This window comes from Equus asinus, chromosome 8, assembly GCF_041296235.1.
Source record: "Equus asinus isolate D_3611 breed Donkey chromosome 8, EquAss-T2T_v2, whole genome shotgun sequence".
NCBI lineage: Eukaryota > Metazoa > Chordata > Mammalia > Perissodactyla > Equidae > Equus > Equus asinus.
This window is the reverse complement of record NC_091797.1, coordinates 34333949-34474093: the sequence shown is the minus strand read 5'-3', so window position 1 is coordinate 34474093 and position 140145 is coordinate 34333949. Positions and strand designations below refer to the sequence as shown.

At 47.8% G+C, this 140145-nt stretch overlaps 7 protein-coding genes, 1 long non-coding RNA gene and 1 pseudogene across 28 annotated transcripts; 4 read left to right on the top strand and 5 right to left on the bottom strand.

The window, feature by feature from the left end:
* The first annotated feature begins 4879 nt into the window (after positions 1-4879).
* On the top strand, positions 4880-13048 carry MUC22 (mucin 22). The gene is made up of 3 exons (XM_070516761.1): positions 4880-4910; positions 11465-12513; positions 12548-13048. Exons 1-3 carry the CDS (start codon positions 4880-4882, stop codon positions 13046-13048), a joined length of 1581 nt encoding a protein of 526 aa, XP_070372862.1.
* Positions 13049-53088: 40040 nt separating this feature from the next.
* Positions 53089-54698, bottom strand: C8H6orf15 (chromosome 8 C6orf15 homolog). The gene is made up of 2 exons (XM_014837906.3): positions 54557-54698; positions 53089-54319 (listed from the first exon to the last, which is right to left on the bottom strand). The coding sequence occupies exons 1-2, from the start codon at positions 54639-54641 to the stop codon at positions 53277-53279; spliced, it is 1128 nt and encodes a 375-aa protein (XP_014693392.3). The 5' UTR covers positions 54642-54698; the 3' UTR covers positions 53089-53276.
* A 2452-nt stretch (positions 54699-57150) lies between these two features.
* Positions 57151-78647, top strand: LOC106829085 (uncharacterized). The gene is made up of 4 exons (XR_006530896.2): positions 57151-57285; positions 69742-69988; positions 77248-77355; positions 78267-78647. It is a non-coding gene; the product is annotated as an uncharacterized lncRNA (long non-coding RNA).
* On the bottom strand, positions 57650-62174 carry CDSN (corneodesmosin). The gene is made up of 2 exons (XM_014837894.3): positions 62017-62174; positions 57650-60022 (listed from the first exon to the last, which is right to left on the bottom strand). The coding sequence occupies exons 1-2, from the start codon at positions 62099-62101 to the stop codon at positions 58404-58406; spliced, it is 1704 nt and encodes a 567-aa protein (XP_014693380.3). The 5' UTR covers positions 62102-62174; the 3' UTR covers positions 57650-58403.
* PSORS1C2 (psoriasis susceptibility 1 candidate 2) lies at positions 75151-76738 on the bottom strand. The gene is made up of 2 exons (XM_014837994.3): positions 76587-76738; positions 75151-75940 (listed from the first exon to the last, which is right to left on the bottom strand). The coding sequence occupies exons 1-2, from the start codon at positions 76639-76641 to the stop codon at positions 75585-75587; spliced, it is 411 nt and encodes a 136-aa protein (XP_014693480.2). The 5' UTR covers positions 76642-76738; the 3' UTR covers positions 75151-75584.
* Positions 78648-78788: 141 nt separating the features above from the next.
* Positions 78789-91073, bottom strand: CCHCR1 (coiled-coil alpha-helical rod protein 1). 8 transcript variants are annotated; one of them, XM_014837971.3, is made up of 18 exons: positions 90897-91073; positions 89774-89840; positions 89482-89695; positions 87716-88013; positions 85491-85654; positions 85257-85392; positions 84930-85040; positions 84570-84719; positions 83881-83991; positions 83663-83769; positions 81424-81536; positions 81198-81243; positions 80906-81042; positions 80589-80777; positions 80392-80493; positions 79436-79587; positions 79155-79326; positions 78789-78927 (listed from the first exon to the last, which is right to left on the bottom strand). In XM_014837971.3, exons 2-18 carry the CDS (start codon positions 89787-89789, stop codon positions 78815-78817), a joined length of 2331 nt encoding a protein of 776 aa, XP_014693457.1. In that variant the 5' UTR covers positions 89790-89840; positions 90897-91073; the 3' UTR covers positions 78789-78814. The 8 variants fall into 8 exon arrangements, with proteins under 8 accessions (XP_014693457.1, XP_070371436.1, XP_014693431.1 ...); XM_070515335.1 differs by having other exon boundaries at positions 79155-79284; positions 90897-91040; XM_014837945.3 differs by having other exon boundaries at positions 89774-89906; positions 90897-91031.
* Positions 91070-95147, top strand: TCF19 (transcription factor 19). 7 transcript variants are annotated; one of them, XM_070515342.1, is made up of 5 exons: positions 91070-91474; positions 91882-92447; positions 93965-94099; positions 94369-94399; positions 94721-95147. In XM_070515342.1, the coding sequence occupies exons 2-5, from the start codon at positions 92210-92212 to the stop codon at positions 94728-94730; spliced, it is 414 nt and encodes a 137-aa protein (XP_070371443.1). In that variant the 5' UTR covers positions 91070-91474; positions 91882-92209; the 3' UTR covers positions 94731-95147. The 7 variants fall into 7 exon arrangements, with proteins under 7 accessions (XP_070371443.1, XP_070371441.1, XP_070371438.1 ...); XM_070515338.1 differs by having other exon boundaries at positions 91126-91474; positions 92354-92447; positions 93541-94099; XM_070515339.1 differs by having other exon boundaries at positions 91294-91474; positions 93541-94099.
* A 1149-nt stretch (positions 95148-96296) lies between these two features.
* On the bottom strand, positions 96297-112333 carry POU5F1 (POU class 5 homeobox 1). 8 transcript variants are annotated; one of them, XM_070515329.1, is made up of 8 exons: positions 112146-112283; positions 107542-107691; positions 104773-104805; positions 104489-104672; positions 97933-98053; positions 97482-97612; positions 97010-97168; positions 96297-96825 (listed from the first exon to the last, which is right to left on the bottom strand). In XM_070515329.1, the coding sequence occupies exons 6-8, from the start codon at positions 97548-97550 to the stop codon at positions 96559-96561; spliced, it is 495 nt and encodes a 164-aa protein (XP_070371430.1). In that variant the 5' UTR covers positions 97551-97612; positions 97933-98053; positions 104489-104672; positions 104773-104805; positions 107542-107691; positions 112146-112283; the 3' UTR covers positions 96297-96558. The 8 variants fall into 8 exon arrangements, with proteins under 8 accessions (XP_070371430.1, XP_070371431.1, XP_014693586.1 ...); XM_070515330.1 differs by lacking the exon at positions 104773-104805 and having other exon boundaries at positions 112146-112333; XM_014838100.3 differs by lacking the exon at positions 107542-107691 and having other exon boundaries at positions 112146-112271.
* A 20617-nt stretch (positions 112334-132950) lies between these two features.
* Positions 132951-136556, top strand: LOC123288255 (MHC class I polypeptide-related sequence B-like; annotated as a pseudogene).
* Positions 136557-140145: the final 3589 nt, after the last annotated feature.

Here is a 140145-nt window from a genome sequence, read left to right as displayed (position 1 = left end):
AGCCACGGGGCCAGCCCCTAAGCTAATATAATTTTTAATGGCCGCTATGTTGCAAAAAATCCTGAAAATTTAATAATTTTGGGCCCTCGTAGACAGACATGCACTCACACCAGCACACCACTGGTCTCATCTCCCCAACAACCCCACTCTCCCCACTCCCACCTCCCATGCCCCAGAGACCCCCGAGTCTAGCCTTGAGTCTCTCTTCCCTCCCCATTTTAGATGTATTTTGCATGCCCGCTCCATGCTCAGCAGCGCCCAGAGGTCCAGTCCCCAGTTCCCATTCACACTGAATCTCACTTTATGTGTCCTTCCCGTTAAGTTCTGTTCATTGGAGTTTCCTTCTCACACCCCTGCTCCCGTCCAGCTATCGCATGCATTCAGGATTTCTAATCCAGGAAATGAGCTCTTGAGCTAGAACAGATTTTCAGCCTGATCCCTGCCTCAGAGGGTGGGTCCCCTCCACTTTGACAACTTGATCCCCTTGAACTGTCCTACTTCATGTCCCTTCCAAGGTTCTGCCTACTGGAATCATGTCATCCTCCTCTCTCAAGTACCTCCCGGCCTCTGTGCCCCTCCTCTCTGAGTCCAGGTATTCTGTCATCTTCTCACAGCTGGAAGAACAACAGGCCACATGTCCAGCCCCTGCCCAACCCAGATGATGCTATAAAGGCCTTCTTTGAAAGAGAAAGAAAGAGGTGACATTCTGTGGAAGAGAGCCTAAAGGACCAGGCATCCAACCTGCCAACTCTGCAGCCCGAGGTCCCCTATACTGGTGTTTTCTTCTGGTTGAAGACCCATTCTTTGGAGATCTAAACCCTCAGCATTCTGGGCCTCAGATCTCCACCTTGAGACTCTTCTTTCTTAAGACCCTTGTTTGTTTTTTTTTTTTTCTTTCCCTTCTAGGCCTTAATCATATCTGGGACTCAGGAGCCCTCTCTTCCAGGCTTTGCAGGCAGATTATTTCAAGATGAAGACATTTTCCCCTTCACGCTGGCTATTGTTTCACCTTCTACTTTTAGGAAATGGTGAGTGATTTTGTTCAAAAGAGGATAATCTTGGAGTTTGAGTTGGGTTTGGGGAGAATGTTGACAACTCCTGGGATGCACACGCTGTACTGTTAGCTCTCACTCTCATCAAAGGGGTAGGGATCATTATTTTGCACTGTTTTCTCCAGACCAACCCAGGATTTGTTCTCCATTCTTTTCCTAGTAGCAACTTTTCTGTCCAGAAGTCTGCCTATTTCCTCTGTAATAAATCAGTCCTAAATAGAGATGCATTAGAGTTAGAAGGGATCTTAAAGTGAATGTCTGACCCCACAGTAAGTAGGGATCCCCTTCCAACATCTCTGACAGCGGTCAGCTAGCCTCTAATTAAACATGTGGAGGTGTGCTGTTTCACATTCTCACAGCTTTAATTTTCTCTAGAATCGGCTCCACCATGGCTTTGACTCATTTGTTTTATGCCCCTGAACAACACAAAATAAATCTATTCCCTCTCCACAGGCCAGATTTTCATCTCAACTTCTCACTTAGTTTATCTTAGGATTAGTTAACCCTAATCAGAGGCATTAACAAGAGGTTTTAAAATTCTTCCCCCAAATCTAAGTTTGCAATTTTTATCTTGGTCCAGACAACACTAAGAAAAGAACACAGGCAGAGGGTGTGGGGAAGAACACTCACGTCCCAGTAGAAAAACAAGCCATATATCAGGTGAGGGTAGTTAGGCATCTGGGGGGCCAAGTGCTTGGTTATTATTGCAATGGAAAATCAGAACAGGGTAGAAAATAGGCCTGAAATAGAAGGAAAGAGCACCAGTCTCACCTTGACTCTAACTCACTAACCAAGGAGGTTGAGCCCCTTCCTTGAGTCCTGGGAGATCTTATTTCTTCGAGGTACGTGTGGCTAGTTCTTTGCTAAACAATGTGCCAAGGCCATGTGGGGTCCCATAATTGGTGTCTCTGAAACTTTTGTGTACATAAGAATTACCTGATAGTAGTAAAAATGCACATTACTGTCCCCTCTGAAACTGATTCGCCTTGATTATCTCTCCCCTACAAGAAGGATACAATTTTGTTTGGAGAGCTGCTCAATGTGTGCACATGAGCCCTTCAACTTCCTCTTTTCCATTCTTTCTCTGGAGAGTATCATGAATAGTGAGAGAAGGAATAACAACACCATCCTCTTGGGACCCCAGGTCATATGACTTCCCCATACCTCGGATGTGGAATAGCATATGAGTTAAGGGCTGGCTCTAGTGTCAGATTGCCTTGATTTAAATCCCTCTTCCATACCTGCTAGTTCTCTAACCTGGGACCAGTTGCTTAACTTCTTGAAACCTCGATTTCCCCATCTATAAAATGGGAGTAATAACAATTCCTATCTCATGGACCTATTGTGAGGATTTGAAGTACTAATTCATACATGGCACTTATCACAATGCCTGGAACATAGCGAACACTCAGTAAATGATAGTTGTTATTATTGTTGTTAGTAGTGGTAATTGCAGAACCAAACAAAATTTCCTATGGAACTAACCAGCCATCCTTTCTTAATAAGCTGTAACTTCCAATGCTAACACTATAATCATCTCCCTTGGACCAACCACAGCATCCAGTGGGACCGCCTCTACCACACCCCCTGGATCAACCACACCGTCCAGTGCGACCACCGCCACCACCCCTGCTGGATCGACCACCCCGTCCAGTGGGACCACCGCCACCACCCCTCCTGCATCGACCACCCCGTCCAGTGGGACCACCGCCACCACCCCTGCTGGATCGACCACCCCGTCCAGTGGGACCACCGCCACCACCCCTGCTGGATCGACCACCCCGTCCAGTGGGACCACCGCCACCACCCCTGCTGGATCGACCACCCCGTCCAGTGGGACCACCGCCACCACCCCTGCTGGATCGACCACCCCGTCCAGTGGGACCACCGCCACCACCCCTGCTGGATCGACCACCCCATCCAGTGGGACCACCGCCACCACCCCTCCTGGATCGACCACACCGCCCAGCGAGACCACCGTTATCACACCTCCTGGATCAACCACACCGTCCAGTGGAACTAACAAAACAGCTACAACCTCCAATGTCACCAGCACAAGTAGTGCTCCTCCAGGGAATGAGAAAAAACCTAACGGATGCCTGAGGCCGTGGGAAGTCGCCCTAATCACTCTGGCCTCGGTTGCAATGGCTGTGATTCTCTTCACTGGGCTCCTCTTCCATTTCGTGAGTGCCAGATGTGGAAGAATTCCTTTTCCTGAGGGAAAGAGTGCAGGAAAGTTGAGGAAGGAGCTAGGGTAGAGAGAGCAGTGTCACTGTGGGAATCAAAGGGAATGAGAAATCAGGAAAGAGTTACATGACAAGACAGAGAAACAACGGGTTAGAGCCAGCAAGCTGAGGCTCAGAAAAGCCAAGATACAGTCAGAGGAAAGCAATGAGGGAAGAAGGGGACCAAAAGAAGCAATGCGGAGGGAGAGTGCCGGCAGGAAAGTGGGGTGCTTGGGATTGGAGAGCACTGGAAGAAGGGAGCATAACTCAGAAACTATTCATCCTTTTGTTTTCTAGAGAAACTCTCTGTGCCTAAGAAACCTCTTCAATGTGGGTCTCTACCACCCTCACGGCCCGAACCCTCGTCCGTGCCCTCCCGGCTATTATGGAGCCCAAGATGGGTCAAGGGCGAAAGTAACTGACTCCAGAGGAGGCCAGTCTCCTCCTGCAGGCATGGAGCTGCCTGGGAGACACAGTGGCCCTGCGTGTCCTTGAAGGCAGAGGCATCTCGGTCCTCAGAGGGGTGGAGCTGACCTGGAGGCCACAGGGCCTGAGTTTCCCTCCACTGACCCCCAGGGCTGCTCCTCCCAGCTCTGCTTCAGCCTCTTACACTCCTCCCTCCCGCCTGGTTTTTCCAGCCCAGAAAAGGAAGGCTGTAGCAGCGACTAAATTATTAAATAAATGCATTTAATATATGTGGGAGCCAGACTCTGTGGGTGTGTGTTTACCTATTGCTGTGAATAGAGGTTCCCTATGTCCTAACGATCCCTTTTCCCTGTGTTCTCCCAGCTCTCAAATCCTTAGAGGAAAATGCAGAGACTTTATATCGGCCCCATTTTCTTCCCCCTTCTGTCAGCATTCCCTTGAGACCTCTGGGCTGATGGAAGGATGGAATCAGGAAAGGTGGGGGTAGGCAGGTGCTGGGCTTTACAGATTTGTGTTGCACGACGAGAAAACAATCTCTGTGTGAGCTTAGAGCATGAAGAGGGGGTGGTGATCACGTATGTTGTGAGGCAGAGGAGGAATTCCTAATGGGGCTACCCCCAGGTGTGGCCACATTCCCTGGCCACTCATGACTGCTCTGGGTTTGGATTCTTCACTGGAAGGACAGGGGTGAGTTGCCACTTTTCTCTCCTGTGGGCTCCCAGCCCCAACAGCTGTCCTGGAAGAATGTGCCCCCTATTTCTGCAACGGCAGGCCCAGCTCCCAGTAGGCTCTCAGTAGCCCCTGCAAAACCAGGTCTCAGAACAAGGACACAAAACTGGGGTGTCAGTGCAGCGCTCTTACCGAAGCCCCAGCCTGGTCAAGATTTCTGGTGCAACTTGCTCCACTGACACCACGCGCTCCCCTGACTCCTGCTTGCCGAGAATGAATCACTTGCCTTAACCCTGCTGAGTCCCTTCAGCTTCTGTGGTTCTCATAGTCTGATCTTTGCCAGAACTTTCCTAACAGGGTCAAAGCTGTTTCTCCATGTACATTTTACAACACTGTTAACAAAACAGTTTTAGAAGTTGTGTGTATGGAAGCCAAAGGCAAAAGAGTAGGTTCCATTTGTGATTCCATTTGTATGAAATTCAAGAATAGGCAAACTAATCTACAGTGATGGAGATCAGATCACTGATTTCCCAGGAAGGTAAGAATTCTTAGGAAGGGAGAACTTTCTGCATGATAGAAATGTTTTATGTCTTGGCTGGGCTGTTGTTTACACAGGTAAATACATCAGTCAAAACTCATCTAACTGAGTACTTAAGATATGTGCATTTCACTGTGTGTAAATTTTACCTCAAAAAATAAAAGCTGTGTAACAGTTTGGTGGTTTTTTTACTATATAGTAATCTCCATCCTTGAAGGCAGTAACTAGTCTATCAGTTATCTCCTCTTCAGCTTTAATAGTTTACACCCTTTTATCTTAAAATTTCTCTCGTTTCTTTGTTCATCCATTCACTGTATTTACTGAGCGCCTGCTTGGCACTAGGTCCCGAGAAGTTGGAGAAACAAGGATGAAAGTGTAGGTCACAGATTGGTAAAGGAAATAGACTTGTAGATTGGTTTAGATCAATGCATCAAATCCTTTAAATGAAAGTAGTCCAGGAGGAAACATAACTTGGCCAAGGAGAGCAGGAGCTGACACATAGAAGAAGACTTTGACTTGGATTACAAAGAGTGAGCAGGCATTTACGAGGAGGAGAAGGTAACATGCCAGGCAAGCGAGCACCTTGTGCAAGACGAGGCGCGGTGTGGCCAGTGAATGATCCAAAGAGCTGTGGGACTGGAGAGGACAGCACAGGGAGATGAGGCCAGAGGGTTAACTGTATGGCTTTGAATGCCACACCAGGGAGGAGAGATTTCACCCTGTACAACAGGAAGCCAACAAATCATTTTAAGGTGTTTCGGGGAAAAAAAGTTTTTTTCCCAAGCAACAACATTCTGGTCACCTGAGCGAGTAGAAAATAGTGGCTGGGATCCAGTAAGGATTGGAGTCCAGAGGTTGTTATAATGTCCCAGCAAATAAACAAACAGACAGACAGACAGACACATCCAAGACCACAAAAATGTGGAAATGAGAATCAAGAAGAAAAGTGAATTTCAAGAGATTTCCGCCTAGCACTTAAAAAAAAATTCTCTATCTCCAGACTCCACAGTGACTTTTACTAAAAGTCTTTTTTTTAGGGAGGTCCTCATCTAACAGCTTTAGGTAATTTTTTTCTTTTTCTTTTTTTTATTTATTCTTTTCTTTCCAGAATTTTTATTCACAATTTAATGTAAATTTTGCATTCATTTAGTATTTTATGTTTTTGTTGTTGGTATGAATAAATCGTTTTTATTTTAATTTCTGACTACTTTTAAGGAGGGATACAATAGATTTATATATTTAGCTTATCACTGACTACTTTGCTGAACTCTTAATAACTTCAATAATTTTATAGATGGTTTAAAAATTATTTTGTGTACAATGTTATTGTTGAAATTAACACTTTCTTTTTCCTCTCTAATATTATTTAAGTGTCTAAATTATTTAAGTGTCTAAATTGAAAATTATTTGTGTCATTGCATTTGCAAGAATCTGAAATGTGGTATTAATTAGTAAACAGTGATAATGGGCATTTAAATTTTGTTTCTGTTTTTAAAGACAACATCTCTAATGTTTTCCTCAATTACGGAGAATGCTAGTTCTTGGTTTTAAGTAGATACTCCTTTGTACTGAATATCTTTCCACATAGTAAGGATTTTTCTTTTAATGGAGGTATAATTGACGTATAACACTGTCTTAGTTTCAGGTGAACGATGTAATTATTCTATATTTGTATATATGGCAAGAGCTCTAGACAATTTTCTTAAAGCTAATTCATCAAATGACTAATTGTTTGAATTTTCTTATTTCCTTTAAATAATAATCTCCTGCTGCATCTAGAGACTGGAGGACAGGAAGGAGGGAGACTGGAGAATATCTTCTTGATTATGAAAGGTTTTATCGTAAGAATATACTCAAGAAAAATATATTTATTTATAAAAATGTTCATATGAAAGACTCTATCCAAGAATATATACAAGAAAAATAGTTTATTCTTGAATGATGAATAATTACAAATATTACTTCTGTGAATAATATATAGATTATAGTGAAACCAATAAGGCTATAGACTATGTAATTCCATTCATATGATGTTCTGGAAATGGTAAAACTATAAGGACAGAAACCAGATCTGTTTTGCTGGGATCTGGGAGTTGGTGGAAGGGTTGACTTTAGACGGACAGCATGGTGGGTTTTGGGGGCAATGAAATATTTCAGCATGATGAATACACGATTCATCAAAATCCGTAGACTGTACACTGCCGAGAGTGAATTTTACTGTATGGAAATTAGCAAATCAACCAGGAAGTGGGGGGAGAAGTGGAATGCAGACTCTGACAAATGAATCACATAACCACCCTGAAGGGGTTGGGGAAGAAGATGCTGACCTAAGTAACTTTGAAAAAGAGTGGTTTTTTTTTTTTTTTGAGGAAGATTAGCCCTGAGCTAACGTCTACTGCCAATCCTCCTCTTTTTGCTGAGGAAGACTGGCCCTGAGCTAACATCTGTGCCCATCTTCCTCTACTTTATATATGGGACGCCTACACAGCATGGCTTGATAAGCAGTGTGTAGGTCCACACCTGGAATCTCAACTGGCAAACCCCAGGCCGCCGAAAGGGAACGTTCGAACTTAACTGCTGTGCCTCCAGGCCAGCCCCTGAAAATCAGTGTTTTGACTATAAGGCCAAAGACAAAAAGAACTGTGCACAAACACTGTACTCTACTTGGTAAATTTGTTTCTCACATGGGTATGGATTAGCAATTCTGAAACCACTATGTCTTTACTAAGGTTGAACAAATAAATAGAAATATTGTAGATATTGAGAGCCAGGCAGAGAAAGAAGTAACAAATAAGGAAAGGGGAGAGTCTAGAATGAACTCTTTGTTGCTAGATTGGAGCTGGAGGTTATCAAAATGGACTCATGCTTGTGTTTTATATATATACAGACAGATAATTACAAAGTAAATACAGATATGTGTTTATCTGTGAGTTAGTATACATATATATATATATATATATATATATATATTTTTTTTTTCCTATCTCTAACTTCTGCAAGGGACAAGAAGCAGTGACACCCCATTAGCAATGAGCACACCTAGTGCCCAGATCTTGGTTTCCAAATACTATTCTCTAAGAAAAAGAACGAGAGCTGCATGGAGAAATGATTGATTCCAGTGCCTTGGCAGAGAAAATACAAAATGAGCATGGAGCATCTTGTGATGCTAGAATGTAGGAAAATACCATAAAAAGCGAATGGAGGAAATTAAAAAGGTACTGGAGCCAATCTGAAAAGTGCCCAATGGACAAAGTTGGAGCAACAAAATAAATAGTGATAGTGCTGGATCATACTCACAGAACACAATAAATATCTATGAGTCCATACTGATATAAACAACTGAACAAACAGACTGGGGAGAAGGTACAAATTTTTCTTACAGAAGAATTCCAGTTAACAAAAAGGGAAGGAATGTGGGACACCATTACAACCACACAGTAATAATTGCTGCAGGCAAGATATACCAATGAATGCCAAAATTAGTGAGTGAAAGTTTAAGCAAAAATAGGATATTTGCATAGTCTCAAAATATCTCTGCACAAATATTTAGTATTTGCAAAGGGAAAAGCAGAAACTTTACCATGGAGAATCCTGTCAGACACCACCTCAACTGAGTGATCAAGGTTGACATTACCCATAATGGCCTCTCTGATACGACGCACTGTGAAGGGCACATCCTCTCTGTGGTAGCCTACTCAATAATTTATAACCCCAATTTAATCATAAGAAATCAAATTAATGATAAGAAGTCAAACAAACCAAAGTTGCAGGACATTCTATAAAATGTCTGACCAGTACTCTTCAAAAGAATCAACATCATGAAAGACAAAGACAGAGGAACTGTCACAGGTTGGAGACTAACGAGACCTGATGAGTAAGCGCCATGTGGAATCCTGGATTGGATCTGGAACACAAAAAGGACATTAACGGGAAAACACAAAATCTGAATGAATTCTGTAGTTTAGTTAAGAGTATTATACCAATGTTAATTTCTTAGTTTCTATAAACATAATTATACTATGTAAGATGTTGACATAGGGAATATATGGAAACTCTCTGTACTATGTTTGCAACTCTTCCATATGTCTAAAATTATCTCAAAATAAAAAATTTTAAAACAAAACAGAACAAAAAGACCTGTACATGTAAAAAGGTGAATTTTACAACGTTTAAATTGTGCCTCTTGACTTAAAAAGTATCTTTTCTTTATGATAGTCCTTTAAAATATATTCATTGGTTATGTTAAGTACATACAAATACTTTTTTAATCCATCCAAATAATATTATTCTTGAAAATATTTAATACATTCAAATAAAATTAGTAGTTGAAGTAATCAATTATATTTCGTAAAGTGGCCATTCATTCAATTGTCTTTCAGAGAATCAGCTGCCATCTGAGAGGGGGACACGGTCCCAGCCCTCCTGTAACTCCCGAGTTCCTCTTCCTCTTAAGAGGCCACTGGGAAAGAGAGAGGCCCCACAGATCGCAGGAAACTTCCTGCCTCTGAATGAAAACAAGAACCAGCTATGATTTTCTGGACAATGTTGAATGAGACAGGGATGGGAGTCAGAGAAGGAAGGAATATGGGCGTTCTCATTCCAGGCCTGACCTGACCTTTGGAGGGGAACTAATTTCATCTAGTAATTGAGGAAGGCTTGGTGGGCTGAGGGCCCTCAAGTAGCAGGAGCAAGGAGGGAAATCTGCGGGCTGGAGATAAACCACTGAAAAGGAGTTGGATGGATGCTTAAGAGAAGAGGGCAGTTTTAAGGTAGAGAGATTGGGTGTTTATGCCCCCTCATCAATTCTCCTCCTTCCTGTTAAGGACCCAGGTGCTCTAAGACCTCTGACATCTAGCTCTCCTCTAACCATGCGCTACTCCCCCAGGCAGCCCTGGCACATACCCTCCTTGGTCTTCTCCCACCCATGGAAAAGGAAGTCCAAGGCCCTCTCGGAGCACTGGGACATTGTGTAGAGACCAGTTTTCATCTAGGACTCTGCATCAGAAAATGATGCCACTCACACTGACAAGCTTGATTCCCTGTTACTGCTCATCTCTGGGCCCTGGGCCAGAGCCAAGATCCCCTTCTTACACCTGTGACATCTCTCGTCCGCTCTGCCACTCCTCTGTGTCAGATCCTCTTCCCTAGATTGACAGAGTAATGGAATAAGGTGCTCCTCCTTGCAAGAAGGAAGACCCAGGAGTCCTAGCTTCCCTGGGCAGCAGCACATATAAATCTCACAGCCTCTGTGGGCTCAAGGAGAAGGAAAGACAGAAAAACTAGAGAGAAGGAGGGAGGAAAAGCTTCTCTGGCTTCCAGCCCGTGTGGATTCTTTGAGATGAAAAGAAGGAAACGCTCTGCCACATCCCTTCTCCTGCTGCTGCTGCTGCTTCTGCTAAGGTGTTTGGACCTGGGTGAGTGAACTGATTTTCGAGAGAAAGATGCAAAAGTTCCCCAGGGCCTGGAGAGCTGGGGGTTGGGCTCCCTGGAGAAGGAATCTCTTGGGACTCAGGCAGGGCCAGTCTTGAGCCAAGGTATGGAATAAATGGGTGAAACTTGGGAGATTCCAGACCCTGGTATCTGCCACCAACTCCCCATCACAAGGAAGCAGGGTTTTGAGGGTCCTGTTCATTCTCTTTCTCACATCCTCTTTTAAGGAAATGCTCTACTTTTGATTAATTACACTTTATTTAAGTTTCTGCATTTCAATTCTTTTTGAAAAATGGAAGATTTGAGCCCTATGAGAGGAATTTGGGGAATCAGCAGCAGATAGGGAGGAACTGTTTTGAGCAGAGAGACCCAAAACTCCAAAATATAAGCCATGTAGGCTGCATTTATTCATAAGAGTAAATGCTGTCAGTCCTGATGCCCTGCAGGTGGGGGTGGCGGGAGGTGAAGAGGATTCATTTCTTCCTTCTGTTTAGACTCAACTCAGTGTTGCTGTCAACTCCAACCAGAGCGGACCCACAGTCCCTCACGACTCCTCCTACCCCAAACCACCTCGAATCTTACCTGCCTTTAATTTTGCCACTGCAGCCCCAGATCTGACCCAGAGCTGTCTCCCTCTAAATCATACAGCAAGCCGTGACCTGAATTTAATCTCTAACATGAATCACAGCTCCTGCCTCGTTTGTTTACTGGAGCCCCAGGCATGGCTGGGTGAGAGAAAACACACACAAACACGGAGTCAGAATACCCAAATTGCTGAAATACCAACCCAGCCCAGGAGTGAGGCTGAGAAAGAGTCAGTTTTAAAGTTCCATGGAGAGCCCAGAGCAGGAAAGGGCAGAGTCAAAGGCTGGGTGATCATACCTTCCAAGGACCTAGCTTAACTCTGGATAGTCCACATTGTAGTGCAAGAGGATTCCATGTGGGATGTTTTTTTATCAGAATTAAATCCAAACACCAGATGGTCCTTAACTTGAATAAATCCAACCACATTATATGCGGAGATATGTCATTTGAATGGGAAGGACAGTTACGGTAAATATTAAGCAGAGCAGATGATCACAGTCCATCAGGGATCTACATTAAAAGAGATTATTTTTGAATAGGAACAAGCCAAAATGTTTCCACTAAGGACCCAGTGACCAGCCCTGAAAACTCAGAGACAAGAGAAAACTATCCCACAGATGATGTAGAGACTACTGAAGATCATGTCATTGAGGCCCTAGGTACCAGCGAGGACTACACCACTGAACCCCTGGAGACCCTTGAGGACTACACCACTGCAGACCTGGGGCCCACTGAGGACAATATCACTGATGATCTGGGGACCATTGAGGATCACGTCATTGAGGCCCCAGGCACCACTGAGGACTACACCACTGAACGCCTGGAGACCTCTGAGGACTACACCACTGCAGACTCAGGGGCCTCCGAGGACTATACTACTGTAGCCCTGGGGCCTGAGGACTATACCACAGCAGACCTGGGAACCACCAAAGACTCTTTTGCTGCAGACCTGGGGACCATTGAGGACTACATCACTGATGACCCGAGGACCACTGAGGACTACACCACTGTAGACCTGGGTACCACTGAAGACTCTTTCACTGCAGACCCAGGGACCACCGAGGATTACACCACTGCAGACCTGGGGCCCACTGAGGACCATGTCATTCACGGCCCAGGCACCATTGAAGACTATACCACTGAACACTTGGAGACCCCTGAGGAATATGACACTTCAGACCTGGGGACCACTGAGCACTACACCACTGTAGACCTGGGGACCACTGAGGACTATACCACTGCAGACCTGGGGACCACAAAGGACTATCCCACTGATGACCCAGGGATCACCAAGGACTACATTACTGTAGAACCAGGGACCACCGAGGACTCTTTCACTGCAGACCTGGGGACCACTGAGGACTATACCACTTCAGATCTGGGGACAACCACAGACTCTTTCATTGTGGACCTGGTGACCACCAAGGACTACACCACTGATGACCCAGGGATCACCAAGGACTATATCAGTGTAGAACCAGGGACCACCAAGGACTCTTTCACTGCAGACGTGGGAACCACCGAGGACCACACCATTGCAGACAGGGGGACTACCAAAGACTCTTTCACTACAGACCCAGGGACCACTGTGGACTCTCACTGCAGACCTGGGGACCACTGAGGACTACACCACTGCTGACCTGAGGATCACTATGGACTCTTTCACTGCAGACCTGAGGACCACCAAAGGCTATACCACTGATGACCCAGAGATCACCAAGGGCTATATCACTGTAGACCCAGGGACCACCGAGGACTCTTTCACTGCAGACCTGGGGACCACCAAGGACCACACCACTGCTGACCTGAGGACCACTGTGTACTCTTGCACTGCAGACCTGGGGACCACCAAGGACTACACCACTGCAGACCCAGGAACCACAGAGGATTATACCACTAAGCATCTCAACACTCACTCTGAGGGAACAGATTCAGTAACTGCAGTGAAGCCCACTGGGCTCCTGACGCCCATTGGAATCATCCTCATTTCTCTGGCTGCCACCACAGCCATTGTCGCACGCTTTGTTGGACTTGGCTTGATTGTGGTGAGTATTTGGCCCAGGAATGTGAAAGAGATTATGGGAATGAGGGCATCTGAGGAGGAAGAGGGCATGGGGAGTTGAGGTATGAGAAGTTGTCAGAGGTGAGGAAACCTAGAGAGTTTTGCAAAGACACACAAAGAGACAGAGATGGAGCAAGTAGCATAAAAAACGTGGAGAGTTGAGGGAAAGAGGAAGGTGTAAGAGACAGAGGGAGAAGGAAAGAGGGAAGGTGAAGAGAGTACAGAGAGAGAGAACGCAGACAAAAAGAGGACCATAAGAATCTATAATAGAGTAAGACATGCTGAGAGCTAGAGCAAGGCATAAACCATTAGGTAAAGATAAATGTGAAAAATGGGAATTTTCATAAGAAGGCAAAGAATTGGGAGGTAAGAGGAGAGGAGGAAATGAAACATTTTGAATGGTCCACTCATGTCAGCAATGCTACTATTTTGTATTAATTACTCTGAAATTCTGCCAAAGATTTTTTAAAACAAGGATTAGGTAGGCCTTTATGAGCACAGCTACTCTATACTGGAGAAACAATTGGTAACAGCTTTCAAAAGGGAGTTCTAGATATTTTTCTGTCTCTGAGAGGCCCTGTTGTTTCTACACGGGGAGATACAAGGACTCCGTACCAGCTCTGTGGCTTCCTCTTGCTGACTCTTGGTCTAAAACTGAAGCCTTCAACTTCTGGCCTTTGTTAGATGGGGAAGGGCTGGTCCTTTTTGGCCATCCTGACCTAAAAATTACGAGCACATTGGAATCTTAGCAAGTGGCAGCTTACGTGATTGGCCAGCCCATGCAGGTGATTAAAGCCTCGTTAATTCTTGTTGGTCATTGATGCCATTGTGCACTGACCTCTGCCCCAAAAGGCAAACCTACAGCTTGGGATTGGTTCGTAAGTGTGATTGAAGCCGAAAGTAATGCATTATTCAGTTGAGGTGTTCACGTTTAATTCCATCAAAATCACACCGTGAAACTAGAGCATTCTGAAGAATGATTGACAAGAGAAAATGAGAATGAAAGCCTCCATGTGGACTTGACACACTCATGAGTCATGTTCAATATTTGCCAGTACAGGGAGGACCTTCTTGACTTCACTGTTATCATGAACAAGTAGATTTCTGACCACGTGAATCGCAATGAAAAGTCAGACACTCTTTCTCCAGGAGGGTGGATGCTTTCCTCCCTCCAAACCAGGCCTCTAAGTGCCGCTGGTACAGAGCACTAGCAATGGCACCTTCTTAACCTCTCGTAGAGACTAAAAACGAGAGATGGTTCAAAAGGCTCAGGGTACAGGAAATAAGAGGAAAGTTTGTTCCCAAACTTGCTAAATTTTTAACTTTTTGACATTTAACCAAAAAAGTTTTAAAAATAAGGATTATCTATACTTCAATCCATCCCTCTAACTCCGTATATCAAAATAGCTTTTTTGCCCCTACACGACTTCAACATTTTTGGAAATTGTGTCTCTAGTGGCATCAGGATCTGAAGAAAATGGGGACATAGGAAGGAGTCACAGAGATGGGGAGATGAGCTGGATAGATCTTGATAAATCACAAACCACCAGGGTTAAGAGAGGAACTGAGTCTTAAAATAAACCACTGTCTTCCTCCCTAGAAAAATTGCTTCCTGAGTCCATTCAATCCATCCACCAGGGTTATTTATCATCCCCACGCCATGGATTGGAGTGCGCCATAAAGAGGATCCTGGCAGTGACTGCAGTTGGTTCTAGAGCAAACCAGCCACCCATCAGCCTCTGCAGGACCATGAAGCGTGATGAGCATCCCCAGGCTTCCGCTTCCTTCCCCCAGTCTGGAGCCCTAGGACCACCAGATGAGAAAGGTAGCTGGCCCTGGGAGTAAGCATGTCAGGGACGCTCAGAAGGATGCCTGCTCTGAGTATCTCCTAACTCCGTCTGGCTGTGCTTACTTCTTCAGGAAAATTGCCTCTACCTATCTACCAGATGTGGCCATGAAAACTATTTGGAGGAGATACACACATCTGAGATATAAGAGATATTCATTAAGTCTGATCAAAGAAATAAAGCAAATGTTTGTCTCTTTCTTTCTAGGTCGCATAGCTAAATTCATTCACTTAAGAAAATAGTTAAGTGCCTAGCATGGGCCAAACACGCTATGCCTTTCTGTGTGCCCATCTCAGTCTGTCTAGCTGAAGGATACACCCTCTGATCTCTCAAGAGCGCCACACCCAAGTCCTCCCAACACCCAGGGCAAAGGACCATGTCTACAGGATGTACCCAACTGGTCACTCAATAAGTACCTATTGAGCACCCACCGTGGGGACAGACCACCAGAGCAAACAACTGAGTCTCATCTCAATCATGCTGTGAAATGAGAGACACAAGTCCTGATCTGGCCTCTGACTAGGAGAATATCTCTGCCTCAGTGAGTCAAAGAGGGAGAAATATCTTTCATGAAAAGTCCTATAAATGATGCTTAAGATGGTCAAGACCACAGACAAAGGCAGGATATGGAACATAACAGCTCCATGAGCTGTTCAGGACAAAGAGCTCAGAGTAAAGATATTCGAAGACAGTTGATTATTGGTCACCCTCCCAGCCACTATTACCAGCATCACCACCATCATTTAATAATGGAATTATAGTATTGTGGTATAGAATCAGAAACACAGAATAATAAATTCAAATATTAGAATCCTGTTTATCTGTTTCCAAAATTTACATTACACCTGTTATCATTCAAGTGTCGTGACTACAAGTTGAATAAAACTCAAATTGCTTACTAAATAATCTCAAGAAAGATGAGGACACTGATCACTTTTAGTGATATATTTGGCCTATCAGTGCACTGGGGCACCTAGAAGCTAAAAACACTCAGAGATGCATCACTATTATTATTGTTATATTACCTAGAAATGTGTGAACCAGCAAATGAAGTATAGACTCCTTATGCTTATAGTCCTACTGTTCCAATAAAGTTAGACACACAGCAGTCATTTAATGTGATGCGTGATATTCTTTTGCTGAAAAATTCTTTGCTCCCAACATTAATGTGGTCCTGATTCCTACAGCATAGGCAAACAAATCCCCCTTGCTGTGTGATGTCTCCATTCTTTCATGGAATTCCCTGTACAAACTGTCTAGAGACCTTCAGCCTCTGAGTGAACTGTGAGATTATCTGGCCTTCACTTAAGGTAAAGGCACCATTTAAATTTTAAGACAGTCCCTGTTCTACTCTTGTCAGCCTGGGACAATTCTAACGATTAGTCATTCCTATTAGTTTTATGTTGGTTTTATACTGGTCATCAATAGGATCCAGAAAAATGCTTATATTACTGGGATTTTAAAGATTATCATCTAAAGAATATGCATGTGGCAAAAACAGCTAGTTTCTATCCAAAATTCATTCTCCCCTTCTTCCATACTTGGGGTACCCAAGTTTTGTGTGGGGTGGCAATGTGCCCAGCTGAAAACACCCAATTTCTGAGCCAGGTGTGGTGATGAGGTACGGTTCTGGCCAATGAGATGGAGACAGAAGTCTGTGGAGATGGTGTCCCTTCCAAAATGAAAAGACAGAGGCTCATCAGGAGAAAGCCCTTCACCCCTTCACTCTTCGCTCTGCTTCCCACATGGAATGTAGGTACGAGACCTGGAGGTGCAGCAAGCTGAGCTGAGACCACGAGGAGACAAACAGGGAGGTGAAGGCCATCATGCTGAGAGTGGAGCAGACGAAAGGAATCACCTGGGTCCCTGATGGCATTGCTGTGCCCTGGCTGCTGCTCCCAGACCTTTTGTACGTATATGAGACTAGTATGCCGCAGCTTGGTTAGGTGACCTTCTATAATACCAGCCGAATAAGAGCCTAACTGATATGACATGCTTTTAAAATATCGTATGGACATGATGGACGATCAAGAATACATCTGTAGACACGATTTGAAGAAACATTGTACTGGGTCCTTTTTAATGCTAAGAGTTTAAGAACATGTGACCTACACTTAGTGGGAAGTGGAAGAAGAATAATAAAATGCCCTCCCTTGGAGGCAGTAGATGGCAAAGGAAGAGTTTATGACTTAAGATACTGTGTGCAGCAAGAATACCAGTTTATGGCAGGAGAGGAGAGTGACAGAAAAGTCTCTTAGTTAACATACAGTCAAGAAAAGTCAGGTCTGTCTCTATAACACTTTCCCCCTGCAGTTCAGTCTGGGGTTGGGAGGTGGGCATTCACTAAAGGGCATTGGCAAGCAGGAGGAATTCCAGAGTCTGCCTTGGCCTCCCGGGGCACAGCACCTTTGCAGTCTCAGCACATGCTTGGTTTGTGCAATAGCATAATAGCTAGAGCTAAAAGTTCCAGCTGAGGAAGTTTGTATAGTTGAGTTTCTGCACCTCAAGGATAACTTCAAGCAATTGCAAAGACCATGAAATCTCTGTAAATAGCATAACCCATGTGATTCAGCCTAGAAACTTTAGCATGCAAGAAATATCCCCAAAACTTTTTTTTTTTAAAGATTTTATTTTTTTCCTTTTTCTCCCCAAAGCCCCCAGGGTACATAGTTGTATATTCTTCGTTGTGGGTCCTTCTAGTTGTGACATGTGGGACGCTGCCTCAGCGTGGCTTGATGAGCAGTGCCATGTCCACACCCAGGATTTGAACCAACGAAACACTGGGCCGCCTCCAGTGGAGCGCGCGAACTTAACCACTCAGCCACGGGGCCAGCCCCTATCAAACCTTTTTATTTTCTTTCAGTTAAAATAACTTCTGCTTCTGCCAGACTAGAGTGAAATTCAATCTCAGCCCTTTTTGCTGCTCTTCAAAGATCCCGGATACAGGATTTTACACAGGATAGAGGCATAAGGGATACTCTTAAAGCCATACAGTAACTGGCCCGTACTAATTACCCCCAAGATACCTGTGTCCTTTTGGGTCAGCAGTTCTGCCAAAAGCACAGAGTCTTTGCTGAATCAGTCTCCGTCAGCCCACCATGTGGCCTCCTTCTCCAGAATGGGGTCACCTCTGTAAGGTCCTGCTGGGAAGGGGGGCACGGTTCCTGCTTTTGAGGACCAAAAGACGGATACGTGGCAATGTAGTCTCTGGACGGTGCTGAAGGTGGAAAAGGACAAGGTGAAGCAGCTGCAGAAACATCCAGAAAAAAAAACGAAGGCTTAAAGAATAAGGGAAATACCTCTTAATTACTCTGGGACCTTGAACTACAAGATTTGGTTGGCTCCCAAGCCATATTATACTCACACTTGTTATGACATTTGTAATTTGTTACATGTATGTCATCTTTTTAGTGAATATGTACAGCTCGTTCCATCGTGTGAGTTCGGTCCCACTCAGGTAATCCTCCTTTTTTCTTCATAAAGTCCAGGGTTTAAAATCTAGGTGATCCCAATTGCCACATACTGTTAGTATGCTGCCCAGATTGAGGACACCGGGCAAGCACACACCTTACAGAATTGTGCCTGAACAGGATTTATGCCTGTTTGGGTGTGTCACCCGTCACAAAAATGTCTTTGAATGCACATTCTGGTCCAGTCCCCCATCTTTACAAACGAGAATGTTTGGTGAAGTTATCCAGAAACAGTGATTCAACATTCTCGCTACAGAAGGTACTATTTGATCCCTTAGTAAACACGTGGTTATTTTTCAAATCCAGTCATGACCTTTCCTGTGATTTATCTAAAATCTCTCTCTTTCGTCTCTATATATCACCATATTTATTTCCTTTATGGAGCTGATCACAATCTGAACTTATCTTTATTTACGTGTTAATTGATTTACTCACAGTCTGTCTCCTTCCACTAGAATGTCAGTTCTTTGAGAATAGGGGTCTTGAGGGCAATACATGAAACGGAGTAGACATTCAATAATCATTGTGCTTCACTGATCTTAAGATGCACTTTTTCCCATTACATTATAGTTTAAATGGAGATGTGTCTTACTCCTGACGGCATGTGATGGTTTGGTTGGCAGCAATTTTTCTTTTTTAGTGGGACATGAGCAATGGTGCATCTGGAACTCAATGTCATCTTAGATTTGATGAAATACGTATTTGGAAAGACATAAATGAATGCATACTTTCTTTTGGTGCTGTTTCTTCTGTTTTAGTCTTGTTTGAAAACACAAAGAAATCAAAATTCCTTTAATGAGTGTCCAGTATGTGCTGGGAATTCTTTTGAGAACAAGGACGCAGACTAACAGAAATGAATGACATAGTCCCTGCCCTCAAGGACAAGAAAACCCACAATCACAGTGTAATGTGCTAAGTGCTGTAACAGAGGTGTGTGTTGGGGTGGAGCCCACAGGAGGTCTCTCACTCGGCCACGGCAAACCCAGGAAAGCTTCCTGAGGGAGGGGGTAATTGACTTAAGATTTATGACATATTTATGGGCACTTTGTGCTGCTTTAATATTTGTGGTCTCTTTTGATCCTGACAGCAGCTCTGTAAGGTAGGAAAATCATCCTATCTTAGAAATGCAGACCGAGGTTCAGAGAAGTTAAATAAATCGCCCCAAATCACTCGAATGGTAAATGGCAGAGGGCGGTGGGAGGAGGCAGTTAAAGTCAGGTTGTCTGGGTCCAGGATCATTTGCTTTCCACTTCATTAGAGCTGAATTTCAAGTGATGAACAACTGCTCAGCACTCTGCTCATAAAACCCTTCAGAGGTGTGAAAACCTTCATCCATCAGTCTTCTCCTCTTTAGGCTGGTAGTGACAGGCCTTTGGATCTTTCCTTTAATCCGTTTTGGGTTTTGAGCCAAGCAAGAGAAACCAGATACAGTCCCCATTCCTGGGGAACCCCCAATCTGAAAACAAGTTTCAGACACACAGACACAAATAAAATCATCTTTGTGTGTACAGTACAAGGAAGGAAATGTGTCATCGGTTTTGACATTTAAGAGATTTATTTACTTTGACAGGTGTGTTCTGCTTTTTAAAGTATTTGCAGCATCTCAGGTTTCACTCTTGAAAGAATTTGGCGACTGGACGCAAGCAGAGTTGCTCCATTTTTAGCTTAGAACCCCACCCAGAGTTTTTGAGGAAGCAGTCCTGAATCAAGACGGCTCTCAGATATTTTTGATTTTCTCCACCCAGGAGAGTTTTTCAGCTTCTTTGCACTACACATGGAAGAGGTGGCATGTGATGATTCATTTAACCATCCATCAAGTCTTTACTGAGGACACATATGGCGGTTACTATGCATGGCTCTGAAGACACAGTGGAGAGCCATATAAACAGCTTCTGCCTTCAAGGTGCCTGGTGAAAGCTAATGGACGTTGCTGTCATGTAGATGCAAAAGTTGTGAAATACCTCAGTGTTCCACACCCTCTTTGGGAAACCTTAAAAAAATTCATGGAGCTTTCAGCAGTGACATTTACCATCAGCAACTTGAGGCAGCAAGCAAAGTGAACTACAGATGCACCACTGAGCAGAGGCATTTTCTCTCACACTCAGACCACAACGGAACCGTTCTTTCTCATTTTGATTAGTATTCACTGCTTGTGTTGAGCTGTTTGCAGTTGAGACCCAATTTGTGAATGGAGCTGAGGCCTAGTGCAGTGTTGGATACTGGATCAAAGAGGCCACAAGTGTTTTATAAAGCAGAATTCACTAGTGAAGTCAAATAAATACCATAAGTGTCACAGTTGGTGAAAATTGGCCATTAGAAAAATTTGGATATGGTAAATTGTTAAATTGACGTGGATGAAGATTTAATTAGAATATATATTCAGCATGTGAAAAGAGATAATGGGAAGGGAATGCAGTGACAGTCAAAACATCAAGGCTACTATGGAAACAGTATCCATGGCAACAAATGGCCTGGACAAAAGATAGAGGCTCCTACAATGCCTGTATTTTCCCGATGAAATGTCTTGATGAGCCCTCTAGTGGCAACAGCTGGTAACCACCCTCTGATCGAGGAGCATCAGTCTTGGAAATTGATGGCCTGCTTCTGAGTGCCTCAGCGGAAGTTGGCTTTCATTACATCTCATAGTGTCACATCCTAGCTCCCTCCTTGTCTTGTACTTGCTGGGCACTGAAACACAGTATACGTCCACAAACAGCTACCATTTTTCATTGAATCTAAGACTCCATTTGCCAGAAAACATACCATAATTTCATGTACCACTAAGAAAGAAAAATAGTCAATTAAATTATGACATACCATTGATTGCAAGACACATCCCCATTTTAGAGATATTAAATGTGAAAATTATTATATGCCTTGTAATCTATAAAATATGCTTAGTGACTTTTGGTGAGTCGCTTAACATTTCTGGAGCTTTGTTTCCTCGCTCCTAGGTAGTTCCACCATTCATTCAGTCTTCTATTCATTCATTCCACACACATTTATTAAGTGCCGACTCAGAGACAGGCATTGACTTCAGCACTGAGGATACAGTCGTGAGCAGGTGTCCTGTCTTTGGGGGGCTTTTGTGACTTCTGATGGTCTTTGCCACACTAACATTCTGTGAGTCAGTAATTTTATGACAATGGATGACTTACAGAGTGAAAGCAGACACCAGAAAAGAAGTCAGAAAACCTGGATTCTAATCTAGTTCTTCCCCCAATAGAGTGCATGATCTTTCTCAGCCATTGTTTATCCACTTATTAAGTGGGGATATTATTGTCTGTCCTGCCTAGATCGCTGTTAAATCAAGAAGTAGCTATGTTTTTCTCATAGTGCAATCCTTCAACTATGTACAATGACAGTCAAAATGGCAAAGCAACTATGGAAACGTGTGCATGGCAACAGTGGTCCTATCTTTCCTTCTTGCCCCTGGATCAAAAAAGTTCCAGGGTTTGTCTTGTCACCTTCAGGTATGAAGCAGTATCACTTTATGTATACAAATGTCTAATCCAGAATAACGTCAAATCTTTTTTCCAGTGGCCAGTATAGAGCTTCTTGCTCCCCAGTGGACAGCCTGCAGTGGGCTTGTGTAACCCTTGCCTGGCAAACACAGCTGTAAGAGACAGGCTGGTTATCTGCCTGGGGGTGAGGGTGTAGGACAGGAGGCTGGGCTGGGGACCTGGTTCCCTGAGATTTTCAGACCAAGGCTCTGTAAGCGTTTCCAGTGGACTAGGTGTGAGCCATGCTAGAAGGAGATCCGCTGTGGGGCTGAGTTAGTCCTGTCTGATATGGCCACCTACAGGTGTGAGCCCACCGACAGGTGTGAGCCCGCCTACAGGTGTGAGCCTGCCTACAGGTGTGAGCCCGCCTACAGGTGTGAGGCCGCCTCAGCAGAGAGAAGCTCATGTTATTGCTGCGTTCCCAGGGGCTGTGGGAGAAAGAAAGGATGGAAGAAGGGCCTCATTTGCTACAGGGAACTGCACTTGAGTGGTCTCCAGCAATGGCTGTGGGGGAATAAGGGGTCTCAGAAGAATCCACGGACACTCAAGGAGAATCAGCTTTAAGCACCTCCCAGGCCCAGAGAGTGCAGATCCCTCCTACCACCATGCCAGGTGAGGAAGAACTCTCCTGCCCCCCACTGTCTCTGACCCTTCCCCATTCTACCTGAGCTTGGAGGGTCAGAAACCATCATGAGCAAGAGAGGAGGAGGGTCACAGAAGCATAAAGTAGAGAAAAGAGGAGCTGTGTCCCCATTCCCTCATCTTCCCACCCTCAGTAAACACTAGCTGGAGAAGATTTAACTTTGGAACTAGACTTCAAATTTCTGAATTGACAAATTTCTGAATTGTATTTGGTAACGTAAAACGACCAGAGGACTTTTATCACCTAAGAGAGATCAGAAAAACTTTAACCCTGTCCACGTTTTCATCTTGGAACAGGGAGAAGTGGCCGCACTGAGCAAGTTAAGGAGACAGTGGGGCAATGAAATAGAGCTGCTATGTGACTGCATCCTTCAAGTCATGCTTGTTTCCCACACTAGCTGTGTGTGTGTGTGTGTGTGTGTGTGTGTGTGTGTGTGTGTGTGTGCGTGAGCAAGCAGCCAGCCTTGGGAGCTTGGGATCAGAGACCCAAAACATGACTGGGAATGTGTGCAGGCCTGGCTGTCTCTTCAGGCTCTTGCCTGACCTGATCTGATGCAGTCTGGCATAGACTGCTCCGTACATGTTCAACAAAGTCTATCATTCAAGACGAAATAACTTACTCTTGAGAAATGTCGGATCCACAACAAGCACGTGTTGCTAGAGTTTCCTCACTAAAGGTGACAGGTCTTTGCTGTCCAATATGGTAGCCACTAGCCACATGTAGCAACAAGCACTTAAAACGAGGCTCGTCCAAATTCAAGTGGGCTCTTAAGTGTAAAATATACAACAGATTTCAAAGATTTAGTACAAATCTCACCAATAATATTTATATTTATTACACTTTGAAATTGTACTATTTTGTTTGCACTGGGTTAAATAAAATATATTATTAAGGGCTGGCTTGGTGGCACAGCAGTTAAGTGTACACGTTCCACTTTGGCAGCCCGGGGTTCGCTGGTTCGGATCCCAGTGCGGGCATGGCACCGCTTGGCAGAAGCCATGCTGTGGTAGGTGTTCCACATATAAAGTAGAGGAAAATAGGCATGGATGTTAGCTCAGGGCCAGTCTTCCTCAACAAAAAGAGGAGGATTGGCAGATGTTAGCTCATGGCTAATCTTCCTCAAAAAAAAAAAATTTATTAAAATTAATTTTGGGGCCAGCCTTGTGGCATAATGGCTAAGTTTGGTGCATTCCACTTTGGCTGCCCAGGTTCACAGGTTTGGATCCTGGGCACGGACCTACAGAACCTGTCAGCCACGCTGTGGTGGCGATCCACATGTAGAGGAAGACAGGCACAGATATTAGCTCAGGGCTAATCTTCCTCAAGCAAAAAAAAAATTAATTTTATCTGTTGCTTTTTATCTTTCTAGTTTGACTATTAGAAAATTTTAAATTACATGTAACTCATATTATATTTCTATTGGACAGCACTGTCATAGTGCATAATGCCTATGGCATTGAGGTCACAGGTCATATAGAGCAGGGACATCTTCCCTTCAGAGAGTGGCTTCATTCCCATTTTGAATCATCCTAAAGAAGGCAGATCCCGGCAGGTGGCCCAGAATCTGGATTAAGGGAGGAAATGTCTTCCCCTCTTTGGACAAGAGTAGGGATAGAGTTGGGGGTATTGTGAGTTGCAAAAGCATACCCAATGAATGGTACCCCCAATTATAGGGAGGTCAAACTGGCCCCTGAAACTCAGGTCACGCTGGAGGCAAGACAGAGAAGCAACCAGTAGGAGCTCCTACATAAGAGGGTGCTCAGGCTGTGAAATTTGAAAGCAGCCATATCTAATTTCCACTTCTTGGTGTTTCTGTAACTCTCTTCCCTTATCCCGAAGTCTTTAGTAAACGTGAGCCTGGGGGCAGCGGCAGGAAGCTGAGGGAGGCGTCTGTGCCCCCCCTTAGCTCTCCCACTGGCCATATCTCCTCCCAGCAGGTCTGGAGAGCAGTCCCTGGTCCAGCCTGCCGCTGGCTGCCGCTGCTCTCCCGGGCTGCTTCTGAGCCTCATGGAGTGATCTCAGTTCTGGGAATCTATCCAGTTCTCAATTGCAGAAAAACCTTCATAAATAAAAAATATTCATTAGAAGTTATCATCTTAAAATATTTGAAGCAGCCTAAATACTCAACAGGAAAAACTATAAATTATGGACTATGTACTTCATACGCCATTGTGGAGCCACTTAAGTGACGTTTATTAAAACTTTGTATTAACAAGAAAGATGATAGTGTCATTACAATAAATTTTTAAAAAGAATAAGGGAATACACAATTACATATGCAACTGGTGACTATAACATACAACTCCCCCCAAAAAGACTCCCAAAAATCTAGTCATAAAGACTATTAAAAAAATATTTTTTAGGGGCCGGCCCCGTGGCCGAGTGGTTAAGTTCGCGCGCTCTGCTACAGCAGCCCACGGTTTCGCTGGTCCGGATCCTGGGTGCGGACATGGCACTGCTCATTAGGCCACATTGAGGTGGCCTCCCATGTACTACAACTAGAAGGACCCACAACTAAAATATACAACAATATACTGGGGGGATTTGGAGAGAAAAAAGCAGAAAGAAAAGAAAAAGAATAAAGAAGATTGGCAACAGTTGTTAGCTCAGGTGCCAATCTTAAAAATATATATATATATATATATATATATATATTTTTTTTTTTTTTAAATAAAGGAACCATGATTGTATCAGTCAGGGTTCTCCAGAGAAACAGAATATATATATTAAAACAGAGAGAGAGATTTATTTTAAGGAATTGGCTCACTTAATTACGGAGGCTGGAAAGTCCACAATTTGCAGGGTAGGCTGGCAGGCTGCAGACGCAGGAAAGATCTGATGTTGCAGCTCAAGTCCAAAGGTGGGCTGGAGGCAGAATTCCCTCTTCCTTGGGGGACCTCAGTCTTTTTCTATTAGGGCCTTCAGGTGATCAGATGAGGCACACCCACATTATGGAGGGTAATCTCCTTTACTCAAAGCCCACTGATTTGAATGTTAATCTCATCTAAAAAACTATCTTCACAGAAACATCTAGAAAAATGTTTGACCAAATATCTGGGTAATTTTATGCTGACACATAAAATTAAGCATCACAGTTGACAAATAGAAATGGCAAGCAATAGGATATACTGGAGTATATGAGGAAGCCATTTGGTGTAAACCTAATTCAGCCTGACTTTGTTTTTCCAAAAGGGGCTGACAGTGGCGGTTGAGCATGCATTGTATATCTGCTTTAGGCATTCCCTATGGCAAGAACAAAGGCTCTTGAGATAAAGGTGAACTTCCCTCCCCCTCCCAACGTTGGCATTTCCTTAAGGATTAAGCATCTTTCCTTAGGCTAGGAACTGATTGCTGCACTCACCTGTGACCTCCTGCTGCCCCCGCCCTCCAAGATAGCAGACCCACTACCTGCTGTGTCCATCAAGTGCTGTGCCGACAGGGCAATCTTGTGACTATTGTGGGAGGGACATTTCAATCATATGTGAAACATCCTGTTTGGGGGTATATAACCACTCTGTACACCTCACTTCTTCGGTGCCCTTTCTTCCTTCGGGAAGAAAGCCCCTGGGCCATGGTCCTCAGATTTTAGCTCAGAATAAACTCATCCCAAATTTTCATTTATAGATTGGTTGTGGATTATTTTCGTTGACACAGTGATGTAAGGTTTAATACTCTCTAACTTACTTTCTATATATTTTCCTCTGTCTTCCAAAATACATATGATAAAACAATTTACTTTTATGGTGGAAAAAAGCCTGTAAATACATTTTAAAACATCACTTCCTTGAAGGAGGCCCAGAGCCTCAGGGGCTGGGCACTTACCCCAAGGCTCCCACTGCCGCTGTGTACAGTGACAGAGCCTCTCGCCTCTGTCTTCTATCATTGTTATCTCTGTGCAGAACGTGTCTTCCTCTGCTGGATGTCAGACTCTTAGAGGTCATCGACCAAGTCTTACTCTTTTTCTACTCTCCTTCAAGCATGGGAAATTCTTTTCTTGATAAGTAATTGTTGTCCAATTGAATTGAATTAAGAACTTCAAATGTTACCTCCTGCAGGAGACAATCTTCAAAAGAATTTTAGGAACTGGAATTTTAGGAAATGACAGAAGGAACAAGTGGGAACCTGCCTAATGGCATTCATTTCAGCCCCAGGCTATATGTTGATTCCTAAGGAGCACCCTCCTGAGAGGAGTAGTTGTGGTGAATGGAGGAAGCTCCTGTTCCAGTTTCTTTGCAAAAATCAACTTGATATGATTTTCCTACCTCTGTTGAAATTGCCTAAAAATTCTTCATTATTTATTTGACTTAAATGTTTTCTGTAATTCCTCTGAGTTTTAGTTTCTTGCTCATGCTTTATCATCCCTTTTTACTTCTTGCTAAATGTAATGTCAGTATATCCGCTTTGCTTATTTCTGATAAGTTTCCATAAACGGATGGAATTTTTATAAATTAAATCCATCTTGCTTTGATTTTCAATATAAGTTTGGAAATAATTATCCAAGGTGAAAAATTCTGGTCTCAAGACACAATTAAAACTTTACTTTAAAATGATGTCAACTGCTTGATATATAAATATTTGAAGGAAAGTATGCCATGACATTAACTGTAAAGAACTTAAACTCTGCCAGACGTACAAGAAACTGATTTTTGGAAGAATATCCAGGGGGGAAAATAAAGATGCCCCAAGTTTTGACTTGCAGCCCTGGTGGTCTAGTAGTTAAGATTTGGCACTCTCACCGTCCCAGCCCGGGGTTCGTTTCCTGGTCAGGGAACCATACCACCTGTCTGCTGGTTGTCATATTGTGGCTGCTGCGTGTTGTTGTGATGCTGAAAAAAGTTGGCCATAAAAATCCCACAAATAGCAGCAGAGCATTGGCTGATATAGTGCCAGGAGGTGAGAGGATGGTCAAAAAGACTGGTTGGGGTTAGGAGTCCACTCAACAGCACTAAGAAGAAGAAGTGTTTTCTGACTCATGAAACCTGGCTAGTCATTCTGTGTCTTTCTTTTTTTTTTTTTTAAGATTTTTTTTTTAAATTTTTTCCTTTTTCTCCCCAAAGCCCCCCGCTACATGGTTGTATATTCTTATTCTTTGTTGTGGGTCCTTCTAGTTGTGGCATGTGGGACGCTGCCTCAGCGTGGTCTGATGAGCAGTGCCATGTCCACGCCCAGGATTTGAACCAACGAAACACTGCGCCGCCTGCAGCGGAGCGCACGAACTTAACCACTTGGCCACAGGGCCATCCCCTCTGTGTCTTTCTTAAGGAGCTTCTCTTCTGTGGATATCTCAGATGCTTGGAATTCTAAGGAACTTGTTTTTTTTCTTAAAGATTGGCCCCTGAGCTAACAACTGTTGCCAATCTTCTTTTTTCTTTTCCTACTTTTTCTCCCCAAATCCTCCCAGTACAGCGTTGCATATTTTAGTTGTGGGTCCTTCTAGTTGTGGCCTGTGGGACACCGCCTCAGCATGGCCTGATAAGCAGGACATCTGAACTGGTGAAACCCTGAGCCGCCACAGCAGAGCACGTGAACTTACCCACTTGGTCAGGGGGCCAGCCCTCTAAGGAACTGTAAAGGCCACTTACTCAAAACTCTCATTAAAAGCAAGAACTTTTTCCATTGCATCTTGTATAATGATTTTCTAGTCTCTGCCCAAAGACCTCTAGTGACAGGAGGTAGAGGTGGAGAAAAAAAGTCTAGGAACCTGGAAGTCTGATTGCTCAAAAAGGAAAAAAAGTCAGAGTCTGGGAAAGGAAGGCAGAATCTAAAGGTCAGGAAACTGTAAAATTGGGTCCAGGAAAGGTTTTGAGGAATGAGCAAATTTCTGATGAGACAAATGGTGCAAATGTGACCTAAGGTCATGGTGCTGACGGAAAGTCACCAGCAGACGTTATAGAGAGATTGCCTTCACGCATGCTCCATCACTGAACTCTCCAGGTTTCTAGAAGAACCTATAAATAACTGAAATGTCTTTTCCTGATGACCCAGTCAGCTTGCTCAATCAGCCAATCTAGGCTTATCCAAAGAAAAGAAAAACTAAATGCACTGCTCCCCAACTGTCTGTATTTTTTCTCTTCCCTCTCTCTTCTCACTCTTACTAATCCTGTTTGAATCTTTGTATGTCAGCCATCAGAGTGACTTGGCTATTCTCTATGTCCACTACTCTTTTCTGCTACCATTGACTTACTATACAATCCTTCTCCTACTTCATCACCATCATCATTGCATATTGATTACCAGCAGCAGCAGCACCATCATCACCATCATCATCACTACCATTTAGTGCCAATGACAGCAAAAAGTACATCTAATCCTTACAATATTCTCAAGAAAGGACAGTGATTCCCTTTTGAGGAAATGACTTACAAGATAGTCAAATAATTTGTTTAGATTTACACATTTAATAAGTTACAACAGCAAGATTTAAACCTAGGCTTGCTTGATTCCAAAACCCACACTTTTATCCACTATACTATACTGTTTTCAAAATTCTCTTTCCATTGTCAGCCACTTCTTGATGTTTCTATTTCTTAGGGTGAATTCCTAATAGAAAGAGTCTGGTTGGTTCAGCTCAACTCTTAGTGCCATGCCGCATCACTGGTCGCTGGCTAGCTTAGTGATTGGTTGACAGTGAATCAGGTGTCCGTCTCTGGGTCAATCAGCTGTGGCCAGAGGATGCAGGAGTGTGTGGTCCAAAACACAGTCGGCTGCCTGGGTCTGTGCTTTCATCAGGGGCGTGTGTGGAACAGGCCAGCGATGGGGTGGTGGGCATGGCCATTATATGTGTACATGTCTGACTTCTCCTGAGAGTTTGTTGAAGAGGACAACATTTTGGGGGATGGAAGGGAAGATTAGCCATGAGCTAACATCTGCCTTCAATCCTCCTCTTTTTCGCTGAGGAAGATTAACCCTGAGATAACATCTGTGCCCATCTTCCTCCACTTTATATATGGGATGCCTGCCACAGCATGGCTTGACAAGCGGTGCCATGTCCGCACCGGGGATCTGAACCAGTGAACCCCAGGCCGCCAAAGCAGAACGTGCGAACTTAACTACTGGGCACCACCGGGCCGCCCAGAAGAGGGCAACTTTTAATGTACATTTATTTATTCTTCATCTCTTTCCACAGATTATTTTGAATGGCTTATAACAAAACCACATATAATGAAATAATAATAAATAAATATACATGAAAATTTTAAAAGCATACAAACCAAAGCAAAACAGAATAGAAATACTCCAAAGTTGGGGGATGATAATATTGAAGTCCTTGAGAAAGTTGTGTTTTAAGCTATTTTGGAGCAACCAGAGCAAAAAGAGAAACAGGGGCAGCCTATAGTCAGTATGAGAAAAGAAAGCAAACAGAAATTTCCTGGCAGCAAAGTCTAAAACAAATTTCTCATATGATGTCTTTAATAAGGAACACTGAGTCATGTAAAGCTAAAAGTTCTCAGCAAATTTTCTCTAGCAAATTCAATAATCTATTTCTTGTACTTGATTGTGATAGCAAAACCAGACAAAGAGAAAGGCAGAGCATTAAAACATAACTCAGTGGAAGAGATTCTGGGAAGGGCAGAAAAAAAGTAGTACAAATATAGAGATGTCTGTGATCCAGGCACAGAATTTAGAGAACTTAGAGGTGAGAAAATTGCATGTCCCTTATATAATCATCTCTAAAATATCTTTTGTCTCCACTGGGCTATTGTTAGGAGCCATATAGCAGAAATCCTAGTTTATACTCTCTGCTAGGGAACTATAGGACACGGATTTTCTGTTCCTGACTGAGACTAGTTACCTTTTCCTAAGAACTCAGTTGGGCAAGCAACAAGTCTGCATCGCCCCGTGGAAACCAAGGCCCTCGGCCCGTGCTCTCACCTGGACAGAAGGTGGCACAGCCTCTGCACGGGGAGGCTCTGTAGGAGCCTGTGCAGAAACGCCAGAGCCAGGACGTCCTTCAGAAAACTGTTTTGGGATTGCTCCAATTCATGAACCAGCCACGTCATAAAGCATTACGACAGCAGGACGGACATGCTCCCTAAACTCATGCTGCTTACAGCAGAGCTAAAATCATTATTTTGAAAAAAGTAAATCAAAGCAGGTACTATCAGTCACCTGCTAGAGACACAGGAAAACCTCAGAAGTTACTCAATAAATCCTCTGAAAATAATGACAGATTTCCAAAGTCCTGAAAAATACATGTAATTAATTTTCTGTGAACTTACTTGACATATACCAAGCTAATCGTAGAAAATGTCTGCCAAAGGCAATCATTTTAATTTATGTAACAATTAATACGGTGGATATTTATCTTATTTAGTTATCAGGGCCATTCATTTCTTAAAAATCCTTCCTGATTAAAGTTAATAAAACTGTACCAGCAGTCCACTTACGCTCTATGGGAGCCTCATGCGTCTGGTCTACTTAAAATCATGTTTGAACTGTTCAGATAGTGGTCTAAAAAGGAATTAGGGATTTTTTTAAATAAAAGAAATGATATAATTCTTGCGAAGGTGGGATGAGACAATCACTCTCTATAATGTTAGTGGGGAGTACAATCTCTTGGAAATACTCAGATAATACACACCAAGAGATAACATGTACAAAACACCCTTTATGCATAAGGATGTTTATGGTAGCATTATTCATAATAGTGAAACAGTTCACAAGTCCAACCAAAGAGTATATAATACGTATTAGATTAGGCAGCAATTTAAAATTATTCCACAAGAAATAACAAGTGTTGGAGAGGATGTGGAGAAAAACGAACTTCTACGTGCTGTTGGTGTAAATGTAAATTTGTGCAGCCACTATGGAAAATAGTGGAGAGATTCCTCAAAAAATTCAGAATAGAACTATCACATGACCCAAGTATTCCACGCCTGAGTATTTATCCAAAGAAGACAAAAATACTAATTTGAAAACATATACGCACCCCTATGTTCCGTGCAGCATTATTCACAATAGCCAAGACTTGGAAACAACGTAAGTGGCCATGGACGGATGAATGGATAAAGAAGATGTGATGTATATGCACAATGGAATACTGCTCAGCTATAAAAAAAATGAAATCTTGCCGTTTTGGACAACATGGATGGACCTTGAAGATATTACGCTAAGTGAAAATAAGTCAGATGGAGAAAGACAAATACCATATGATTTCACTCATGTGTGGAATCTGAAAAAAACAAAAAACAAATGAACAAACAAAATAAAACAAAAGCAACGCATAGATACAGAGAACAGATTAGTGGTTACCAGAAGGGAAGGGAGTTTGGGGGTGAGTGAAACAGGTGAATGGATGGTGACAGATGGTAACTAGACGTGGTGGTGAGCACTGTGTAGTGTATACAGATTTCAAATTATGATGCTGTATACCTGAAACTTACATAATAATAAAACATTTTTTAATAAAGTAAAATAATTTTATTTTTCAAAGAATTTTTAAAGGTAAGATATTGTTTATAACATAAAGTTAAGTAGAAGAACCATATGCCCATTGGGAAAAAAAGAATGAAAAAAATAAAAATACTAGTAATGTTTATCTCTATGGATTGGGGTTAGAGATTATTTTTATTTCTTGCACTATGTATATTTTCTCCCTTAAGATTTCAAACTCAATAAATGCTATTTTTTAATGAAATAGTAAATTATTGAGCAAAAGAGAGTGTCTTTTACAGTTCCTAAGACCGCAGTCAGATCCACCCCAACACCATTCTGCAGCCCTTGCTTTTGCCAGCAATGTAAAAAAGCAGGTATTTTATGAGCATCAACAGCAGGGAATGTAAAATAACCTATTTATGTTGGCTCTGCGTTGCTTCAACCATCAGTCAGAGGCCAAAAAAGATAAAATGAAAACCGTAAACTCGTTCCTGGAAGCTCTCTCCACAGGATAACACAGTCAGAGTTCTTGGCTGTCTCATCCACGTAGGAAAGGATCTTGTTGGAAATGTGTAGAGTCATACACTGAAGCAGGGGCCCAAGCACCACCTCAGGGAGAGGAAGCCAGACAAAATAGAGGCGAAATAAAAAATAAAAAGAAAGGTTTCGTGGCATTCGCTTCTACCTGGTGCCAGCTGATCCATGCTGGGAAGCTCAAGTCCACCAGAACCACACTATAAACTCAACTGGGTCTTCTGGCTTAATATGGCTGATTGAACACACATGTTTGTCTCTGCTCCCACCAGAAATCCCACCAAATGTGGTAAGTGTTTTTTAAAAAGGCAGGAACATACAAGGAAGAAAAAAAAAACCCAGGAAACTATATAATCTAAATAAATAGATAAGTGAATAGATCAGGATCTGGATAGTAAATGGACAAATGTCTCAGCAGATAAGAGAATATTAAAGGTATGATCACAGTGGGAAAATCCCACAACCAGGTAGATTTCACAAAGTGGAACTCCAGACATCGTACAAAATAAAGCTAAAGAGCACCCCTGAACGTGGGGATGCTAGAGGGCCTGGAAACAGAAGGTGGAAGTCCCTACAAGAAGCCATGAGAGCCCTGGATCTCCTAAGCTGCCCCACATGGCAGAGTGACTCCCATATTCTACTCTAATGGGTGGTTTACTCCCTGGAGAGTTGAACCATGCCAGGGAGGTACGGGAAACTAGACTGAAAATAGGAGGATTAAGTAAAAGTCTGAATATAAAATGGCAAGGCTCCTGGTCTTCTTCCCCCAGTCACTTCTGAGAATTCTGGCAGCTGGACTTGCCCTTGGAAGAATAATAGAGAAATCCCCTCTGGGGAGACTGACCAGACCAAGAAAAAATCTACAAACACCAGCAGCAGGAGGGTTGTGGTGGTTATTAAGCTTTTATCACTTAGCTTCAAACTCACTCTTTCTCGTTTCCGGCTAGCTCGCTCTTAGGCATAGAGGGAGACTTCAGGGCATGTCCTCCAGCCCTGACTCGCTCCTTCGTGTTTGCTTCCCAAATCTTCAGCATCACTACAGCGGTAACATTGATTCCAGCAGCACTCGTTGGTCTTAAACTGCAGTTCTTCCACACTCCCAGCACCAGCCAGGCCCCCTCAGAACTCTGAGATCCAGCTCCACCAGCCCCTCCTCCAAGATTCTACTAGTCCATAATGCCGACATCTTTCCTGTTCCCCCAGCTTTAGGGATGGGTAGCCGCTTCCTGTACATTCTGCCTCTGCGGTACCCCCGTGCTCCTTTTTGCCTTTTTAGATCTCAATACATGATTAACAATTCTTTATATAAAATGATCTATTTAAATACATGGAGTTTATTCTTTCACCCGACTAGACCCTGAATCAAGGGTCTTTTGTAAAAACTGTCCAGCTCAATCCCACTATAGTGGAGCCCACAGAAAAACCCCACCCCCACACGTGGAGTTTCCAAACAGCTTAAAATATAAGCCAAAGATTACTGAATCAGTTTCCAGTTGGGAGACAGAAGCCAAGCCCTAATTTGAACAGGGAGAGTTTAATATAAGGAATTACTTGACTGTAAAGAGGAGTAACAATAAAGATGCAAAGAGAACCTAAAACATACCCTAGGACTGAGGGAGTGTATCCAAGGGAGGACAAACTCAGAGGGGCGGCCCGGCTCCAAAGCTGGATTCAGATCCCACTGGAGAAGCTGCGGTTGAACCCTCTGCAGGGCAGACAGTTTCACTGGGATGCCCGGACCAATCCTGTCCTTTGGGGAGAAGCGGAGAAGGCACACAGGGAGTCGGGCGTCAGGAGCCCACTCACCACGCAAGTCCTGGGGCATGCAGTGTCCACGTCAGGACCAGCTCCCTGAGGGACTGCACACTTTCAGCACGTGGCTGAGGCAGAGCCCAATAGATGTCCCAACGAGGCCATTGATGGGCCTGCAGCAGGAACATCAAAAATCAAAAACCTCTGTTTGTTGAAACCCGGAAGTCCTCCTGCCATGTCCCTCCAGCGCCCTCTACTGACAGAGCTTCATTTTGCGCTCGCGGCACAAAAGAGAAATGCTTACAGCTCCATTATCACAACTCAGTAAGAGGGTGGGTTTTCAGTTGAGGGGCACATTGATAACCAGCACAGCCACCATGTGATGAAAGCCACTAACATGCAAGATGAGGATTGAAAATGTGAGAATGAAGACACTTCAAAGAAATAGAGAGAATGCAAAGGGCCAAATAATAAAACTCAGTGAAACTAACATTTTCATAAAAATAAGAGAAAATATTGTCCATGATAAAAGAACAAGAGGCTAGGGGCTGGCCCCGTGGCCGAGTGGTTAAGTTCGCGCGCTCCGCTGCAGGCGGCCCAGTGTTTCGTTGGTTCGAGTCCTGGGCGCGGACATGGCACTGCTCATCAGACCACGCTGAGGCAGCGTCCCACATGCCACAACTAGAAGAACCCACACCGAAGAATACACAACTATGTACTGGGGGGCTTTGGGGAGAAAAAGGAAAAAAATAAAAATCTTTAAAAAAAAAAAGAACAAGAGGCTAGTGGGAATGCAAACTGGTGCAGCCACTATGGAAAACAGTATGGAGATTTCTCAAAAAGTTAAAAATAGAAATACCTTATGACCCAGCCATCCCACTACTGGGTATCTATCCTAAGGACCTGAAATCAGCAATTCCAAGAGTCCCATGCACCCCCATGTTCATCGCAGCATTATTTACAATAGCCAAGATGTGGAACCAACCTAAGTGCCCAGCAACTGATGATTGGATAAAGAAGATATGGTATATATACACAATGGAATACTACTCAGCCATAAAAAAGGACAAAATCGTCCCATTCACATTAACATGGATGGACCTTGAGGGTATTATGTTAAGCAAAGTAAGCCAGACAGAGAAAGATGAACTCTATATGACTCCACTCATAGGTGGAAGTTAACATATAGACAAGGAAAACTGATTGGTGGTTACCAGGGGAAGGGGGGGGGGAGGGCACAAAGGGTGAAGTGGTGTACCCACAACATGACTAACAATAATGTACAACTGAAATTTCACAAGGTTGTAAACTATCATAATCTTAATTTTAAAAAATGAAAATAAATAAGTAAATTTTTAAAAAAAGAACAAGAGGCTATAAAAACGAACATTCATAAAAAGTATTTTTAATTAAAAATATTATTTCAAAGCAAAAATTTCCATAGAAGTATTAGGATTTAAAGTTGATGAACTCTCCTAAAAAGAAGCAAAGAATAACGAGATGGAAATGGTATAGAAAATATATGAAATTAGATGATTAAACTGGATGAGTAATAGAATTTTTAGAAATAACAAAGATAAAGAACAGAAGGGAGAAAATTATCAAAGAAATAATTCAAGAAAATTTCCCAGACCTGAGAGACATAAGATTCAAAATTGAGAGGAACCATTGAGTGTCTAGCAAAATGAGTGAAGTCCAAGGTATGTCGTCATGAATTATAAAAATCTTAAGGACAAAGAGAAAAATCCTAGAATTGTTTAAATTGTTCAAAGAGAAAAAACAGAGTTAGCCCTGATGGCCTAGTGGTTAAAGTTCGGCATGCTCCACTTCAGTGGCCTGGGTTCAGTTCCTGTGCGTGGAACCACACCACTCATGTGTCAGCAGCCATGCTGTGGTGGTGGCTCACATAGGAAGAACTAGAAGGACCTACAACTAGAATATACAACTGTGTACTATGGCTTTGGGGGAGGAAAAAAAAGAGAAAAAACAGGTCACATAAAAAGGATCAAGACTCAGATGGCAGGGGACTTTTCAACAGTGACACTTTTTGTGTTCTACAAAAGTGAAGGGGTAGATCAAGAAAGATGAAGACGTGGGATTCTCCAAAGAGTGAGGTGAATGGAAACCGCAGGATGATGCTGAAGGGATGTCCCAGGAGGTGGCTTTGCAGGGGACCTAGGGATCAACAGGTCCAGATTGGAACAGGAGTTTGGGGCTAAGGCCTTGGGAATAAAGAGAGTTCCTTTACCTGGCTACAGAAGGACATGTCCAAGAAAAAGATGAAATTGATTATCATGCATTTGAATGGAGAGGAAAACTACACTGTTAGAAAATTTGGTGACAAATTTATAGACAAATGATGAAGGGAAAAGCTAGCAGATCTGTATTGTTCTGGCTACCATTCCATAAGGCTCAGATAAGAACTGTCTCCTTCAGCCCTTCTAAAGATTTCAAAAGTTCCTAATACCCTTTGTAAAATCCCTTCCTTTTTGATGTACCTAGAGTAATCTGTATTTCCTGCACTGAACCCTGACTAATGCAACTTATTATTAAAAAATACTGAAACAGCACATAAAACATTGAGCAGCTTAAACTAGTTTTGCTTCCATAAAACAGGCAATTGATTAATCAAATCTTGCTCAATAACAGAGATGGCCCTACACATGTGTCAGGTGGGAACTCATGGCCTCAGGGATGACCCCAGAAGCAAGAATCTTCAGAAATGATGCCACCTAGGCCCTTTAGGAAGTGAGAAGTCCTTCAATAAGGAAAAAATCCAGCTTCCAGCAGCCCAAGTAGCTTGATTACCATAGATGGACTGATTCGAGACTAGCCAATCAGCTTCAGCCCCAACTCCTTAAATTTCGCCTGGAGCCTTGGATCGGTGAGACAGAGTTGAGAGCCTTGCCTTCTGTCTCCTTGCTGATTGACCTCTCAGTAAAGCCTTTTATTTTCTCAAAAGCCAGCGCCATTGTATTGGCTTCTATGTGTGTCAGGCAGTGAGCTCTTGCTCAGGAACAATAGGAAAACAAAAACCAAAGGAGCATTGAAATGTTTGCATCTAGCAAGAAAGAATTAGAGAAAGGGAAAGGTGGCACAAGGGACCACAGCTTTTTGTTGTCTTGGTAGAACTTTTTGCCTTTTAAAATTATATACATGTATGAGTTTGGTAAAAATTTAAAATAGTCAAATAAGCAAAAACTCATTTGGGAGATAATACACAAAAAGCACTAAGACATATACTGGGTTAAAAAAAAAAACTTCACCCTCCATGCAGACTAGGTCTTCTTTTTAAAAGTGGCATCTGAGGGGACAGCCCCATAGCCAAGTGGTTAATTTTGCCTGCTCTTCTTTGGTGGCCCAGGGTTTCGCTGGTTCGGATCCTGGGCACAGACATGGCACCGCTCATCAAGCTATGCTGAGGTGGTGTCCCACATAGCACAACCAGAGGGACTCACAACCAAGAATATACAACTATGTACAGGGGGGCTTTGGGGAGAAGAAGAAGAAGAAGAAAAAGATTGGCAACAGATGTTAGCTCATGTGCCCATCTTTAAAAAAAAAGTGGCATAAACTATCATAAGTTTAATAAAAAGTAAAAAAAAAGTGGCATCTGAAACATTCCTACATCCTGGAAAATTTACAAATGTGTAATAGGGACACCTCTCACAAATTTATAAGCCTTTCAGTTTTTCCTTCCAATGTATTGTAGATTGTCTTCATTTATCCCTTTCCCCTACTATCCCTGACACTTTCTTGTAAACACATCAACTCACATTTCTAGCAGACACTCAAGTAAATTTCTGGGCCCTACCTTCTCTACCATTCCATCTGCTGCTCTCCTCTCTGACTTCTCATAGCCCTGCAGAAACCCAAGGCTTCCTTAGCCTGGTGCTAAAGAGGCTGCTGTGCTCACAAATAAGCCTGTGCCCCTGGGGACCAAGGAGATCCAATATATTTTCAGTCTCCCTCAATCTTGGCTTGTGCCCAAGAGAAAGGCAGCTGCTCGTGAGGTTTCAGACTCTCAAGTGACTCAGCTCTCCAACAGTCAGGGCTCTGTCCATATACCCTCCTCAATTTCACCTTCCAGACCATGCCAGATGTTGGTCAAGTCTTCAAAGAAGAGACGACCAAGATCCTAGCATCTAAAATCCTTCATCAGCCACCCACCAGCTGCTCTGGCCCTGAGGGACATGGGTGCGGCAGACACTGCAGGCAAAATTCGCTCTTTAGGGCTGGCGCCATAAGAATTGCTCAGAGTCTCCCCCTGCTGGTGAAGGACGCTTGGATCCTTTTTTACAGGCCCAAGGGCGAAGGAGTCACAGGACATGTGACAGGGCAACTACACATCCCTGCCTCTTGTCTAGGCAAACAGTGGTTGAGATTACACATGTTCACAAGTCCAGTTCACTAAGGTAGAAAGCCACGATAGAGTCTGGGGCCAAAACCTCAGGAATAGAAGGAGTCCCTTTTCCTAGAATATCCTCAAATTTTTAATAAGGACATATTTTTTAATGTCCCTCTTTTTCCTCCTCCTTCGTCTTCTCTTTTTGTTTTGAAATAATTATGGACTCACAAAAAATTGCAAAAATAGTACAGAGATGTCCCATGCACCCTACACCCAGCTTACCCAATGGTGACATCTTGCACACTACATTATCAAAATCAGGAATCAAGGCATTTTTTTTCCTCAGTGCATTGTTACAATAGGCAGATTTGCTACTCGAAACTCCAGAAATCTCTATCATGGCTAACGAAACAGGTTCACAGTTTTCAAAGGGCTTCCCTTTGAAGAGGAAGCATTTTGAGTCCAATTCAAGCCAACTTTTGTGGTGCAACAGTGCAATTTTCTGGTCTAGTTTGCTTGTGCAGAGCTGAGAGTCAGTGGAGAGACAAAACCCAGAAATGCTCCTGCAGACTGTCACCACAGAGAGTAGAACTGTCAGATACTAAAGGATAATGCAGGGACCAGTGACCTCAGCAGGGCAGGGGTTGAAGGGCCAGTGCAGGTGGTTATGGGAGAAGTTATCTGGATGGTTTTTAATGAGGGACACCTCACTTAAATGGATTTCCTGATGCAATCAGATTTAGGTGATGGAAAACATCACTAAAATAGAGCAAACATCAGTACATTCCAGGCCCTGAGAGTAATCAAGTCATTTTTCATGGATGAAGTTCCTTCTAAGGAGATACACTCGTCTCTTTCAAGAAGGTGGGCACAGAAGCAGCGGAACTCTGGCCGTATGCGTTCAAGCTCACAGGAAGTTGTATCGTCGCCCCGCCCCCCGCCCCTGCTCCCTCCACCCCCAGCGGGGAGCTCGCTGTGAGGGGTCCTGAGGGGAGCTCCTGGGCAGCAAGCTAAGACCAGGCCCGTTTCCTCTCCGACATACGCATCATGGCCTCACCTACAGTGTCACGTCCCCTCTGAGAAGCTGCTCAGAACGGATAAAGGCCCCAGGCCCTGGGCAAGTACAGCTAACACCCCCAGTGTGAGGGTGAGAGTGGAAGGGAAGACAAGGAGACTAAAGAAGCAAACGAGAAGGAAAAAGAGGCAAAGGCGAGGAAAGAGAAGCAAGTGGCAAAGGAACGGAGAAGGGCGTGTGAGGAGGAGGTCACGGGGGAGAAACAGTGGAACAAAGCCAAGAAGGCGGCGGCGCTGGGGGGGAGAAGCGGCGACACCCAGACATCCAGCTCCTCCTCCGACTGTCAGGTCCTCCCCTCGTGGGGTCCGTCCCGAAAGCCTTCGCTAAGATGGCAAGAAAACAAAATCCCCTCAGGTGGGGGCACAGTGCTGCTCTCACTTGGGCTTCGGAGACTGGAGTCATTTGGGGAAGATTGGGGGGGCAGCCTGGAGTCAGGAGGAAGGGAAGCCAGCAGACACCGCTTCGGGCCTGTCCGTGCTCAGCCGCTGTTCCCTAAGAGTGATGTACTATTCCCAGTGTTGCCGGTCCTGTGCCTGGAAGCCAAGCCCTCCGGATTAGCAGAAGGTTCTGTAGAGGCTGCCCTGCGGTCCCCGCCCAGCAGCACCCCCAGGGAGGGCGCGCACGTGGGTCCGTGCGTGGGGGGAGAGGAGGATGGGGCAGGGCTCCAGGCAGGGGTCATGACCAGGATTATCGTCGCGAAGGTCAAATGAGGTCAGGGATCTAAGGCTTTGCAGAAGTGAAAGGTGACTGTTATTTGTTGCTACTCTGCCTAAAGGAGAAATCCGAGTGGCCCCGGGGGATTCCGGTTTGCAGTCTGTCGCTTATTTATTCAAGTGGAAGAAAATCTGAAGGTGGTGGAGATCTAGTCCTTAAATCTCAAAGAGCATGGGAGAAGAAAGGACGATAGGGGAGGCATTTAGGGGTCGCTGCGAGCTGAGTCACAGTGGGAAAGAAGCTAAGACCACAAGAGATCTTGAGCTGGGCAGGGACTTCAGCAACAGAAGGAGGAGGAGATGGAGATGGAGTCCTGGCTGATACTTTTAGAACTCGGGGGCTCAAATAGATTTAATAAGAGCACAAGTGTTTGCTATCATTCCACGCGGTTGCCGCCTCCTCCTGCTCAGACAGCTGCCGAAAGGCTGGTTCCTGGATCACGCTTCTCCTGCGTCAGCCTGCCCTCTAGTGGAAGACGGCGGTGTGACAGGAGCGCGGCTCTTCCCCACTTCCGGTCTTCAAAATGTGAGTAATCGTACCCACCTCGTAGAATTGTAGAGAGGATTTTGACGACTATAGGCTTGGCACTAATGGAAGTGGATTAGTTGTAGCAGCTGTGCTAAATGATTTACATGACTCATCTCGTTTAATCCATACAAGGAGGGAGGCGATTATCTCCATTTTACAAATAAAGAAACAAGATTTAGAGAGCTGCTATAACCTGTTCCAGGTCAGCAGCTACAACCACCAGAATGCAGTGTGTTTGTACAATAAACCGCCTGGTCCTCTCGGTCTCTCCCTAGTGCTGCTTCCTGTCTCTTGTCTTGTCCTGAGAAGCATTACAAATGGGTTTACCTCCTATAAAATGAAGCAAGAGAATTGGCTGCCCTGTGTGTCTTGCCCCGGAAGCTCCCTTCTGAGCTCTAGAACAATCCCTACCCCAGAAAAGAAACTGGGACAGACGCAAGATATTGCTGCATCTCTGGTTTAGGGACCATTTAGCTCCTGAGGTGGAGTATTCTTGCCCACTCTCTAGGGTGCCCACCCTTAGTAGCAAGATTCCTGGAAGGGAAAGGCCAACTACCAATCAGAATGTTGCTTGGTGGCCAAGAAGTCAGAGTCAAGAGAGGTGGATATTTGGGGACTATTTCATCCAGGTCACAGTAAAACCTAGTCCTGGAATAAAACATTATATTCATTTATGTGAGCCTTGTTTTAAACATAATCTAAAATAGCTTAAACACAATAAAAAAATTATGACAAGGGAAAATGAAGAGTTAGAGAAATCAGATAAAACCAAGAGTGAAGTTAGTATAAACATCATGCTGGGAGGAGGGCCACACATTTGGAACTGAGCTCTCTAGTGGCCAATTCAGAGAGGGAAAATCAGTCATTACATGGTGCCCAGTGTCCATAAAGGAAAAAGAGAAGAGTCTCAGGAGACACACAGTTGTTCCTTTTCCTGAGACCGGGGGTCCCTGTGGATTGGAAATGGTGTTATAAAGTGAACAACATTACAGCCACATCTTTACCATAAATACAAGTTTCATAGGATTCATTCATTTCTTCCAGTGTCACTCTAACAGCTGCGGCACCGTGTTCAGGCAGAATCAGTCCGATTGTGAGCAGTGCCATCCGTGTGCCCGTGCTGTTGGTCCAGCTTAATCCAGGGAGAGAATCTGGTATAATCATGAAGTAGGTGGCACACGTATTCTTCCCTCAAACTGACATAAGGAGTTCCTCTCTCCACCCAGCTTTTGATGTGTAGAGTGTGACTGTGCGTTCAGTGTTGTTATACACTGGACACGGCAGCCATTTGGGGCTGCTGATTAAAAGTAGGTTACAACTGAAAAACTGCTCTTGGCTGGAGCAGGCCTGTCTCCCCACAAGGAGCAAGAACTAAACAGCTCACTATTCTTGGCCCTGGGACACCCTCTCCTAGATCCTATAACCCTCCCACCCTGCCCTTTCGGCAGCCACTTTCTTTCTTCAGAAGGGGCCCAGTACCATGGACTCGATTTTTTTCTTCCTGAGTCGTAGTCCCCATCCAGGCATGCTTCCTGCGATTACCCTTTGACTGGACTTCATTCCTCCCGAATTTCCTTAGCACCATCTTCAATTCCTTCCCCAGATGTGCCTCTCATTCACTGTGTGCAAATTCACCCCAACTAGCACTCATGGGTGATTAACTTCCATCTAACTTCCCAGGAAGCCCTTTACTAGCTGTGTGACTTTAAGCAGGTTATCAAACCTCTCTGAGCCTTACTTTCATCATTTATAATGTTGGTAAAGCCTACCTTGGAGAGTTGTTTTGAATTAAATTGTAATAGTAGTAATAGCAGCAAAAGTTTATTGAGTTTTTATTGTGCCAGACACTATGCTCATCGTTTAACATGCAAATATTTGGTTGAGTCATCTCAACATCCCTTTCAGATGAGAACTCTGACTATTCCCATTTTATAGATAAGGAAACTGAGGCGTAGAGAGCTTAGTGCCTGGCCCATTAGTTGTAGCAGTTATGACTGTAATTATGCAATGTCATGAGAAAGGCACGGGGCAAGGGAGTTCCATGAGGGGTCAAGGAAAACTTGTACAAGGAGTCATTTGCAGATGGGTGGCTTTTCTGCTGCTTGGTTTGGTTTCTGTTTTTGTTGTAAACCTAGTTCTTGGAAACTATGTGTATGGTTGCAAAGTAAAAAGTTGAAAAGCTTCCAGCACCAGGGAGTAACTAGTGAGTACCATCCTGACGGAAGTCTCTCCTTGCGTATACTGTGTAAAAAAGAGATCAAGCTGTTTGTCTATATTATTTCATTTCTTCTAGTAATATTTTGTCTTTCCTGATTTTCACTGAAAGGATTGCCTTCAGCCCTTCCAGTAGTTTAAGCATGGACCTTCCAGTTCTAGGGGAATTTATGGTTAGCCTTAAATTTTTAACAGAGCTATTTAAAGTTATATTTTTATTTAACGTCAAAGACTGATCAGTATCTGTAGTCTTTCCCCTGAACCAAAAATGCTTTCTCTTTTCTTCCCTCCTCCTGTTTCCTCTACTGTAACCTCCCAGGATTCCCCCAGGTTTTGTTAAAATCTTCTGCAACTGGAGTCTCAGTGGTTGAATGGACCATTTAATAAGCAGAGAAAGAGGAGGTGGGTGGATGACCGGAGCAAGGCTGCAGAGCGGCCCAGGGCTTGAGGACGGCTGGGCGGGGCTGGGGCCTGGTGCGTGCATGCCTTCACTGGTTCTGCAGACATCCTCTGAGTTCCACCAGTGGTGTCTGCCCAGCACAGAGGAGGACCCAGGGGTGAGGGTGAGGAGTAGAGGAACCCAAAATGTGGAGAGGCACCTGGCCTCACAGGAATGACCTTCCGTGTGGGCTCCAGGCTCTGCAACCAGTCAATACCTTAGCAGAGGAGTGGTGTGACTAGAGCTGACTTTTTAAAATTATATTAAAATACGTATACAAAATTTACCATCTCAACCATGTATACAGTTCAGTGTTCTAAGTATACAGTTCAGTAATATTCAATATTTTCTCACTGGTGTGCAGCCATCACCATCATCCAGCCCCATAACCCTTTTCATCTTGTAAATCTGAACCTCCATACCTAGTAAACAATAACTCCCCACTGTCCCCTCCCCCCGGCGTGAGCTGACTTTTAGGATGGGCTGGAGCAACAAGGCCTGTGGGCATGAGGCCAATTAGGAGATTCCTGTAACCGCCAAAGCAGGAGGTGATGAGGATCTCCATGTGAGAAAGAAGGGCAAAAACAGGAAACAAGGTTCATAATTAAACAAAAGCACCTCCCTGTGCATGAAGCAAGCACTGTGCCAGGCCCTGCGGGACTATCTGAGGAGTCATTTCCTCTCCTGGTGACTTGCCCAGCTGGAGTCAGCTCCTGGCACGTTTGAAGCACCTCCATTCAAGGTGTCGGCCACCTCCTTCTGAGAGTAGTGAGAGAGAACCTAGTCCATGCCTCTCTCCTTGCTTCTGGTAGCCTCAGACATCCCTTGGCTCGTAGATGACGTTATCCTTGTGTCTTTGCATCATCTTCCCTGTGTGTGTCTGTAACCAGATTTCCCCCTCTTTATAAGGATGCCAGTCCCATTGGATTAAGGCCCACTCTAACGACCTCATTGTAACTTGATTACCTCTGTAAAGACTTTATTTCCAAATAAGTCACATTCTTAGGTACTGGCGGTTAGGACTGCAACGTACCTTTTTGGGGAGACACAACTCAACCTGTAACAGGGTTGAACATGGTCTCACCCCGAATGACTGTAGCTCAAGCAGGTCCCAGCCAGGTGAGAATGACAGGTGGAAAAGTCACTGAGCACCTTGTCCTCTCCCAATCTGATGACTTCAGAATCTGTAGAGTGAACTGGCTCCCGATTCACTGGCTTCTAACCTCACCTCACCTGACTGCTGCCTAATTTCGACCCTCCCCACACCTGCATTGGCCTCCACATGTGCCTTCACTTCATTCTCGCACACAACCTGGTCCACGATCTGTTCCCTCCTTCAGTCTCTTGGTGATATTGAAGGTCTTCCTGGTTAACGACACACGCTCTCTAATAAAAGTGGGATCAATAAACATATCATCTTAAATGATAAAACTTGGTATAAATTTTCTATCTTAAAAGAGGCCAACAGAAGAGGTAGCATTTTCAGTACGCTCTCCTTTGGACCCCCAGCACCTCGCCTTTGGTTTCAAATACTATTCCTCACTTAAAGAAACTAGGACCCCTTAGAATGCAATCCTTAGAGGATAGCTGATTCCATGTCTCAGGGAAGGAAAGAATCAGGCCAGGATTTGAATGTTCTGTTGTTGCCAGAAAGCAAGGATGCCTTCAAGAATGTCAAGGAACGTCTCTGAAACTGTAAAACTCCTGGAAGGTAATATCGGTAGTACACTCTTTGACATCGAACTTAAAAGGATCTTTTCAAATACTGTGTCCTCTCAGACAAGGGAAGCAATAGAAAAAGTAAACAAGTGGGAATTCATCAAACTAAAGAGCTTCTGCAAGGCAAAAGAAACTAGGATCAAAACAAAGAGACAACTTACCAATTGGGAGAAAATATTTGCAAATCATATATCTGACAAGGGGTTAATTTTCATAATATATGTGGAACTCACACCAATGAACAATAAGAAAGCAAACAACCCCATCAAAAAGTGGGCAGAGGAGATGAACAGACATTTTTCCAAAAAAGATATACAGATGGCCAATAAACACATGAAAAGATGTTCAGCATCACTAATCATCAGGGAAATGCAAATCAAAACTACACTAAGATACCACCTTACACCTGTTAAAATGGCTATAATTACTAAGACTAAAAATAACACGTTGGAGAGGGTGTGGAGAGAAAGGGAACCCTCACACACTGCTGGTGAGAATGCAAACTGGTGCAACCACTACGGAGATTCCTCAAAAAACTAAAAATAGACCTACCATATGACCCTACTATCCCACTACTGGGTATCTACCCAAACAATTTGAAATCAACAATCCAAAGTAACATATGCACCCCTTATGTTCATTGCAGCATTACTCACAATAGCCAAGACATGGGAGCAACCCAAGTGCCCATCGACCGATGATTGGATAAAGACAATGTGGTATCTATATACAATGGAATACTACTCAGCCAGAAAAAAAGACAAATTCATCCCATTTGCAGTAACATGGAAGGACCTAGAGGGAATTATGCTAAGCAAAATAAGCCAAACTGAGAAAGACAAATACCAGATGATTTCAGTCATATGTGGAATATAAACAAACACATGGACAAAGAAAACAGTTCAGTGGTTACTGGGGAAGGGGGGTGTATGGGGGGGAACAGAGTGTGAAGGACAGCACTTATGTGGTGACAGACAAGAAATAACGTACAACCGAAATCTCACATTGATGTAAACTATTATGAACTCAATTAAAAAAAAAAGAATGTCAAGGAACGTGCTAAAAAGGACAGAGGAGCCAACTTAAAGGAACTCCCATTGTTCAATGTGAGACAATTGAGCATGAGAAGAAAGATGATGAGGGGCAGGAATGATAATTATGGTTCGTTGAAGTAAATTGAGGCTGTAGAAGGCCATGATATCATTATGGTACTCAAAAGGTAGAAGTTAATATAAAATACACAAAAGATGCTGTAATAGAAAAGGATGGAGTTTCAAAAAATTGATTTTAATAAAAAGGGATTTGTTACTGTGTTTCTTCTATCAATTATGTGTCTGTTTATAAAGCAGGGATAGGTGCTTACTTTCAGTTATGTAAGCAGAAAAGAAAAACGGGGGATGGTGAGAAAGCCAAGCAGCCCCACTCTATGCATGAACTTTAGTAGAAATAAGAATGTCTGACAAGGATTGCTGTCAGAGGCAGTAATGAATGAGAAGGCGTTTCAATAGTAGGGACCAAGACATTAAATTAAACAAAAAATCACTAAAAAGGAGAGCTAGCAAAGTCCTCATCTCCTAGAAGGTTATTAATCTAGATTGCCCTACTAATTGTAATAAAATACAAATAAGGAATGCATAAGTGTTAATAATGCTAATAGATCAAGTCAATATATCTTAATAAAAAAATATCTTATGTAACACTGGTCAGGAGAGATTCTTTAAGTGTGTTTTATTAAGGGGAGAAAATGGGTTGCAAAATTCTAAAATCTATGAGCTTAAAAAGAGTCTCAGGGGCTGGCCTGGTGATGCAGGGGTTAAGTTCGCATGTTCCTCTTCTCAGCGGCCCAGGGTTCACCGGTTCGGATCCCGGGTGCAGACATGGCACCACTTGGCACGCAATGCCAATAAAGTAGAAGAAGATGGGCATGGATGTTAGCTCAGGGCCAGGCTTCCTCAGCAAAAAAGAGGAGGACTGGCTGTAGTTAGCTCAGGGCTAATCTTCCTCAAAAAAAAAAAAAAAAAAGAGTCTCATTATCCAGTGAGATAAAATTTCACATCCGCTAGTCTGGCTGTAATAAAAAGACAGGTAATAACAAATGTTGACAAGAATATGGAAAAATTGGAAGCTTCATACACAGCTGATGAGAATGTGAAATGGTGCGGCGGCTTTGGAACACAGTCTGGCAGTTCCTCAAAAGGTTTAACATGGAGTTACCACATGACCCATACATTCCACTCCTAGGTATATACTCTAGAAAAATGAAAATATATGTCTATACAAAAACTTGCACACAAATGTTCATAGTAGTGTTATGCATAAGTGGAATCAACTCAGAATGGCCGTCAACTGATGAAAGGATAAATAAAATGTGTTGTATGCGTACAATGAAATAAAAGGAACTGGACAATAAAAAGGAACGAAGTCCTGATCCTTGCTGCAACATGGACGAACCTTGAAGACATTGTGCTCATGGAAAGCAGCCAATCACAAAACACTATATATTGTATTATTTTATTTATATGAAATGTCCAGAATGGGCAAATCCATCATAGAGACAGAAAGTAAGTGGCAGTTGCCTAAGGCTGGGGAAAGCAGGAGTGGGGAGTGATCGTTAAGGGATACGGTATTTCTTTTGGGGATGATGAAAATGTTCTAAAGTCAACCGTGGTGATGGTTGCACAATTCTGTTAGTATACTAAGAACCACTGAATTACGGATTTTAAATGGTCAAATTGTATGGTACGTGAACTAATATCTCAAGAAAGCTGTTTTAAACAGTTTTATTGACTCAATAGTCTTTAATTAGAAGAAAGAAAAGAAGAAAGAGAGAAGGGAGGAGAAGGAAGAGGGGAGGAAGGGTGAAAGGAGACAGAGTGGCAGCTCATGCTGATGACTAGCAGCCCAGACCAGATCCGAATCATGAACTGTGCAACCAGCGCTCAAGTCCAGCCAAGACCCAAGTGGTTAAAATGCAGATCCTAAGATTATTGAAAATCCAGAATGGTATAAAAATAGCAAATACTGACATTCTAGAAAGGTAACCCAAGAATAGAAGAGGAAAGAGAAGGAGAATGAAGAAATAAGTTTAAATCCATGGCACCAGCCTCTTGTAACTGATTTTTCATGGAAGTGATCAGTTTTGTAATCATTATAATAACTTTTACATTTGTTTACTTCTTAGGAAGTTTAAGACACTCAAGAGAATCTTATATATCAGACGAGATTTTAGTTAAATGCTTAAATTAGTTTCAGTGTGAAACAATATTTAATGTTTGAATAAGTTTGATTTATTAAATCCTTAAGTTTTTATGTAGTAGTTGTGTAAGTAGTATGTAAATAGGAGAATGTTGTTTAATACTTAAATGTTAATTGTTTAATAAATTCATAAAGGTAACAAGGTTTACATTACACAGAAATGCCTTAAAGTCCTTTAGACAATGACAGTGTGTCCCAGGAGGGGAGGAGAGCCTCAGTTTGCAGGTTGGGGACAGATGGTTTAGGGTCCACTAACATAGTAGATTGGTTTTATCTCTCTAGGCTCATCATCTTTGCCCCTGTTAATCACCAACAGAGTTGGTTCTTCTGAATTCAGCACATTACAGTGTCTCAGTGAACAGAGAGCCCCAAAGCAATGGGTACAGGAGAAATGGGTTTTGATGGGGTGAGGCAAGAGGGAAAGTCCAGCGCTTGGGACCAGCGGTCAGACCCAGTCAGAGGGGAATGCCAATGGGTGGTCCTGGATCACCAGGGAGCGCAGGAAAAGGATATGGAGAAAGGAGACAGGGGGACAGCGGGAAAGGTGCTAAAGAAAACAGCTTCCAGTCCATCAGTCATGACTGCCATCCTGACGCCAAGAAGGACTAAATGGTCTCGAAATTACTTCACAGCTTGTTTCTACCACCTTTCCACGGAGGGTTGTGCCTAGCTGGAGACTATCTGAGACCAAAAATTCTTTCATATCGGCCTCTCCCACTCCTTTGAATAAACAACAGCTATAGCACCAAGTTTTACTACCACCTTAGGATAAACCATATACACCCCATCAATCGATATGGGGCCAATAAGAACCCCTAGAACAGCCATTGCTACTGAGAATGTGAAGATGGTTGTTCGTACCCTCGCCACACCCACGTCTCTGAGACCTGAAGCAGCCATTCTCCTCCCACAAACCCTCCATGACCAGGATATTCTGTAAGTGGGTAGATCTATAAGCCCTGGTGGGTGATGGATAATCTTGAAGGTTTGTGAGTTCACTCTTGGATGTGACAATATGACCTTGTAAAGGTGAGTGCCCCCTGGATGCGTTCACCAGTTTCCTGCCAGCAAAAGGAGAATAATGACCTAGAAAGAGATAGGAAAAGGACAATAGGGGACATCCTTCCAACTGAAAAATAAGAGGAACACAAGAGGTAGGCATTTGGTCTAGAGAGAAAGACAATACCAAAACCTGACGGCTGGTCTTCAGGTGACGTGAGAAAGGACTTGTCAGAGGAAGGACTCCAGGTGGTGATTAAGCTGTCGGGCTGGAGAATCTCACTTTCCACTGCTCTGTGCAGTTTGCCCACCCGCGCTTGCAGTTTCCAAATTGTACCATCACCAAGCTCCACCTGTCACTGGCTGTGTGACCTTGGGCAAGTTACCTAACCTTGCTGAGCCTCAGTTTCCTAATCTGTAAAAAGGAAACAGTAAGAATAAGTACATCCTAGAATTGTTGTGAGAATTGAAATAACCCTGTAACACATTTAATTCGTGGTAAATATATGATAGAAGAAGCTATTGCTATCATCACCAGGAGTGTGTGTGTGTGAATGAGAAACATCTGACTGAGTGAGCTCAGTTTGTTTGACGAATGAAATATTTAAATGAGAAGCCACCTCTCTTCCTTTTTTTTTTTTTTTTGTACTGAAGACTCGTGGCCTCATGCGGTCTTTATTGGCCTCTGAACCGTTGAACTGCCCTTTGCTTTGCTTTGTCCCAGCCTTCTCTCTCTCTCTTTTTTTTTTATAAGATTGGCACCTGAGCTAACAACTCTTGCCAATCTTCTTTTTTTTTCCTGTTTTTTCTCCCCAAGTCTTCCCAGTACATAGTTGTATATTTTAGTTGTGGGTCCTTCTAGTTGTGGCATCTGGGATGGCACCTCAGCATGGCCTGATGAGTGGTGCCATGTCTGTGCTCAGGATCCAAATTAGCAAAACCCTGGGCTGCCAAAGCAGACCACAAGAACTTAACCACTCGGCCACGGGGCCAGCCCCGCAATGCCCTCTTCTTGATCTTGGAATAATTCTCTTGAGTGCAATTCCCAGTGGGAAGCATCACATCAACCTTAATGATCAACTGTGAAGTCAAATATGCCATGTCACCAGACCAGCCTCCACTGTGGGGCTAAAAACTGTCCTTCTGTGTGATCCCACCAGGACTGCCTCACTGGGACAAGGTACTGCTTTATAATCATTCCCGTATAATTGCTCAGAGTTTTCCAGTCTCTAATGCACTTTGTCATTATCTTCATTGAGCTTCATAACAACTCTGTGAGATAGACTGGACATCTGCCTTCATCCCATTTCAAAGATGCCAAAACTAAGGTGCACAGGAGTGAACGACTAGCCTAAACTGATGTGGCAGAGAAGGCTGTGTGGACACACAGGAGGGGAACCTCAATCTTCTGACGTCCAGACAAGTCCTCTTTATATTGCAACACCTTCCCTCCTAGGATAGAAGAAATGACTCCTGCTACTCCATCCACCACTTCCAACAATTAACTACTAATAAATATGTAAAAATCAGTACATTAGCAGCAACTCCCACTGCAAACCTTAGGACCTTTATTATGTCACAGAATACCAACCCATTCTCTCTCTCTCTCTCTTTTTTTTTTTAGCAACAACTGACCTTAAGGCAAAGACCACTCTGATGGGGCTGGCCACAGGTACCCAGGACCCTCCATCAGTGCCAAGTACCAGACAGATACCAGACAGACTTCACTCCATCAGCTCAGTGTCACCTCTGTGCAAGCCGTCGTTCACTTCTCTCCCTGGGCCTCATTATCTCCACCTGTAAAATGGGCCCAGCAGTGACTACCGATGAGATCGTTGTGGGGATTAGCTGGAAGGGCGTATGTGAAAGCACCTCATCCAGAGTCTGGCATATAATAGCTACTCAGCAAAAGTTAGATGGGTTTTTGTTAATTGCATATTGTACTTGAACACTCCCTAGACAAATAATGAGAAAAATTCAGTTTGAGTCACTGACTCTGTCACTTGTTCATATGTAACCTTGTGTAAATTGCTTAATCTCTTTGAGCCTCAGTTTCTTTATCTTATAATGTCTTCCTCATAGATGGTAAGGAGGGTTAAATGATAAAATATGCAGAGGATTTGATGAGCTGAGAAGAGCTTCACGGGGCTTGGGAGGAGGTGTCGGTGAAGCTCTAGAAGGTCACAGCAGGAGAACAGATCTGACTCGGCATGCAGCCGTGTGACTCAGGAATAAAGTGGAAGAAGAGAGAAAACAGGAGGCTCAGAGAAAGAGAGAGAGGGTTCGTTGATCCACTGTGTTTGCTGGGTGCCAACCTTGATCCAGACACTGTCCATGGTGCTGGGGGTGCAGCAGTGAACCAGCAAAGTCCCTGTCCTGGTACTTACACTCCAGGAAGTAGTGCAGAACAGGACAGAAGTGCTGAGACAGAATTTAAATGTGCAAGTAGGAGTGACTAGAGAAAGGGGGTGACCGGAAGAGGGACTGAGAGAAATGAGACTCCAACCCTAAGAGGATGAGCGTGGGCTTATGGAAGAGACAGGGCTGAAAACAGAACCGCCTGCTGCAGGACAGGGAGAAACCGAGAGTCCAAGGTGGGAAAGAATTGGGTGAAGAGGTTGAGGTGATAGAGAAGGGAATGTGGTTGGTAATGGGAAAGTATCCCAATAAGGAATTCTTGGCACAGGATGGAGCATTATGGCAGACACTGGGACGGGAGAGTTTTCTCTGAGAACATCTACCTCACACTCAGACAGGTAGCTCCCCGTCCCTCCAGTTCTGGTGTTTATCCTCCTCCTACTTCCTGCCCCACAACCTGCCCAATTCCCAGGACCTGGAGCAATCTTCAGGCTTTGCAGAGGACACGTACACCTGGACCACTTCGGTGAACTAGGCACCAGGAAAAACATGGATGGGCACCAGGAGCACACCCTTCTGAAAACCCCATCACCCCCAGCTGGCTGCTGCTAACTTCGGTCTGCACTTTCTTAGAATGACCCTCCTCAGCCTCACTCCAATTCCTGTGCAACAATACCGAGCTCCTGGGAAAACCAAAGGGAAGGCAGAGACACAACCGTGTGACCAAAAGAAGAGACTGTGTCATCACTTGGGAATAAAAGCATCAAGTGCAGCCGCAGGTAAGATTGTTGGCTCCAAGGTTTTTCTCTCCCTTTCCCTTCTCCCTTTCCTTTCTTCCTCTATTGAGGTCTGCTATTTATTCAGCAAGTGTTCAAAGTCTGTGGTTCTCTGGGGCACAATGTGCCAAGTGATGCATGTAAGGGAGGAGATCAATGCATCCTCTGCTTTCAAGAAGCTTGCTTTCTTGGGAAGAAAGGATAAATAAAGACAGAAAGACTTTCTTTGACTCTCTGTTTCTTTGTGAATCAAAGAATAGTCATTCCCCACTTGGCCCTGGTACCAACGTCCTGGACCTCATCCTTCCCTCTCCCATCTCAATTACTCCTACTGCCCCTCCTCCCCTTTTCAGATCCAGAACAACTCTGGAACCAGCTGTCCCACCTGCCCCGAGTGAGACCATGAGGCTCCACACCCAAACCCCTAGGCTTTGATCTTTTGCAAAAGATGGGGACAGCAAGAGAGCATCTTGAGGACCCTACAGGAACATGGGGATGAACAAAACTCACTTCAGTTTGCCCCCAGAAATAAAGACACTGAGAAGGAGCAGATTCAATAACTGCTGTGTTTATTTGAAACCATCATGAGGGGAGCAGGGGGTGCAATGAAAAGTGGAGATGATGCTAGAAAACATGCTGACTGAATCTTGATTTAGCTCACACTGCAAGAGGAAGGAGCAGGACTCCCTTCTCTGACTTCCAACCTAGGGTTTTCCCTCTTTGTCATTCTCCTAACCCCACTATGACTGAGGGTTTTGAGGATTGGGGAAGCCAGCTGGGATGTTCCAGGAAGAGCCAGGGGGATTGAGAACTCTGGGAGGAAATCGATTAATAATACCTGGCTGTAGATTAAAATTCCCCCAGCTGCCTCCTGGATACCGATTAATACTCCCCCAGCTGCCTCCTGGATACCGATTAATACTCCCCCAGCTGCCTCCTGGATACCGATTAGTACTCCCCCAGCTGCCTCCTGGATACCGATTAATACTCCCCCAGCTGCCTCCTGGATACCGATTAATACTCCCCCAGCTGCCTCCTGGATACCGATTAATACTCCCCCAGCTGCCCCCTGGATACTGATTAATATTCCCCCAGCTAGTACTTGGGCATTTATTATTGCCCCAGATTCCCACAGGGCATGGCATGGGCCTTGTTCCCCACCCAGTTCCACGACCTCCACCTCCCCAGGACACACTGGGATTCAGGGTCCCCCAGGGGTGACCAGGCAGAAGCGGCTTTCGAATCCTGTTGATGAGAGACCAGGGTGGGCGTTGGGCAAGGATTTGTTTCTGGTCTCCCAGCACATTAGAACGGGATAATGGTCTAGACTCAGAGTCCTGGTGGAGGGGTGAAACCTCAAGTGAGGGGTCTGCAGAGTGTGAAGAGGACCCTGCAGGCGCAAGACCACTGTCCAAAGGGAGGGCAATAGCATTGGAAAGGAAAGACAGTTCTTCGGGCAGCACTTCTCCCCCATCGTCCTCGACTGCACCAGCCATCATTGACCAAAGATCCTCAGAGGGCCAGGAATCCACGGAGGGCAGCTCCTCAGATGGGGGCCACCTCTGAACCTCAGAACTTCCTGCAGGTTGGAAGCTGTCTGATGGAGAAGCATTGGTCTTCAGAGGAGCCCTTGCTAAATCGTTGGACCCAGGGTCGGGTTTGGACTGGGGATGTTCGGAGTTGGAGAGGCTGGCCAAGAAAGGTTGTCCGAGCAGAGGTGAGTTGGTCCCCAAGTCTTGGGGAACTTTCTCCTTCATTACACTGATGCTCCGGGCAAAGAGGCCTGAGGGAAAGGGAAGAGGAGGCCACCAATGGACGCATGTTTTGTCCCAGTGCCCTCACTTCCTGGATTCTCTGATTCCCTTCACTTCAAGTCTCTTCACTTCCCCTCTGTGAACTCTTACTTCCCCCAAGGACCCAAGTGTGCACCCTTCTGCCTCTACCCATTCCCTCACTCAATTCCGGTCCCCCTGAGGCCCCCAGTGCCTTCCTGCCCAAGAGTTGGACACAGCCTCCATACCTGGAAGATGAAGACAAACCAGGAGCAAGCCCAGAGGAGCCCAGCTCCGTGCCATGCAGCCCTGCATCTTGCTCAGCTCTAGCATCTCCCACAGCCCCAAGACATCCAGCCTTTATCCTGTTAGTGGGGCGGGGGACAGCAAAAACAGGCTGGGCCAGTGGTTGTGGAGACAATAAACTCTACATTCCACCCTCGTTCCTAATTCAGTCTGTGGCAACAGGTGCCATTTGAATGTCCCAGGGAAGCTGGGTGTTTGCCGCCCTGGCTCCTTTCCTCAAGTTCCCCACCCCTTCCTGACCCAGGTGTCCTGGCTCACAGCTCATCATGGTTGCAGCCCTACCATTCTCTGGGTCCCTATGCCAAGCACACGAGGACCTTCACCCTTGGGATCCCCATCTCCATTGCTTTCTCAGCAATAGAAACATTTGGTTCTCATCTCTTTCTCTTTGGGATCCAGATCATTCTCTCCCAGCACCCCTTTCTCATGCACCCCCATAGCTCCTTTGCCTTGACCCCAACCTGCAGGAGGTTCTGGGTACATAAGTGGCCCCCATCTGAAGGGCTGCTCCTAGATGAGACTCTGTATTTAGGGAAATAGACCTGATTCCCATTCTTCAGAGATGATGGTGTATTAATGTCCCATGGCTGCTGTAACAAATTACCACAAACTTAATGGCTTACAACACAAATTTATTATCTTACAGTTTTGAAGAAAAGGAGTTAAAAATGAGTCTCACTGGTCTAAAATCAAGGTGTTAATAGGGCTATGTTCCTTTCTGAAGGCTCTAGGAGGGAACCCATTTCCTTTGGTTTTCCATCTTCTAGAGGCCCCCTACATTCCTTGGCTCACAGTCCCTTCCCCCACGTTCAAAGCCAGAAACAGCAGGATGTTCTCACATTGCATCACTCTGACCTCCTCTTCTCCTTCCCTCTTCCATTTTTAAAGACTCTTAGGATTACACTGGGCCTACCCAAATAATCCAGGATAATCTCTTTATTTTAAGGTCAGCTGACTAACAACCTTAATTCCATCTGCAGCTTTGATTTCCCTTTGCCATGTAACCTAACATACTCACAGGGTCTAGGGATTAGGACATGGGCATCTTTGGTGGTGGTGGAGGCACCATTGTGTCTACCACAGGTGGTCAAATGTATCCACAGAATATAAGAAATACTGAAAGAGAGTAGATATTTCCAACTAACAATAGAGGAGGGCGCTTTAAATGCTGTTGTCAAATGGCCATGAGTTGATCATTGTTAATTCTGGGCAATGGGAGCACAGGGATTCATCAACTGTTTTGTCTACTCTTAAATACATTTGAAATTTGTACAATAAAAAGTGTTTAAATGCCTTTGTTCTCTCTGTTGCTTCCGGGACACACCCAGACCTAGGCTTCCCTGGTTGCATGAAGTCTAAATATTAGCTGTGAGATTCTACTGTTCCATCCTCATCCCCAGTCCCTTCTGGCTAGCTTTTAGAAGAGTGGAGTCCCTCTCCAGAACTGGCCAGTGGAGGGCAGTGGCCTTTTTGGGTGACATCCACCAGTTTTGCAAAAGCTTTTGACCTGGACCACACCAGAGGCTAGAGGAATTCCCACATCAGAGGCCGTACCCCTCCCCCGACAACACACACTGCAGTTATGGTCCATGGAGCCTCTGAGGGCCTCAGTTCCTGTCGCTGGCTGCAGTTCAGGGACTGGATGCCAGACCATGGGTGACTCAACAGTGACGACAGAAACAGAACTGTTCTGGAGCCCTCCTCTGTCTTCAGTCAACCCTGCTGGTTGGCGCAGCTGCCCCAGGTCATTTCTGATCAATGTAATACATTTCTGCTGGTTCGGGACTTAGAATTTCAACAATAGTCTTAAATTTGAGTCCAGGGGCTGGCCCCGTGGTCGAGTGGTTAAGTTCGCGCGCTCCGCTGCAGGCGGCCCAGTGTTTCGTTGGTTCGAATCCTGGGCGCGGACATAGCACAGCTCATCAAACCACGCTGAGGCAGCGTCCCACATACCACAACTAGAAGGACCCATAACGAAGAATATACAACTATGTACCAGAGGGGCTTTCGGGAGAAAAAAGGAAAAAATAAAATCTTTAAAAAAAAAAAAAATTGAGTCCAGCTAACATCATCCCAGTAGGAGAGACTAGGTTAGATCCTAGGGTAGGGGTGAATTCCTTTGCAGCCAAGCAGAGGTTCTGAGAGGTGGCCTGTGCTTTGGGGTGAGGCTCTTCCTATAGGGACAAGCACAGCCCACTCTCCCCTCCTTGGAATCTGAACACATACTTGGCCTCAGCCTCTCCCCGCCTCTCTCTAGGACATAGTCTCATGGCCCTTACCACCCTCTCTGCTTTCTCTCTCTTCTCACATGGAGACCACCTCCACCTCGGCGCTCTCCCTCTCACCTCCCACAGCTCTCACTCTAGAACTGTAGCAGAGGCAGCAAGAGTGTGGAGGTGGAGAGGACACTGCTGACTCTGTTCTGCCATGGGCTGGGGCATTTTTATTTAGGCCAGTGAGTCACCATACCTGTCTGTAATCTCCGTCATGCTCCCACCCTCTCTTTCACTCTCTCCACCCCCAGCTCCCAGAACAACGCCCACCTGGGCTCCTACTCAGTCACCAGGAGTCTGGTCTGGGTTGTTGCATTCCAGCCTTCCCAAGGTTCCAGTGTCCCAGAAACCCAAGGAAATCAACACTCAGGACTCCCAGAGAGGGTGGCGTCTAGAAGGTGAGGCAAACTAATGGTAGAGGAGAAGAAGCCTGGGTGGGCAAAGGGAGGAAATAATTGGGGCTCTCTTTACTGAGAGGGAAGGACCCCAGGGTGAATGGAGAGTGGAGAGAGAATGAATTTCCAGGAGCAATAAGAGAGGAAAAAAGTGGGAGGAAGGATCTGAGAGATCAAACAACCTCTGATTTCAGTTCAACAAATATTTATTGTTTTCCTCCCTTGTGGGAGAAGCTATAAGGTATAAGAGAAATATTGGGCAAACTTATGAATGAAAATGAGAGACACGGGACCTCTAGAGGCATAGGAGAGTACCCTTCAGGTCCTAAGAGGAGACCCAGGACTCCAAGAAGGCAAAAAGTCTACATCTAGTTCACACGGTTTATTGAGACATTTGTCCAGGATCCAGAGAGAGCAGGGAGCCTGCTCCAGTCTCTGCAGAGCCCTGGCATCTTCCTCACACAGGGAAGTATCTGAGCCTTGAGGGAAATGGCAGCCACAAAGGGGGACTGACATGGAGACCTTGAGAGGCAAGGAGGAGTGCTGGGAACTCACAGAGGAATGTAGTGAGCTCTCTAATGGGGGATGGGAGAGGAATTAGGAGTGTGAGAACCCAATGGCATATTGTGCTGGTTGACCATATGGCAAAGAGGTCATTGTTTTCAGGTAATGGTTTGGGCTGTGCTTTATTTGGCAAAAGGGGAGAGAAGAGGATGACTTGTCGAGACATCAGAGTTACTCTGGGACATTTCAAGGGTTTCCAAGTCAAGAATCTTAATGGGCAGGGTTAGCCAAAGGACTGTACCATCTCAAAGAAATGGCAGAGGAAATTTTAGGGCATGGTTATCTGGCAGGGAGGGTACTGCAGTAGAATGGGAATCTAAGCAGTAGGAAAGAATGAGGAAAGGGATTTGGACTCTACAATTTGGGGAGATGAAGAAAGAAGAGGTGATAAGGGAGAGTCTGCCACATTGGAGCAATGGAGGAAGTAGAGGACCTCTCTTGGGAGGGAGGAGGGAAAATGAGCTAACCTCATGCCTGGGCCCCTGGACTTCTCTCAACTGAGAGATGGTGTGTGCATCTGTGTGTATGCCTGCACATATACATAAGCAAAAGCTGGCTTATGGTCTGTCAAGTAACTCTCCCTGAGGTAGGAAAACTTCAGGGTCAGCCAGCTGGGGCCCCAGAGGCTTCACATGAGCCAAGATGTCCCTGATGGAGCGGCAGGGGATCCTTCCAGAACTGCCGGAGCCACAGGGCTTGGCACCAGCTGAGGGATCAGGTTGGGGAGAGCCATTGGGACCCCCACTCAGTGTTGAGGAGGAGACAGAAATGCAAGGGTGACCAGAAGAGCTGGACTTGCTACCACAGGGCTGAAGGATGATTTTGCCACTGGATTGGGAGCTGGAGCTGCCGCTGAAGGAGCCAGTGCCAGGTGGGGAGCAGGGCCCCTGGGAAACACCGCCGCAGGGATGGGAGGATGAACCAGAACTGCTGGAAACGCTAGAACTGCTGTGGACTCCAGAACTGGAGAGGGAGCAGGGCCCCTTAGAGCCTTTAGAGCTGACTCCACAGGGCTGGACGCCACCAGAGCCCACGGGCTGGAACGCAATGGCCGAGGAAGCTCCTGACTGATAGATGTTGGAACTAGAGGAGCCACGGCTGGGGATGATGGGATTGCTGGAGAAGTATTTGCCCTCAGAGATGGGGGGCCCAGCTGCAAAGGAGGGGGCCCCTGGAGAGCCTCTGACAGGGTTATCTTTGGTGAAGTAGCCCACAGGGTAGATTTTACCCTTACTGTAGGTCATGCCTGGGACCAGATAACTGTCAGAGGAGCCACCCACCACCTCATAGCTGCCGTAGGATTTGTCTACAGAGGTGATGGGAGGACAGGGCTTGCCTGAAAGGCCACCATTGTTACAGGGAACACCTTGAACCACTCTGGGGCCACCAGAACCATGCTGCTCCACCACCACCACCACAGGCCTTTGACCTCCTGACACAGAGTGGGAGTTGGAGATGTAGGGGCCAGAGTTTGAGACAATGGGCCCCCCACTGCAGGGAGAGTCGGGGACGTCTGAACTACAAGGGCGCAGGTTGGAGTTGACCTTTTGGCCACCACTGTTGGATGTCCAGGAGGTTTGGGAAAAGGAAGAGCTTGAGTCTCCTCCAGACTGGGAAGAGCTTACTACCAAGCGGGAAGAACCACTGTTGATTGGTAGAGCTGAGCCAGACCCTGGCTGGGAGCTGATGCTGCCTGAAGAACCACCGTCAGTTGGTAGAGCTGAGCCAGACCCTGACTGGGAGCTGATGCTGCCTGATGGGGAGTTGATGCTTCCCGTTGGGGGCCTGATGCTGCCCGACTGGGAGGAGCTGGATGCACCCTGAAGACTAGAGCCAGAACTGGAGGAGTGGCTTGTCTGGGAATACCCTGTTCCTGGCTTAAGTAACGAAGATCCTGAAGAACCACCCTGGGCGACGCTGGATCCACTGGAGCCAACACTGGAGCCAACACCAGAGCCAACACCGGAGCCACCACTGGAGCCACCGGAGCCACCACTGGAGCCACCACTGGAGCCACTGGAACTGGAAACGGAACTGCCGGAGCTGCTGGAGCTGCTGTGGCTACTGAAGCTACTGGAGCCATCCTTCCCAATGAGACAGGGGTCATTGGGGGAGGTGATACGAGTGGGGTCCTTACATGGGTCTGAGAAGGTCCCGATGCTCTTAGCCAAGGTCCCTGGGGAGGAAAGTCATGGTTAGGAGGGCACAGAGAGGCTTGGCTTTCTCCCTCCCCTTTCAGTCATCGTCCATTCTGATTTCTCCTGAGAGGAGCCCCTCGGGAGAGTCTGGAGTGGAAAAGGGAAGGAGATCTGGCTGTGTCTCTGAAGGAAAAGGAGACGACAGACTAAAGGCTGTCTCATTGTTCTTGGGGGAGTTGCAGGGCGGTGGGGGGGGAGCAAACATCTACCAGGGAAAAGAAAATGAGGCTCTGAAGTAGGAGAGCTCGAAGGGAGATAAGAGGGAAGGGAGAAGTGGCAGAAACAAATAGGTGTAAAAGAAAGGACCCCAGAGAGACAGAGAGCAGGAAGACTGAGACTCTGAGAGCTGGGGGCATAAGTCCCGAGGAAAGAAACCCCAGGTGAGACCAAGGGACCAAATGAAAGAAGACAAAACAACAGAGGACTGAGATGGAAGGGAAAATAGCAAAGGAGATGCTGAGAAAAGAGAAAGCAGTGGCAGAGGGACTGTGGTAAAGCGTAGGGTACTTGAGGACTAGGATTTGGTCACCAGCTTCCTTATAGAGTCCAGGCTTGGGTGAAGGATGGAAATTTTGTTTCCAGTCTCAGTACTGCCCAAGCCAGGAAAGCTGGATGTGGGCCAGGATGTGGGGGCACTCACTGTTGCTTCAGAACCTGCTGGTACCAGTGTGACAGGACACCCCACCCTGAGCCACCCCTGCACTCCTGGCCCAGCCCAGGGACACCAGGATGAAACCCTCCTCCATGGCTCATGACCTTCATCAGCTTACCTCTCTCCCTGCCCAGCCATCACGCAAATGCCTGTCTGCCCCCACAGGCCCACATCTGACTGCTCCTGCCTTCACTTCCCTTCCTGATGTGGAACCTCTTCTTTCCTTAACTGGCCCTTTGCTCCCAACCCCAGGCTCACGCTGCCCCCATCCTTCCTCCACTCCCCACCTCTACCCCTTCACATCCCAAGTGGCATGGACAGAGCTGCGTACTTTATGCATTCAGAGAGGCTGAGTTTGTCCTGCCCTCCTCACAGCGTTACTGTGAGCACTGAATGTAATCGTCTATGTGGAGCCTGCTTTAAAAACACGTGAAGTGTCAGGCATTATGATTTATTATTGCCCCTCTTCCCTGAACCCTCCACCAACAAGCAGCTCTCCAAATCTGTGATGCTTCCCTCTCTGCTCAAAAAGGAGTCCTCTGTGTCCCCTTCCACACCAAACCCAGCTCTGCCCGCAGCCCCTTCAGTCAGCTGCTCGCCTCCTCTGCTCCCCCAGGCGCCATGCAGCCTGCTCACGGAGCCAGGGAAGGTCACCATAAATATCAAGTGGTCAATGGCACTGGCCCCAGAGTCCCCCCCGGCCTAGGGTTTGAATCCCATTTTACTGCTTTCTAATTTGTGATCTTGAGCCAGTTTCCTAACCTCTCTGAGCCTCAGCATCCCATTTGTGGAGTGCCAATAACAAATCTCCCATATGGTTCTTCTAATGATCAAACTGTGAATGTATTTAAAGGGCTACAACAGTGTGTGGCACATAAAAAGAGCTCTCTAAATGACAGCAATTATTATGGCCATTAAATATCCAGTCTTTATCTTCCAGTGCTCTAAGAATAATAATAGCAACAACCAACGTTTATATCACCCTGTGGAACTTCCAAAGCACTTGTCACATACATTATTTGAGACCCACAGGGAGACTAGAGCTAGCTGTTATCATTAACCCCATTCTAGAGTTTCAGAATATGAGGAAAGTTTAAGTAACTTGTCTGAAGTGACAAGGCAGTGAGGAGCAGCCCCTAGACCCAAAGGTCAGATTCCAGAACCCCTGCCCTTCCCCCCTTGCCAGGTCCTCTCCTGGACTCTCCCCACACGGGGTCTCCCTCCCAGGCATTGATCCCTCCAATCTTCCCTTACCTGGTATCTGAATCCCTCCTCTGCCCTCCCCACTCTCCATCACTCCCAGGGCCCCCAGCCTCCTACCTGGCAGGAGGAGACCAGCCAGCAGCAATGCCATCATCCTTTGCCCTCCCACACGCCCCATCCGGGGTGCCTGAGAAGAGCCCATCTTGGACTATGCGACCTTCTGACTGACAGCAGCTCATGGACACCCGGGGCCTTTATGCCAGGGCTGGACATTCTCTGGGCAGGAGTCACTGTGGGGAGGGGAGGAGAGGCGGAGAGGCAGGTGCCTGGGGGAAGTTGGTGTGGCTGAGAGGAGCTGAAGTAATCAGTTTGGGCATCTGCCTACTCAGCAGCAGAGGTGGCTGCAGTGTATGGTACCCGTGGCCATGGGGCCCTCACAATTCCTGCCACCTGACTGGCCTGTCCCTGGCTCCTCATTGCCTAACCTGGAACCATGTGCTCTGCCGCAATGGCTGCCCACTCTGGGGAGACCACTCTCACCACTGGACCCAGTCACCTGGCTCCTTCACTCTCCTGCCTTCCCCAGTATTGTCTGACGCCCCATCCTCCCTCCACTCACAGACTGGGCACTTCAACTTTCCCTGCTGCCCTGGGGTACCTGCTCCAGCCCCTAACCCCCACTGCGTGGTTAACCCCACCCGGATTCCCATCCACAGCCCCTGGCTCTGCCCCTTTCCTCAAGATTCATCACTTAGCCTCCACTTTCCTCCTCCAGATATAAGGACCTCCACCTACCCCCAGCATCTTGTACCCCCCTCCCATTGTCACTGCCCGAGTACCATGCCTGCCACATAACTATTTTGTCTTCTATCAATGAGTGAGCATTTTCCCTCTCAGAAACTGGGAATTGGCACTCCAAACGCCAGCTCCCTGACCTCTCCCTTCTGGGGGGCTCCAGGGACAGCATGAAGGGTGCTGAATGCCAGGGCTTGGGCCTGGGGAGAGGCCTGGCCTGGGTACCCTTGTCATAGCTGGGCCTCAGTTACTCACAGGCCAGTCACAGCCCCTCTCCCATGGCTGGTGACCCTGACTCCAGTGGGTGAGCAAGAGGCTAGTAAGACTAATTGGGAAGGTGGTGGCCCTGCAGCCCATTAGCTGGCTGCCTGGCCTGGATGAGCGAACAGGAAGCAGGCAGCTCGTGTCCTGGTAGGATAAAGGAGGGCCGGGCAGGCTCCCGGGTCCCTGAAGGATGAAAGGCAGGCATGGAGGACCAGAGCCCTGGGACCTGCTAAGATGGGGCGGCTTCTCCTCCACTGCATTCCCTCCCTCCTGCTTCGACCCTGGTTCCACCCCAGCCAATTAATTGTTCACTAGTGTTGCTGAGAGTATCAGTATCGGAGGGAGGGGCCTGGGAGTCAGGGCAAGCTGCTCTCTTCTCCTCCCCTGGCCCACCCAGATCTCTTCATGCTCCCCCACACCAGGCTCTCATTTCCATAACCCCCAGTCTACTCACAAAGGCAGCCCTATCCTTGAACCCTTGCCTGGGCTATCCCCCTCTCTGTCCTGCCCTGCCCCTAACTCCAGCCCAGCACTGTCCCTCAAACTGTCTGCGATGATGGAGATGCTCTGTGTCTGATGATAGACATGTTGTATTTCTGTGCTGTCCAATATGGTAGTCACCAGCCACATGTGGGGACTAAGCGTTCCAAATGGGGCTAGTATAATCAACAGCTGATGGAGGAACTGAATTTTTAATTTCACTTAATTCAAATGTAACTAGCCACATGCAGTCTAATCTAGTCCCTGACTTTCTGCCAGTTCTCAAAATGGGAGTGGGAAGGAAGAGGGGCTTGAGGAGGTAAGGGAAAGGGGCTAATGGGACAGCGAGGAGGTAAGGTAACAGGATAGCATCCCCTGGAGAGGATTGATGCAGGGAGAAGGTGGGGGGAGGGGGCGGGGAAACACTGGCTTTACAACAGGGATGACCTGGGTTCAGGTCTCAGCTAACCTCCCAGCTTTGGGCAGCTCACTGAACCTTTCTGAAATTCAGTGTCTTCATCTGGAAAATGAGGGTATTTTAAGTCATGCTTGCCTTGCAGGGTTTTTGTGAAGATCAAATGGGATATTATCAGAAGGATTAAAAGGGACAAGGGCTGTAGCCCTCCTGGCACAGATGCTCAGCCAATGGAGCATCCTGTCTGTGTCCTCCACTGGGGGAAAATAAACAGCATGGGCTCACCCTGCAGCCCCAGGCTCTCTCTCCAGCCCAGCTGAGCTGGGAGAGTCTCACTACCCTCTGCCCCCTACAGAGCAGCAGACATGCTGTACACAGGGCTGCTATTTAAAATAATGGTGCTCCTTCTGAACGGCACCTCTCTTCCCTCCCTAGACTCTCAGGTACCACTGGCTCCAAGCCCAGGAGGAGAAGGGGAAGGAGGGAGGGTTGCTGGGAGCAGGGAGGGGAGTGGCCACAACAGAGAGGTGCAAGGAGCCTTGTGGGTGGAGAGAAGGGCAGGAATGGTGGGGCCTGTGGGGTATTCTTTTCCAGCATAAACATAGGAAGTGACATTTTTTTGTCTCATTCCTCCCAAATGCTGTCAGACGTTGGCCAGGACAGGCAGGGCCGGAGGAGGCACAGTCTCTCTCGGCCTCTTGCCAGATCTCCAGCCACCCACACAACCTGGTGTATGGCTACGTTCCAACTCCGACTGCTGTCCTCCTGTCCACTCTGTCCACCCCATCCTACCACCCACATCTGCCCCGTCCCTCCACCGCCCGGCCCACATGTGGGCCCTCCTAGCTCCTCTCCGCTCTCCCTGTTTCTTACTGAGAGCCTAGCTGCTCACTGTGTTTTACTCCCTGGTGCTCACGTTAACCCTTCTCTCGGCTCAGCAGCAAAAACCTAAGCTAATGGGGTCGAGGAGGGGAGGGAAGGGCTGAGTGCCTGGCCTAGGCCAGAGCCGCCTTCTAGGATGCTCACCATTTGGATGATGCCCTTGGTGGTACAGGTGTGTCTGCTGCATTCCCCAGCAAAAAAGTCTACCCCTAACCCCACCAGCAAGTGCCCTACCCAATGGATGGACTCGGTGAGAGAGTGTGGGTGACACAGGGTAACCCCCCACCAGAGACAATCAAACTCAAAGCACGTTCCTTCCATAGGCAAGAGATCAGGGATCCTGCCTCATATTTGTGAAGAAGCCAGTTCACTTCCACCCCAGGTCCAGGCCACCCCGGGCTGCCCTGTGCTGGTGTGTTCTGCCCCCGGCAGTGGGTCAGCACACATGGTCCTTGCAAGGAGGAGGAAGACGGATTGTCCTTGCCCTCAAGGAGCTGCATCCAGCTGGGAACACACAGTGTAGACAGAAGGCTCGCGTGGAGAAAGGGGGCAGGCACTTGGCTTCCAGGAGGTGGCAGGACTTTCCCTGGGCCTTGAGGAATGAGGAGAAGAGCAGGGAGCCGGCAGCTCAGACCCAGGCACTGGCAGTGCTGAAAGTATTTGTAGAAGGAGCGGCTGGCTCGTGTTGGCGTGGGGAACGTTCATGCCAAGGAACAGTGGGCAGAGGAATGGAAAGGCTGCTTGGACCAGCACTGTAGGTGATCCCTAACACCAGGCTGAGGGAGGAACGGAGAGCGTGCTGGAGGGCGCAGGGAACAGCGGACTCTGAATGGGGAACAGCATGGTCAGAGAGCGGCTTGGGGGACAGAACCACCATTTCCCGATTGCCAGCTGTGGCCGGACGTCATCCCAAGGACTCCATACATGCTCGAGTGTTTAATCCTCATGACAGCCCCACGGGGTAAATGTTTTTTATCCCCCATTTCACATATGAGGAAACTGAGTTTAAACTATTTGCCCAAACCAGCTGGTAACAAGCAAAAGAGTGGAAAGGACTCAAACCCAGGCTTGTCTGACTTGAAAGCTCACGTGGATCACATTACTCAATGCAGCCGACACCTGCCATAAACTGAGGGCCGTGGTCCCTGGACAGACTTCAGAGGTTCCTTAACCCCTGTAAGAATGTGTGTGAAATTCCTGTCTGTGTACATTTTTCTAGAGAGAGGAGTTTCCAGAATCCTGCTGACCCTCAAAATTTCTCCTCTGCATTTCATCCGGGGGCCTAAAAGTCAGAGTGGATGTTCTAGAACAAGCATTCACACAAGGGTCCTTGGTAGACCTAGGGCTTAGGCTTGACAGAGGGAAAAGGGAGTGAAAAAAGTAGAAAGAGAAAAAGGCTGAAAGAGGAGCTTATTTTGTGGTGGGGAGAGGTGAGGAGAGGCCCCCCCAGAGCCACTCTGGGGTCCAGGACCTGTGGGCGCCCCCTTCTCCGCACCTCTCTCTGCTCTGCTCCAGATGAGGCATCTGCCTCTCCTCCTTTCTCTTTCTCCATCACAATCCCTCCACCTGTGAGGACTCATCTCTCTAGCAACACAACATCCTCTGCTCCCTCATGCAAGGCTGGTGCTCCAGGCCATTCCCAGTAGGGTCTGCCTCCGAGTTGTTTTTCCTGCAGTGGGGATGGTGGCTCTGAGTCATCCACGCTCTCCACCTCGTCCCTCTCGTGACCAAGAATGTAGAGAGGAGGCATTTGTGTGTAGGTGTTCCTGCCCATCTGTGCTGGGTGGACCCTCCTTAGCCCAGGTGTGGCCATGTGATGGCTAAACTTCACTCAGCTTTAGTCTCTCCTCTGCCCGCCTCTTGGGAATGCCCTCCTCACTTCTGTGGTTTCTTCCCTGTGGTAGATGACCAGGGGCAGAATCCACGTTCCACCTAACCTGACTCCTTTGCCCCTTTCTCAGAGAGACTCTGCCACATGTAACCTACGCGGCCCTCACACGACCTCAAAATGGGATGGAAACCATTGGCCCTGGACTGTGGGCTCCATGATGGTGGGCACAGCACATGTCTGTTCATTGAATTCCAAGCACTGAGTCATGGTAGGCACTTGGTGAAAAGAATGAATGAATGTGTCCAGGCCACTTTTCCCCTTTCTACCTTACTCTGGAACACATCCCTTTCCTCTCTGGTTTCTGTGCTCTCCACCCCTCCCAACCTCATCTACAACATGCAAAGCCCCCAGCAGGTGCTGGGTGGGATGTACGTATAGACAAGGCCTTGCCTCCAGGAGCATTCAGTCTAGCCGAGTGGGGGGCAGCAGGATCAGAAACTTGGCTCTGACACAGAGACACTCACTCATGCTCTCTCGTGGGGCTGTCCCACCCACATTCCTCATGGGTGACTGTCTCCACGCTTCTCTCCACTGGAAGATCTCTTTTCTCTGAGGGATGCAGCACACTTCCATTAACAATACCAGAGTTCACATGGCCGTGATGAGGAAGTACTGGGATTTCCCCCTGGACAAGGCATTAATTCGATGCTGGGGGTGGGGTAGGACAGAGCTGTATTCTTTCAAAATTCCCTAGGTGATTCTTTTAGGGAATGCTGCCACCCCAGCATAGCATGTTGCCCCTGGCTGAGAATCACTGCTCTGGGTAGCGGTCCACACCCTGTCAAAATATATTTTACTTCCTCAGAATATATTCAAAGCTGTGGACTATACTCAGCTCTACCTCCTTCTTCTCCACTTGGCTCCCCGGTCCATCACTCTCCTCTAGGACTGACCTCCTGGAATGTGGCCTAGTCAGCCTCCACTTTTGCTCTACCCATAGCCTGTCCTCACCCTCTTAGCAGCCCTGCTGGCACTCTCCAAGGGACCTGGGGCACCGCATGGCACACATGGGAGTGAGGACCGGGTCAGAGCCAGTGGCATCCCCAGGCAGTGAATCCTGTAGAGGAAGAACTTGGCAGGTGGGGGCTCTGCCCACCAGGCTATCTGCCCCCTATTCTTTTCCCATCCCCCACTTTATGCAACCAGCAGGGAGTCAGCTGAGCGACGGTCATGCTCTTGTGCCAAGACTTCACATCTCTGTTTAAGTCACACCTGACGTGGCCACCACCCCGCTTGTCTTGTGAGGAGATGAATCCAGAGGCTGTGATTAGCTCTCAGAGTAACAATATTTTTCCTCTTCTCTGTTCTGTGGAGGGACTGCAGGGAAACCAGGGTTCATTGTCTGCTCGTTAGGCTCACCTATTAAACAGTCATTCTTTCCACTGTTGCTATTAACGCATTTTATTGTTACTGGTCACCAGAATTAGAGACCCAGCTTCCTTCCCGATCCGGAGGACGGAGGAGCAGGAGAGGGTGAGAGGGAGGCGCCAGGGTGCAGTCAGAATGTGCTTTCGGGAGAGGCTGGAAGGACTTGTACCAGGAGAGACTTCTAGGCCGGGTGTGGCCCTCAGTTTCTGGGGGTGGGATCAGCGTGGGCCCATCTTCTCTCCTTCTGGCCAGTCTAAATCCCTCTGGCTGAGAGCTCCTTACGGATGGGGAGCTTCTCCTCTCCCCCAGTGTGTCCCTGGCATCTGATGTAGCACCCACACAGAGGGGACTGGTAAACACAGAATCCTACTGGAGAGCCTGGCATCCTGTGTCCAGCCCTGTTTTCTTGGACCCAGGAACTAGAACCAGAGAGCAGCACTGACCCCCCCACCGTGTACGACAATCAGCTCGCCACAAACATCGGCGCATGCGGGATGTATCTTGATTCTCTCGGTGACCCTAGGAAACAGAAATTACTGTTTGTCTTTTGGAGCTGCAGGTGCAAGTTCAGGGAGTTAAAACAAGGCCTACTATCAGCTGGGGACTTTACCTGGGATCCTGATGCTGCATTGTACATGCTGCGCCAAGCTGGGTTTTCCTCTTCTCCTTGGATATTCCCATAGCCTGGCTCACTGTCATTTCATTCAGTTCTTGTCATCTGCCAGCTCCTCAGAGGCCCTCCCTGACTTTTCTATTTAAAATCAACCCCCTCACTCCCACACACATGGACCATTACTCTCTACTTCCTTCCTCTGCTTTATTTTTCTTCATAGCACTTATCATGATATGACATCCTATTACATGTATCCCATATGCATCTGCTTATTGTTCACTTCCCCCACTAGAGGTAAGCCCTCCTCTCCTTGACTCACTGCTGTATCCACAGCTCTAGAGCATTGCCTGGCTCATAGAAGGAACTCAATAAATAATCAAGGAGAGAAAGAATAGATAGTAAATATGGGGACCACTTGGCCAAGTGGCTATGCTCGAATTTTCCTATGGGCCCTGGAGGCTGCCTCAACTTACTTCACGTGCCTGACTCACCTTAGACAGGTCACCTTGGCGACTAGCGGCACCTGACAGAGGCCTCGGGGAGTGGGTGATGTTAGAGGCAAAGAGCAAGGATTCTAGAGGGTAACACCTCAGAGGAGTCTCTAGGCCGCCCTCTGGTGGTGGAGCATGGAACACACGTGCACCAGGAATTCAGGCTCTCAGCATTCAGTGGGAATACAGAGATTATTAAAGAAATCCCGTAAAGTTACATCCCAAAGTCTTACAGAGAATGGATGGCAGATTAGGGACAAGGACTTAGATCACAGGTGGATGCTCTCACCGTTATACTATCCTGTCTGCCCCATCACAGGAGCTGAGACTATGCTCCAAAAGGGAAGGCTAAGGGCTGATAGACACTTTGAGGATGTTAGGGAGAAAAAAAATCTTAGGAGGTGGATTTGGTTTAACTCAACAAGTCTTTTGAGCCAGTGCCAGGCAGCTGGTGGGCATTTAGTTAAAGATTAGATGGAGAAAATGTATCGCAAGGGAGCTGATGTTTATACCAAGGCAAGTCTTCGGTCAAATGTATCTGAAACATGCACTTGACAGAGGAGTTAGGACCTCCCTCCTGGCCTCCCACCTCAGGGTGTGCCCCTCTCTAATCAACTTTTATCTCATTTTGTTTCCTCCCTAGACACAGAGCTCCTGCAGGGCAGGGAGGACTGAGACTGCTTCTTGCGGTTGTCACCATCACCTGGCACCCCACACAGTTGATGCTCAATAAATGATTGCTGGATGGGCAAACAGATGAGCCAATGAGTGGCTTGGAGTGTCCCTGCCTAGAGAGCTTCAAAGAAGAGCGGACAACCATCTCTTCTGTCCAGTCCAAAGACATTATTCGCCTGCCCAACGGCTGAGGGCTGTGCCAATGTTTTCTCAAGGTAACTCAGCTTCTGTAACTAGATTATCCCGCGATACAGGCTCTGGGTTCTTTTATTTCATTGGAAGCATTTATTGACTGCCTCCATGTCTGCAGTACTGAGCTATTGTTCTCTAAATCTGTGATCCTATTCTATTATTTAATTCTATGACTCCTTGTTGACACAAGGTGCAACAGTGTCCCCACTGCATTCACCCCTAGGTGAGGTCAGCCAAGGCAGGTGGGGAAGAATCCACATTGTCTAAACTGAATGGATAAGTTGGCACAATGGGTTCCCCTGTGTTAATACCATCCAGTCCCACTCAGTCTCCTCCCCAGCTAATAAACACAGCTTGTTTGAGTGCCGATACCTGCTGCCTATTAATAGGTATTAAAATCTCCAATTACCTTATGGCTCCCCCTTCTCTCTCCCACGCACCCACCTGTGTGTCAGACTGGGAAGAATTGGTTTGGAGCCAAGCAGTCCTGCATCCAGTCTTAACTTTGGCGCTCGTGTTATATGTTAGACCTCTCTCAGCAGTAGTTTCTCATCTGTGAAATGGGGCTAATCATTTGCTTGATTGAACACCTTCTGGGGCAGGTACTAGGACAGAAGTAAGACAGACGGGGCACAGTCCCTGCCCTCAAGAAGCTCATACTTTACAAGGGGAGAAAGACATGGAAACCAACATAATGTTGTGGAAATTAAGTAAGACAGCATGATGTAAAGAGCCCTAGATCCTTGCCTGGGCCACATCTGGGACTCAGTTCCTTTCCCTCGCTTTCTCCTTTAAGGGTTTTGTTTGTTTTGTTCTGTTTTTGGTGAGGAAGATTGGCCCTGAGCTAACATCTGTGCCAATCTTCCTCTATTTTGTATGTGGGGCACTGCCACAGCATGGCTTGATGAGTAGTGTGTAGGTCTGTGCTCGGGATCCCAACCTGTGAACCCCTGGTGGCCAAAGTGGAGTGTGTGAACTTAACCACTATGCCACTGGGCAGGCCCCAAGGGTATTTTTTCTCTTTCCATTCCCAATGAACTCCATCTCAGTGGCTTGGGAGGTTGCTGAGGGTCAATTTGAAGGGTCCAGACTTCCTTCTTCCCTTCCATCCCACACCTTTCTGCCACAGTACCCCCAGACATGTGTGTGTGCCTCCCCACCACTGGGCACAGTTCTATCAGAGGAGAAAGACTTTCAGACATGAGCTCCTGAGGCTGGCACCAACACTTGCCCTAATTTCCCCCAAACTACCTGTCCAACAATATCTCCCTCTCCTCCAGGTTATAAACCCTTCACTCTAACCATTGCAATCTACTCTCTGTTGCCCAAATTCACCATTCATTAATGAATTCAGCCATTCATAAAACACGATGTGATGGTAATTTTATGAAAGTCAGTTTGACTGGCCTAAGGAGTACCCAGGTAGCTGGTAAAATATTGTTTCTGGGTGTGTCTGCGCGGCTGTTGCTGGAAGAGATTAGCATTTGATTGGTAGACTGAGTAAAGAAGATCACCCGCACCAATGCAGGTGGGCGTCATCCAACCTGTGAGGCCTGAATAGTGCAAAAAGGTGGAGGAAGGGCGAATTTGCTCTCTCTTTGAGCTGGGACATCTCTCTTCTGCCCTTGGACTTCGACATTGGTGCTCCGGGTTCTCTGTCCTTTGGACTCACATTGGCACTTACACCATCAGCCCCTCATTCTTGGGCCTTTGAACTTGTCCTGGGACCTATGCCATCGGCTCCTTTAGTTCTCAGGCCTTCAGGCTCCGAATAAATTACTCCACTGACTTTCCTGGGTCTCCAGCTTACACGTGGCAGATTGTGGGAATTCCCAGCCTCCACAATCTCGAGAGCCAATTCCCACAAGAAATCCCCATATGTATATTCTACTGGTTGTTTCTGTGGAGAACCCTGACTAGTACAACACAGTAAGTGTCCAGGAAGGCCCAGGCACTGTATTGTGTGTCAGGGCTACACAGATGAATAAAAAGATGGGATAATGTAGTGGTTAAAATCAGAGACATTGGAGACCCGAGATCAAACCCCAGTTTTGCCGTCTGTCCCTGTGTGCCCTTGCATGAGTCATTGTACCTCTCTTCAGTGAGGCTTTGTTTTTCTCCTCTGAGAAAAGGTGATAATAATGGAGTTATTGTGCAAACTAAGTGAGAGCTTAATCTTAGCATTGGGCAACAGTGCCCATACAGCGCGTGCGCAGTAAAAACTGGCTGCAATGGCCTGCAGCAAACCACACTCTGTGTCTGAGGTCGGATTCCACAAAAGCAGATGCTGAGACAGAGATTCAGGTAAACGGGATTTATTATAAAGTGATGAGGGTGGGGAGGAGGGAACGGGGGCAGGAGAAGTGGGACCTGGAAGGGAAGGAGGGCAAACAAGTGTGTGGAACCAAGCTGACTTGTGGAGGGCAACTTGGGCTCAGAGGACAGGAGTAGTGATGCCCCCGTCTTTGTCAGTCATCCATTAAGGGCTGGGGGAGTGGGAGGTGGGGGAGTGACGACTAGGGGAACACTGCCAGGTGCTTCCAGCATTTCCTGCACCTGGCAACGTCCGGTCAGCCCCAGGCACCAGTGGGCTGTTGGGAGAGCACCCTGGAAGTCAGTAGGCACAAAAATGGTGAAGGGGTCCGAGAAGAAATGTGCAGAACAATTGCTGTCCCCAAGAGGCTTGGGGTCTAGGAGTGGAGGACAGACCGGAATAAATCACTGCCATGTGAGTTTTGTTGAGGAGCAGCAGCACCGCAAGACGCGGTGGCGGGGGCAGGAGGTGGAGGTGCGGGTGGGGAGCGGCGCCTGGAGAGGCGTCACTGAAGGGCAATACATCTGGTTGGGGAAAGGAAGGCCATTCCAGGCAGCGGGATCATTACACACAGAGGCAGAGGCCTGCAGCGGCGAGCACCACCGACGGACCGGTGGTAAAAGGAGTGGGCGCGGGCTGCAGAGCCCTGCAAGCCAGCCCCGGCAGCTTCTGCGCCTGCGCCTTCGCGTGACGCCCCGGCTCCGCCCCTTCCTGGCACGTCCCCGCGGCGCGACCCGCCCCGGGCCCTCCTCCAGGAAGTCTACCCTGACTGTTGCAGCTCGCTGTGACTCTCTTCTTAACTCATGGCGTTTACTGCCAAGGTTATTACTTTGGTGCTTCCTCGTGTAATTAAGTTTGCATGTAAATCCTGTCTCCGCTGGCCTAATTTTAAGCTTCCTGAGAGTAAGAAGTGTGTATTTTTATTCTTTATAGTCTCCCATGGCCCCTGGCGTTGGTGGACGTACTAAGGGTATAAGATACTGACTGACTGAATGGTGAATCTAGTCACTTTGGGGCCTATTAAATTCTACTAGGCTCACCCCTACAATTCTTATGTGCTCTAAGATTATTTCTAAAATCTAAACCTAGGGGGTTTTTTCCAAGCTGGTCACGTATAGGTTCTGATCGGAGTTACCACGTAAAAAACTGGGTCTTAAGGGTGAATTTTAAGGTCACACACCCTCAATTTCTTTTCGCCCCTCTCCAGCCCCCACCCTGGTCAGCCACTTGATTGACATTAGGCCACTGGGCTCTCTGGACTCCTGCCCTTCCAACTTTCCTGCTCAAATACTCCCTTAAAGAATTGTGAAAAACTATGTACCCCTTACACATTTTTAAGTCAACAGCTAACATTTTTAGTCATAAGTTTAAATATCGCAAAGGGTATACTTTCCAGAGAATTGTAAATACTTGCATATTAAAAGTCACATCAGTCTTTTAAACGTGGCAGATGGAACATAATACCATAGCACTTTCCTATCCATTAAGACCATTTTAATAAGTGAACAAGCCCTCAACTAGTCAGTGAATTTACCTTTCTTTTTCTTTTTAGTTCCCTTTTCCATTCCACTTTCCATATAGAGTTTTATCCTAATATTTTTTCATTGTATCGCTTTTTTTGTATTTTATTGTATTTTTTGAAAAGTCTTTTATAGTATATCTTTATAGCAAAAACATCCTACATAAATTGAAATTTAGTTCTGGTGACCATGAGACTCTTAAGCATTAAAAAGTTATTCTGCAGTGGGTTTATAATTACAATTATTACAGCTCACAATTGATCAAAACTACAAATATTGATGATGATTAAATGGAAAGGTAAACTTTTATTGAAAATGCATTTTTTTCCCTGCTTTTTCTCCCCAAATCCCCCCAGTACATAGTTGTATATTTTAGTTGTGTGTCCCTCTAGCTGTGGCATGTGGGACGCCACCTCATCGTGGCCTGACGAGCAGTGCCGTGTCTGCGCCCAGGATCCGAACCAGTGAAACCCTGGGCCGCCAGAGAGGAGCACGTGAACTTAACCACTGGGCCACAGGGCCGGCCCCAGAAAATGCATCTTTTAAGGAGATAGAAAGGGCAGATTTTTATTTCCCATTGACTCTTGTTTGGCATCTCCAGGAAGAGCATGCTGGTCCGGTTCAGGGTGGGCGAGAGAGCTTGGTCTTTCTCTGCTAGTGGGAGAAGGGTGGTGTGTTAAGGAGGCAGGTGGAAAAGGAGAAGATGGTTCTCAGGGAGATTCATTTTAGTAAGGGACATGTGTACTTCTGGAAATTGATCCTCTTAAAACTTGGTCCTGCCCACATGGCCCTGGGAAAGTTTTCATGTTCAGGCAGGGCTATGCAAACCAGAAGCTTTTTTTTAATATATATTTTTTTAAAGATTAACACCTGGGCTAACCTCTGTTGCCAATCTTTTTTTTCCTTCTTCTTCTCCCCAAAGACCCCCAGTACATGGTTGTATATGCTAGTTGTGAGTGCCTCTGGCTCTGCTATGTGGGACACCTTCTCAACATAGCTTGATGAGTGGTGGCATGTCTGCGCCCACGATCCGAACCAGCAAAGCCCTGGGCTGCCAAAGCGGAGCACACAAACTTAACCACTTGGCCACAGGGCCGGCCCCCAGAAGCTTTTAAAGAGAGACTTAACTTGGTTTCTCATTCTTCAAAATAGGGGTCCCAGAATGGGAGAAATGTGAGTCTGAATGTCCTTGTAACTCTGATGGTTACATTTCCAACCCTCCTGCTGGGCTCCACATCCTTATGCATGAGGGCAAGACAGGAACTCACATTACTTCCAGATCTCTGTAGGTTTGTGGTTCTGAGGAGAGTATCCAAATATTGAAAGAATATTGGCAAAGAATCAGCCTAGATTCAAAATTAAGAAAACGTGGTTTTTATTTTTCCATTTCTTGGACCCACCATCACTGTCTCCTGATAGTTCCCACTGCAGACCACCAGGTGGCAGCAGAGAACACGGTGCTGCCCGCCGAGTCTCAGGGACGGGGAAGAGGAGGGAGCAGGAGGTGGGACAGGCCTGGACACGAGGTAGGGGTGTGTGCTTCGGCTGTCAGAGCGAAAAGGAGGGGAAATGTAGGGGCTGAATGTGGATCTCGAGGGATCCATATGGATCCATAGGGAGTACGGATCTCAGAAAATATTGGGAATGACACCTTCAGGGTTCAGAATAAAATTGAAGGAATGAGGAAGGGAATAAGGAGTTAGGCTAAACTGGGGAGAAGAGAAGGGTAGAGATGGGCTTGGGTGCACTCTGTCTGGAGGCCCAGGACGCCTCTGGGGGATCGCGTTATCTGTACTCTTCCCGGGGTGGGTCAAGGTCTGGCTCCTCCTGAGATCTGTGGTCCACCTCAGGGGCAGGCGGCCAGGGGTTTTCTGGAGGCTGGGGTCCTGCCGGCCAGGGGTCGTCAGGCCGGGGAGGTTGAGGGGGATCGGTTGTGGGGGGCTCAGGAGGCCAGACTCCAGATGCAGGCAGGTCTCTCCAGGGACGATTAGGGCCTGGAGGTGGAGGGTCCTCAAAGACAGGGGGTACCCCTGGCCAGGGGTCACCAGGGATTGGGGGGCCCCGAGGCAATGGTGGGGAGCCCTCCTCCTCTCGGGCCTCTGTGTGTGGGGGAGAGGGGTGGTCTCCGCTGCCCGAGATGCCTATAAAGGAGGAAGGAGAAAGGTAAAAGGTGATGAAGGCCAGATCCCCACCCCCCAACCCCAGTTACAGGCCCCGGGGGCCTGTATTCCCAGTGAGCTGATCCCACAAACAGACCTCAAAAGTAACTCTCAAAGAGTTCTCCACACATTTACAAAATACCAATGTGCTCTTAAAATGACGTGAAAACTCTGCCCTGAACCATTAACCTGACCAACGTTAAACTGACCAGACCCTCCAGATCAGCTCCATCCAGCCCTGGTTGGGACAACCCACTGGCATGGCCCTATGCTGGTCTGCAGCCCCAAAGTGGTCTACTCCCTTGGCCCCATGTGACACCCGGACCCCACCCCTATAATGACCTCTACCCTCCTTAACACAGACTTCAGCTGAATGCTTGCCTCACATCTGAATTCTGATCTAAATTGCCACATGGAACTACACCTGAACAAGCAAAACATTTATTCTGAGCTGAATGCACCTTCTCGCATCACCTGCATCCCCCAACTCTTCCCCTTATGAATTCTCAGAATATCCTCCATCCCTGTGCATCCAACTCACCCTTTCCTTCTTAGTGGTCACCTTCACCTCATCTTGACCATCCCCCATCACCCCAAATGGCACTCCTGGCCTCCATTCCAAGCTCACCTCCGGCATACAGGCAAAGGACCAGGACCCCCAGTACCTTCCAGCTGAGCATCATGGCTATCTCCGGAACCCCCAAAGTCGGGGGTGGGATGAGTCTGGGTGCCTGTGAACCCCAAGAGGCTTTATAGGAGAGAAGGGAGAGGAGGAGGCCAGTCTCTGGGGAGGGGCCAGCCCAGTGACACAAGGAATCCCATCAGAACCTAACTGGTCAGACCTGTTTGGAAGGCCACAGCTGGTGTGTAACCTCTGAGGCTGGCGTCCCTCATTTCAGCCCCCCAGCTCAGGACCCAGCCACCCCGGCTCTATCAGTGACCTAGCCCTTGGTCACCCCACCCTTGTTTTCACATCCTCCTCCATACACACCCTGCAGGAATCGATACCCATGCATCAGCTCCGTAATCACAGGGACTTCCACCTTTCATTGCTCCAAGCCGTTGGAAGCCAAGGAATGGGAGCAAGGCATGCGTGGGGAAGCAGTGTAATTACACGGGCCAGGAGGCAGGACGCCGGCAGGAGGGAGGGGAGAATTGCGCCCTTTGAACACCTGGGATGTAACTAGGACAGTCTCACTAGCCCACTGAGCACCCTCCACCCCTCCACCCCACTTTGAACCCTCCCCATCAGGGCTCAGTTCTTTCCCTGCAACTTCTGCTCTTCTCAGGACCCAGGCATGCTGCTCCCCAGCATGTCCCTTCTTTAGGCACACAGGGGGCCTCCCAAGCAGTGACATCTGAGGAGTTTCATCAGGAGCCACCTGGGGTGACTGCAGGTAAGGAAGGAATTATGAGGACATCCTGATTCCTTCTCCCCACCCCTGAGCTCACTCCATGTCACGGCCCGGAGGCCCAGGAAGAAGCTGCCTCAGCTCTCTGTCATCTCAGCCTCTTCCTCTTCCCTCTGGAATCCTCCTCGCTGCCCCTCTGGCCCCCTCCCCTGGTCCTTGACGCCAATGCTCTGTGCCCACCCCCTCCCTCCATCCTTTAGGTCTCAGTCTGTCTTGTCAAAGTCTCTCAGGGACCCCTGGAGAACAAGTTCAGGATGGGCTCCTCTGCCTGGAGGTCTAATGAGCCTCTCAGACGTAATGTGTCCAAAACAGAACTCACTTCCTTCCCAAGTTGTTTCCCAAGGTGAGGGACACCCCTCTCCCTCTGTGGCTCAGTGCAGCGTTCATTCCTCTCCTCCCCTGTGCCACCCCACCCCATCCTGGAGTGCCCCATCCTGGAGCGCCATCCCTGCCCAGCCTCCCGCAATGCCATCCTAACTGGTCTCCCTGCTCCCACTCTGCATCCCTCCCCTACACCCAAACACAGCCTCCACAGCCAGCCAAGGGGTCTCTTAAAAATGTAAATCCAATTGTGTGGCTGCTTCCCAGTTTAAAAAATACTCCAAGGGGGTTCTAGTGACTTAGAAGAAAACCCAAACCCTGCCAGGTCCGGGCGTCTCCCTGCAGCACCCTCCATCACTCTCCCTCCTGCCCTCTGCAGGAACTCTTCTCCCGGGGGTCACACAGCTTGCTCCTCTCTCCACTCAGATCTCAGCACAACGTCCCCTCCTCAGAGGCCTTTCCTGTCCCCTCATCTAATGCCGCCCCGACAGAGTCAGTTTCTATCTCATCATTGTAATTTGCTTTCTCTTCATAGCACTTGTTATTGTCTGAAATGCTCTTGTTCGTTCATTTAGGTACTTGTCCATCATCTGTCTCTTCCACTAGGATGGACATGCCATGGGAGCAGGGACCTGTCTGTCGGCTGCCACTGTAGCCCTGACCTAGGACACTGCCTGGCTCTGAGAGTCCCGTTGAATGAGTAAATGTTTTATCTTCCTCTGCACTGGCACTGGAAGATCATCTTCCAGAGGTAAAGAGATTTAAAACAAAAGTTGAAAATAAAGAAAACCTGGAGCTTCTCAAAAAAACTTCCCAAGCAGCCTAGGAAAGGGGTTTTTGAAAGAGGTACCATCTAGAGAAAGAGCTGTGTATGGGACCACTTCTCACACTTCCCTGAAGAGATGTCCCTTATATTCCCAGAGATAACATGTCCAAACAACGACTCCTACTATAGTCATCTTTATTGAGCCACAGGAGAATTCACAGACATCTTGATGGCTGGTGTCCACGAGGGCAGCTGGATGGGGAAGAGGGCTGGGATGGCCCCCCCACCCCCCACCCCACTTCTCCACAAACCTCTGGGACCCCCTTAAGCTCCCAGGTGCTCAGAGCATCCGGCTGCTCAGGAGCAGACTGAAGCAGGAGAGTTCTGGTTGTCTCCTTGAGGAATGGCTTGCTCTTTGCAAATGGTCTCACTCAGGCCCTGGAGGTCATCGAGCAGGACACAGAGGGATCCTAGGAAAGAAGACCCCAACGGATAAGAGCCAGACAAGAGAAGGCTGTCTTGGTTACCGTGCAGAGGAACCTTCTCTGAGGCAGAAGGTTCTCTGGTCCAACGTGGGCGTGGATACAAGAGGCTGGGGGTCTCCAAGGGTCACAGACAACAAGGCTCATGTCCTCAAGTGTCTGGAGGAGAGGTTCCTGAAGTCCCCCCACTTGTCTCCTCCTACCTAGACCATTACCTTTCGTGGCCTGCCTGGTGGAGAATGCCGCTGCTGGAGGGGCAGGTGCTGAAGACTCTGGGGGCCTGGGGCTGGACTCCACAGACTTCCCCTTCTCCATTAGGGAAGGAAGAACTGCCAAGAGTCGCTGCTGCTTGTAACGGGAGAGGAGACCCTCCTGCTGCAAGGTGGCCTGGGAAGGAGAGGGTTAAACGCCACCTAACCCAGGCAGAGCCTCCCCCTCCCCTTTCCACACCTCTCACCCCAACCAACCCCAGGGCCCAGTCTCTGCCGTCCCCTACCAGCATGAGGTTCTTGTCCCTCTCCAGCTCCTGCAGGCGCTGTGTCAGCCGCAGCCCCTCCTCCTTCCTGGCCTCATCCTGCAGGCGCCTGAGCTCCTGGTTCCGCTCCTTTTCCCTGACGGCTTTGCGCTGGATTTGACGCAGGGAGACCACTGCAGGGAAGCCAGGGCACAGAGGGGACAGGTGTGGGGCAGCCCAGGGGCAGTGAAGCACCAGAAAAAGAGACTGGAATGACAGGCAAGAATGCTGGGTCCCCAGCTCTGTGACGGAGGGAAGCCACTTACACTCCGTGGCTCTCAGTCTCTTGTGTACAGTGGGAGGGTGGGCTGCTGCTCTAGGAGCCTATGAATCGGTGAAGCCAAAGTACCTTCCCCATGCCCAAACCTTCCCGGAGTCCCTTAGGAGAAATCTGAATATGGATTGGACATGAGATTTTGTGCAATTAATGTTCATTTTCTTAAAGTGTAACAATGGTATGGAGGTTTCACAGGAAATTTTCCTCTTTGTGGGAGACGCAGCTGATGTTTGCAACTTACTTTAAATGATTCCAAAAAATGTACATATTGAGGTGTGTGTATATATAGACAGAGAGGAGCGTGACAAGGTTAGTAACTGCTGCATCTAGTTAGAGAAGGTACATGAGTATCCATTACATGATTCTTCTGAACTTGTCTAGGTGTTGGAAGTTCTTCTCAATAAAAAGTCGGGGGTAATCATGGGTGTGAGATGTTGGGACGGTGGTTGCCTTTGTGGAGGGGAGTGACCGCAGGGCTGGTCACATGCTGTTGCTTGACCTGAGTGCTACCTGTATGGGTGTGTACACCACCTGAAAATTCATCAGCACCATGTCTTGATAACTTCACTATTTGCATGCTTTAAAAAACTTTTTTTAAATAACCTTATGTCTCAAGACTGCCTTCTTCCTGGAAGCCCATATCCACTCCAGCAAATCTCACCGGCCTTGGCATGCTCCCGCCGAGCCTCGTTCAGTCTCCTTTCTGTTTCTAAGAGCTGTTCCCGCAGGCGAGTTTCCACTTCAGCCACCTTCTCTTGCAGAGCTGGGGTGAGGCACAGATGGGGTATGGCAGGGGGAGCCCTGGTTCATGGTTCCCACCCCACCCTCCATGGATTTGCCCATTTCCCCTGTGCACACCTTGCCCATAGATCTCCTGTTGCTGGGTCAGCTCCTGCCGGAGACTGGCGGCCTCCTCTGTGCTCTCCTGCTGGCCCTGGCGAGCCGCTTCCAGCTGCAGCCCCACACTGGCCAGGGACTCCTGGGTCTGCTGCAGCTCCTGCTCCAGCTGCTGGGCGACCTCGTTCAGCTTCTGCCGCTCTGCCTCCCCTGGGAAGAGGAGGCGCTCACTCAGGCCTCTCCTTGCCCTGGATGCCGGCTCTTGCCTGTTTCTCTCCATCCCCAACACACCAGACTCTGGCCCCTGCTGGAGCTCAGTGAGTCAGGACCAGGCGTACCTTGCTCCCGGGCCCGGCCCACCTCCTGCTGGATGATGTGGGCACTCAGCTGCAGTTCTGCATCCAGGCGGTTCCGTTCTTCCCGCAACTGCTCTAACTCCAGGCTCACATCTATAGCCGGTGGGGGTGGAGGGCAGCTGAGACAGAAGGAAAAACAGAGTCAGAGGAACTCACCCACCTGCCTCACCCTCAAGTCATCCCTCCTCGGTCCTCACTGTTAGGGGTCCCAGCAACAAACACCTTAAAGCCCCACTCCCCTCCCTGATCCACCTCAAAGTGCCCGGAACTTCACCTCTCCTGGCGCAGCTGAGCAAGGGCCAGTTTTCGAGCCATCAGGCCTGGGGAGAAAAGGCCGAGAGCTACAGCAGGATAACTTTGTGGAGGAGAAAAGGGGAGATGAGGGAGTAAGGGGAAAAGATGCCTGGACCCGTGAGGAGGCAGGAGGATGAAGGTGGGATGAGAGAGGGCTGGTGGGGCAGGGGCAGGGCTAGGGTGCATCTGGGAGTCACCCTACCCACCCCGAATGGTGTGGACCTTGCGGACGGCATAGCTGACTCGGTTGCTGAGGCTGGGCAGCCGGGCTGCAGCCTGCTCCACCTTGGCCACGGTGCACTGGAGCCAGGTCTGAAAGCTAGAGAAGGCGGGAGGTCACTGACCTTCCAACCCCACCTCCTTCCCAAAAGGAGTTGACTCCCTCTGCCCTGTCCTGCTATGTACATGCATGGGGAAAGCAGGGCAGGGGAAGTCAGAGCAGGGAAAAGAGAAGCTGAGGCCAAGAGCAGGGGCCCCAACTCTGCACCTGCCAGTCATGTCTGAGCTCCTCAGTGGATAAAAGAAGAAAATCTGAGAGCTTAAGCCCTTGAGTGACTATCGGGTAAAAATGATCCACTTGCTCATAAGGAAAGCACAGCTTTCTGGTCCCAAAACCCATGGTAAGCTTCTTGTGTGGATCCTAGCAATCAGTGTCTTTAAAAACAGCCCTGCAGTAAAAACCATAATGAGGTTCCCGAAGTCAGACCTTATCTGGCCCGGATGCCATAGCACAGCAAAGAGTTCACTGAAAACGATTCTACAGTGGCAAAAATGAGTGCTGTACCGCTGCCTAATCTCCAGCTCATTCTGACTTCACCTGCTCGCCCCTGGACATGTCTCTGGGTTTAGGGAATCTCCTGGTGCTGTATGGGTTATATGAAGTTATGTGCATTTCTCTAAGGAACAAAGCCCATAGCTGCCATCAGTTCTAAGGGGCCCTTGCCACAAGGCGGCATTAAATGGCTGTGTATCTTCTCAAACAACCTGAGAAGCTTATTTCTCACGATCTATTTTTTGGTCACTATTATGCATCAGAGATCAAAGTCATCCTCTCTAACAATTCCCTGATACCAGTGGAGGCAGGCCCATGATTTATCAGTGGGTGGTACCCAAAGCAGGGCCAGTGTGGCTCATGAGAGCTCAGAACCCTAACCAGGCCCCCGGGGAGGAGGCCCAGGCAGTATCCAGAGGCAGGGCAGGAACTCCCCAGGAGAGTCCAAGTCTGCACAGACAGAAAAACAAGCGGCCCTCAAAGGCTGGGGGTCATGTCCCTAGCAGCACAGCAGAGATCACTTTTATCTGAAAATGGTGTGAGTGGGTACTTCAACACCTACTGCGGGGGCTCTTACGAAAGCCATTTTCTGGTAAGGTCTCCAAGCGATCTACAGACTAACAAACCTAGCAACAAACCAAGTTTGGGTTGTTTTAAGCCTAGGGGACTTTCTGGCAATAAAATCATTAATAAGAACCATTGCAGTGATGTCCTGGTACTGAAGTAAAACCCTGTCCACAGCGCTTCTCTCTCCTCTCCTAGAGGTAGGAGGCACATGCAATGGATTGAATCTGGGTGGTGGTTCATCATAACTAGTCTCTCTTGTCCTGTGCATGTTTGAAATTTTTCATAATTTTTTAAAGTTAAATTAGTCCCCAAGGTACAAATCCAACAGAAGGGGCTAGTGGGCAAGGACCCATCCTGCATCACAACTTTGCTAAAACAAAAACTGTTATTTGATCCATCAAGAAGAGCCTCATGGGAACAGCAGACTTCTGCAGAGTACAGACGACAAGCCAGGCACTGTGCTAGGATCTTTATGTGGATCCCTCTCAGCACCCCAACGTCCACGGCTGAGGGGGGCTGTTACCAATGTGAAGAAGCTTGTGTTTCTCCTTAGATGGCTTTCTAAAGGTTATGTAACAAGAGTTGGGAAGAAAACTAGGAAGTTGGTATGAGAGACACAGGCTTGCAATTGACCGAGAAGGAAACTGGCATACATTTTAGATGGAGTATCTAGTAGGCCAGTAGGTGTACAGCTTTAAAATAAAGAGTAAATTTTTTTTTCAACTCCTCAGGGTATGCCTGTAAAATTTTAAAGAAAGGAAGGAAAAGCAAGTAGCCACACTCCCCATCCTCCAACAGCTCAGTAGGTGGAGATCCTCCCAGGTGCTCTGTTTAGCTCAAGCCAGTACTAGAGCAAACTGCAGGAGGCGTTGCCTCACCTCCAACAAAGTGTGCAGTGGGAGTCATAACAAGTGAGCCTGGTGTGAACGTGGAGGGGGTGCCCCAGGAAAACACAAAAGCAAGGACTTGTACAGGGCTACCTACCTCTGCCTTGCATACTCCAGCTGATAGCTCTCCAGCCCCTCTTGCCTGAGGCTCTTGAACTCCAAGGTGCCCAAGAAGCTGGGGAAGCAGAAATACCACTCCACACCCGCCTCCCAAGGTACCTGCTGACAGCAGTGGCTACAAGCTTCAGCTGCTCCTCGGCCATGGCCGTCTGCTGCTGCCGCCGGCGCTGGGCCTCCTGAACCCGGCTCAGCTCCACCTGCAGGGCCTGGGAAGGATGCGGTAAAGACAAGGGTCCCCTCCCCGCGGCTCCGGCCCACAGACCCGGGCCAGGGATTTCCCTGGCCTCCCTTAGCCTCTGCCTGTCTCAGACACTGACCTTGGCGCCCATCCGCTCCACCTCCACCTCTGCGGCTTTGTCCTGCAGGGAGCGCTGCAGGATGGCCTGCTCCTGGCTCTGGGCTGCAGCTCTTTCCTGGAGCTCTGCCACCTGCGGGAGGAGAGGAGGCAGGGCATGGCTAGAGCAGCAAGCTGGAGGGCGGCACTGGAATGAAGGGGCAGGTGCCCCGGTCTCTGAAAGAATGCCATGCAGGGAGACAAGGAGCTTGGGTTCCCGAGAATGGAGTCTGAGTCCAGGTTTCCTTCCAGAAGCATGTTCCATGTGCCCACACCTTGAGAAACTGCCCTGTGACCCACCCACAAGGACCTACCACCTCTGCCCATGCCTCCCATCCTTAGACACTGTCACCTCCTCAGAGAGGCCGTTCCTGACCATCCTGCCTAAGGCTGGCCCACCCCACGGTCTCTGTCTCTCACAGGATCTGTTACATTTTTCTCTAGAGCACATATAACTACCTGACATCATCTAATTGTTTTCTTGCCTATTACGTGACTCCCGCTCCTATGTAAGCTCCTATGTAATATAAGCTCCTTAGAGCAGGTACTTGTCTGTCTTTGTTCAGGGCTGTGTTCCCAGCACGTGGTAACCACGCAATAAATATTTGTTGAATAAATGTCACCCCATATGTAAGGAGCAAGGAGTTGGGAAGAAAGAGGGCACCAAGTGACCTGTCCCTTCAGCTGCTCCTTGCATCCTCTGTGCTCCAGCTCCTGGGCCTTCAGCTGCACCATGAGGGCAAACACCTTCTCCCGCCAGCCCTTCAGCAGGGACTGGCACTTCCTGGTGAACTCAGGCTCCAGGGAATCTGAAGGCTGAACCTGCAAGGTGGAGGAATGGGGAAAGTGTGGGCTCCTGGGGAGCAGAGGAAGGAGGTGTTTTCTGTTTCTTCTGTCCTGCCCCAGCAACAGGAGACACAGGGAGAATACGCCTTCAAGGAAAGAAAGATCCCGGCAGGTTCTGGCAGCACAGCAACCCCTCCCACCCACAGAGAGGTACCGGGGGAAGCGGGGCCTGGGGCAGGGGCCTACCTTCCTGGCCAGCTCCTCCTCCTGCATGGAGAGGATGTGCATGAGGCTCTGCACACGCACCTGCAGCAGCTCTGCTGTGGTGTGCAGGCCATCCCGGTCCTCCTGCAAGTGCTGTGGGTGGGAGAGGGAGGGACAGAGAGCAGCCGCCTCCATAGGGCCTCCATGCCGGCCCTCAGGCAGCAGCCAGTCTGCACCCTCTCAACGGCAATGCCTTCTCTCCTGGGGACTGTTTTCTTCTCCAGGGGCCACCCCTCTCCCAAGACCTGATCCTTCAGCCCTCCAGTCCCACTCCCCATCCTGGCACAGATGCACCCTGCACTCTCTCACCTGCACAGTTTCTAGAAGCTCCTGTCGCTCTGATTCCCATGTCCGGCTCTGGACCTCGGGAGCGACTTGTTCCCCAACATATCTCCTTAGATTCTCAACCAAGTTCACCTGAGCCTCCAAGTCTTCTTGGGTCTTGCTAGGGTTGAGGTGGAAATAGGGGAACCATCAGTGGGGCACCCTAGAGACCTGCCCCACCCACATCTCCCTTTAGCCACCTCCCTTCCCCTCCCTTACCTCAGCTGCTTCCGCAGCAGCTCGGCCTCCCTCTGGGCCACAGCCAGCTCCTTGGCTTCCCCGGCCCTCTTGGTTTCCAGACTATTCAGAGACTTCTCCAAGCCCTCAGCTTTGTGGGTCAAACTGGAAAGAGCTTCCTGGTGAGCCTGCGTCAAGGAGGAGAGCTGCAGAGAGAAGAGGGGGCTCAGCAGGGGCCAGCTCTCTCCCACATCTGGGCTTTCAAAATCCCCCCTGCTTTGGCCCTGTCCCAAATCACCCAACTGCGCATGGCAAAATCAAGATTTGGCGCCTCACTCTCCCGTCACCCTCCCATTCATCAGCAGTTCCTGTCAGGTCTCCTCCCCAAACATGTCTCACTCCTCTCCATCTCCACTGCCACCAGCTGAGGTAAGCTGCCCTCACCTCTGGCCTGGACAATGGCAACAACCTCCTGACCAGTCTTTAAAAACCTCCAGTGGCTGACCATGGCATTCAGACCAAAATTCAGCTTCTCTTAGTCTGCCAAGCCCATCACAGCCCAGCCTCCGCCCACTTCCCTGAGCCCATCTCCTACCGATCTCCCACTGCCCACTCTGCTCCAGCCAGTGCCCTCCCTTCTTCACCCCAACAAGCCAGCTCTTTCCCACCTCAGAGTCTACCTGAAGGCTTGGCCTCCCCACTCCTCAAATCCTAGGTGACATCACCTCCTCGGGAAGGCCTCCCTGGGCTGCAGTCCCCACCCACCACCCACTCTGTCCTATCACCTGGTCACGGCCTTCCAGCACTTACTATCAACTGAAGTGAACTCCTGCATGTGCTTACTATCTGCCACACCCCCTTTGAAAGGAAGCTCTGGGAAGCTTGTCTTTTTCTCTCTGTAGCTCAAACGGTGGTAAGGGTGTTGGAGACACTGAAAGAGCCGTGGGACTGATGGTGAAGGAGGGAGAGTGCTGCCCTCATTTCTGGTCTGGCCCCCTCTAGTGCAATCTCCATACCACAAAGTGATCATTTAGGACTTAAATCACAAAACTAGTCATTTTAGACATAAAATACAAATCTGATCATGTCATCTCCCTGTTTAAAACCTTTCAACGGTTGCTCATTGCTCTTAAGGTAAAGTATAAAGTTCTGAACAGGCCCGAGGCCTCACAATCCTCACACCATCCAGAGCCCCCCTGGCCTCTTCCTGTCCCCCATGCTGCCAAGTGTCGCACCAGCTCCCATCGCGTCCCCACCTGCCTCCTCACCAGCCGACTCCTATTCAGCACAAATGTCAACTCTTATCATTAAACATCTTTCGTGAATCTAAAGGCCCTTTATACTTTCCTTTGAACTCTCTCCTTTGTCAATTTTCTGGCTGGATTGCTGTCTTTCCCTTATCAATTTCTAGGCACACATTATATAGTGAAGATATCAGCCTTTTCCTGTGATATGAGCTGTAAATATTCTTCCCTAGTTTATCATTTATCCTTTGATTTTACTTTTATTTTGTCATTGCTAAATTCAGTATTATACAGTGTATCAATCTTTTCTTTAATGGCTCTGGATTTTGATTCATAAGTACAGGCCTTCCCCATTCCAAGGTTATAAAGGAATTCACCCATGTTTTCTTCCAGTGCCTTTATCGTTTCATTTCTTAACATGTCGACCGATTAGGATGGCCTTCCCTAACCCCCTACCAGGTTAGGGCTTCCTTGTCCTTCTCCTTTATGGCACTTCTCCCAATTGCAATGAATTAATTAGGATTAAATTAAGTGTTAAATGTGTGTGTCCCCCATTAGGCTATTAGCTCCACTCACAAGGACTCAGGCTGATTTGCTTACCCCAGAGTCCTGGCTCCTATCTCAGGGATGGCAGAGTGAACACTGCTAAATGCTTGCTGACTGAATAATCTTCTCTCCCCAGTCCACCTTAGGACCCCACTCCCACCTTTCTCACCCCTCTGCCCACGCGCCAAGGCTCCCAGATGAACTGAGTATCTGGAGCAAAGTAGGAAGACAGTCTACTTCCTACTGGAAGGGGAAGGAGGGCTTCAAGTGGTGGGGGGTCACCTGAGCCTGGAAAAAAGTGCGATCTGAGTAAGCCCAAAACACCCAAGTTCTCCCTCTTTCCAGGTCATCTGTTTTTTCACCTTCCAAAAATCTCATCACTCCACTGCTGGTGGCCTTTTTGGTTCCCGCTCTCTGCTTGGAAGCTACTGCCAGTTCACCATTATGAAACTGAACCCTTCCCACCCCCACATTCACCTGCTCTTGGTGCAGCCTCTGAACCTCCTCCAGCTCCCGCTGGCTCCCCTCTTCCAGGTTCTTCCGGACAACCTCGGCCCCGGCCAAGGCAGCACGCAGGCCCTCAGCCTCAGCTCGGCCAGCCTTCTCTGCCCGTGCCACAGCCTCCAGCTCCATGGCCTGGGCCTCCAGCCTCATCTTCTGCTGCAGTGAGGTCTCCCGCAGGGCCCGGACCTCCTCCTCAAGCCGCCACAGCTCTTGCAGCTGCCGAGAGATCAGCTCAGCCTGCTGGCTCAGGGCCTGCGACCCCTCCAGGGACCTTCAAAGATAGATTAGCATAGGTGAGACCTGTCTCTGGTGCTAGGAAAGTGGCCAAGGGCATAAATGGAAACAGGAGAAGGAGAAGAGAATCCTTCTCTTCCCACATGGGGAGATGAGGAGGATGAAGCTGGGCCATGGGGATCTCTGCATTTCCCTCACCATTGTCATTCGTCGAGGCCCTACTAAGCACATCAGGTCCACTGTCTGGGCTCACAGGACCTAAGGCTAGCTGAGATCATGGAACACGATCTCTAGAGAGAGCTATATACAGGCAGATATATTAAACATCAACTGTGCACATCATTAGGCCACACATTCTGAATTGGAGAGGCTGGAAGAACATGCAGAGACTTCTGAATTCTGATTTAAGGGCAAGGAAAAGTTTGAGGCAGGTATGAAGAAAGAGGGGTCAAGGCTTCCAGTATCACATGGTGAGGCCACGAGCTAGTTAAAAGCATTTACTGAGTGTTAGGTATACTGTATGAGGAGGGTGAGAGGACAGGACAGCAATAAATTACAAAGTTCCAACCTTTGGAGAACACAGTCTACTGGTGTCACACAAAGTTTAACCAGCATATAACATGGCTCTTGACACAGCTCCCTCACTGAGGCCCAGAACCACAGGATTTTTTTTTTCAGTGGCAGGGATCTGGAGCCTAGAGAAATTAAGTGACTGGCCACAGGAGCCCTAGCTGGTAGCCAAACTAGGGCTCACAGGACCTAAGGCTAGCTGAGATCATGGAACACGATCTATAGAGAGAGCTATATACAGGCAGATATATTAAACATCAACCGGGCACATCATTAGGCCACACATTCTGAATTGGAGAGGCTGGAAGAACATGCAGAGACTTCCGAATTCTGATTTAAGGGCAAGGAAAAGTTTGAGGCAGGTATGAAGAAAGAGGGGAGAATTTCCACCTCCTGAAACCCACTCCAGTGCTCCCCTTTCATCATCATGATCCTTCCTCTTTGATGGGGGTCCAAGGTAGACCCATCTGCAATTCCACTCTAGGGCAAAATCGCAGAATGACGTTCCACTACATTTGGGAAAAGACGCACACAAAACGTCAAGAATTTTTATAGACAACACACGACAAATAGCATGACCACCTCCAATGGCATGTACTCCATCCGAATGAATCCACATATTACAGTACACAGTCTATATTCCTAGTTCACACTTCTTCATCTTGCCTTATACTATGCTTTTTATGATCAGCTGTTGGTCAGTCTCTTAGGAGGTTAAATTCCTTGATAGTGGGGTTTCTCTTATTCATTTTTGTTATCCCCATCCCAAGCATCTAACACACTGCCTTGTTATTTATGCATTGTAGGCACCAATAGTTGCCTATGTAAAAATAACCAAATTATAGAACTAAGGGTTGAAATAGGGTAAGAAATCTTTTTCAGTGAAGAAGGGTCACTGGCAAGCAAGCCCAAGAAAAGTGATAATGGATCCCTACCTGCCTCTCTGCCTTGGCTCCTGACCATTGCCAGAAACACCTCGTTCCCACATGATCACTTGAGGTCTCTGGTTGTCTGGCCGCCTCTCTAAGACATCTTGATGGGCCAGGGGTTGGACCAGGGGAATGTCTGAGATCCAGGTGGGAGCCATTCTTGGCACAGCTGGAAGGGGTCGAGCTTGGAAGTGGGATGGGGGAATCAGCCCAGTGGAACCTGAGGAATCACAAGGACAAAGATGGTCAGCTTCCCAGGGAGAGGCAATCACCAGTCCCCTTGCCAGGTCCCACTGACCTGAAGGTCGAAACATTTCCACATTATTTGAAGTCTCTAGATTCAGTGTCCAGCCATCTATGTTCCCCTGGACAATAGGAGAAACAAGGACACTCCAATTCAATTTTCAGACCACCTTCCAAAGAGAAAGCCCCTACAATAACAAAGTCACAATCCTTAAATAACAGCCAGGTCCAACCAACCCTCAGCTCCTCTTTTCCTGCTTTCCAAAAGAAGCAGGAAATACCCGAAGATCACTTGCTTGACCTAATCTAGTTCCTGACAGAACTATGACAATAAGCATGAGATGGAGGGAATTTACTGAGACGGGCTGAGAGGGAGCTCTCTTAGGCTTTACTCATACTTTGAGGATTCTGGGAGTGCCTTTACCCTCCTCAAGTTTCTATAGTCTCTGCCGTTCCTGGTCGGAGGTGAGAAAGGAGGTATGCTGTGCAGGGGTTGTGAGCCCAATCTCCAGAGTTCTCTCCATGGCTCAGCAAGGCCTTGGGGAAGCCCATCCAGACCCCACCAAGCCATGCCTCCTGGGTCCTTTCCTATTCAAGTGGTGGCCCCAGGCCTGGCCCCAGAATAATCTGGCTACATGTAGGGTAGGATGCCTCCCCAGGACCCCTGGGAATCCAAGCAGCCTAGATCCCTTGGCAGTAAAGCCAGCTTCCTGACATCTCATCCAAACCCTTCCAACAACTTTCTTCTCAGTTTCTCTCTACTATCCCATCAGCTTCCATTCCTGTCGCCCACCGTCCTCTCTCTGGAGTCCTAGAGCATAGAGAGGGTCTTCACTATCTCCCTACTCTCCCACCCGAATTCATCTATTCTCCCCCCAATCTGGGATTTCTCTGCCCCTCCCTCCCTCCTACTCTGTTTTTCTGAAGGAATTATTCTGTTCCCTCACTCTCACCCTCATCTCTCTATTCAATAGCCGGTTCTCTGCCCCCCCAACGCCCCAGATATCCCTGAGTCTTCACCCTGCCGGGCCCTGAGCTCTAAGGCTGTTCTGACCACCTCATCTGTTCTTTTACCCGGCCCCCCGTGCCCCGCTTCCCCTCTGCACCCCTGAACCCACCCTCGCTCCCCCGCTCAGCCCCTTCCCGCCCCCAACCGACTCTTCCCGAATGCCCCTTACCCAGCGCGAGAACCCCTCCCTCTGCCTTTTGACCACACCCCCTATATCTCGCCCCCGGGCGCGGCTTCCACTCCTGACCGCGCCTGCGCAAAGCGGGCAGGTTGGCGGGCCGCTCTAAAGCCCCGTTTGACCCCGGAAGGAGGCAGGGAAGAGGCGCACGCATGCGCAGTAGTGTCTGAAGCCGGGCCCAATTACGGAGTTGAGACAGCTCCGCGCCCTGGCGGCTCCTCCCAACTCCGGGAACCCGGGAAAACGTGTGAACTAATCAGAAAAAGCGGAAGGCGGGAGATCAGAGACCCTCCCAGCGCGCCGCCCAATGGAGCGGAGGAGGGCAAATGATCTGGCCAATCAGGAATGGCACGGGGGCGGGATCCCTCGGCGCGAAGTTCGGGCCCGGGAATTCCGAAGGCGGGGTCGGCGCTGCCCGCGCGCGGAGGCCGCGCCCCTTCTGGCCTCGGCTTCCTCGCTGTCAAACAGCCGCTGGAGCGCCGGCACCGGCCGGAGCCCGAGGGGTCCCGGGGCCGCCGAGAGGCTTGGCACTGCCTGGAGAGGAGATCACTCCGAGACTGCACCGCGCGGTAATCAGAAACGAGGCTGGGGCGTGGAGGGAAAAGGCTGGGTTTGCCTTGCGTGATCTTGGGGAGCACTTTCCTCTGTTTTTATCCCACCTGGAGAAGTCGAGGTTTAGATCCATTTTGTTGGAGAGCGTAAGGACCCGTTTGCACTGCCTTTTGGGGGGTGACAGTGGATTCACTTCCCACTGGGGTTCAAGCTAATTAGTTATGAGTGAAGGATTGGCCAGAAGAGCGAGGCGCGGGCGAGCTAGATTACTCCATTTGGATGAGCAGATCTGACAGGATAAAGCTTCTTTTCTCCAAATTACATTGAGGTGACAAGTTAGTATTGCACAGAAGCAGGGTCCCCCCATGCACACACCTACAGTATATTTCCCCAGAAGCTGCCTAATGTATATTGCCTTGCACAGATTGAAGGTTCTGCGAATATTTTGCGGCCTGAGGATCCGGTTCACCTAAGGTGCTGTAGGACGTGTTAGGGTTTGCACTGCACCGGGACCTTCTCCGAATTTTTCAGTTGCAAAGCTACTTGACAGCCAATTTTGCATCGCGTGCCTAGGCTCCTTACCCTCCGAGTTTGCACTGTCCAAGGAGTGTGCTCAAAGCTGAAATTGCACAAAGTTCAGCTCAAGTTTGTGTCAGACGGAAAGTAACCTTAGCCCAGCCATGAATCGCCCAGGAGTGGGAAAGGTGACGGATTCCTGAAGTGGAAGAGGTGGTGGGGACGGGGCACCGCCCATGCTGCCCTGCTTCCAGCTGCTACGCATAGGGGGCGGTAGGGGCGGTGATCTCTACACCTTCCACCCCCCAAGCGAAGCTGGCTGCACCTATCGCTTGGGCCACAGGGCCGACCTGTGTGATGTGGCCCTGCGGCCCCAGCAGGAGCCTGGCCTCATCTCTGGAGTCCACGCGGAGCTGCACGCTGAGCGCTGGGGCGATGACTGGAGGGTCAGCCTGGAGGACCATAGCAGCCAAGGTGAGCAGTGAGCAGGGCAGCCTTGCACTTGGGCAGTCACAGTTCTGGGCTGGAATGATTAAGGGACTCCACAGAGACCCTGCCTGCCTCCCAGACTCCCTCTCAGGTTTGATGGACAGTTGTAGTCCAGACCTCCGTCTTCCCACCAGAAATGTGCTGTGTCAGAAATTCTTTGCCAGGCTGATCCTCAAGGGCCCCTGTTTAGCTCATGCTAGGACTGCGAGGTAGATCCAGGGCCTGGGGCATCATCAGGGAAGTACAAACTGTGGGGTTGCTCTGGGGCTGTTGGGGGCCAAGCTCAGACTTGACTCAGTTTCCAGCTTTGCTGAGATGTCTTGTTCCTGTCTTAAGGCAGTTATACGCTGAATTGTTTTAATGATCTTGGTCTGTGTCTTACTCCCTGGCTTGAGGGCAGCAACAGCCAGTCTCAGAAGTCCTGGGTTCACATCTGAGCTCTGCCACTGGGCCCTGGTGAAACCTCTGGCCTATTACTTTTCTTTGGGTCTTAGTTTCCTCTTAGGTAAAATCTAAGTCTTTGTAAGGTCTGTTTTGGAGTGTTGTGGGGATTGAATAACATTGGTAGCCAACAGTCATGCAGTGCTTACTATTACAAACCAGGCACTGTTTTAAGTGCATTGAATGTAGGTGAGCGTGAATATCATCCCCATCTTACAGGCAAAGGAAATGAGGTATGGAGAGGTTGACTTGTCCAGGGTCACATAGCTGGTAAGTGGTGGAGCTAGGATTTGAACCCACACAGGATGAGCTATGCTGATGATAACTTGAGTTGAGGCCGGATGAGTGTGTCTCTGAGAATTAGACCTCACTAGAGTGAGGGAAGGAGTCCATTCCCTTCATGTGCCCTGTGGGAGGGCATAAGAAAAATAAATCTTGTTCCCAGCTCACAAGGAGCTTAATCTCTGATATCACCTGCTGAGGTACTTAGAATGTGAGAGAATTTCATGACAGGTGTCAAGTTCTTCCTCATGTGCCCCAGCAAATCAAACGGGGCCAGATTCCCCCACTCCTGACTGACTCTGGTCATTTCTGTTTTGTCCTTCTCTGTATCTGCCTGGTGTTTCACCATCAACAGGGACTTTGGTCAATAATGTCCGACTCCCAAGGGGTCACAGGCTAGAGCTGAGTGATGGTGACCTTCTGACCTTTGGCCCTGAAGGGCCCCCAGGAACCAGCCCCTCAGAGTTCTACTTCATGTTTCAGCAAGTCCGCGTCAAACCTCAAGATTTTGCTGCCATTACCATCCCACGGTCTAGGGGAGAAGAGGGAACCGGGGCTGGTTTCCGGCCCATGCTGCCCTCCCAGGGCGCTCCACAGCGCCCCCTCAGCACCCTCTCCCCTGCCCCCAAGGCCACGCTGATCCTCAACTCCATTGGCAGCCTCAGCAAGCTCCAGCCCCAGCCCCTCACCTTCTCCAGGAGTGGGGGTGGGCCACAGAGCTTGCCTGTTCCCACACCCCCTGGGGAAGTGGGGACCACTCCTTCTGCCCCACCCCCAAGGAATCGGAGGAAATCAGCTCACCGAGTGTTGGCAGAACTGGATGATGAGAGAGAGGCTCCTGAGAGCCCCCCACCAGTCCTTATGGAGCCCAGGAAGAAACTCCGTGTTGAGAAAACCCCACTTACACCCAGCGGGTAAGTGGAGATCGTTGTCTCAATTTCACTGGCTTTTTATTCATTTTTAGAGCTCCAGGCTGGGAGGTGGCCCTCTGCTCAGGGGAGGGAGATGGGAGGTGGGCAGAGGTGGAACACATGTTGGAATGGCAAGACCTGGTTTAGCTCTACTAACCAGCTTCACCATTAGTCTAGTGAGTCTATCTAGGTTCGCTCTGTGATTATCCAGGGGACAGTTCTAAGCTTCTACAGGTTTCCAGTGACCCTCGTTTTTATGTCACTTTCTTCAGAAATCGACGTGGGCGTCCTCGGAAGCACCCAGTGAGCACCCCCATGGCTCCCCCTGCAGTTGGGGGTGGGGAGCCCTGTGCAGCCCCTTGTTGCTGCCTGCCCCAAGAAGAGACAGTAGCCTGGGTTCAGTGTGATGGTTGTGATGTCTGGTTCCATGTGGCCTGTGTTGGCTGCAGCATCCAGGCTGCCAGGGAGGCTGACTTCCGGTGCCCAGGGTGTCGTATAGGCATCCCAACCTAAGGCCACCATCAAGGCACCAGAGGACAAAGCTGGCACCTCCAGGCCATGGGTGAACACAGTGGGATGCCACTGAGTCCTAAGAAATGCCCCCTTCTTCCCTTGCCTTCCCAGGAGGGAATGACTACAGGGGAAGGGTCCATTACTAAGGATATCGATTCAAGGCCTGGAGCAGGCCCTCATGGCCAAGGTGACAGAAGAGATGGCTTCCTACCAAAGATATTGCTGCCTGTAGGAAGTTCCCAGTGAGCTGAAAATTCCGTTACAAGCTGTAGGTCCTTGTTGTCATGGACACTAGAACATCTGTGGTCAGACCAACCATCAGTTGCAGAGGCCATGCCTGGAAAGATGTAAGCCCCAGACTTGAACAAGTGAGTTCTTAATGTTCTTGGATGGCACCACCTAAGGAATTCTGGGAAAACCTAGACCACAGCCTCAAAACTTCCTGAACTTGTGGGTAGTTCTGCCACGGACCATGATGATCATGACCTGGCTTTTCACAGCTTTGCTTCCATTTCCAAATAAAGAATGAGCATCTTCATTCGTTCCTAGGCATTTACTCTTTTTGTGGGTCTGATACTCCTTGCTTTCCAATTCTTGGGAGAATGGATTTGGTAAGGTCTGGAAAACAAATTCCGAATCTTGGGGGAAGAGATGAGCAGACAAGGCACAGAGAAATATGAACCTGCTCACTGAAAACGTGCAAATATATGGGATGAGTTGGAGGTGGGAGACAGGAAAAAAGGAATCCAGGTAATTAAGGTTTCTAGTTTAAAGGAAAACAGATCCACTGCCATTAAAATAAGGTAGTTGGGGTTTTGGTTAAGTTCATAAAGGTGGCAGAACTTTACCAAGTCTCACCAGTGCTACCGGGAAGAGAGAAAACCTGGTACACCTGCTAGAGCAGATGCTGACCTGGTCCAGGTGGATCGACCTAACTCACATATAGTACATTGATTCTCTTCTGTGAGCCTTGCACCAAGCCAAGATATTGTCGAAGCAGCATTTCTATAGTTCTTACTAGGAAAGCCTTATCTCGACCTATTCTATTGCAACCTGCATGACCATCCCCTTCTGTCCTTTAGACTTACCAACCCAAGTGTTTTCCCCATCAAGGAAACAGCCCCAGAGCAAGGGCCCCAATTAGGTAGTGGCAGAGCCAGGACTAAAAGACTAAAACGTGGGGGGGTTGGGGGGGGTGGCGTTGGTGAATCACTTATGGAGAGGGTCGGCAAAAACCTTAAGTGAAAACCAAGTGAATGCTGGTATCAAGAAAGCCCAAGGTGGAGTTTCTATAAGGCGATATGCAGAAGAAGTATCTAAAGACTTGATTTCCTAGTATAAAGCCACAGAGGACTTCCAGATAAGAGTGGGGAAAGCAAAAAGCCAGCTCCTAATAGCTAACGGGCTACATGGTAACTGCACGTGTGGACAAAAATAAGTCGCTCAACTCAAATTTCCCCAGGACCCCACCTCATGGGCTCCTAGGAACAAGCTCATGCCTATAAGGTCCTCTCCAAATAAACCTGGACTCCAGTCCCAGCCTCTCCCTCTGACTTGTGACTCTGAGCAGTTTCAATGGCACCTTGGTTTCAGGGCCATTTGGGTCTGAGCTATTAATATCTACTATGGGGTATTAGGTATCCCCCCATCCCCTTTTCGGTAAGCAGAGGAGGAGAAACCAAAGATAAAAGTATCTACTCGCTGTGTCCCAGGCTTCTTTATTTAAGAACAAAGTGATGAGTGATGTGGGGATTAAAATCAAGAGCATCATTGAACTTCACCTTCCCTCCAACCAGTTCCCCCAACTCCCTGCCCCACACCCTTTGTGTTCCCAATTCCTTTCTTAGTGAATGAAGAACCTGATCCCAAAGCCCTGGTAGGAACCCCAGGGTTCTCTTTCCCTAGCTCTCCCCTTTCCTCTGCCCCCATTCCTGGGAAGGGCGGGCACCTCAGTTTGAGTGCATGGGAGAGCCCAGAGTGGTGACAGACACAGAGGGAAAGGCCTCACCCTCAGGGAAAGGGACCGAGGAGTACAGCGTAGTGAAGTGAGGGCCCCCATAGCCTGGGGTACCAAAATGGGGCCCTGGTGCCAGGGGAAAGGATACCGGTCCCCCTGAGAAAGGAGACCCGGCAGCCTCAAAATCCTCTCTTTGCGAATAGTCACTGCTTGATCGTTTGCCCTTCTGGCGACGGTTGCAGAACCACACTCGTACCACCTGGGAGTGGAAGATACAAAGGAGAATGACATTCAACCCCCAAGCTCCAGGAGGTGTGTCTGGCTTGCTTTGGTCATTTGACCCAAAGCCAACAGACTAGAGAGGCTGGAGGGCAGGAGCCAGAGCAAGGGGAAGGGAGGTAGAGACTGGGGAGGAGATGGAGCACACAGGGACGGGGACTCACGTCCTTCTCGAGCCCGAGCTGCTGGGCGATGTGGCTGATCTGCTGCAGTGTGGGTTTCGGGCACTGCAGGAACATGTTCTCCAGGTTGCCTCTCACTCGGTTCTCAATACTAGTTCGCTTTCTCTTTCGGGCCTGCACCAGGGTCTCTGCTTTGCATATCTGCACAGGTGGGAAGGGGGTGATAAAGGAGATGGGAGGGCAAGCTTCAAACCTAATGAGCAACAGCACAGTGGGGTCAATGACTCAAGAGCAAATTGCTATGGGGGCATTGACTGGATGTGTCACCAGTGCCAGGTGGTATCTGGAAGCGTGGGTTTAGACCAGTGGCTCTGGACTTTCTCCCAGCAGAACTGAGGAATTGCACTCCATCCCATTGAGGACTACTGCTCAAGGAGAGCCGCAAGCCAGGGATGGAGGCAATGGAACTTGGGCTGAGACTCGGCAGGTCCCTGTGCATCCCTCCCACCCTCACCTCCTGTAGATTTTCGTTGTTGTCAGCTTCCTCCACCCACTTCTGCAGCAGGGGCCGCAGCTTACACATGTTCTTGAAACTGAGCTGCAGAGCCTCAAAACGGCAGATGGTCGTTTGGCTGAACACCTTCCCTGGGGATGTGGGTTTAAAGATGCAAGGTGAGGCAGTAGGCTGGTCCCTTGTGACCCCAAGAACCAGGCCTCGCCACCTCTTCCCGCCCTCACAAGATCCCACACCAGGGTCCCCCTACTTCCCTTCTTGAGGGAACTCAAGGCTGAGGTATCTTTCCCCTCCCTCTCTACCCTCCTTATGGGTAAGGGTAGAGCTGGTCCCTGAAACACCCTCCGCTCACTCCCTTGGTGGGGGGTAAAGGCCCAAGTTCAGGAATATTCTTTCCAGGGTAGATGTGGTCCCTGTGTTCTGTGGTCAGAACATGCTGAGGGGGACCCACCAAAGAGAACCCCCAGGGTGAGCCCCACATCGGCCTGGGTATATCCCAGGGTGATCCTCTTCTGCTTCAGGAGCTTGGCAAATTGCTCGAGGTCTTTCTGCAGAGCTTTGATGTCCTGGGACTGCATTTAAAAAGGCAGAGGACATTTTAGAACATAAACACACCAGTTATCGACCCCCTTCCATTTGGGCCCCAAGAACCTGACTATGGTCCCAAGAATGGTCTGTGGGTGTCATCTCTGCCTCCAGGCTGCTCACCTCACATCTAGAAATAACCTATACACAAATTTCATTCACCCCAGAAAGCAACACATCCATTAGATGCACAGCAGCATGCAAGGATGGAAAGACGGGCCCTGGCCTCGATGAGAACACCCGTCAGGTTATGAAGGGAGCTGCTGCCTACTAGCCCGTTTAATACTCACAAAAGCTTTTTGACTCAAGTATTGCCCCCAGTGTGAGGAAGTTCTGAGACTAGAGAAATAAAGAGCACCGTTATCTCTGATTCTTATTTCAATATACGCTCGCCTTGAAGGCCCCATAAACTGACACGGCATGCATATACACAAATAAACACCCTCCAACAAGTAGCAGGTGTCGTAAGAGGTATGAATCAAGTGCTTTGTATATAGTTAGTACTCAATTTTTAAAAATATGATTATCCTTTATTATTACTGTATCTTTTTTCAATATAGATGTCTCCTCACTGATTAATTCTACACTTACTGAGCGCCGTCTATAAGCCAGCCACTACAAAAAGCAGACAAAGAGCCCTGCCCTCCTGGAGCTTCCATTCTATTGTGGAGAGATAGTTATCATCCAGTCTGTTGTTAGGAGTGCTATGGAAAACGGTACAGCAGGGTAGTCGGTGCCAGGGAATGTGGCAATTTTAAGATAGTCAGTGAAGGTGATGTTTGAGCAAAGGGAAAGAGCCCAGTGGAAAGGCCCTGAGGTGGGTGGGCCCCTGGAGCAGGGTGAGTGGATGGAGGGAAGGGAAGAGGGGAGGAGCTGATGAGGTCTGCAGTGAGCAGGGTGGATTCTGTAGACCATGAGTGCTGTTTGCTCCGTGAAATGGGGAGCCACTGAAAGGTGTTGTGGAGTGAAAGGATCTGACTCTCACATTTTAAAATGTTCGCTCCAGTTGACAAGTTGACAATAGACTAAGGAGGAAGTGAGAATATAACTAGGGAGGCAACTGCAGTATTCCCGAATAGATGATGGTGGCTGGGACAGCAAGGTGTTATGTCATTGATTCAGGATGTATTTCCAAGGTTAATTAATTATAGCGGTGTTTCCAAAGGATTGGATGGAGGATGTGAAAGGAATAAAGATGACTGGGTTGGGCCTTGAGCTACTGCGTGATGGATCGGGTGGAGCAGCTTAGGAAGCCACCACTGCAGAAGAGAGAAAACGCGGGAGTCGTGTCTACAAGGTATATGAGCCTTGAGGGTGGGTGAGAAGGAAAGGTAAACACAGCAGAGGTTGATGGACGAAGCCCTAGCACACTCCAAGGAAGGCGAGCGGCCAAGGGGAGCAGAAGAGCAGCCAGGCCTTTGTGCAGTCCTGGAAGCCTTGAGGGAGGTATTTCAAGGGTGATCCATCACATCAAATTCAAACAGGCTAACTTCCACTCCCAACTTCTGCTCAGCCAATATCTCAAACCTATAAATGTCCTCAGCTGTCCCCTTGTTGGCTTTCCCTATCCTATTTTGGGGATTTGAAATAAGGTAAACCCCATTTCAAATATAAATCCTAGCTTCATCATTTAGCAGTTAAGACCCGTGAAATAGGCTAATAATACCTCCCTAGGTGATTTTGTGACGGTTAATGAGCTAATGATGTAGAGCTGAGCACACAGCCTGGCACTTAGGAAATGGACCACAATTGGCAGCCATTATTATTCAAGGCTCAGCAGTTGCCTCCTGCAAAGAGTGTAGGGCTACTGGGGTGGCTGAAACCACTCACACCTCCTTCGGAGAAGCCTAAAGGCTTAGTACTTGATCTCTAATTGCTTACACTTGTGTCTTCGAAGGCCTGGGCGACACAGCCTTAATAGTCCCCAGCGGGGCTGGATGTGGAAATCCTCAATCCCTCTGCAAACCCGACATTTGGGCAATGGCATGGAGATGACTTCTTCCCCTTTTTCTTTGTCCACAACTTATGGAATTAAGGCTGAAATCGGTCCTTCCATCTCCCTACAAGGGGTGCTGGGGTGTGTACTTCACATAGTGGTGACTCACTAGCCCCGAGGCAGAGGTCAAGGGAAGACAAGCCCTAAACTTGACGGGAGGTGAACCCAACTACACGTCCACACACATGGCCTGAACAGGAGCTTCTATCAGAAACTAGTCACACCCTAGCCCTTCAGGAACAATAACCCCGGGATAAGCACTGTTTTTACCCTTAGGCCACGCTTAACTCTAAGGCCAAGATCCTGGGTCTGATAAGGGTAATGTTTTCAAGAAGTGCTCAGGGTAGGAGAAGAGGCTGAAACCCCAAGCTGGGTCTGGTGCTGGGCTGGTAATGGGTGAGTGACCAGACACTGGTCAGGTCTAGGAAGGGGAAGAAGGAACCTACTTGACAAGGACCAGGCGGGAAGCAAGGCAAGCCCGGGCCAGCTTCCAACTCCCCCAGGCCGCCCCTGGCCTCACCTGCGGTTCTCCTTGTGTTGACTTCTAGTTCCCACCTCGTCCCTGCTCTCAGGACCGTCTGCAGTCGCCACACACCCCTCTCTGCCTGGGGTGCCACCCTTGCCTGCTCCCGTCTTGGGTTCCAGGCCTAGGCAGCTGCAGGCAACCGCTTCCCCCTCCCCTGGCCACCCCTGCCAGCCCTGCCACCTCTTCCACCCCCGTTGCAGCTCACTTGCCTCCTCGGGGTTTTGTTCCAGCTTCTCCTTGTCCACCTTCACGGCACCAGGGGGGGCAGCGCAGGGCTCAGGGGAGGCCCCCTCGGAGTTGCTCTCCACCCTGGCTCCCGCCTCGCCCTCAGGCTGAGAGGTCTCCAGGCTGCCTTGGGGCACCAGCCCCACTCCAACCTGAGGCCCACAGTACGCCATCCCTCCGCAGAACTCATACGGCGGGGGGCACGGCGGAATGCCCCACACCTCAGCGCCTGGCCCAACCCCCGGCCCAATTCCTGACCCACTGGGAGGTCCCTGGAAGCTCAGCCAGGTCCGAGGGTCAACCCAGCCTGATTCCGGCCCTCCTGGACCATCGCCTCCACCCCCCGGCGGGGGCGAGAAGGCAAAGTCGGAAGCCAGGTGTCCCGCCATGGGGAAGGACGGCGCCCCAAGCCGGGGGCCTGGTGAAATGAGGGCTCTCCAAGGGACTGCTCAACACCTCTCTCCCTCCCCAATCCCACCCACTAGCCTTGACCTCTGGCCCCGCCCCCTGGATGGGTGGAGGAGAAGGCGGTGGGGGTGGGAGAAACTGAGGCGAAGGGTGTTGGCCTGACGGTGTCGGTGGTGTCTGTAGTAGGGGAAAGCCAGGGGGCTCCAACCTGGTGCCTCTCCAGACCCCAAGGGCCTTGGTGCAGGTCCCCCATGCGGACCCTCTCTTCCAATTCCCAACAGGCTGCCCAGCCCTCTCTTGGGCTCTGGACACCTCAGAGCTATCTGGGATCCCTTCCACACCTCCTCCACGTTCTTTAGGAGCCCAAAGACCCTGGCACCTTCTCTTCAATGGGGCCCAGCCACCCTCTTAGTTCCTCAAACATTTATTGTGTACTGCTGGAGCTACCCCTCAATTCCTTAACCCACCCCTTGCTGGCCTCCCCCACCCCCAGCCCAGGAACCTAGGCATTCCCATCCAGATTACCAGCCAGATTCAGTTACCCCAAAGCCGCGGCTGCCCAACCTGCTAAATTCCACCCCATCTCCAGGGGCAGACAAGGCCTCCCTTCCATATCCCGAGTCTTCCGGTTCCAGAGCCCCCTCACCTACCAGACCCAGGAACTGACACCGGCTTTCCCTTCTAGGGGCCAGGCTCTGGACTGAACTGACTGGGCCTGATAGCTCCCCAACCTTTCTCTGGACTGAGGGCTCAATCACCCCCTCACAGGGTCCCTGCACATCAGGTCCCCGCCTCCCTTTCAGGGACCCAAATTTCTAGTACCTAGTTTGTGTTGTCCCTCCCCCACCTCCCCAGCCCAGGCCTCCAGCCCTAGGCCCTGGGTGGGGAAAGCCAAGGAGGGCGGGGGGAGAAAGAAATATCTGACTTCAGGTTCAAAGAGGCTTGGGAGGGACTGGGGGAAGGGGGTAGGACAATGGCCTTGGCTGGACAATCCTGGTCCCCAGAGGGGGCAGCTCTAACCCTAAACAAGTGCTCAACCCTTGAATGGGCCTGGATGGCTCCCCTGGGGACAGCTTCCTGCCCCTCAACCCCCCAGCCCCAATCCCCTCACACAGAATCCCCCTCAGATGGGCTAAAAGAGCTCCACAACCACCCTCCCCCCCAATCCCCCTCAAAGACTGAGCCTCAGACATGGCCCCCCACTGGCACCTAGGTATCCCACTCCCCTTCCTCTGGAGGACTCGGGCGTCCAGCCTCGGCATCCACCCCTCCCCCAACCCCCAGGCCTTGGGATGTGCTTTGTTGAGGGGGGCTGGCGGAAAGATGCAGAGGGGGTGGAGAGCGATTTGTGGAGGGGGTGCAGGAAGCCTGCCCTAAGCTCTCCTACAGAGCCCATTTTTCTGGGCCTGTCCTGAGGGTCTTGAGGGCTCATGCTGCTGGCCTAGTGCTTGATTCTGTTTGCAAGAGAATAGCCCTCAGAGTGCCCGTCTGTGAGGGATGATGTTTGTCTGTCTGCTCCCCAAACTCACCCAAAATGGAGGCCCCAGGGTGAATTAAGGGCTCCGGAAAGTCTCTGGACCAGAGCTCCCTACAGTTCGGAAGGCCAGAGCGCTGAGCGTGGGACTGCTGACCTCTGCTGACCTGAGGCATCTCTTCTTCTCAGCCCTGTCTGGGGTCGTTTGCTGGGGTCAGTGGCTCCATGTCTACCTTTTGAGGGGCTGGGTGTCCCAGTGGGGGCCCTCCTGACTGTGGCCAGCTGTCTTCACCTTGGTGGTATCTGTGAGTCTTTTGAGCCTATTTTTTAATCCTCTAAGTCTATCACGCAGCCCTGTTCTTGGGCCCATCTGTATGTACTTTGTGGACAACTAACCGTATGCATACATTTCAATACTCTGTTTGGAAGATCTGCAGGGCAGTGGGGCTGGAGCTATACTCACCTCTGAGCCACTAACTGCCCAAAAGGCAGATAGATAAAGGGGCCTGGTGGGGGAGAGATGTGCTTTGGAATAGGAGGGGCCCCTCCCCAGTCATCTCCCCAACCCCCAGGACAGAGCCATCACGGCACCTTTGTCATGCATCTATCTGCTGTCTGCCAAGAAGACGGCCTCCCAGAGGAGGGGGAGGGGCAGGCCTAGGAAATCTCCAACACCAGTGCTCTTTGGCTCGCCACCCTCTGGGCTCCCAGAAACCCCTCTCCCCAGGCCAGTCCAGGGAGCCCCTGCTGCCCCTGTCTTCCTAGCAGCCCCTAAAACACCTTCCCCAGTTTCCCCACTCAGCCACACCCGTTTGTAGTTTTAGATTAGTTTGTAGTTGCTCTAGGCGGTATGTTTCTGGCCTGGGCAAGAGGCCTGTTCCAGGGAGAAAGTAAGAGGAGGGGTGCATGTCTGGGTCCGTGCCTGGCTTGTGGCGGGACATCTGAAACCAGGTCAGTTCTGTGCTTGCCTGGAGTCTGACCCAGAACCTTAATGACAGGTTAAATTTGTCTGGAGTCCTAGCCAGCCCCCTCCTGGGATGCTCTGGGCTGACTGAGGCTGAGAAATGCTCCCCTCCCCCTTCGTCACCCTCCTGTTAGGCCTGAAGGGTAGGTGGCTTCACTTCTGTGGAGGCCAGCTCTCTGCAGGCCTGGAGGAGACTGGAAGCGAGGTTGAGTCCTCTGGCCTCGCTCCTCAACTCTCCTAGGTCTTAGAGAGTCACTGAAAAACCTCCAGTCCCCAAACCAATTTAGGACTAGGCTCACAAACTCTCCTCATACACTTTTATTGTAATGCAATGTCAAGGTCCTTCACAGAGACAAACGCAAGTATCTGGTTGCAGAGCATGCTAGGAGACCAAGGGAGGGCAGGTGAGGTCCACCTGTCCCCAGATGTGGCTAACAAGTATGGCTGCAAAGAGGTGTGATGGTGGCCTCGCTGCTGTCAGCCCAGCCATCCCCTCGTTCCAGCATGGGGTGCTGGTTGGCTGGAAAAACCAGCTGAAAGGGCTCAGATGGGAACTAACGGAGACTTGCTCTAGACCAGGGTAGCAACTCACTTCTTTGACCTCTGGGTTCTGTCACTCTGAAGGCAGGAGAAAGGGAGAGAATGGAGGGCTGAGGAGAGAAGGGTTCAGGCTCCGCCCACTGCGGGAGATGATCCCCCTTCCTCTCATTTTACACATATTCCACTGCTCACTATAAACCAACCCCCTCTTCTCAACACCTGACCTTCTGTTCTCTCCTACGAGATCTGCACACTGAAGTCTTCTCTTCCCAAACCCAGACACTCTTACCTCAAATTGAGGAGACAGCTCTCTGGTTGTAGTCTGCAGTGGAGATAGTGAGGGTGGGGAGCCAGGAGAAGTAGTCAGGAATAAACCAAGGGGCTGTAGACCAGGGTTCCAGGCCCTGACTCTGACTTCCTAGCTGAGGGAGCATGAGGTTGCAACTCCCCGTTCTGTGCCTCAGTTTCCTCACCTAATAAAGAAGAACAGGTCTAATGGAACTCTAAATTTCCTTCCAGCCCCAACATAAAATTGCTGCCCCATACACCCTCCTGTCTACCCTCGCCACTTACTGGACGTGGGAATATACATTTCTCTCTGCACACCTGTGAAGAGAAATTGGGGTTGAGGAGGTGGGAGGGGAGGGACTCAGTGAGACGCTGGCAGGGGCCTTCCTGCACCCCACCTCCCACCTCTAAGCAGCCTTCCTGAGAATCTGGCAGGTTTCCCCACCAAGTTTGATCAAGTTATGTGTGAGGAGTTTGGGAGGCCAATTTTGATTTGGTTTTCAGCGCTTGGGAGCTTATGAGAAACACACTTCAAGAGGTAAAACTTCTCATGGAAGACAGCGACAGAGACGTGTGTGTGCACACATACATGTGCATGTACGCGTGTGTGTGAGTTGGGAAGGAGACAATCCAGGCCAAAGGCTAGGGAGGAAACGGAAATCCTAACCTACTCCCTCCTCTCATCATATTCCCTCAGTTGCTCTTTAAATCGCCACTCTCGGGCCTCAGCCTCCCAGAGAGAGGGATTGCGGATGATCCTCAAGGTCACTTCCAGCTCTAAAATTCTGAGCATACCTGCTGTCCTGCCCTTCTTCCACTGCTTCCAGAGGAAGGTGCCTGCAGCTCCCACAATGACCACAGCAGAAGCCAGAAGCCCACAGAAGATCCAGACAAGGGGGTGGGGGTGGTTAGACAGGGGTCTCTGAAAGATGAGGGCATGTGGGCCACTGACAGACCAGCCAGACTCCCCCCACCCCCCACTCCACCTTTCCTGGGGCCACTCAGGCTGCTCACCTGAGGTCCTGCAGAGACCCAGCATCGGCCTGGTGCTCCACCAGGCAGAAGAGCCTCCGCTCATGTCAAAGGGCATCTCAGTGGACTGCTGGCTCTCAGCAGTCCTATCCCCCTGGGATCATGTGGTTTGAAGTCCCCGGGACTCAGGGTCTAGGGGCAGCCCATCCCTCAGCTAGGTTAGCTGGACTAATGGAAGACAGAAGCCAAGGGCCTTCTAGGGGCTTTGTTGGGTCACACACACTGAGAGGACATAAGTGTGATGGCAAAGGAGACCTAAAGACCTCCCGGACCAGGGAAGACTTGCTGCCTCTGGCCTCTGGTCTTGCCAAACTGCCGTGCATCATCCTCCACTCCAGGGCCAGGGCCACCACCCAGGCACTACTGGCGCTGCATTCCAGGGTGACTGTTGGTCACGCCCCACCCTGAGTGTCCTTGGGTGCTAAGCCCTGGGTCAGAATTCGAACACTAAGTGGAGAAAGGGCTGGCCAAATATGTGTGAGAGAAGACAAGCAGAATGGCTAGGCTGGTCAGTGACGGAACTGTGCTCACAAAGGACCCAGGTAATGTGGAATGCGTGAGGCTGGCTCAGAGGCTTGCTCTCCCAACCCTCCACGCAGTGCCCTCAGCCCCTCCACCTTCCTACACTGATCAGTCTGCACCTATCACTCCTATGGTAGGCTGGGGCCCCACCCCAGCTTCCAGGTATTTCTGGAGAGGGTAGATGCAGCTCTGGGTCAGGAAGGATTGCTCCTTTCCCTTCTCCCCATCTGCAGTTCTGCTTTTTTTCTGGATTGCTTTGGCTGGAGTTGGAAAACTCAAGTGTGCTGAGAAGGAAGTCCTGGCCATCATAGTTTTACTGCCAGTATCCCCGGCTGTTTTGTTTCCCCCGCAACTCACAGACCACTACGGTCTGGAGGGTGTGTGATTCTGAAATGCCAAAGCCCCAGAGCTCCAAAGTTACAGGAGAACAAAACAGTGGCATTCTCCACCTCCACTCCCACCACTTCCCAAAATGCCTGGAATTCCCTTCTCCAACTGATAAAAACCCTCACTCATGCTCTAAGACATACCTTCTCTGTCATGTAGGGGCCCAGCGAAGTCACGCTGCACCCCACCCTCAACCCCCTGCAGCAAGTGGCTCCTTCCTGCGTTCCCAGCATGCAATGCTCATGCCACAGTTATGGTACTGACCACACTGGGTCCTCGTTGCTATACACCCTGAAGGCAGGGACCCATGCCCTGGGCCCAGCACAGCATCATGTTTAAATCCTACATCTAAATGCCACTGCTGGCTATAATGCCCAGGGCAAATGTAACTGAACCTCTCTAAGCCTCACTTTCCTCATCTGGGAATTGGAGATAATAATAGTCCTTGCCTCACAAGTGAAGATCAAATGAGATAATGCACGCTGGTGCTAATGTAAAACCTGCCAATAAGAATTCAAGAAATGGTAGCTGCTATTGTAATGTTCACTATTGGTAACAGCACAATGAACAGCACTCACTAGACCCTCAGATGTTTGCTAGATGAAAAAAAAATGATGTAGGTTAGAAACAGATTTCCCTTGGGACCCTGACCAGGTCTCTAGGGTTCCTATAATTACTGGTCAGGGTGGGGAGGTGGCTATGTCAGAAAAAGGCCGATGATTTCCTAGACCCTGGATTTGAAAAGTTGGATATGATTTTTTTCACCTGAAGAGAAGGCTTGGGAGCCTAGAGACAACGGGGATTTCTCTAGTCCTATTCCCTGACTGGTGGAAGGGTGGCAGTCTTATACTTATGTCCTACGCTTTCCAATACCCAATATCTAGACTTTTTGGCACCTCCGGGTACACAATATGATTTGATGTCAGGGATGAAATCCCCCAGAAAGAAGAAGGAGATATCAGAATCTCGGTGAAGGTTGCGGTATCTAGAGTGCCCAGCATAGTGCCCTGCACCGAGCTTAATACATATTAGTTGAACAACAATGAGCGCACAGCTCCACAGCTTTAGGACTGTACTGATCACCTTCTCCCTGCTACACATACACGCAATCACCTGGGCTCTGGTGGTTCTCGCTCCATGATGCTCCTTAGGTTGACGACAAGGTGCTGGGCTCTGGCCTTCAGTCTGAGAATCAGATTCTCCCAAGCCCCTGGATCCCTAGCCTGGGACCAGGGTGCCCGGGGCTCTGCCCACCTGCCCTCCCTGCAGCACCATAAGAAAGGCTGATCATCCAAGTAGCCTGAGAATTCCTAAGGGGCTTGCCTAGGGCTGGACTTGGAAAGAGCAATGAAGTCACAGCGCAGAGAATGGGTTGCTGAGGGAAAAAGATATGGTGGGAAAGGAGGTGTCGTCACGGGGACATGGTCTCACCAGGTTCCCATGAGGTGAGGCTGTATGACTATTTTTAGGGCATCAAAAGAATGGGTAAGGAGAATGGGGAGTGAACAGTGGGAAGGGAAACTCTTGTTTCCCTGCAGGATCTCATCCAGGCTCATTGTTTTAAACAGTAATGACTCCCAATATCTAAATCCCTGCCCTTCACATCAGTACATCCAACCACCTGTTGGCCATCTTGCCCGAACGTCCTACATCGCCTCAAACTCAACACACCCAAACTGAGCATATCCCCTTAGTACCACCAGGGAACAACCTGGCCCTCATCTTACCCTCCTGTGGTAGAATCACTATCTAATCCACCTGCTTACTCAAGTCAGAACGGGGTTGTGGTGTGGGAAACCACCTCGATGCCCCGGTAGCCTCCTGGTACAGTACCATGAAGGTGTTTCAGAGGTCACGGAACCAAAAGGCTCACAGAACAAGTAAAGATGCTCGAATCATATGGCTTACTAAATAAATGTAAAACACAGTGAGAAACAAGGGGAAAGTGATGGGGTAGCACAGGATCAGGTGCAAGTTGGGTGGAAGGATCACACAGCCCGAATTCTGGGTTACCCAGTGTGCACCTGTCCCATCAAATTGAGGCTTCCTGAACAGTAGGTACCTGAGATGTCCCACAGATTTAGGGTATCATGAGTATTTAGTGCCTACTTGGTCCTTCTTCCCCTATCTCAGTTCGCACAAATAAGTTCTACTTACTTATCAACGTCTAACATGGCTCACAGATTACTAATTTACTTATCTATGAGTAACACGTCTTATGAGTTCCATCCATCTCATTTGATTTCTTGTTTTCTATAGCACAACTGGCTACTCCCAAACAATGAGCAACTGTGCTTTCCATGGCTGCTTATCCTAAATTGCTGCCTCCCTCAACACCTCCTAGTTTCAAACAATTACCAAACCTGCCCAGTTGTTACTTCCTATTTCTTGATCTCGACATTCCTTTCTATCCTCACCAAACCAATCCAAAGCATGGCTCTCTCGGATTACAGCTGGAGTCTTTCCAACTGGTCTCCCTCCTCCGGTCTTCACCATTTAGAATCTGTCCTTCCTGATATAATCAGAGTGACCTATCTGGAAACACATATCTCACTACGTACCACTCTGCTGCTCCTTCAAGGATTCCTTTTGTCCTCAGGATGACTTCCAAGCTTCTTAGCAGGCCACACAAGGCCCCTCAAAGGCTGACTTCTCGACCTTCATCTCCCACCACTCCCTGCCTTCACTCGACCCTCTTGGACCAGGAATGTTTGAGCTTCTCCACGGCCCAGTGTCTTCCTGAGAATGTCCACACTCAAGGGAAGACTCATTCCCCTCTTCCGCTCCATGCACCAGCACAGAAGCCCTTACCCTGGCCTCAAGCCATCTACCATGCTGCCAGACCCCTTTATCTCAGAGCTTACCTCCGACTCATACGCAGAGAATGGTGGGCTAATCCAAGGCCACACACATCCGCTACACATTCATCTACAGCTGTACTTCCCGAGCAGGCCGTCCCTTTTCTTGCTCGAAGTCAACTCCTTGGCCTCCCTTTGATCCCTTGGTTATTCCCCTCTATCCAGCAGGGAAACTGCCCTGAGCACCAGCCCCTGAGAGAGGTAGGAGGGTACAGTGCAGTCTCGCCAAGCTGGCCAGAGCCTAGGAATCACCTGGGCTGTTTGTTTCCCAGGACTTTCCTCTCGAGAGCCCGACTCAGGAGGTTTGGGTGGGGCTCAATCTATTTTAACAAGCACTTCATTGATAATTCTTATGAGATGTGCTGCCTTTGACCAGGTTTTAAGTCTCTGAGCCTTATTTTCCTCATGTATAAAATGAGGAAATAGGGCTGGCCCGGTAGCATAGTAGTTAATTTCCACGTGTTCCACTTTGGTAGCTGGGGGTTTGGATCCCGGGCATGGACCTACATCACTCATCAAGCCATGCTGTGGTGGTGACACACATACAAAATGGAGGAAGACTGGCACAGATGTTAGCTCAGGGCCAATCTTCCTCACAAAAGAAACAAAGAGGAAATAACGCCCAACTCAGAGGATTAGAGGTAACACCCCTCCCCCCACAAAAAGCACCTAGTAGGGGCCAGCCCCATGGCCTAGTGGTTAAAGTTCTGCAGGCTCTGCTTTGGTGATCCAAGTTTGTGGTTTTGGATCCTGGGCGGGGACCTATACCACTTGTCAGCCATGCTGTGGTGGCAACCCACAAACAAAATAGAGGGAGATGGGCATGTGTGATAGCTCAGGGCACATCTTCCTCAGCAAAAAAAAAAAAAAGCGTCTAGTAGGTATTTTAAAGCATATTTGTAATTAAACATAGCTGCTGTTGTCATTGGCTCTTTTTTCAGAAATATCTCTCTTTAGACTCACTCCTTATCTTCCTAAACAAGCCCCTAGAATAAACTGTCCTTCTCTACTTCCTTAGCCCCTACTCACTTTTAATTAACAAAATATCTTACTTGATTTTTTTTCTGATAAAAAAGTAATACCAACTAACTCAGAATAATATCACGAAGAAAGTGATAGGCCCACCAACCCCCCCTCCCCAAATAACTACTGTTGTCAACTTGGCGAATGTTCTTCCAGATTACTTTTCATGAATAGGTAACTCACTTTTTAAACAAAAAATGAGATTCTACTGTTATGTAATTTATTTTTCCACTTAGTAAATATATGTCTCATCAGACTTTGCATTTGCCTCCACCTCAACAACATGCTGATCTGTTGAGGTCACCAGTCACTTCCTAATTGCTAAATCCACCAACTCTTTTCAGTCCTTATCTGACGGGGTCTCTCAGCAGCCGGTGACTCTGGATTTCTCGTCCTCTTGTCACTGTCCTGCTTGAGAGCTGACTCCTCTCCTCACCTCCCAGTGCCTGAGCACTGACTGTCAGGTTTTCTGAGTCACTTCCTCAAGCCCTACCCTCTGCTCATTCTCCAAGTACTGCCTGGAGAAACCCACTCACCTCTGGGACTTCTCATTACCCTTGTGGCTCCCACCATCTCTCTTCCACACAGCTGCTCAGGTGATCTTTTCCAAAAACAAGTCCCATCATTTTACTGCCCTGCCTCAGACCCTTCAATGAGACCCTCCCCACTGCCTTCAAAAACAATCAATTTCTTGGCCTGATTCCTGTGGGAAACTCGGACCTGCCTAGCATTTGGAATCAGAAAAATCTGGATTGACATCCCTCAGTCACTAACATACCAGCAGTGTGAATTTAGGGACATTATATAACTTCTAAGCCTCCCTGTCTCATCTATAACCCATAACCCAGAAAATAAGACCTGAGGGATCTGGCTGAGAGTCAATAGTTTAATGTTAGTAAATACCTAGAAGGCAAAGGCAGAGATGAGCGCTCTAACAACCCATATGCTGATTCAGCCTGCGCCTTCCCACCCCCAGTCAGGTTTCAGATCTATCTGTGGTTCCTAGAACCCCACTCTGGCTGTCTGGTTGCCTGGAGTGCCCTCTCCCCTCTGGTTTGTCTACCCCAGACCCTGCTCATCCTCCAGCACCGAGTATCAGCCGCTGACATCTCAAGCCTTCTGCACCTCCAGAGTGGAATTCACTCCCTCCTTGGGGAAGCTCCAAGACCCTAGCATTCTGCTATGATAACATCTATAACACTCGACTGCATTAATCTGCTCCATAGTTTTTCACCAGACTGACACCCTTTAAGATCAGATCTTATTCATCTTTGCATCCCTCATGACAAGCAGGAAGTAGTTAATCACTGAGTAAAGGTTGCAAAAATCAATTTGATATAAAATTCATCTTTTCTCTATTCATCTCCTGCCACGCTACGTGTAGGAGTTAAGGTCAAGGTTCAAGTGTGGGCGGAGAGGATTCGGGGTAATCAATGTAACAGAGGCAACTGGTCTCAGAGACACCCTACCTCCCCCGCCTGGCCTTATCTTCCCTCAGATTTGGCAATCTCCATCGCCCCAGTCCTCCCAGGCTTCAGAAAATGGTCACAAAGGGCCTCATAAAGGCCACAGTTTGGGGGAGGGTGTGGTTGCGGGAACTGGAGGGGGTCTACACAATTGGGCCAACCCACAACTCAGCGCCCGAGAGGCACCGTCAGAGCTCTGGCGGTGGGGGTGGGGGCACTTGGCCTCAGTTTCCCTGGAGGGCAAGCCTCTTGCTGCGGGGCTAGGGATAGGGGTGGGGGTGGGGGTGAGGGTGAGGGTGGGGGTGGGGGCGCGGTCAGCAGGCCTGGAAGGCGGAGTAGGGCCCCCGCACACTCGGCCTCCCGCACTCACTGGCCTGGCTTCTGCAACAAGGCGCCCCAGCAAGCACAGCAGCAGGACCAGCGAGAGCAGGCCAGCCGGCCGGCCGAGAGGCGCGCATCTCGCCCGGGGTCTGAGCCCCAGCCCGCGGCGCCGCGGACGTCATAGACCACGCCAGGGAGCCGCTGAGTCTGGGCCCGCCCGGTCCGGGCCTGAGCGGCGCGTCCCGAGAGGCTCCCATTGGGCCGTAGCTGCTTGGGAGGCGGTACTTTCCCTTTTCCTTGCCTCCCATTGGACTAAATCTAGTTAGAGCCGGGACTCCGTCTTCCGCAGTGGCAGAGAGGCGCTTTGGTCCATCCCGGCTCGGAAATCTGACTTTTAAGTTGTTCTTCTTCGGTCACTGTGTAATATTGTGTTTTTAAAAATCAGCTTTTATGTCTGAATTCCTATCCTCCGACTAGCCCCAACTTCCATTTTCAGTCACAAGATCATTTAAAGATACATCAGAAGTTTTATTGGTTTTGTTTTTAATTGAGATAAAATACTGTAAAGTTTACCATTTTAACCATTTTTTAGTGTACCATTTAGTAGCATTAAATACATTTACATTGTTGTGCAACCATCACCAAAGAGCTTTTGATATGTATAAAATTTAAATTACAAAAGTAATACACGCTTGTTGTTACAAGTGAACAACCCAAAAATTTATACAAGAAAAGTTAACAAATGCACTGTTTCCACCACCAGGAGGTAACCACCTTACCAGTCTGCTGTATACCCTTCCACATGTTTCTCTGATGACTGTACAAACAGATATCCACATATTTGAAAGTTTTATATTTGCTCTAACAAAGATAGACTAATGCTAACAATACTCTGCAACTCATAAACATCCCTCCATACATACAGGTTAAACTCCTTTGTAATAACTGCATAATAGTCTATAGCATGGATGTGTCACAATTTATCCAGTCTTTGCGCTCTTGCTGGACATTTGGGTTGTTTCCAGTTCAACACTACAAATAAAGCTACAATAAACATTCTTACATATTCTTAACCTCAGGTTCTTCCTTCTCTAGGGGCTATTCCAGACCATGGGTTGCCGGGCTGGGGGTGGCATTTTCATAAATATCGTCAAATTATGTTCACAAACAATGGAAGCAGTTTTCGGTCTCCACAGTTTTCATTCTCAAGAATGCTCTTTTCCCTGTGTCTTTATCAGCTGTAGATGTCATGGCTAATCAGCTGAGTGACCTTTCATAGGTTTGCAGGTCATTTGGATTTGTAATTTAAACCTTTTAATGAGGCTGAAGTGCCAAGTTTATCTGTGCCTCAAGGAGATTTCATCTCCCCTTTAATTCAGCCATGGTTAGTCTTGCTCTCAGGCTGGCTGTGTCAGTGACATCCATGGGGAACACCATGGGATGCAGTCATTCCAGGGCTGTGAGAGGTTTGGAAGAAGGCTAGACCCAGGAGAAGTCCGAGTGGGCAGTAGTGACCAGTAGAACCCAAGTGTCTTGGGCCAACGTCCGTGGGGACTGGCCTCTTTACCCCAGCTGTCTTCCTTGTTCTGGAATGAGATTGCCCATTCCTCAGGAAGACTGAAAGGAATTCAGTCAGAAGAGCATTATTCATCAATGTCCAGACTTGAATTCTAACAGAGTTCTGGAACCTGCCATACCCTATGTGTCAGCTGTATCCAGGTCTCCTTCTCTGAATTACCCGGGCCTCCCTCCAATGACCAGAATGACATCTAATTTTAACACAGAAGGAGATGATCACAATTTGCTCTAGTGTCTTTGTTCCCACCTAGACAGTAAAATCCTTGAGAGCAGGTGCTCTCTTACTCATTTTCTTATCCCCAGAGGCAAGCACAGTTCTTGGCAGACAATAAACACTCAGTCATGAAGTGAATGGGCTGGTGTGGGGAAAGGCAGAGACCCCAGGAGAGGGAGGGCCCAAGAAGGGCAAAAGCAATTTCTTCTTCCTTCCTCCCCTATTCTTCTAACCCTTGTGAGTTAGAGGAGAGAGAGAGAAAGGGGTGCTGGGTGGATCAGAGGGGAGATGCCGATTCTTTGAGGAGGCCATGGGCGGGGTTTTAGTGCAGATCCAGCTCGCTGGAAGGCACTGTCCCCAGTCTCATGACCCATGCAAAATCTTTCTCTTTTTAGGAGTCTTTTTTTTTTTTTTTCAGTTTTGTTTTTTCTTTTTCTCCCAAAGCCCCCCGGTGCATAGTTGTGCACCCTTAGTTGTGGGTCCTTCTAGTTGTGGCATGTGGGACGCCACCTCAGCACGGCCTGATGAGCGATGCCATGTCCATGCCCAGGATTTGAACCAGCAAAACCCCGGGGCCGCCGAAGCAGAGCACATGAACTCAACCACTCGGCCACCAGGTCGGACCCTTCTTTTTAGGAGTCTTTAGGTGGGATATGGAAACAGGAGTCCTGGTATCAATCCAGCTTTGCTTTTGGGTGATTTTGTAGATGGGGTACTTAAACTCTTGACTCTCAGTTACAGATCTCTAAAATGGAAGTTTCCTCCTCCAAGAAACATTGTGAAGGTTAAAGGAGATACTGTACTAATAGTTCCTAATACTGTACTAATACAAAGGTCCTGGCAAATAATATATGTTACAAAGAAGTGAGCCACTTCACTCCATCAATTTCTCCCTCTTCCCACAAAACCCCTAATGCCTCCTCTGGCCCACATTGATTTCTCTCTTTTCTGAAATCATATAAGTCACAAAATGTTGGCTAGCAGATGCATATGATCTTATATCATTATCCTGTAGTTGTTTGGTACATTTACTCTTTTCTCTTAAAATGTGGAGGTGCCCAATATCAGGGGTTTTGAGCTCTTTCTGCTTCTCTTCCCTCTGGCCTAGTTTGGGTGCTCGGCAGCTGTTTCATGTCACCAGTTATGAATCCCCTTTGCAAAAGCTGTTTGTGCAGCCTCCTTACTCTCTCCTTTGAGTCTTCAGCCCCATACAGATGGTATTTGATAGACTGAAAGGGAGTGGGGTAGGGGTCCAAAGAGAGCCCCAAAGCTTAAAAAGAAATGATTCATATGTTTACAGGAATAACAGGGCAGAATATTCCATTTCAGATTATTAAAATTTGGGGCAGTTCCTACCTTCAAAGAGTCTACAGTCAAAGATACATGATACACGAGACAGATACATGTTTAAAAACATACACAACAATACAAAGTTACATTCTAAAAAAGATAAAGAGGCCACAAAAATTGAGAGTTCCATTGTATTCTTGTTTACTTAACCAGCCCTTTGTTGATGGATTTTTGGTTGTTTCCAGTTTTTGCCTTCACAATGCTGGGGCACATGTCTTCATACATCTTGCCTCCAATTATCTCACTTTTATGATTAACATTAAAACATTTTTATTATAAACATTTTAAAATTGAGGTGCAATTTACATATAGTGAAATGAACAGATCTTTAGTGAATCATCGATGAATTTTAACAAATACGTATAGCCATGTCACCCACACCCCTATCAAGATACAGAAAGTTTCCTTTGTGCTAGAAAGTTCCCTTTGCCCCTATTCATTCAGTTCCCCATCCCCCACCAAGCAACCACTGATCTGATGGCTATCACCATAGAGTAGTTTTGCCTGTTTTAAAACTTCATACAAATGCAGTCATAGATTATGGCCGCCTTTGTGTCGACTCTTCGTATTTGGCATAATATCCATGTGATCCATCCACATCGTTGCATGGATCAGTAGTTCTTCATTTTTATTGCTGGGTGGTGTTCCACTGTAGCTTATACTAAAATTTTTAGACATTTCAGGGTCTTGTCAGTTTTTGGCCATTACAAATAAAGTGACTATGAACAGTCTTGTGCATGTTTTTTATGGACAAATATCTTCATTTCTCTTGAGTAAATACCTAAGAATGTAAATGCTAGTCATAGAGTCCTTGTTTAACTTTGTTAGAAGATATAAAACTGACTCCGAAGTGGTTGTTTTATCATCCTCACAGGCAGTGGATGAAGAGTTCAGGTTGCTCCATCTCCTTGCCAGTATTTGTAGTTACTGATCTTTTTACTTTTAGCCATTTTAGTGGGTGCATAGTGGTTTCTCACTGCGGTTTTACTTTGCATTTTCCCCTGTTGACTGTTGAAGGTGGGAACTTTTTCACATGCATATTGACCATATTGACTTCTGCAGAGTGCCTGTTGAAGTCTTTTACTAATTTTTGCTGTTCATTGTTGCTTATTTGTCTTTTTATTATTAAGTCATAGGAGTTTATATACTATGGATATGAATCCTTCGTCAGATACATGTATTGCAAACATCCTAACAAAGAACTTTAAATCTAACCTGGTCAAGGTCACGGACATGCTCAGTATTGTCAACTCTGAAGGAGATGTCATCTCCTCAACGTTCTTTATCTCTCAGCAACTTTGCCCACACTCAACAACTCTTTTATTTATTTTGCTTAATTCCTTTGCATTTACTTCACAAATTTTATTACAAAGTAGTTCTAGCTGGAAGAAAAGAATAAAAAAGTGTAAGACACTTTTATGGAGTCACCGTCCAGGTTTGTTAATTTGTAACATTTTTATATTATCTGCTGTGTGTAGTATGCACAGTAAATAATAAAAATATATGTAAACAGTCTTCATTTTGCGTGGTTCTGATATGCATATGTTTCAGTTCACGCTGTAAGGCAGGGACTGCCTCTGGGGGTGTGTGTGTGCACGTGTCTTGAATTTGGTGTATGCCTTTATATTTTTACTAAGAATTTTTTTTTATCCCTTTGGCATGTGTTTGGACTTTGTATAAATTGTTACCTGCTGAATGTATCATTCTGTAGCTTGTTTTTTCCCTTAACATTGTATATGGAAGAGATGAATCCATGTTTATACAAATAGTTCATTTGTTTTCACTGCAGAATAGTGTCCATAGTATGAATATGCTACAATTTCTCTCTTCTCCTCATCGACCTTTAGGTTGTTTCTATCGTAGACTGCAATGAACATTCTTGGACATTTCTTGGTCCCTTGTGTGAGTTCTCGCAGGATATGTACGTAGAAGAGGAAGTACTGCACACCTTTACCGTGTGATGCTGCATGATGCCAAATTGTTCTCCAAAATGGGTGTATTAATATATAGTCCTTCTCCCGCTTTTTTAGCTTCTATGACATGATGTAGTTTGAGTTTTCTACCTACCATCCTGGCTGCTCCTTCTCAGTCTCCTTTTGTTCTACATGTTGGCGTGTTTAAGAGCTGTGCCGGGGCTGCTTACTCTGCTCTTAGTGCCTTCCCAATTGCTCTAGTTTCAGCCAGTTTCAGGATTTTCAATCTCTCTTATATACAGATGGCTCCCAAATATGTACCTCTAAGCTTTTTCATAGTTTAAAAAATAACCGCAACATAACATTAATAATAAAAAAAAAAATAACCGCATCAAAACAGGTACTCTCATTTGTTGCAGATGGGATTGCAAACTGGTAACGTTTTTAGGAAGGGCAAAATGGTAATTTCTGTCTAAATTAAAAAATGCATACAATTAACAGTCCCACTTGCAGCAATGTGTCCAAAAGTATACTTGCATACCGGCAAAATGACTGTATTCAAAATTACATGTTGCAGCGTTGTTTGTAAAAGCAAAAAAAAAAAAAAAAAAAAAAAATCCAAATGTGTCTATCAGTAGGTAACTGGTTAAAAAGTGTTGCATATCTATAAGATGGAGTACCATGAAATTAAAAAAAAAAAGATGTGGGAAGCTCTTGATATATCCTCATAGGATGGTCTCCATGACATACAATTAGGCGTAAAAAACCGGGTGCAGGAGAGCATGTGTAATCTGCTGAAGTTTGTGTGAAAAGGGAGAAAGAATATATACCTATATATTTATGTTTGCTTGCATATGCATAAAATGTCTTTGGAAGAATAAGCAAGAAATTAATATCAGAGGCAGGCCCCGTGGCCCAGTGGGTAGGTTCACAAGCTCTGCTTTGGTGGCCCAGAGTTTCGCCGGTTCGGATCCTGGGCTCGGAGCTAGCACTGCTCATCAAGTCCTGCTGAGGCAGCGTCCCACACAGCAGAACTAGAAGGACCTGCAATTAGAATATACAACTGTGTAGTGGGGGGCTTTGGGGAGAAGAAGAAGAAAAAAACAAAAGAAGATTGGCAACAGATGTTAGCTTCAGGCCAATCTTTAAAAAAAAAAAGAAAGAAACTAATATCAGTGGTTGTCTGTCAGGGATAGGATGCGGGTGAGAGAGACTTCTTACCTTTTTGAAGTTTTTGAATTTTGAACCAAATCAAAACATAAAACAAGATAATTCTAAAGGAGACAAAACAAATGAAACAAAAAACCTCAAAGTGAAAACTTATTAAAAACCTCGATAGAAATAATTCTTTTAGGGGCCAGCCCCACGGCCGAGTGGTTAAGTTTGCTCACACTGCTTCGGCAGCCCAGGATTTCACCAGTTCGGCTCCTGGGCGCAGACACAACACTGCCCATCAGGCCATGTTGAGGTGGTGTCCCACATGCCACAACTAGAAGGACCCACAACTAACAAAAAAATATATACATCTATAAACCGGGGGGGGGGAGTCGGGGAGAAAAAGCAGAAAAAAAGGAAAAAGAAGAAGATTGGCAACAGTTGTTAGCTCAGACGCCAATCTTTTAAAAAAAAAAAAAGAAAGAATTCTTTTACCCTTATTAAGGTAAAACAGTTGTCTAAAATTTTATCATTCCTCGAACAGGGATATTTGTTACCATTTTAATTCAGTATGTTGTTTTCTTTTTTAATTGTCTTATCTTTCTTTACATGTCTGTTTTTCATTCATTAAAAGGTAAAACAAAACCTTGATTAATTAAGAAATGCAATTGTTTAATGAAGGAAACTGACCAAATCTTGGTTTAGGTAGGAAAGCCCAGGCTATAAGGCATTTTTTGGTGGTGGGACACAATGCTTCTAGCTTCAGCAAGCTCAGGATGCCCTCTAGTGTCCATGTGGCTCCAGATCTCAATAATTAGAAAAAAATCACTTTGGTAGTTCTAGTCTAGGATACCAGATGCAGCCATTTGCCAAAATTTCAGGGACCTCTATAATTAGCCCATTGTGTTGTCCCTATAAGTTTGCTCATACTTGTCAGACTATGTCACCCTATCTTGGGATCAGAAAGTATGCTCAGAACTCCTCTGGGCACATCATTGGCCCAAACAGCTGAGATGTAATAGAACAAGGCCTGGAGGTTGATGGCTTGAGGGATGGCAAGGACCTGATGGTACAGGAACCAGTCTATGGAGTTGCAGGCAGTCCCAGGTGCTGTGTGTAAGGCATTGCCTCTGGATCATCCTCTCTGACCTCCAAATCTGGTCCCTATCTGGGTATCTGCCATTCCTGGGACCCCAAGGAAACCAAATACTGGATCACTGGGTTGGGAGTGGGGTTCCAGGGATGGGCCAGGTATGGTCTAGCTTGTCCTGTAACTCTGCTTCATAGCCCTCTTCCAGCCCTCTTCTGATGTTAGAAACCAAACTGACAGGCATAGGGCAGTGGTTTGCAAAGTGTGGTTCCTGGGCAAGCTGCCTTGGCATCGCCTGGGAACTTGTCAGAAATGCAATTTTCGGGCCCTACCCCAGACCTACCAATGAGAAACTCCAGGGGAGGAACCGGCACTCTGGATTTTAACAAGCCCTTCAGCAGATTTTTGCTTTTCAAATAAGGCTTCTTTCTCTCTCAAGTCTCAATATATAGTAGTTGTGATTTCTGAACAGTCAGATGTTGGGACATACTTTCTTACCAGGAGGCACTTGGGTCCTTAATCAGCTTGGTCTGAGCCTTGGCCTGGCCCAGGCAAAGAAATTCACATCCTGGATTCTGAGCCCTGTTTACTTGTCCTGGGTACCTGTTGGGCTCCTACTTACACCTCAAAATGCAGCTCCAATTTTGTCTCTCTTATAAGGTTTTTGTGACTCTTTGGTCAAAGTTGATGGCCTACATCTATGTCCACAAAGCATGTGTGCAGGTCACACTTACCATTTGTGTCACAATTTCCTTACCCGTGTGCGCCTGAGCAAACTGTCCCAACCTTGAGTGCAGGGAGAGTTCGGTTCCATCAGCCCCAGCTCCTCCTAAAGACAATGCCCAGAACATAGTAGGTGTTTAATACACGCTTACCAAATAAATGAATTGGCTCCGATGGAGCAGAGAATTGGAACAGGAAACTACAAGCCAAAAGTGGCTGGGAGAAGATTTTCCAAATCCCTTTGTTGGGCCACAGAGCCCACTGGAGTTTGCTTTCAGAACTGCCTTCCAGATCAGCCATTCAAATCCCCAGATGACTTCTGTCTTGGATTCCAATGCTGAGCTGCAACTCTGAGGCAAATCTCACTGGGATTAGGAAATTATCCAATTAGGATGATTCACTGGGAGGGACAATGGTTGGCCTTGACATTAGGGAAGTTATATTTGCATTTCTAAAGAGAGGCCTGCTGGACAAATGAATACATAGTTTTGGTATGCACAAGGATCTTCACGAGAAAAGCTACAGATATCTTGAGGAATGCTAGCACCTAACTGAACCACCCATCTGTCACTCACTGCTGAAGGAAGGGGCTAGATTCTCACTTGGACCTCCCTTCTGCATTCCACTGGGTGTAGACCATCTGTGAGTGGGAAGGTCTCTGGGGTCTGACGCTGGCATGCCTCTTCCCCCTGTTGTGGAGCCTCTGTTGGTGTGATTCATGCCCGGGAGGGCTTCCCAGGAGGTTGAGTGTCCTTTAGATCTCAAGGCCAACATTTTTGGAGAATCCTGGCCAGGGATTCGGGATCTCAGGGCCTCAGATTCTCAAGCTATGAAAATGAAAGAATCCATCCCACTCTCTTAGGTGTGGTGGGATTACAATTATATGACAATCAGTGATCTATAAATTGATGGTGTTCTTAGTGATGCCTTTATTGCTCAGCCAACCCCTATAACCCAAGGATGGATCAAGGATTGTGGAGGGAGAGTTCATTGCTTCCCTCTGGAGGAATCATCAACTGGGATTTCTGCCCCCTGGTGTCCAAGGAAAGATTTGCTTCAAGCTGAGTTGGGAAAGGAGATTTGGACCTTTTCCATTAAAATTTTATTTCAAATGTTTTAAAATTTCATAATAGTTATCTTATCCTATTAGAAAAGTAAGCCTGCTCAATCACAGACAATATAAAAAATGTGTAGAAGCAGAAAGATGGGAAACCACCTACTGTCTCCCTCAGCAGGATCATGGTGAAAGCTCTGATGGGCAGATCTCCCCAGACTTCATTGTGAAGTGGCCCCTGGAGCTGTGCTTTGCAGCCACCCTGAGTTCCCACCGGTTGTTTTTTATGTATGTGCATGTCTATACAGGCCTATGTAGCTGTGGTCATTGGTTATGATTTATTTTGAATCTTGCTTTTGAAAACTTTTTTATTATCAATAAGAAACTTTATATATTACAAACTCTTCTTTAACTCTGCTTTTACCTACTGTATGCTATTTCCAAAAGAAGGATATGACCACTCTTCTCCTGTATCTTTTTTATCATTATAAATAATGTCTGATTAATATCCTTATACCTAAATATCCCTCTATATTTTGTTTTAAAATCATAGATTTCTTGAAAAGAAATGACTGGGTAAAAGATTATGGATACTTTGAAGGCTTGTCGTACATGTTATCAAATTGCTTCTCAACAGCATTATACCACTTATATTCATTCATTAAACCCATATTTATTGAGTCCCTACTCTGTAATGAGACTGTTCTAGATGCTGGGGATACAAGTGATGAGAAGTGGATAAGGTCTTTGCTTTAAAGAACATATATTTCAATGACAGTCAACAAATAAAAACAATTATTCTGACGTTAGTGATAATTGCTGTGGAGAAAAATATGTCTGGGCTAGAAGATTGGTGCGGGGGAATGGCAGGGCATATGTTTCAGACAGGTTTGTTGGACACGATGTTTCTGAAGACTTGACCACTGGACTCTTGAGGAGAGACCTGAAAGGCGTGAGGAGCAGCCATGTGGGTCCCCAGGGGGGAGGTGCACATGGGGAGTCACAGCAGGAGCAGGTGCCCTGAGACAGGCGCAGGCAGGGTCCAGAGGCTGGTGTGAGTAGAGAAGAGTGAGCTAGGCTGAGGGTGGTGGCATGAGGCCAGAGTGGTCAGAGGGACCTTGTCCTGTGGGCCTTGTAGGCAGTGGTGAGGGACTGGGCTCCATTCTGCCCCAGAAGGGAAGACACTGGAGTGTTCTGTGGGATGTGGTGGTGAGGATATGTTCTAACGCACATTTTAAAAGATCACTTTGGGAGGCTGGCCTGGTGGCATAGTGGTTAAGTTTGGTTGCTCCACTTTGGTGGCCTGGGGTTCACAGGCCTGGATACCAGGCGTGGACCTAGGACCACTCGTCAAGACACGCTGTGGTGGTGTCCCATATAAAAATAGAGGAAGATTGGCAACAGATGTTAGCTCAGGGCCAATCTTCCTTTAAAAAAAAATAAAAAGATTGTTTTGTCTGTTACATGGGTAATGGACAACAGGGCATGGAATCAGCAGGAGGCCCAGCTGGAAGGCCCACCTGTGCACTGTTGTAGAGGATGCTTCCGGGATGGAAGCAGTAGAGGTGTGAGAAGTGACTGGATTCAGTGTTGGTACATTTTTTTTTTTTGAGGAAGATTAGCCCTGAGCTAACTGCTGCCAATGCTCCTCTTTTTGCTGAGGAAAACTTGCCCTGAGCTAACGTCCGTGCCCATCTTCCTCTACTTTATACATGGGACGCCTACCACAGCATGGCTTTTGCCAAGCGGTGCCATGTCGGCACCTGGGATCCAAGCTGGCGAACCTGGGGCTGCAGAGAAGCAGAACGTGCACACTTAACCGCTGCGCCACCAGGCTGGCCCCATGTGTTGGTACATTTTTAAGATGGTGTCATCAGTAATTCTATGGAGAATCACTCATTTATTTCCTTGCTTTAATTCCGCAGTTGATTCAAGTGGCTTACTGCAACAAAGACAATGTAATATACAGGAATTATTTAAAAGTCAACACCAAGGAAAACATAAATTTTAAAATAAAACTGGGGTGAAGCTAGAACATTACTAGGCAAACTGGAACATCTGAAATATTTGCTGAAATGGAGAGTTGACTGTTTACTTAGGGATTTTGTTGGCTCAAAAATCGCTTATGGTTATTGCATAAGAGAGACACTAGGTGGGGCAACAGCTCAGGGTCAGTCCCCTGTTCCTGCTCGAGGAACGGTTTCCAGTTCTACACTTTGAGTCAAACAAATTAATCCCAAGATGTTCAAAGATTAACTCAACACCTACAAAGTCGTTGAGTAAGTGTAAAAACCTCAGATAACCAAGGACATTCTACATGACCTCACTGTGACTGCTGAAGAGAGAGGGTCATTTCTCGGGGCCCCAAGACATAGGTGCTATTGGGCTGTAGCCCTAGAAATATCCTTTTCTTTCTTTCTTTCTCGCTTGCTTGCTTTCTTGCTTTCCCTCTCTCTCTCTCTCTTTCTTTCTTCCTTCTGTCCCTCCCTCCCTCCCTCCCTCCTTCCCTCCTTCCTTCCTTTCTTTCTTCCTTTCTGTCTCTCTCTCTCTCCCTCCCTCTCTCTCTTTCCCTCCCCCCCCCCCCCCCCCCCCCCCGCTCTTTCTTTCTCTCTCTCTTTCTTTCTTATTTTTTAAAGATTGGCACCTGAGCTAACAACTCTTGCCAATCTTCTTTTTTTTCCCTTCTACTTCTCCCCATATCCCCCCAGAACATAGTTGTATGTTCTAATTGTGAGTGCCTCTGGTTGTGCTATGTGGGGCGCTGCCTCAGCATGGCTTCATGAGCAGTGCCATGTCCATGCCTAGGATCTGAACCAGTGGGCCACCAAAGCGGCACAGGAACTTAACCGCTCAGCCATGTGGCCGGCCCTGATGTCCTTCTTTCTATCTACCCGTCCCGCAAAGCCTTACAGTCAACTTCAGTGATGTCAGCTGAGCTAGGATTTTAGTTTTCTGTTGTTGATTCTGTCTGATCATTTGTGTGAGCTTCAAAGTGTGACAGAGAGATTTTCTTGTAACGGTATTTCTTTGATGGACTTTGATGTCCACTCACAGTGACTCTGACTTCCCTGCCTGGTCCCTGGAAGAAACGGACTGCCTTCCACTTCTTTTCAGTATCCCTTTGTGTAGGCGCGATCAGTAGACTTGGAGTCAAAGGCTCCCCCACTCTCCCCCTCCTCCCTAATGCAGAGTCCTTTAAACTTTTAGGGGACTAGGGCATCTTCCACAGTCTGCTGATCTGATGAATATCGTTGTCCCATCTCCTGAAATAAAGGCACATGTGCACATAGCACAGACTCTTGCTTGCAATACCAACGTGGGGAGGTTTCCTAGACTTTGACTCTCCATTTACACAGAGTTGGGTGGGTGGATGTGGGGGCTGAGGTCCAGAGTGGGAGCCCCAGGCATCCTGCAGGATTTCTCCATTGGTGTTTGTTTTCCTGAAGTTTGGAGGAATTTGTACTCAGGAGGAGAAAACTTTGAAGAAGGTGTGAGATATTCAGGGGTGGGTGTAGAGAGTGGAAAAGGAAGAGGAGGTAGAGACAAAGCAGAGAGGGGCTGGGCAGGAGGTGAAGGGTCCAGGAGCAGAGGGGCCTGGCCTGCTGGCAGCAGGTCTGGAGCCTGGAGCCTCACTGCTGGGAGGCCTGAAGCCCAGGAGGAATGGGGAGAGTGTAGAACCTTCTACTGGCCAGATAAATCAGGGTAGAGTTTGTTTTATTTTGTTTTTGTATTTTATTAAGATGAATTTGGTAAATCAGCAGGCATGGGAAATAGGGACCTACTTTTCAAAGGAAAACATTTACAGTCTCCTCCCAGTTTGAACTCATCACCAGTCACCTGAAGAAGGGAGCCAGGCACCATCACAAGGCCCACAGTGCCTGCTCGAACCTACTTAGCTGCTCAGGTCTCTGCACTTCCACCTACAGTTTGGGCTGAGGGAGGCTGGGGCTGCGAGGTCGAGGAAGGAAGGAAGGGCGTGGGGGCTTTGGGCCCTCCCTTCCACGCTTCCTTTCTGGGCAGTTATTGCTTGAGTTCCTGCTTCCCCGCTGCCACCCCACCCCTCATCCCACTCACACCGGAGCAAAGGAGAGCCCCAGTGCTCGGCCCAGGAAGCCCTTCATGATCTCAGACCTGCCAGTGCAGTTTCTCTGCATTGTCTCCTTGCAGCCACTGACAAGTGGTGAGCCTGAGAGAGCATCACCCAGATGGGCTGGATCCTCTTACAGACCCTGCCTTTGCCCAAACATTCTTGAAAGTGCTTTCGATCAGAAAGTCAGTGTCATTCTTTAGACTTGCTCCAGAGCCTTTGACCTTTCTCAAGGGCAAATCGATGCTCAAGCAACAAGATTTGCCCTGACTTTGTCTAAGACCCGAGGATGCTATGGCAACTTGGGGTTCGAATGTGGTTGAAGTGTAACTGTGACAGCCTCCTTGGTGCCTGCACTGGCTTTTACACTTCTTTTAATTCTAGCCTGCACCTTTTGTCATAGTTGTGACTTGTCTGTCGACCCCACTAAAAACATCCCTTTCAGAAACAATTTAAAAAGATTCAGAGCTATCGAAATGTGAAGCATTATCTTAAAAGAGAAAATATCTAGTGTTGGGTTTTAATTAACATTCTGGTTTTTAAAAATCTGTAACTTACTGACTTTGGGGTTTAGCTTCATAATATTTTTAAACAGAAATATTCTCTCTCTGACATCCTCCCCAATACAAATCCAAATTTATATTAAAAGATAAAATTCCAAAATTTCAGACAAAGTGTAAGTCACCAAGGTATTTCAGTCCCCAGAGGTACCACTGTCAAAACTTTGGTGAGTAATCTTCCAGGTTTCCCTGTATTTAAAATATATATTATATTATGTAGGTGGTATTAATGGCATTATAATTCAGTATGTTCTTTAGTTTTTACAAAAGCTTAGATGTATGCTGAGCACATATATTCATAGCAATATATTAAAAATATATCTTATTCCTTATAATGGTTGCATAGAATTTTATCACCTGGCTTTTCTTTAGGGACAATGGAAACGTTCTGCATCTACAATGGTGACATGGGTGTGTACAATTGCCCAAAGTCAACCATTTCAAATGCAATTGCATTCCATATAGATGCACTATATTGTATGTAAAGTATGCCCCAAAGAAGTTGGTTTTAAAAATATTATCCTCTTTGAAATTTGTACTTTGGTTCTGTAAACAAAACAAACAAATCACTGTGTTCTTTTTCTTAAGAGACACACTCCAGGTGCTGGCCCCGTGGCCGAGTGTTTGGGTTCGCGCTCCACCTGGGCAGCCTGGGTTTCGCCGGTTCAGGTCCTGGGCGCGGACTTGGCACCACTGGCACGGTCATGTTGGGGAGGTGTTCCACATGCCACTGCCGGAGGCACCCACAACTAGAATATACAACTGCGTACTAGGGGGCTTTGGGGAGAAGAAGAAGAAGAAAAAAAAGACACACTCCACCACATCTGGAGGTAAAGGGTCCAGATCTGCAACCTACTCTCAAATGGTCCGGCAATAACAAAATTAGCCATCTATTTATGCATTCAGAGAGGGATAAATCAGCTGGAGTCAAATGTTAATAAAAGACAAAACTAAATAGAGGGGGAAAATAAAGGTTAGAAATAATAAAATTATATCTTTTAAAATTTATTTCCCCTTTAGCATTTTTCTCCCTTTTTCTTCTCTCTTTCTTTCTTCCTTTCCCTCTTCCCTCCCTCCTTTTCCCACTCTCTCCTTTACATCTTATTCCCTGCATATTTGAGCCCCCTGGTCAACACGTACGACTGTGTCCAACTCAGAACCCTCAGGTACAGAGACTCCAAAGCGCTCTGGTCACCGGCGCATTTTGTAGGCAGCAAAGCTCTACCAGAGCGCGCTGTCACTGTTTCAGTGAAAGCCACTCCAGTCTTTGATGGAAGTCACACCAGGTCTAAAATATATTCCTCACCGAAGGTGACAGAAGCTCGGTGGTTTTGTCCTGGATTCTTAGTCGTTGGTTTTCATCAGGCCGGCAGAGTTCGATTGAAACAGGACCTTCCCGCGCCAGACACTTTCCTTCCTGGGGTGAGTCTGGGGTGACGCCAGGCTGTGGGAAGGGTTTTCAGGTCTTGGAATCCAAGGTTTGGGCCCTGTAGGGGAGGGGACTGGAAGCAGCATTTCCCTACTCACTTGCCTCAGAATCACCCAGGATGCTGTTTAAAATAAGTCAGATTCCAGATCTCCCTCCAGACTCTGGGGCTCCGAATGTCCTGCAGAACCCGGCAGGTCTGCGTTCTCACCACCGGCAGGTGTAACTGTCCAAGAGTTTGAGAACTAGAAACCTAAATACAACTCTTTTCCCTTCCACTCTGCCCATGGCACCTTCATTCTGCTTTTATATCAATGAGCAACTTTTATTTTGTTTAGGCCAGAGTGGGGCAAGGGGCGGGGGCAGGACGGGGGATCTTCAATCGTCCCCATAAACTCTGGACCAGCCCACCTGAAAATGTGCTCAGGCCGCCCTGCCTTGGGTTATGTAAGCTCACTGGGGCTTTTTAGTTTCTTTTCCGGATCCAGCAGAGGTCTCTGAGGTCTGCGCGAGGATGACGCCTCTATGCTTGTGAGGCCAGGGGTCTAAAGGAGAGAATGGAGGAGAAAAAGTTTATGGAGCAGCAGAGAAGAGGGCTGAAAGTAGGGTGGGGTTGAGGGGAGAGGGCTTTGTATGGAAGATGACCTGGGAGGCTTGGTGGACGAGGGGCAGCCAGGCCTAGATCCTGGGGAGCACCCCAAATCCGGAGCTCGAGACCATCAGAGCCTCTCCTAACTCCCAGAAAGAGTGGGAATGGCTTCGTCTCTCATTGCAACCATCTCTAAATGCTGTGGAACAGCATTATTATTATTATATTATTATTATTATATTATAGTATATTATTATTATTATTATTTTTATTTTCATTTAAGGTATTAAAAGTACTTTTTTTGGAGGGAGGGGTGAGCTGAATGAGACAGTTTGCTGGAGCTGCCACACCTAGGAAGTCCTCAAGAAGGGTTGACATCTTGGATAGAAGGGCTTGGGACCAGCTGTCAGGAGAGCTGGGTTCCATCTGCCTCTAACACTCGCACTCCCCTTGTGACCTCTAGCAAGGAAAAGAACCTCTCTGAGATGGGACAGGACCCAATTCCTGATTTGTGAAATAGAGTATGATGGTCAAATTAATAAAAATGGATGTGAAATCTAAGAAATTGTTAAAACCTTCTGATGCATGACTTTTCCGTCCACAGAAAAAGTGTTAGGGGAAGGGTCTTAGTGGAGTGGTTAGTAATGGTGGGTACAGTTCAACTTTGAAAAAGGATTTGCAGGGCAGACAAAGGTGAAATGAGCAGTTCCTGCTTCTGGAGTGGCTCATTGTCTAATGGGGAGATTGTAAGTTGGTAAGATGGGGTTCAAGGCAGGGCACGCTTGGTACCATCGGGGAGGTTCAAACCCCGGGCTGGACAAGTGGTTCTAAGACTCGCCTACACATTGAAATCGTCGGGGGAGCTTGAAAAGATACTAAGGTCTAGGTCCAACTCGAGGGACACTGATTCAATTGGTTTTGGCCTCGGCCTGGGTATATGGAGTGTAAGAACTCTCCAGGTGGTTCTAAGAAGCAGCCAAGATTGAGGACCATGGGCGAAATGTTCCAAAGACCAAGAGATGTGTGTTGGGGATAAAGCACAGCCTTCAGTAAGGTCTTTCACAATGGCATTCTTGTTAATATTAATATTAATATTATTGAGATATAGTCCATATATCACATAGTTTACCCTTTTAATGTGTATAATTAGGTGGTTTTTAGTATAATCCCAAGGTTGTGCCACCATCACCATCATCTAATTGGGATGATCTTTTAGGATGTGCAGCTCTGATGGGTTGGAAGGCAGAGGTGAGAGTAATCCAGAGGAGGGAAATGCTTAAGCAGTGACATTTTGGTGGGACAGGGTAAAGAGATGGGGAGGGTCCATTTTTATTGCAACCCAGGGGACATGCCTCCAGAGAAATGGGGGTGATGCCAGACAGCAGGTTGTGGCAGCTGTGGACTTTGATGGTAGAGGAGAGGCATTGTGTACTAAATACAGCAGATGGGCAAGCTGTGGATGGCTTGAGACCTTATAGTTATATCTGGGGACAGGCACAGTGTTCAGGAAGGCTTTACAGTTTTCTAGGCTGAGGTAAATGAAAGCCTGGACTAAGGTAGTGGCTGTGGGATTGAAAAGGGGTTGGAGGAGTTGACTTTGAGTCCATGAGGCAGGGGAAAGGGGGATCAGAAGGGACTGAGGATGGTGATGCTAAGAGAAGTAGGGGAGGGGGAGAGGCTGGTTTGGTGGGAGAGGTGTAGTTTCCTTGTAGACCTGTTGGATTTGAGAGGCAGATGTTCCAAGAGGTGCAGATGTCCTGAGGTAGGTTGGAAGGCAGAGTCTGGAGTGACATTGTTGTTGAAGGGGAAGGTGGGGAGCCGCCCCATTGGGCTGTGATCCCTCGAGGACTGGATAGACACTTACAGGATGTGGCCATAGGAAAAGAGACCTGGTTGGCTCTGGAGTCACTGGGAGGTGGAGGAGGCTGCAAGATCTAAGTGAGTTTGGACTCTGAGTGATTCAACTGGGGAAGTTGCTTCTGAGAGACAGCAGAGGTGGCTGAAATCTGCATAGAGGTATGCAAATCTGGTCACTAGTGATGTTGCCAAGAATGCTGTGCTTGGTTAAGGAGAGAGGTGTGTGTAGGAGAGAAGGTTGTCCTGAAAGGAAGAAGCCAGGGAGAGGCCAGCAGGTAGGTGAGTGTCTCTACAAGGAGCTCCGTGAGGATAGCGATGCTCCTGGGCGGGGAGTCGGCTTTGGTGAGGAGGGAGGCAGTGATCTGGGTGCCCCTGAGGTTGGGGCCCTACCACTCAGCTGCTCAGAGCCTGTCCCTGTGGTATTTGGCTGCACTCACGGGAGGTCTAACTTGCCTGGAGATCCCACCTCACACGCTTTGCCAGCATTGGCGCTTAGAACGGCGATGATGTCAGGTCTAGTTGGCTGAGGTTTCCGCTTTTCCCCCTCTGCTTGGGCTCACCGGGGGCGTTACATTTCACAAGTGTAGCCCATTGCTCCCTGCTCACGAGTCCATGCAAAAGAAGCGTGGTGGAGCGGGCCCGGTATATTCCTTAATCAATTTCCGCCCGCATTTGCTGGGGCTCAGCTGAGCTTTGCCGCTTTCTGGCCTGCTGCGAGGTTGGCAAAGTTGTGGCCATGTGACTGTGCCATGTCCTCCTGCTCCCGGCCGGCGCTGCCCTCTGGCTCTTTGCGTACCACCGCTACTGAGGTGGCTCATTGAGGTCCTTGGCCAGATAGGACCCTAGGGCAGTTCCAGGGGTCTGGGGGGCTTGGAGGGGGCGGATTCTGTGAGTGTCACGGGGACCATCGCGCCTGCAGTGTGGCGTCGGGGGAGGGGGGCTGGGGGCTGGACATGGCCTGTCGCCACTCCAGCTCACCCTGCTTTCTGCTTTTCCAATCTCTTTCAAGGTCTCTTCTCATTCCACCCCTGCCCCCATGTTCTGCTCTCTTTGTTTTCCTCTTCCCATTTGAACATCTCAGTCCTTCCGACCACCCCGGGCCCTGGGCTGCTTCTTGGGCTGGTGCTTTGAATGACATTCAAGGGCCCTTGGAGGTCGGAGGCTCAGACAACACTTCCCACCAGTTTTTGGGGTGTCCTTTCAGGGCCCTGAGTACTGTCCTCTCTGCTCCTGTCCCAATTCCTGCTTTGGGTAACAAGGAGAATCCAGGCAGGCGTAATCCTCACTCCTAGGAGTTAGAGGCCTTTTTCTAGTGACCAGGAGCTCTATGGGGGATCCCAGGCTCTAACCGTGTTTCCTCCTGCTGTGGGCACTGAGGCTGCTCCTGACTCTCACACTGAGGGAGGGTAGAGTCTGAAGGCTTCTGGCCAAGGGATTCCATCTGTGACTTCTCTGGTCTCCACCCTCCTCCCATCTCACTGTCCCTTTCCAAGGTTAACTCTAATTTTCTGATATGCCAGCTTCCCACACCAGGTTCTGTCCTGGCCTCCTTTCCTGCCATGCCATGTGCCCCTCAGTCCTTTGTCCTCCCTTCTCCCACCATCCCCTCCTCTCTGCAGTTCTCTGACCCTCTCTAGTGCGTCCTCCCTTCCTCCTCTTCCCCCAACGGCAAGTCCCTTCTCCTCCGCTCATGGGCCATTGCCTACAAGGAGCCTTCACCTGCTTGGCTTCTAACTCCTCATGACTTTCCTGAACCCTAACTTTTTGGGGGTGCCTTTTGCCCAGGTGGTCTTCCCTCCATCCCCACTCCACTCCTGCCCTCACCAAGGGGAGCCCTGAGACACAGTGCACAATCCCTTGTGCACAGACCCATCTCCTGTCTTGATGCCCAGTTGCCCTCCCTCCCCTCCAGTACAGGCTCCTGCTTTTGGCCCTGCTTCATCATGAGCCTTTCACCCAGCACCACCCAACCCTACTCCTCTATCCCAAACCTCACCCTCTTAAGGCCTCCACTCTCCAGCCCACAGGTACTAGACTCCCTCTCTCCCTGGACTATCAGCACCCCTCCTGCCATGGCACCTTGCCCTGATCCCACCCTGTGCCCATCTGCCTGGGGCCTTCACCAAGTTCTTATCTCTCACAAGCCCCCTCCAATGGGACCCTTGCAATCACCACCCTAACCTCACTCACCCTCTCTCAGAGCACCCCCTCCTGTCACCCTAACCCGCGTTCTTCCAGTCACCCCTGTGCAGTGCTCTTCCACAGCCCCCAGTCCCAAGTTCTCACCATTATCTCCTCTGCTGCCTCTTGTGCTCCTCAGTACCCACCACCGACATGAAAAACTACTCTTGGTCCAACTGCTAGCTCCTTGGCCTTCATCCCTCCCCCTTTGGTTCCTTGACCCCACTGGCCTCTCAGTCCCTACACCACATAGCCAAAATCCTTATTTATGACACTTGGTTGGCTCCGCTCTTTCCCTACAGTGGGCCTTCTCCAAGCACTGCCCTTCCTGTGCTGGAGGTCTAACCCAACCCTCTTTGGAGATAGGACCTGCCTCTGTTCCTGAGCCACTCCCACCGTGTAGGTCCTTCCCCAGGCTGTGTACCTTGGCATTTGAGATCTATTTTTTCTTCCATCCCTCCTCCTTCTTTCTAACTCTAAACTACCTTTGGACACACTGCATTGCCTTTTTGAGACCCCCACCACCCACCTCTCCCCAGGGGACATTGGTAGGTCCATCCACCTCCCCACCTGGGGCCTCATCATGCCTCTTCCACTCTGGGCCCAGGCCCACACTTTCACCTCCTCCAGGGGTACTGGCCTACCCTAAACTCCCTTGTGTCACAATCCACCCCTTGTGCCTCACTGCCACACCCTCACTTGGCCCCAGCTTGTCCATGATGAGCCTTCACCACAGGCAACAGCCCCTCACTCCCCATCTCACCCTAACTGCCTTTGCACCACAGTCAACTTGACCATGGATCCCTCCCATCCTGGGCCCCTCACATGCCCTCACTCCCAAGCTGACAAGATCTCCCCTTCACCATGGCCTTCTTGCATCTCCCTTGTTCCCTGCAGGCCAGCCTCTCCCCTTGACCTCCTACTTGGACCCTTAGGACAACCATGCCTCCCTCTCCTGGCACCTGTCCTACATGTTTGCCCATCTCCATCCCCCTCCTTCCATTCCTTAATTCTCCTCTCCTCCTTTCCCCTTTCCTACTTTCCTGTATTGGAAATCTCATTCTTGTCCTTTTGCTCATGTGCATTTTCTGCATCCTCAAGACCTTGAGAAGCTCAAGACAGCAGAACTTTTCTGTGAAACATCTGATGTCCAGTTGTATCCGGGAAGCAGTTTCATCTGGTCTCCTCTTTGCCCAGGATCCCAGTATTTGTTATGACTTCACAGTGGTGTCCCAGGATGGATCTGTGCAACCAAGATTTTTTGCTGAGGGACACTTGGATGGTCAGCCCTTCCTGCACTATGATAGTGAGAAAGGCAGAGCAGAGCCCTAGGGACTGTGGGCAGAAGCTGTCCTGGGAACTGACATGTGGGACATAGAAACCAAGGATTTGACAGAGAAGGGGAAGGACAACAGAAAGACCCTGGCAGAAACCATGGTCCTGCAGGACCAGAAAGGAGGTGAGAGTGGGGAGTGTGCCTGAGTGATGTAAGATCTTTTCTAGGAAAGTTTAGGGCAGACAGCAGGGACCTGTGTCTTTCCATTGGATTAGGCTGGGAGAGGGGGTGAGGATTGGGGACTGTGGAATTCAGCATGGAGGTGGCTGTTACTCAGCCAGCACAGGAAGACATGGAGGAGAGAAAGGAGGGGGGTCCTGGCTGGAGTTTCTCACTTGGGCGGGGAAGGCAGAGGGACACAGAGAATGGAGAAGTCACTGCTGAGTGGGGACAGACTTGCATTCCCTCCAGGAGATTTGGGGCTGCGAGATTCAAGAAGACAACAGCGCCAGGGGCTTAAGACATTTCTACTATGATGGGGAGCTCTTCCTCTCTTATCACCCCAAGACCCATGATGAATGATGCTCTACTTCTTGGCTCAGACCCTGACTGTGGAGATCAAGAAGTCCTGGGACACAGATGGCTTTCAAAGCAAGGATTACTGGGCCCATGTGTAGGGAGAGCTTTGTGGAAGGCTGTGGAGATATCTGGAATCCTGGATGGGTTTCATGGAGAGAACAGGTATGACCCTGGGTCAGGGCCCTCCTAACCACCAGACTCCTGAAGCATCCCCCTCAACTCTGCCCAAGGGGACCATCCCTGTACTATGGGATGCATATGTGTTGTGTTGGCATGTTGTGTTGTGATTTGACTGTCCTGTTAGAGCCACTGGATAAAGACACCACACAGGTGGGGAACTGTCCCAGTCTCCATAAACCAGGGAAGCGGTGCACCCTCAGACAGAACGCTGAATCTGGGGAGGTGAGTGTCAGGCACGAGAGGAAACCTGCAGTCTGGGGGGCCAGTCCCCTTGGCTCCCAGCCTGCCTGTCACAGAAAGACCACCCCTCACATCCCCCTACTCAGCATCAGCACTTGGATTCAAGAGAAAGAGACCTAAATCCTGCCCATCCTCCTTCCGGGACTGGGAGGAATTGGACCCCAGGGTGCAGAACAGATTTGGAGAAGGTCTGGGGTCAATGGGGGCTTCAGCCAGAGTTGGAAAGGTGGGGAGAGCCCTGTTCTCTCTGTCTCCCTTGGAGGGGAACAGAACTTGGCCGCCAGCCTCATTGCCTCTGTGCTTTCCTCCCCAGAGCAGCCAGCAGTGAACGTGACCCGCAGCCAGGCCTGGGAGGGCATGGTCACCTTGACCTGCTGGGCTTTCGGGTTCTCTCTCAGGAACATCTCACTGACCTGGCTTCAGGATGAGGAACCCCTGAGCCAGGAAGCCCAGCAGTCTGGGGGGGTCCTTCCCTATGGGAATGACACCTACCACACCTGGGTGGCCATAAGGATTCCCCAAGGAGAAGAGCAGAGGTTCATGTGTCACGTGGAACATAGCGGGAACCACACTGCACACCCTGTGCCCTCTGGAGAGCCTGGGATGCTCCTGGAGGGGGTTCTGCCCCTGGTAGGGTCAGGGGCCAGGGTGGGAGAGAGGAGAGCATGCCTGTGCTCTGGGTGCCCAGGTTATAATAAGGCTGTTTTTCAGGAAAGGCCCTGGTGCAGCAGAGTGGATGGCCACCCATTCTGGGGGTTGCTGTTATTAGTGCCATTATTGTGTATGCCCTTTGGTGTGCAAGGAGAAGACACATCAGCTGAAGAAAGCTCAGGTGATAAACTTGGGCAGTGGATGGTGATGAGAGGGGCTCTGCTGAAATGTGCAGGACCCCTCTCTTCTCCTTCTGCACAGATAGGAGTGGAGATGACAAGTCTTCCTGCTCACTGGAGTATAACAGGAGACGCAAGTTGGAGTAGGTGTGAGAGGAATTGGGGGCAGTAAGTCCACAAATGCTGCTTATCTGTGCACGTGGCCAAGGCCGGAGCCAAGAATCTTGAATTCTTAATTTGGGCTTCTCTATGCTGTCTAGATAAGGAGAGTGATCAGCTGACAGCAGGGAGGGCCGTGGCTCCCACCTGTGCTCTGATCTCATTCCTTTCATGTCAGGCTCAGCAGGGCTTGTCCTGTTGAACTGTGGTGGGGATCACGTGCTTATGGGCAAGGCCCACAAGGAACTTGGGGTCAAGGGGATCAAATGGGGGAAGTCTTGGATCTCCTGGGGAGGAAGAGGAAGTGGGGCATAGGGCTGGGGAGTGTGGCGTGATGTACCTAGCCTATTTTGTCTGTTTACCTTCCTCCTTTTCCCTTAATTTCTCCTGCCACTGTAAGGAAGCAAGACAATGCACATGATGCCCAAATATGGTGCTTGCATAGTGCCTGAGCCTCCTGTATGTGAAGTGCCTTGGGGAGCCCTGACAGGCCAATGGGTTTTGGGCAGAAATAATGGTCTTTTCTCCATTATGTAGCTCCTCAGATTCTTCCTGTAGGAGCTGGATTCTGTTATCCTTTGAGTCACTCCTAGCCTCTACTCTTTTTCAAGTTGCCCATAGCGTATTCTCATGCTTCCTGGTGCTTCCCTTCAGAGAATATGGAAGAACAGATATACATGGACGATTTTAGGGAACCAGTCCATTCTCCAGGGGACCTTGGTTACTGTTTTCATCCTGCCTCTAAGTTCTTTTCCCATCCAGCCCATCGTGGGGCACAGTCTCCAGGACCACTTACAGATGGGCATTTTGTCAGTGCTCTTGTGTCCTCAGGTTGCCTTTCCTGAGCTAATGTCCATTTCTTGGTGTGGTCAGCGCCAAGTGAATGTGCAGTAAGGGATGGCAGGAAACAATTTTTGCTCCACAACCTAATTGCTTGAAAGAAGAGTTAAAAGGGGGAGAGAAAATGTCTGTTCTCTAGTATATAATAAAGGCAATGAAACAGGTGGAGAGTGGGGTATGAGCAGGGCACAGGGACCTGGTGAAGTGTCCAGGAGATACAGGCCTGCTGTCTGCACCACTTTGGTGTGATCTTGGGGAGGTGAGTCCCCTCTGTGCCTGCTTTCATCATCTGTTAATTAGGATAATTACACCTGCCCTGTGTGCTTCACAGGGTGAGTGGGAGATCTGAAAAGTCGCTGTGTGCAGTAAGGCTGATGTCCTGCCTGAGTATGTCCTCCTTGACATTTGGTTACCTTGTTCTCAAAAAATCCCTGAATGTCCAAGGCCTATGTCCTTTTTTTCTTTCTTTACTTGTTCTGCTTCTGTCTGTCTCTGTGAGACTCTTTCCTTCAGCTATCAGCTCTCCTGTGCTTCCTCTTTTTCTTTTGTTAACAGCTTTATGGAGGTATGATTTTGTAGGGGAGGAAGACAATTCCTCTACCCTCTAGGTCCTTCTGGCTGGTCTAAGAATTAAACTGACATGAGGCAGAATAACAGGAGAAAAATCAAACAAAGCTTAATAACATGTATACAAGGGAGAAACCCAGGAAAACTGAGTAACTCAGCCAGACAGGCCAAAGACACCACCTGAAATACCATTTTCAGCTAAAGACAAAGGAGGATGTTGCGGGTAGTGGTTTGGGACTTCTAAGGGGAGGAGGGCAGTTCACATGGAGATGGAAAATCAAATGTTTGGTAGACAGAACTTTGATAAGAATGGGCTTAGCAAGGACCCTCTGAGTCTACTGGTACCCAGAGATATCTATGGTGATGGCCTGTCCTGGGGACAGGACTTCTATCTTAAATTCTTTTAGGCAGCTAGGAGAAGGTCAAAGTTTCTTTCAGAGTCTTTTGTTTTAAAAATAATCAAGCCAAAGAGACACATTTGGGGTGGCCAATTCTGCTTCTCTACAGTGTACATCCATAAAATTCATCCTGTGTGCATGTGTAACTCCATAATTTTTAGAACATTATAGACTATCTCCACAATCCAGTTTTAGAAACTTTCCATCGTCCCAGGAGTCCTCTGACCCCCCTGACACTCAATCTGCATCCCACTCCAACCCTTGGCAACCACTAATTTGCTACTTATCTCTCTAGATTTGTCTTTTCTGTACACTTCATATAAACAGAAATACATGATATGCACTCTTATTTTGCTTCTGGTATAATGTTCTTGAAGTTCATTCAAGTTGTAATATGTATCTATGGTTCCTTTCCTTTTACTGCTGAATAGTGCCCCATTGCATTGATAAACCACATTTTCTTTATCCTTTCATCAGCTGATGCACATTTGAATTGTTTCCTATGTTTTTGGCTATAATCAACAATCCTGCTGTGAAGCTCCATGTTTAAGTTTTTATGTGAACATATATTTTCATTTCTCTTGGGTATATCTAGACGTGGAATCACTGTGTTGTGTGGTATGTTGATATTGAACTTTTTAGGAATCTGACAAAGCATTTTGCAAAATCACTGTTTTATTTTACATGTTCACCAGCAGTGTATACTCTAGCAATGAGGGTTCTAGTTTCTCTGTATTTTCAGCAACACTTGCTTCTGTCATTTTTGTGATAGCCATTTTCATAATGAGTAGTATCTCATTATAGTTTTTTTTTTAAAGATTTTATTTTTCCTTTGTCTCCCCAAAGCCCCCCCGGTACATAGGTGTGTATTTTTAGTTGTGGGTCCTTGTAGTTGTGGCATGTGGGACACTGCCTCAGCATGGCCTGACAAGCAGTGCCATGTCCACGCCCAGGATGTGAACTGGTGAAACCCTGGGCCACCGAAGCGGAGCACGTGAACTTAACCTCTCGGCCACGGGGCCAGCCCCTCTCATTATGGTTTTAATTTGCATTTCCATAATGACTAATGATGTTGATAATCTTTCAGTATGCTTATTATAAGCTATTCGTATATTTCCTTGGGTGAAAGGTCTATTCAAATCTCATGTTCATTTTGCTTAGCATAATACCCTCCAGGTCCATCCATGTTGTTGCAAATGGGATGATTTTGTCTTTTTTATGGCTGAATAGTATTCCATTGTATATATATACCACATCATCTTTATCCAATCATTGGTTGATGGACACTTGGAATTGCTTCCATGTCTTGGCTATTGTGAATAGAGCTGCAATGAACATAGGGGTGCATATGTTACTTTGGATTGTTGATTTCAAATTGTTTGGGTAGATACCCAGTAGTGGGATAGCTGGGTCATATGTTAGTTCTATTTTTAGTTTTTTGAGGAATCTCCACAGTGTTTTCCATAGTGGCTGCACCAGTTTGCATTCCCACCAGCAGTGTATGAGGGTTCCTTTCTCTCCACACCCTCTCCAATATTTGTTATTTTTAGTCTTAGTAATTATAGCCATTTTAACAGGTGTAGGTGGTTTCTTGGTGTAGTTTTGATTTGCATTTCCTTGATGATTAGTGATATTGAACATCTTTTCATGTATTTATTGACCATCTGTATATCTTCTTTGGAAAAATGTCTGTTCATATCCTCTGCCCACTTTTTGATTGGACTGTTTGTTTTTTTGTTGTTCAGTTGTGTGAGTTCCTCATATATTATGGAGATTAACCACTTGTCGGATATATGATTTGCAAATATTTTCTCCCAATTGGTGGGTTGTCTTTTTGTTTTTATCTTAGTTTCTTTTGCCTTTCAGAAGCTCCTTAGTCTGATGAAGTCCCACTTGTTTATTTTTTCTTTTGTTTCCCTTGTCTGAGAAGACATGGTATTTGAAAAGATCCTTTTAAGTTTGATGTCGAAGAGCGTACTACCTATGTTATCTTCCAGGAGTTTTATGGTTTCAGTTGTTAGCTTCAAGTCTTTGATCCATTTTGAGTTAATTTTTCTGTATAGCATGAGATAATGGTCCACTTTCATTCTTTTGCAAGTTGTTGTCCAGATTTCCCAACACCATTTATTGAAGAGACTATCTTTTCTCCATTGTATGTTCTTGGCATCTTTGTCAAAGATTAGCTGTCCGTAGACCTGCGGTTTTATTTCTGGGCTTTCAGTTCTGTTCCATTGATCTGCGTGCCTGTTTTTATACCAGTACCATGGCTTTGATTACTATGGCTTTGTAGTACATTTTGAAGTCAGGGATTGTGATGCCTCCAGCTTTGTTCTTTTTTCTCAGGGTTGCTTTAGCAATTTGGGGTCTCTGGTTGCCCCATATGAATTTTAGGATTCTTTGTTCTATTTCCGTGAAGAACGTCATTGGGATTGTATTGAATCTATAGATTGCTTTGGGTAGTATGGACATTTTAACTATGTTTATTTTTCCAATCCATGTGCATGGAATCTCTTTCCATCTCTTTATGTCATCATCTGTTTCTTTCAATAATGTCTTATAGTTTTCATTGTATAAGTCCTTCACCTCCTTGGTTAAATTTATTCCTAGCTTTTTTATTCTTCTTGTTGCAGTTGTAAATGGAATTGTATTCTCGAGTTCTCTTTCTGTAAGTTCGTTGTTAGACTATAGAAATGCAACTGATTCTTGTAAGTTGATTTTGCACCTTGCAACTTTACTGTAGTTGTTAAGTATTTCTAATAGTTTTCTGATGGATTATTTGGGGTTTTCTATGTATAAGATCATGTCATCTGCAAACAGCGAGAGTTTCACTTCTTCATTCCCTATTTGGATTCCTTTTATTCCTTTCTCTTGCCTAATTGCTCTGGCCAAAACCTCCAGCACTATGTTGAATAAGAGTGGTGATAGTGGGCATCCTTGTCTTGTTCCTGTTCTTAGAAGGATTGTGTTCAGTTTTCCCCTATTGAGTGTGATGTTGGCTGTGGGTTTGTTATATATGGCCTTTATTATGTTGAGGCAATTTCCTTATATCCCCATTTTGTTAAGAGTTTTTATCATAAATGGCTGTTGGATCTTGTCAAATGCTTTTTCTATATCTATTGAGATGATCATGTGGTTTTTATTCCACATTTTGTTAACGTGGTGTATCACATTGATTGATTTGCAGATGTTGAGCCATTCCTGCC

Bases quoted from the DNA above. Each gene is read 5' to 3' on its own strand.
- POU5F1 (XM_014838124.3), bottom strand. From the start codon at position 101,202: ATGGCGGGACACCTGGCTTCCGACTTTGCCTTCTCGCCCCCGCCGGGG. The intron at 98,054-100,797 runs GCAAGTGAGCTG...TTTTAAATGCAG, and splicing joins TGGAACAAAACCCCGAGGAG to TCCCAGGACATCAAAGCTCT. The intron at 97,613-97,932 runs GTGGGTCCCCCT...CCACATCCCCAG, and splicing joins CACCCTGGGGGTTCTCTTTG to GGAAGGTGTTCAGCCAAACG.
- C8H6orf15 (XM_014837906.3), bottom strand. From the start codon at position 54,641: ATGCTAGAGCTGAGCAAGATGCAGGGCTGCATGGCACGGAGCTGGGCT. The intron at 54,320-54,556 runs GTATGGAGGCTG...CCTTTCCCTCAG, and splicing joins GGTTTGTCTTCATCTTCCAG to GCCTCTTTGCCCGGAGCATC.
- CDSN (XM_014837894.3), bottom strand. From the start codon at position 62,101: ATGGGCTCTTCTCAGGCACCCCGGATGGGGCGTGTGGGAGGGCAAAGG. The intron at 60,023-62,016 runs GTAGGAGGCTGG...TTTCCTCCCCAG, and splicing joins GGCTGGTCTCCTCCTGCCAG to GGACCTTGGCTAAGAGCATC.
- CCHCR1 (XM_014837927.3), bottom strand. From the start codon at position 90,289: ATGGCTTGGTGGGGTCTGGATGGGCTTCCCCAAGGCCTTGCTGAGCCA. The intron at 89,841-90,142 runs GTAAAGGCACTC...CCTATTGTCCAG, and splicing joins ACTATAGAAACTTGAGGAGG to GGGAACATAGATGGCTGGAC. The intron at 81,043-81,197 runs GTGAAGTTCCGG...CTTCTGTCTCAG, and splicing joins GCTCAGCTGCGCCAGGAGAG to CTGCCCTCCACCCCCACCGG.
- PSORS1C2 (XM_014837994.3), bottom strand. From the start codon at position 76,641: ATGATGCTCAGCTGGAAGGTACTGGGGGTCCTGGTCCTTTGCCTGTAT. The intron at 75,941-76,586 runs GTGAGCTTGGAA...CCTCCTTTATAG, and splicing joins CCTTTGCCTGTATGCCGGAG to GCATCTCGGGCAGCGGAGAC.
- MUC22 (XM_070516761.1), top strand. From the start codon at position 4,880: ATGGAGATCAGATCACTGATTTCCCAGGAAG. The intron at 4,911-11,464 runs GTAAGAATTCTT...ATTTTTGAATAG, and splicing joins ATCACTGATTTCCCAGGAAG to GAACAAGCCAAAATGTTTCC. The intron at 12,514-12,547 runs GTGGACTCTCAC...GGGACCACTGAG, and splicing joins CTACAGACCCAGGGACCACT to GACTACACCACTGCTGACCT.
- TCF19 (XM_070515337.1), top strand. From the start codon at position 91,232: ATGATCTGGCCAATCAGGAATGGCACGGGGGCGGGATCCCTCGGCGCG. The intron at 92,448-93,540 runs GTGAGCAGTGAG...CACCATCAACAG, and splicing joins GGAGGACCATAGCAGCCAAG to GGACTTTGGTCAATAATGTC. The intron at 94,100-94,368 runs GTAAGTGGAGAT...CACTTTCTTCAG, and splicing joins ACCCCACTTACACCCAGCGG to AAATCGACGTGGGCGTCCTC.